The 132,617-nt window shown below is 42.9% G+C and overlaps 9 protein-coding genes and 1 long non-coding RNA gene across 21 annotated transcripts; 5 read left to right on the forward strand and 5 right to left on the reverse strand.

Annotated features, from left to right (window-relative positions):
• Positions 1–3,260: 3,260 nt before the first annotated feature.
• LOC101159663 (alpha-enolase-like) lies at positions 3,261–11,847 on the forward strand. 2 transcript variants are annotated; one of them, XM_020703055.1, is made up of 12 exons: positions 3,261–3,339; positions 5,053–5,147; positions 7,118–7,213; positions 7,638–7,696; positions 7,782–7,851; positions 9,088–9,221; positions 9,310–9,532; positions 9,633–9,830; positions 10,667–10,868; positions 11,033–11,141; positions 11,264–11,322; positions 11,547–11,847. In XM_020703055.1, the coding sequence occupies exons 2-12, from the start codon at positions 5,063–5,065 to the stop codon at positions 11,614–11,616; spliced, it is 1,305 nt and encodes a 434-aa protein (XP_020558714.1). In that variant the 5' UTR covers positions 3,261–3,339; positions 5,053–5,062; the 3' UTR covers positions 11,617–11,847. The 2 variants fall into 2 exon arrangements, with proteins under 2 accessions (XP_020558714.1, XP_004068557.1); XM_004068509.4 differs by lacking the exon at positions 3,261–3,339 and adding an exon at positions 4,860–4,967.
• Positions 11,848–15,009: 3,162 nt separating this feature from the next.
• LOC101175558 (arginine-glutamic acid dipeptide repeats protein) lies at positions 15,010–29,062 on the forward strand. Of its 4 annotated transcripts, XM_023954750.1 has the most exons (17): positions 15,010–15,394; positions 16,184–16,232; positions 16,988–17,115; positions 17,813–17,912; positions 18,012–18,110; positions 20,081–20,161; positions 20,273–20,426; positions 20,522–20,608; positions 20,693–20,886; positions 21,693–21,854; positions 23,853–23,963; positions 24,050–25,134; positions 26,474–26,666; positions 26,733–27,435; positions 27,510–27,650; positions 27,731–27,902; positions 28,121–29,062. In XM_023954750.1, exons 1-17 carry the CDS (start codon positions 15,369–15,371, stop codon positions 28,152–28,154), a joined length of 3,519 nt encoding a protein of 1,172 aa, XP_023810518.1. In that variant the 5' UTR covers positions 15,010–15,368; the 3' UTR covers positions 28,155–29,062. The 4 variants fall into 4 exon arrangements, with proteins under 4 accessions (XP_023810518.1, XP_023810516.1, XP_023810517.1 ...); XM_023954748.1 differs by having other exon boundaries at positions 26,474–27,435; XM_023954749.1 differs by having other exon boundaries at positions 21,696–21,854; positions 26,474–27,435.
• Positions 29,063–29,737: 675 nt separating this feature from the next.
• Positions 29,738–34,520, reverse strand: LOC101154859. The gene is made up of 4 exons (XM_023954752.1): positions 34,425–34,520; positions 31,187–33,655; positions 30,647–30,763; positions 29,738–30,364 (listed from the first exon to the last, which is right to left on the reverse strand). The coding sequence occupies exons 2-4, from the start codon at positions 33,639–33,641 to the stop codon at positions 30,276–30,278; spliced, it is 2,661 nt and encodes an 886-aa protein (XP_023810520.1). The 5' UTR covers positions 33,642–33,655; positions 34,425–34,520; the 3' UTR covers positions 29,738–30,275.
• A 5,050-nt stretch (positions 34,521–39,570) lies between these two features.
• Positions 39,571–47,292, reverse strand: c5h1orf159 (chromosome 5 C1orf159 homolog). Of its 2 annotated transcripts, none has more exons than XM_004068573.3 (9): positions 47,068–47,292; positions 45,487–45,567; positions 45,331–45,415; positions 43,642–43,737; positions 43,502–43,558; positions 42,362–42,496; positions 41,254–41,279; positions 41,131–41,155; positions 39,571–40,815 (listed from the first exon to the last, which is right to left on the reverse strand). In XM_004068573.3, the coding sequence occupies exons 2-9, from the start codon at positions 45,556–45,558 to the stop codon at positions 40,718–40,720; spliced, it is 594 nt and encodes a 197-aa protein (XP_004068621.1). In that variant the 5' UTR covers positions 45,559–45,567; positions 47,068–47,292; the 3' UTR covers positions 39,571–40,717. The 2 variants fall into 2 exon arrangements, with proteins under 2 accessions (XP_004068621.1, XP_011472995.1); XM_011474693.3 differs by having other exon boundaries at positions 47,077–47,291.
• Positions 47,293–47,684: 392 nt separating this feature from the next.
• Positions 47,685–52,262, forward strand: ccdc36 (coiled-coil domain containing 36). Of its 4 annotated transcripts, none has more exons than XM_011474699.3 (8): positions 47,685–47,787; positions 48,020–48,086; positions 48,248–48,398; positions 50,501–50,637; positions 50,718–50,766; positions 50,849–50,927; positions 51,153–51,268; positions 51,361–52,262. In XM_011474699.3, the coding sequence occupies exons 1-8, from the start codon at positions 47,778–47,780 to the stop codon at positions 51,988–51,990; spliced, it is 1,239 nt and encodes a 412-aa protein (XP_011473001.1). In that variant the 5' UTR covers positions 47,685–47,777; the 3' UTR covers positions 51,991–52,262. The 4 variants fall into 4 exon arrangements, with proteins under 4 accessions (XP_011473001.1, XP_011473000.1, XP_023810522.1 ...); XM_011474698.3 differs by having other exon boundaries at positions 47,702–47,791; positions 48,020–48,084; XM_023954754.1 differs by having other exon boundaries at positions 47,764–47,825; positions 48,020–48,084.
• Positions 52,258–56,396, reverse strand: kbtbd12 (kelch repeat and BTB domain containing 12). Of its 3 annotated transcripts, none has more exons than XM_020703060.2 (8): positions 56,238–56,396; positions 55,943–55,983; positions 55,663–55,850; positions 54,388–55,532; positions 54,036–54,306; positions 53,747–53,897; positions 53,440–53,637; positions 52,258–53,359 (listed from the first exon to the last, which is right to left on the reverse strand). In XM_020703060.2, exons 4-8 carry the CDS (start codon positions 55,458–55,460, stop codon positions 53,190–53,192), a joined length of 1,863 nt encoding a protein of 620 aa, XP_020558719.1. In that variant the 5' UTR covers positions 55,461–55,532; positions 55,663–55,850; positions 55,943–55,983; positions 56,238–56,396; the 3' UTR covers positions 52,258–53,189. The 3 variants fall into 3 exon arrangements, with proteins under 3 accessions (XP_020558719.1, XP_020558718.1, XP_004068622.1); XM_020703059.2 differs by having other exon boundaries at positions 55,624–55,850; XM_004068574.4 differs by lacking the exons at positions 55,663–55,850; positions 55,943–55,983.
• A 729-nt stretch (positions 56,397–57,125) lies between these two features.
• On the forward strand, positions 57,126–64,902 carry LOC101155595 (solute carrier family 26 member 6). Its single transcript, XM_023954753.1, has 19 exons — positions 57,126–57,447; positions 57,522–57,661; positions 57,741–57,851; positions 57,944–58,119; positions 58,201–58,365; positions 58,634–58,786; positions 59,074–59,156; positions 59,232–59,379; positions 59,478–59,591; positions 60,681–60,758; positions 60,846–60,941; positions 61,016–61,122; positions 61,297–61,366; positions 61,453–61,545; positions 61,651–61,761; positions 61,854–62,282; positions 63,136–63,190; positions 63,269–63,414; positions 63,491–64,902. The coding sequence occupies exons 1-19, from the start codon at positions 57,308–57,310 to the stop codon at positions 63,515–63,517; spliced, it is 2,442 nt and encodes an 813-aa protein (XP_023810521.1). The 5' UTR covers positions 57,126–57,307; the 3' UTR covers positions 63,518–64,902.
• Positions 64,903–65,563: 661 nt separating this feature from the next.
• On the reverse strand, positions 65,564–84,392 carry p4htm (prolyl 4-hydroxylase, transmembrane). Its single transcript, XM_004068576.4, has 9 exons — positions 83,612–84,392; positions 83,442–83,523; positions 76,779–76,969; positions 76,579–76,675; positions 75,771–75,933; positions 75,510–75,695; positions 67,596–67,686; positions 67,397–67,520; positions 65,564–65,828 (listed from the first exon to the last, which is right to left on the reverse strand). Exons 1-9 carry the CDS (start codon positions 83,939–83,941, stop codon positions 65,611–65,613), a joined length of 1,482 nt encoding a protein of 493 aa, XP_004068624.1. The 5' UTR covers positions 83,942–84,392; the 3' UTR covers positions 65,564–65,610.
• A 9,962-nt stretch (positions 84,393–94,354) lies between these two features.
• On the reverse strand, positions 94,355–110,489 carry LOC101160310 (myosin heavy chain, fast skeletal muscle). 2 transcript variants are annotated; one of them, XM_004068512.4, is made up of 40 exons: positions 110,433–110,489; positions 110,022–110,237; positions 107,980–108,123; positions 107,731–107,887; positions 107,614–107,641; positions 107,400–107,511; positions 107,227–107,319; positions 107,061–107,124; positions 106,875–106,973; positions 106,651–106,754; positions 105,932–106,070; positions 105,724–105,842; positions 104,365–104,514; positions 104,053–104,223; positions 103,673–103,979; positions 103,517–103,590; positions 103,352–103,439; positions 103,144–103,261; positions 102,942–103,065; positions 102,689–102,825; positions 102,351–102,606; positions 102,015–102,257; positions 101,747–101,923; positions 101,520–101,665; positions 101,356–101,446; positions 97,909–98,298; positions 97,705–97,831; positions 97,507–97,625; positions 97,220–97,416; positions 96,962–97,145; positions 96,729–96,894; positions 96,394–96,518; positions 95,998–96,306; positions 95,709–95,912; positions 95,512–95,637; positions 95,248–95,418; positions 95,051–95,155; positions 94,875–94,970; positions 94,626–94,757; positions 94,439–94,459 (listed from the first exon to the last, which is right to left on the reverse strand). In XM_004068512.4, exons 2-40 carry the CDS (start codon positions 110,223–110,225, stop codon positions 94,439–94,441), a joined length of 5,817 nt encoding a protein of 1,938 aa, XP_004068560.2. In that variant the 5' UTR covers positions 110,226–110,237; positions 110,433–110,489. The 2 variants fall into 2 exon arrangements, with proteins under 2 accessions (XP_020558723.2, XP_004068560.2); XM_020703064.2 differs by lacking the exon at positions 110,433–110,489 and having other exon boundaries at positions 94,355–94,459; positions 110,022–110,232.
• A 2,316-nt stretch (positions 110,490–112,805) lies between these two features.
• LOC110015066 lies at positions 112,806–114,101 on the forward strand. Its single transcript, XR_002290128.2, has 2 exons — positions 112,806–113,054; positions 113,351–114,101. It is a non-coding gene; the product is annotated as an uncharacterized LOC110015066 (long non-coding RNA).
• Positions 114,102–132,617: the final 18,516 nt, after the last annotated feature.

A 132,617-nucleotide genomic window follows, 5' to 3' on the forward strand; every position in this document is an offset into this window, starting at 1 on the left:
CTGACTCAGGACATTGCAATCGTCTCATTGGATCACCATCATGAATTACTCCACCTCTTCGCCATCAAGTCCCCTCGTTGTCCAGTAATCCTTGGTCTGCCTTGGCCACGAACCAACTATAAACTGGTCAGACCAGTTACTCATATTCACCAATGCTCATTGCCGGCAACACTACCTTCAGGCAGTGATGAGACCTATCTGAGCCACCACCCTCGCAGAGATCAGCACCACAAGAGGGGTGGAGCAGCTCAATATGAGGACCTTCGAGAGGCATTCAATAAGCAGCTTGCCACACAGCTCCCTCCACACGGGTCCTGCAACTGTGCCATCGACCTTCTGCCCGGAGCTATGCCCAACCAATGTCAAGAGTTCCCCCTTTCTTAACCTGAGTCTGAGACCATGCAGGCCCACATCCGAGAAGAGTTAGCAAAGGGCTTCATCCGACCGTCAACATCCCCAGCCTCAGTCAGCTTCTTCTTTCTCAAAAAGAAAGATGGTGGTCTGTTGACTACCGCAGCCTTAATGATGTGACTGTTAAATTCCGTTATCCCCTGCCTCTAGTTCCTGCAGCTCCACGCACCTCACTTCTTCATTAAACTGGATTTGAGGAGTGCCTACATCCTTATCCGCATTTGAGAAGGGAATGAATGGAAGACCGCCTTTTCAACCGCCACTGGATACAATGACTACCTGGTCATGCCCTTTGATCGCTGCAACGCCCCCTCTGTGTTCCAGGCTTTCGTCAATGACATCTTCTTAGTTATGTTGCAGCGCTTCGTTGTCGTTTACATCGATGACGTTCCATTTGTTTGGCAGGTGTTACAGCAGCTGATCATACATAACCTGTAGGCAATGGGAGAGAAGTGTAAGTTCCATGAGACCTCTGTTTCTTTTCTGGGTTATGTGATCAGTGCAGGGGCGTGGCAATGGACCAGGGTAAGGTGGAGGCAGTGCTGTAGTGGTACCAACCCACAACAGTGAAGGATCTGCAGCGGTTCCTCAGGCTTGCCAACATCTACAGGTGTTTCATCCATGGCTTCAGCACTGTGGCAGTGTCCCAGCATCATGGTCAGCCAGCCAAGACATTCCTGTGTGCCTACTATTCCAGTAAACTTAACGACGGAGAGTGTAGCTATGACGTAGGTGACAGGTAAATGCTGGCCATAAAGGATGCATACTCCGAGTGGAGGCACTGGCTCGAAGGGTCTGCTCACCCCTTCCTGGCTGGTTCTAACCGACCACAAGAACTTGGAATACATCAAGCCTGCAAAGCAGTTGAACCCAGGGCAAGCATGATGGCCTCTCTTCTTCTTACGCTTCCGGTCAAAGATCACATATTGCCCGGGTTTTCAAGAACAGAAAGTCGGATACACTGTCTCATCTCCTCTGCAGCAGGACCAGTCGCACCAGAACTAGTTATACCTTCATCACTGATCCTGGCAGTGGGACATACAGACCGAGTTGTCGGAACACAACGATACTAAGGCTCCACCGCCGTCCTGGGGGGGTGTACGTCCCTCCGGCCTATCAGCAACGGGTTCTCCATCTTGTGCACAACTTTTCTGCAGCTGGACACCCAGGTATGGCCGGCACACAAGCATTAACAGCGAACTCTTTCTGGTGACCCCGCTGCAGGCAGATGTGGCCCAGTACGTAACTCGATGAGCATCCTGCCAATTGGCTAAGTCTCCTCGACAGCTTCCGGCCAGCCTCCTGCATCAACTGCCCATACCACTACATCCCTGGCTGCAAATTGCAGTGGACATTATTACCGAACTACCCCGGTCAAGAGGCAATACCACCATCCTCTCCGTTATTAATCATTTTTCTAAATCTTGCCAGTTTATCCCTCTGCCTAAGCTGCCCACAGCGCTGGAAATGGCCGGGCAACTCATCATCGACCATGTGTTCCGGCACTATGGTCTCTATGGTCATGTCAGACCGTGGCCCCCAGTTCACCTAACGTGTGTGGCACGAGATGTGCAAGGGTCTGGGCATTAATGTTAGTCTCACCTCCGGCTACCATCCTCAGTCCAACGGGCAAGTGTAGTGCCTGAACCAGGAAATCACGCAGTTCCTCCACATGTACTGTGGTTGACATCTAGAGGACTGGAGTCAGTTCCTAGTTTGGGCTAATTTACGCCCAAAACTCCCTCAAAAAGACAGCCACAGGCTCTCACACTTTCAGTACGTGCTGGGGGTTCAACCTCCCTTCTTTCCTTGATCAGAAGTACCTACGGAGCTGCCAGCAGTGGACGAGTAATTCCACCACTCTGAAGAAACGTGGGAGGTGACTCATGTTCACCTAAGGCAAGCCGTCCGCCGAACCCAAGAGTAGGCCAACCGGCGCAGACGAGAGGGTCCCAATCTGGTTTCTGGTCAGTGAGTCTGGCTCTCCACCCAAGACATTTGGCTGTGGTTCCCTTGCAAGAAGCTTGGCCCTTGGGGTATGGGTCCGTTCCAGACTACCAAACAACTTACTCCTGTGTTTTAGCACTTTCATGTACCTCCTGAATATTGCTTTACACCCACCTTCTGCGTTTTCCTGCTGTCTTCTTGGACCTCCGGATGGGGGTTGCAGCCTGAACCCACTGACGTCGACATACCCCCACTGATGTGGAAGGTGAGGCGGCCTATCTTGTCAGGGAGATCCTAGATTCCCAGCGCCAAGGCGGTCAGCTTCAATATCAGCTGGATTGAGAGAGGTACGGCCCAGTGGAATGCTCCTGGGTCGCCGCTGACGACATCCTTGACCTCTACCTGATCAACGATTTCCACCAATGCTGCCTGGACAAACCAGCACCCCGACCTCATGGTCGACCTCGGCGTCGGAAGACCCCTCGCTTTCGGAGCTGCTCGCAGGAGGGGGCTCTGTCAAAAGTCTGAGCTTTGTCTCCCCTTCTGGTCACCAGCAGGAACCATCTCCAGAGTTCTAACCAGCAACCCCAGCGCATACTTCCTGGATATCACACACCTGACTTTCATTCATTCAATCAACCCCAGTCTACTTAAGCACTGCACTGAGTGAAGCTCAGTGTGAAGTATTGTTTGTGCCACTCTGCCTTCATAACCCAGCATTGTATCTGGACGTGATCTTCTGTCTTCTGACCCTGACTCTGTTTTCATGCCGCCTGCCCCAATTCTCGCCTGGATTTTGACCATCCCGTCTCTCCTCTGATGATCTCATGCCTGTTGTTGACCCCTGCCTGCCTGACCCTGATTTAGCTTTGTGGACTTTTAGCTGAGCTAATAAACCTGCTGCACTTGGATCCAGCCGTCTGCCTGTTCTTGTGACACATATTTTACAGAGCAGCTGCAGTTTCAAACGGACTCCTCCAGGTAAAAGAAGTTCAACTTACTACTGATTTATTTAATATTTAAACATATCGTTTGTGAATTTTAAAATCTAAGTTGTCTAAAATGTGCTGTCGGACAGAAATGCAGATGTTTTTAGTAAGTTGACAGGGTTTCTGGGTGTTCATCTTGTTGGTGCTCAGAGGTTTCTCTGCAGCTGCACTGCACTGGAACTCCTTAACTTTGCCATTGCTGCTCCTAAATTCTAGATGGGTTTTCCCTCTATGAAAAAATACTTTGTTAAATTATTTTGTCTTAGACTTCTTTGTAACTTTAAAGGACAGTACCTATTACTGATTGTTGGGGGTGTAATGATTGATTTTAACAACAATTTGATTCAGAATTGGTGATTGCTGACACGATTCATAATCGATGATGGTTCATTTTGAACGATCTGATTCTCTGACCTAAAATCGATCCAGGACGTCTATAGCCTAAAAATTCAGACACGGAGATGGATAAGTGGGTACTGAACAGTGCAGATTCCCTGCATTTTTGTAAGATAATCAAGTGCAAATTAAATATGTGTACCAGCAAAAAAGTTGACAAAAAGTATACTCATATCCATTCACATTTTAGTTTCCTAAAATTCAGCCCACTGTTGTTTTTCAAACATCAAAATAATACAAATGGAACATTCTTAACAGCCAAACCATAACAGCTAATCTCCTGATTTAGCAGGACACACAGTCACACAATACCAAGGATGGTCTTCTAAAGCACAAACAAGCCGTCCACACATTCTAAAAGCCGAACCGGCAGCCGGGCTCCAGGAAAAACAACTTAGACCCAAACGATCCTCTCAGGGTTTGTTCATTGCCAGTAGAAATTTGCTCTCAGTTTAAGGTGCTGAAAGTCATTTTGTTGATATTTCACCTGTATTTTGGTGGGTTGTGACCTTTTTATACTTATTATTTTATTTATTTTACAGAAATTATAGAGTTTTAAAAGTATCATAAAAATCTGAAATCATTAAAATGGTGAAATCCTTAAAAAACAAGATTTGCAAAATTTCTCCCAAAGCAGGAAAACAATCTAAATATGGCACTTTGCATGTATCTGAATTTAGCTGTTTATTGTACAATAGAAAGTATTGTTGATTAAATATTTTGAACTGAAAAAAAGGTGTACAAATTCTCTGAATGAAACAATTTCTTGTGTTTATGGGATGTTGCAGGTGAAGATCTTTTCTAACTTTTACACTCACAGAAGCAGAGGCAGACCAACCCCCCACTCAGGTCTTCAGATATAAAACAAATTTAAATTGATTAAGTCATGTGCAAATGGGTTGGATGTAAATGTTTGTCCCATAGCTACTTTTAGGGTTTTTAGTTATCAGTAAACCATATTCACAAACATATTTTCTCACTTTTTCTGAGGAGTTCTAAATGTATTTTTGCTGGCAGTTCCTGCAGGCTTAGCATGACCCTGACAGATGCAGCATTTGAATGTCCTCCCTGCTATGCGATTAATCAGCTGAGGGACTACAATCCAATTAAGGAGGTAGCTCGCCTTTTAGTACCCCTAAGCTTTCAGGTAGGTCAGGGGATTTGTGAGCTGCAGCATAAGGAGCGGGTAGCAGAGGTGCTGTAGCTGTGTCGACGTTGATATTGGTCTGTTTTCTTCTGTTTTTGGATGTTTACTAGAGAAAAATCTGTCAGTAGGAAAGTATCCCGTTGAATTGTTTCTTATCTCCAGGTCTTGCACCATGTCCATCATCAAGATCCATGCCAGGGAGATCTTTGATTCCCGTGGAAACCCCACAGTGGAAGTCGACCTCTATACTGACAAAGGTGAGCCAGCAAATGTGATAATTTGATAAATAAAATTAAAGGAGCCACAGAGTTTATAAAATGATGTTTTTTCAAAATACAATCTTGGTAGTAATAGTAATAAACAACACTTGGCCATCTCACTCCTGGAGTAAATAAAACCAGAAGACTGGTGAACATCTGTTCTTCTGATCCCAGACCTCGACAAACACATCATTCAGACCTGAGGAGTCAAAATCCTTTGTTTTGAAAGTTTTCTGATTTATAACCTAACCAGATTTGGTTTTTGTATTTTTCTAAGATCCTTAAACATCCTTTGCAATAGCTTTAAAAACATGTCACTAGATCAATTCAAAAATAAATAATGAAATGTTTTTGCAGTACTATAAGGGTATCACTTTTACCAAAAATTACACCAGGTCCCAGCGTACGTTTCCCAAGGTCTCTATGCCGCTAGATAGATTTAACACCCGCCTTCTGGAAGAACACATGTAGATGTTTATGCTCAACAAATCTATATATCACACACCAATCAAGTGCAATTCACATCAAAGCAGTCAAGACGGATTTTACAATCTGCAAAAAAAAGAACAATGCAAGACACAGCTTCACATTTCTGTTACATTTTAGCAATACGTCTTTTAAAAATACACCAATTACAAAAGGGGTTTATTCAGACATACCTCTGGTTTGTCAGAAGATTCATAACCCCTGTTTTTAACGCAAAACATGTCCAACACAAAAGGCCTTCAGCTCTCCTCTGTCTGCCCAGCTGTTGGACAGGCCAAGTTAAAAAAATATATACATATACCTGATGCAAAATAATGCAATGCTACATTTAATGCTGTTGGAGCCATTTTAATGTTTTTCAAATTTTGTATTTTATTTTCACATTTCCATCATAAAAAGACCTGAGTGTGGACTTCAGTCTCTAGAATAAATGCACATGAAAATCCGACTGAACAGAGCCAAAAAAACAGATTTCAAAAAAAGGATTCTTGAATTTTTTGGCACCGATGGGTAAATTCAAAATCTTCCGTCAGTGTTTGGTGTCTGAAATTTTTTTTGTGTCTGACACCTTTTTTGGAGGATAGTATTTTTCATTGAACTGCTTGTGACCCTTGTGCTATCCTAGGCACTTTAACATTGGGAGTTGGGTCATCTAGACCCACTAGACAGTGCTCTGAACCTTTTTTCTTCAATGATCTTTGATCTTCACTGTTGTCCATGATAACATGAAATTTTTCCACCTTTGTCATGGTAGGAATAACACGTCAATGTAAGGGTGGGGTCATCTAAGATAGCGCAAGGGTTAATGACCCACTCTGATGCAAATGGCGTTTTTAACATGTTCTTGACATTTTTCTGATAATAGCAAATATATAGAAAAAAATTGTGCTCAATTGCATTTCTGGTTATTTCTTTATTCAAATCATTGTGAATCAGGAGCAGACGAAAAAAGCTTACTTGTAACGTAGAAAATATGCTGAGCTCCCTGCTCTGCTCCATTCTGATGCATCCATTTGCAGACAAATGGATCCATGAATCAGATCTGTACTAAACTGACAGCTCCAATATTGCTGGCCATTTTCGTTGGACAGTAATGCTAGGATGGGGGTGTGCAGAGCTGCAAGCTTGTGGTAGAGCGTGTAAACAGAGAGCTCAATTATGTGTAACCGGAAAGGGGGGCGGACTTACTGTGCACCAACGCTCCCGCCCACAATTCCAAGGTAAATTTCTAATGAAGTCCTGCCACTCAACAGAAACTATGTCCTAGAAAAAAACAACATAATTATGATTAACAGACCACTGGAAACCCTTTTAAAATACGGTATCAAAAGATGATTGGAATGGGACTCTTCTTGCCACACACTTATTTTGTGAAATGAACAGTCGGGCTTTTTGTATTCTTTTGTTCTCTTTTAACTATCATAATTGAAACCTAAAAAAAGAGGTTTCAATGCCCGGATGAGTCTTTTCCATTTTTTTAGGTTTGTTCCGAGCTGCAGTTCCAAGCGGAGCATCCACTGGAATCTATGAAGCCTTGGAGCTCAGGGACAATGACAAGTCTCGTTATCTTGGCAAAGGTCAGTGCATCATTTTCAGTCAAATCCACAAACTATTATAATTGGATATATTTAGAATTTTTTTTATGTCTTGTAATTTCACAACTTCCTGTTTTCTTTCCATCTTTGGAAGATGTGAAAAATTGCGTAAGCTACCTCAGCTCATCTCTTAATTAAAAAAAAAAATGTTTTTGACAACCAAAAACAACTAAGAAACCTTTAAAGCAGCATTAACTGCTTTTCTTGTTGCTGTTATTGGTGCAAATGAAGTGTGTGAACTAAAAAGCATGCTGCATGACTCCTACATGTGAAGTTAGTGTTTGACTTTTTCAGAACAAAGAAAGTATTAACATTTGGGCATGGAAATGGATATTTACCAATTAGTACATTTGTAAAGTTATTTAAGGTTTCTCAACATCCTAAAGTAGTTATGTTTTCATGACAGGAGTCTCTCAGGCTGTAGAACATATCAATTCAAGCATTGCACCTGCGCTTGTGGGTCAGGTAAGGTAGTAACTCCTATTTATTTATTTATTTTACCACAAAAATGTCATAAATTCAAAGCAAACATCTCTCTTTTTCCCCTCAGGATGTGTCTGTGGTTGAACAGGAGAAAATTGACCAGATAATGATTGATTTGGACGGCACAGAGAACAAATGTAGGATTTTAGTTTTTCCACTAGTCCCTCACATTTGATTTGACCATATTTGTACTTGTTATCCTGCTTTTCAAAACAAAGTTAGAAGCCTAGATTTAACAAAGTAAACATTGTTAGGCGTCCCGTTGGATGATTACTGCAAGATGATAGTTTCAGCCACGTTTTCTGTAACCTAAAGGCCGTGTCACACAGCCACTATGTACATTTTACTCATTTTCCACGGTTAAGATTTCGGCCTTTCATGTTCCATCCGTGATGTACGTCAGTTGAAAGTTTTTGGTCGGTTGACAATTTTGCAGTTTATGCATATTTTATGCAGTTTATACGCAAATATTATGTAAATCTTACACAGTGGTGAGTAATTTTTCCTCAATACATGCGCAAATTAGTGGCTTTCCGTGACCCTTACACATATGTCTATCAGACTTTTCATGCATGTACCACCGATGTATTACTTTTATATCATATATACTGCGAACAAATCACTTATAAATTGCATATAAACAACGCAATGATCACGCTTGGTTCATGTATGATTCGCATATATTGTGTGACGAGCGTATGTACCGGCCTATCTTTCACCCGTCCAGAAGTCTGTACTGAGCCGTCTTTGAGTACACATCTCTGTGCATGAGTTCCAAAAGAGATCACCATGAACCATGGAACTGCTTCTTATTCTTCAGCAGCATAGTAACCAACTGGTCCAACTCCAGCAGCTCCTGAGTAGTCTGAGTTTGGCCATGGATCGGACGTAGAGTGAAGCAAGGGGCCGTATGAGGACCACAGATCATTCCAGAACTTTTTGAGGATGCCTCCTGTCATGTTTGACATGCTGACATCACCTTACTGCAGCCGTGGCTTTTATACGCGTGGTGCGGACGCAGTTCAGACGCCTTTGTCTCCCATGCGTGATCCATTAAAAATTCATATGTGGTTCATTTGTTTTTCATATGGATCTTGTGCAACTCAGTCGTTGTTTTCAGTTTCAATAATGTGCACCAGTGATAGGGTCGTTGGAAATCATTAGTTTTGGAGGTCAGGAGTTTGACACCTGTCAATTAACCCTATAATAATATGTATGTGGATGTGCTTTTTGGAGCAGATTTTCTTTTTAAGTAATCAATGCAAAATCTATTAAAATGAAGCCGCAGTGAGTGCATTATGTAATCAAAGTCAAAGACGGTTCAGTCAAACAGTACTGTGACATTTTCAATTCCCTTTCTTTTCTACAAACAGCTAAATTTGGTGCGAATGCTATTCTGGGTGTGTCCCTGGCAGTCTGCAAAGCTGGTGCAGCAGAGAAAGGAGTCCCCCTGTACCGCCACATCGCTGACCTGGCAGGAAACCCTGAAGTCATCCTGCCAGTACCAGTAAGATTTGCACATTTGCTAATATCTTTCTAATGTTTACGTTCATCAGACACTTCCATCTTTTATCTCTGTCTTTTATAAACTGCAGGCGTTCAACGTGATCAACGGCGGCTCTCACGCAGGGAATAAGCTTGCCATGCAGGAGTTCATGATACTGCCAATTGGTGCCAGCACTTTTAAAGAAGCCATGCGCATTGGAGCTGAAGTCTATCACAACCTCAAAAATGTCATCAAGAAGAAATACGGACAGGATGCCACTAATGTGGGGGATGAAGGGGGTTTTGCACCAAACATTCTGGAAAATAAGGAGGGTAAGCAATGAAGGAAATACTGGGGTTTTATGGAATCAAACTGAAGGCTTTCATGTATTAAAGCAGAAATGTTATCTGCATTTCTTCTTGAACACTGCAGCTCTTGAGCTTCTGAACGAGGCCATTGCCAAAGCGGGGTACACGGAGGAGGTTGTGATCGGCATGGATGTGGCAGCATCAGAGTTCTACAGGGATGGAAAATACGACCTGGACTTCAAGTCGCCTGATGACTCAAGCCGCTACATCACCCCCGACGAGCTGGCCGATCTCTATAAGAGTTTTATAAAGGATTATCCAGGTATTTTTCTGCTTATTTTTGTTTATAATATGCATTTTTTACCTCTAGGAAGGGAGACAACTCGTTAAAATCGAAATTAATGACAACCACATTAACTTATCCGAAATCTTAAACCCCTGCACGCTGATAGCCATTGTTTTGTCATCAGTTCTAGCAGTAACACAGTTCTCACCAGGTCTGAATACCTTTAATAAGTAATGGATTGGATCCTCTTAGATGGAAACTCTTGGGAATGTTCATCAAAACAAGACTGAATATCAAGTGCTACTTTAGAGACAGATCATTTTAATACAGAAAATCTATTTCAATAAATGTTCTGAATTTATTGCAGCAAAATATAATTTATCTCAAAATGTACTTGATATGGACTGTCACCTAAAAATTGAATTAATGTCTAATTATCCGAAGTTGATACGTCTTTGCATGAATGTATAACTGATGATTTTTTTTGTTTCGTGCATTATTCTTGCTTTGATTGCTTGAAATAAACCATTGCAAATCAAAATCAAATCAAAATCTAACCTATTTGTTTGTCTTCGCTAAAAGCAGCGTATATAATGTCATTAACACAATAGTCTGATGAACAACAGTGCCATTTCTTGTAGATCTGGGTTTCAGTTTCTACGGTATCTTGGAGCTTGCTAAACTGCAAATGGTTTGCATTTGGGAAATTTTGTTTGACAAACCTGTTCATCTAAATGTTTAGAAAACATAATCATTACTTATTGCTTCCGTTTTTTTATATTCCAATTCTTCTTGTAATATTAAACCCCAGCAGGATAACAAATGCTAAATTGGAATTTGTCCAACGTTCAATCTTTTTTTATACATTCAAGTGGTGTCCATTGAAGATCCCTTTGACCAGGACGACTGGGCAGCATGGACCAACTTCACTGATACTACAGATATCCAGGTTGTTGGCGATGATCTAACAGTGACAAATCCTAATCGTATCTCCAAGGCTGTGGAGGAAAAAGCCTGCAACTGTCTCCTGCTTAAGGTCAACCAGATTGGCACCGTTACAGAGTCAATGAAAGCGTGAGTTTGATCTTTTAACTTTGTTTTCTCAGACTAGGCTAACTGGATTGGATTAAATTGATTTTGAATAGCAATCTCCTGCCTCGCAACAGGAAACTGGTGCCAATGGGCACTGTCAGAAAGTGAATCCCATTGTTTTGGTGAAATATCTTTGTACTGCTTAGGTGTAAGATGGCTCAGGAGAGTGGCTGGGGTGTGATGGTTAGCCATCGCTCTGGTGAGACTGAGGACACCTTCATTGCTGATCTGGTTGTTGGGCTGTGCACTGGACAGGTAAAATTTCAGCTTTGCACTTTCACCTTAAACACCTTATATCAGTAGTCTGCAAGAAACTAAATTGCAGACGACAGGTAAAGTTCCACATCTAACACAAACAGTGGTTACCGTGTTTGCAGATCAAGACCGGGGCTCCCTGTCGATCTGAACGACTGGCTAAATACAACCAAATTCTGAGGTAGGTCTAAAATAAAAATGTGTTTGTTTAAATTAATTTATCATTCAACAGTTCAGCAGTTTGTTTTTACACTTTTGAAACATCTCTCACACAACAAAAAACCTAAAAACACTATACTGTACATACTTTTTAAATTCCTTTTTATTAGGATATAAATTAAACAAAGGTTGTTTGTCCAAATGACCACAGTTTAAACTAACAAAAGCTTTTTTAATTTTTTGTAGAATTGAAGAGGAGTTGGGAGAAAAGGCTCGATTTGCTGGAAAAAACTTCAGGAAACCACTGATGGAGTAAATCTTTTGCATAGTCTTCCAAACATAAAAAAAAACATATCAGCTCCCTGACTGTAGCAATAACATTCTAGGGACAGATCTATGAAGAAAATATACTGAAGCTGGAATTGTTGATCCTCATATTCAGGTTCTTCTTTGGAGGTAGCATGAATTATTAGATCTGATAACAGCATTAAAAAATTACTTTCAAAAGTGTTGCACTTGCAATTTTAATAAAAACATTTTTGGTGAAGACTTGAGTTTTGTTGTTTTTTTTGGGTGGTGAGATTTTATTTTCTCTAACTTCCTAAAACTTGTCTAAGATTATTTGTAGAATTCAATAACTCAGATTGAAGAGTCGAAAATCCCTATAAATAGGACATGCTGAGGCTAAATTTTTGAGTGCGTTATTTTGATTATTACTGTTAGCCTTTATTACATTTGGAAATACAAGCATAGATCACAACTGCTCTTGGTTTTGCATCTTCCACTTAGTCAGCGTCCAATGCCATCCATCCATTCATCCATCCATCTTGCATACCTGTTTAATCCCGTTTGAGGTCACAGTGTTGCTCACAGCTACTGTTGGGAAAAAGCTGGGCACATCCTAATCAAGTGGCTTATCCACTGCAGGGCCTTACAACCACACAAACTTTCAAGTGCACACTTTAGGTACAATTTAGAGTAATCAGTTAACTTATGAAGCATGTTTTTGGATTGTGGGAGGAAGCCGGAGCACAGGAAAAACATGCAAACTCCACATGGAAAGGATCCAACTCGAGCCTCAAACACCTCAAGTTTATTATAAAACAGCTTATAACCCTGAAAACAGAACAATGGACAATTAAAAGCTTGGTTTATTTAATCCATACAGTAGATAACTGCTCATTGTTCTAAATCTATTTTGTGGATTATAGACAGAGATTTTCTGGAAATGAATAGGAAAAAAAGAGCATAGAAAAAATTGGACCATGGAGACTGATAAACCTGTCATAACTTTTGGAGACCTCTTGGAACATTTAGGGCAGCAAACAGAAAAACATCCATTTATTATTGCTTTAAAAAATAAAGCCACACTTTAAAAGGAAACATCCTTCCTCGTGCACAACATATTCCGATGATAATCAGTGAGTACCGTATTACATATGTGTTGCATGAAGTGTGATTCATCTATGTTTATGGTGTAAGAACGTTTTCGGAGGATAATAAAGCGGCTGGATAGCTCAGTTGGGTAAGGTGCAGGACAGGCACGCAGGAAAAGACTCTTAACCCTACTGCCTACTTCATGGCCCATGAGAGACACGTCGTGCAAACTCAGATATCACCCGGCCAAACAAGGTCTGGGTCAGAACCAGACTACCCCGATGGCAAGTGGGCTACTGGAACAAGACGGAAATAGACTAAATGTGAGAACAAGGTTGTACCAACTCAACAGTTATGCACGGGAAGTTATCAGATACCCTGAAGGAATAATAAGATGGCCAAAGGAAGAGATACAGACCACGGATGTTAAGACACGAAAGCTCCTCACCATGCATGGAGGGTTCCATCCCAAATCCAGCACCCTGAGACTGTATGCTAGCCGCAAGGAAGGAGGCCGAGGACTAGTAAGCCTGGAAGCCAGTATCCACAATGAATACATCAAGCTCAAGGCCCCAACTGACAGTGTGCTCAGTGAATGTCTCAGGCAATGGAGAGCAGAGGATGCAGTGCTGGAGGACAGATCCTCATGGGAGGACAAACCCCTGCATGGGATGTACAACCGGACCATATCTGAAGTGGCTGATATGCTGATATCAAGAAGTCCTACCAATGGCTAGAAAGGGCTGGCCTACAGGACAGCACTGAAGCGCTCATCCTGGCAGCTCAGGAACAAGCCCTGAGCACCAGAGCGATAGAGGCTCAGATCTACCACACCAGAAAAGACCCAAGGTGTAGATCTACCACACCAGACAAGACCCAAGGTGTAGGCTGTGCAAAGAGGCCCCTGAAACAATCCAGCACACAACTGCAGGGTGTAAGATTCTGGCAGGGAAAGCATACATGGAGCGCCACAATCAAGTGGCTGGAATAATATACAGGAACATGTGTGCAGAATATGAACTGGAAACCCCAAGGTCAAAATGGGGAACACCTCCAAAGGTAGTAGAGAATTAAATCAAAGATCCTGTGGGACTTCCAGATCCAGACTGACAGGATGGTGATGGAGAACCAACCAGACATTGTAGTGGTGGATAAAGAACAGAGGAAAGCCGATGTGGTGGATGTGGCAGTGCCAAGTGATGGGAACATTAGGAAGAAGGAACATGAGAAACTGGTGAAATACCAGGGACTCAGAGAAGAACTGGAGAAAGCCTGGAAAGTGAAGGTGACAGTGGTGCCTGTGGTAATTGGAGCACTCGGGGCAGTAACCCCCAAGCTGGAGGAGTGGCTACAACAGATCCCTGGAAAGACCTCAGACCTCCCTGTCCAGAAGAGAACAGGAACAGCTAAGATACTGCAGGACCCTCAAGCTCCCAGGCCTCTGGTAGAGGAACCGAGCTTGGAGGAGAAACCACCCGTGGAAGGGTGAGAGGGGCGTTTTATTTTTTTTAACTACTTGATTTTAATTGATAATACATTCAATGAAATGAATGTGACATGTGCATTAGTGTATGCATTACTGCATAAAAATCTATATAATCAGTAATTACACTGTAAAGAAGATGGCACCATTTTCTAAGATTTGTTATTTTTCTTCATATCCTAATAAATGTAATGATATTAGAAATGGGTTAATATATATGAATTTATAACTTTATTTTATTACAGTATCCAAATACATTTTAATGCTTGTGTGGCAGGATGAGCTCATTGGGGCACAGATGTGGTCACTCCCATCATGGTGCTGCTAGTGATCACCTGGTCACCTATAAAATAAACCAATCAGATGAAATCATTTAAGACAAATAAAGTAAACTTTCTTCTTTCTTCTTCTTCTTAAATGAAGAGGGTAGTGTCAGGAAGACCATTCAACATAAAACGGATGCACTGATATGATGATAGTATGGTTTTCTATGCATTTCAGCGATTTTGGAGGGATTTGTCACCGCAAACTCTACTTGCACTCCATTTGAAAGACTTCATAGGGCTGTGTCAACATGCCTCCTACAAGAAAACATCAACCATATTTAGGATATAAACAAGCAAGAAACTTATTCCAAAAAATGGTAATTTAATAAGTACATGTTTCAATTTTTTTATATTTAGTAAATGTTAAACTGATAAGGGTCTGCTTTCTTCAAGGTAAACTATCTTTTAATTATTAGATGTTGAAACAATTTAAAATATTTTTTTCCTCTGGTACGTAAATGGGTTTCAAACTCTTTGACGGATCTACTTTAGTTCATTTGCACGGTGGTCAGTTTCTTGCATAATAATGCTAATGAGCGCAGGAGTACATGCGGTGTGGTGCGTTCCTCGGCTGATGGCCGCCCGTGCAGCCGCCGCCGCCGCCGCCGCAGCAGCAGCCAGTGTGTGCCGCTCCTGCCGCCGATGGTCCGAGGCACATGCTCAGTTCTGTGCTCCCAGACAGCGCTGAAGGTTTAGCGGCGGCGGCTGAGGTCATTGCTCTGGAGGGGGGTTAAAAATGGAGCACGTCCCTCCGCTACACTGCCTCCATTTTGAATAGCCCTGTAATAGGGGATTCGCACGGTTCGTGTGTGGGTGTGTGTGTTTGTGCGTAGCCCGCTGCGCTGCGTAGTGTCAACAAGCCACATCCAAACATCCTTCGACATGGACGACCTGTTCAGTCCGCGCAGGTAACTTTGTGCCCCCGCCGTTCGTGTGGACGCCGCTCGCGCGTCTTAACGCCGTTTCGCCGCGATACTTTCGGAGAGGTTCGTGTGAAATGAGCGGAGTGTCAGCGGTCACGAAGTTCGTGTGTTGCTAACAAGCTAGCCAAACAACAGCGTTCCGTTGATGGGTTAGCAGCGGCTCGTGGCGGACAGAACGCCTCCGGTCGCTTCCGTTAAACTGTTATTCACACACTGAATGTTGTTCGTGGGTACTGTGGTTGCGGTGGGTCGTGCGTGTGTTCATTTCCCGTCGGGTTGGACGTGTGTTGATGATCGCAGCTCGCTGCTAACGTCAACATCACCTTCTGCGTGTAATGCTTTCTTGACTGCGTTCAGACTTTAGGCTGTTTCAACTCGGAGGCGCGGCGTCGCTGTGTCACGCGCCGTGGATCTCGAAAGTAGCACACGCTGTTCTCCTAATTGTGGCCGTGAAAAATCGCAGCGCGTGTGTATGATTGACAGTGTTTTGCGGCCGCTGGAGCGTCGGGTTTCATTCATGCGAGGCGCGGATGTGACAGCTGAGATTGGCTCCTGTGGGGAGTGGGAGGGCTGCTGTCTCCCCCAGGCAGTCAGTGCAGTCCGTGCAGGGAAGCTGCTCGGACAAGTTGCACATACCGATCACTGAGCTCTTTTTTTCCCTTTTCTTTTGCACCATGGTAATAAAATACCCCAGTATTATCTGTGCTTGAACCTGTAACTGCTGAGTTGCATTTGATTTGCTTCACTGTTGTGATGTTTACTTGTTTATTTCAGAAGCCTCAACAGCACCCAGGGGGAGATAAGAGTGGGGCCAAGTCATCAGGTAATTTCTTTATCATGGAGGATAATTTAGAGACGCCCTAAAGTCCACTTGGACAACATAAGGCTTTGCATTCACTACATTTTTTTTTAATAAATAGGAAACATATTTCTGTTTTGGCTCGAATAAATACATAGATATAACAAAATACTAACATTTTTTTTACTTTTGACAGAATCTCATGTGACTTCTTTTCAAAATAAAAGATTCTAAATGTGCTCCTATAAAAGGTTTTAAATAAAGGAGGGCAAAAAAGGCATTATCTCCTGTTCCGCTCTGCAGACTCTGTCCTAGAAAATAAGAGGAGTTTTGATTTTGACAAAAAACTTCATAATCATAAATAAAGGGTCACTGAGAACACTTGCAGGAGATCAGAAGAGGATCAAAGTGGAACTTCACCAAAGACAAACCAAGTAATCAGAAACAGAGTTTTTTCCAAATATATATTTGTGATTCTAAGATGAAAGGTACGATTTGATGAAAATACATGGGCAGGTTGCTGCAGCCTGTTACGATTTTATTTTGTTTGGTGAAATGTCAAGATTTTCTTCCGACATCCTTATCCTAAGCTGATGTCCAGACATGTTCCTGATTTTTCTTTTTAGTGGAGTTAAACAAAGTTAGATCAGCACCAATCCTTTGCACAGATTTCAAAGTAGTCATCATTTTCTGCATTTTATTTTTAATAAATAGACTTTTTCACCCACTATTTCTCTCCAAGCATATTTGTTTTTTAATGGTGTCTGTTGTGGCTGCAGGCCAAGCTACCAGAACTGCAGCCAAGACACGCAGCAGCAGGTCCACAGGCTCAAACGGAGAGCGAGGAGCTCATGTGGACTCCTGGAGTCAATGACTGTGACCTCCTCATGTACCTCAGAGCAGCCAGGTCAGTGCTTGTGCTTTTGGGTTATGTCTGAATCTAAAAGTTAACCCCAACGCCTGAATTAAGATGCAGTTACCTACAGGACATGTTATGGTATGTAAGAGTTAAGTGTTTCAAAGCAACAGGTTGCTTTAAAACACGCTTAAGAGGCCTTTCAAGTTTTTATCCAAATTTGACTACTGATGTTAAAATAAGGAATTCTAATAGAATAAATCTGAAAAGGTTTTTGTAATTGACAGATAATTGACCCATTTCTTCATCGTCAAGTTTTTTCTGAAGTTATCTTTAAAGACAGAGCCCCACTATCTGTCACACAGCTAGGTGAGCAAAATTTGTTCTCCCGTATTTGACCCAACCCCTGGGGGAGCGGTGAGCTGCAGACACAGCCGCGCTTGGGAACCATTTGGTGATTTAACCCCCCAATCCAACCCCTTAATGCTGAGTGTCAAGCAGGGAGGCATTGGGTCCCATTTTTAAAGTCTTTGGGATGACTCGGCCTGGATTTGAACTCACGAGCTTCCAGTCACAGGATGAACACTCTACCACAAGGCCACTGAGCTGGTAATCTTTTTCGTAAACTGACCACTGAATCAAAAGACTTAGGCGCCAGAATTTCTGACCACAGACGCAGTTATTAGTGTCAATCGCTGTCTTCTTGTATTTGTTCCATCCAGTGACACTTGTTTGTTTTCCCGTGAAGGAGCATGGCGGCGTTTGCAGGGATGTGCGACGGCGGATCCACTGAGGATGGATGCTTAGCAGCTTCCCGGGATGACACCACCCTCAACGCTCTCAACATGGTGGGGGAGCACATCTTTAGCATTTCTTGGTGTTTTCTGTGTTAAGACTATTTTAATTTAACTATAAAATGCAAAACACATTTTATTTTTGTTTTTTAGCTTCATGCAAGCCATTACGATGCAGCAAAAGCTCTCCAGCGTCTGGTCAAGAAGCCACTTCCCAAACTAATTGAGAAATGCTGGTCGGCAGATGATGTGGTGAGACTTTTATTTTTAAACAAAACCCGGCTTTGTTCAAAGAAGGTGTCCAACAGTGGTGCAAAGTGGTAGATGTCAAAGAAATCATGTTGATATTTCAGATCGATGGCAGACGAAGTATGCATTATAACTTTTTAACACACGCCGTGGAAGCCTGAACCGCCCTTCGCGGTTGCTTCCCCGAAGTGCGTTAAAAAGTGATAATGCATACTTCGTCGGCCATTGAACCGCTTATACCATGGTCACTTAGAAAAGAAATAAAATGTAAACCGTTTTCAGTTCTTAATTCTTGTTTTTATTCCACTTTGGAACTAGTTGTTACGTGGAGCGCCGCGTCGTAACAAATAGTCCGCGTCGCGCCGCACAACCGCTGCAGTCAAGATTTGGCGATATAAAGCGATATATATATATATATGCTGATCTTTCCGATGGGTTGAATAAAGCATCAGTTCAGAGAGAAAGTTCACCTCTTACCGTTTGTTTTTGTCCAAATGATGAAGCAAAAAGTGGTGTCAAAGAAGCCGGCGCAGTGATACAAAACATTTAAGCTAGGTGACCGGAACTTCTTTTTTCACCTTGCGGTTATCCCGTGGTATATCACTTTTTAATCTACATCCAGCAGCCAATCAGAATTGAGTATTCACCCGGACCATGGTACAATTTCTGATAATGAATACATCCAAGGCCATTAACCCGCTTATACCATGGTCACTTACAAAAGAAAGAGATATTCAACCAGTTTTCTGTCCTTTTATTCTTGTTATTTTTTCGGTTTGGATCGCTTTTTTCACTAAAAGCGGACTATTTGTTATGTGGTGCTGCGCGTTGTCACGGTAACATGATACCGCGCTCCTTTGCCGGCTTAGCCGGACCTCGACTGCAGCGGCAAAGGAAAGCGATATCTATGCTCATGGTCACAATGGGTCAGATAAAGCATCAGTTGAAAGAAATCTCACATCTTCCCACTTGTTTTTGTCCAGATAATGAAGCTAAAGGTTGTTTTAAAGAAGCCAGGAACTACCTTTTTAGGCGTGCGGTTATCACTTTTTAATGCACACCCAGCAGCCAATCGGAATCTAGAATTCACCCGGGCCATTGCATAATCCACAATATTATCCTTAAATGACCTAAGGGGCTCAAAGCTGTAAATCTGAAAGCATTAATGCTTCATATGGTAAAGAGAAGCTGTGATGAATCAAAGCCGCAAAACTATCCAGCAATTCTGTTTATAATATTGTCCTTTTGTTTAAACAAAACATTCAGATTTGTTTTGTTTACCGGTAACAGGATTCTGCAATATATACAAACATGGTAAGAAATTGAACGTATGTGTGTGAACACATGGTTATGAAAGACAGGCAGGTCCTTTTAAATGCTGCAGTCTAGCAGGAAATACAGGAACTGATATTTATTCATGCCCCACCCGAAAAGCTACTTGGTTTATGCCTTTTCTGTTAGATGTTGTCTTTTTTAAACAATCGCTTGAATCTCTGTCGCCTGCTGAAGTTTTACAGGAAAATATTTTCCTTTTTATGAAAAAAATGTGATGTTATGACTTGTAGTTTTTGCATAAAACATTTCCAAAAAACCCAAATATATTTATATTGTGTATTTTTTTCAGTTTATTTGAGTCAAAAGAAAATATAACTTGTAAAACCCATTCACACTGCGCTCTTTTCCCTCACGTATTTAACATATGGCTTTTTTGCAGCAGTTATTTATTCATTGGGGATTATGGCGGGTTAGTGCCTTGCCAAAAAAGATATTAATATGTAGAAGGTTAAGGCCGGGAATCAAACCGCCAACTGTCCTGTAAGCAGACAAGCACTTTACCCTTTTAGTTTCATATTTTACCAATCAGTTTTAGAAATCGGATCATTTTTAATGTACCTTTAATCAAACCATTGATAACGATGTATAATTTTGGAGGAGATTAAAATCTGCTTTCACACTTTTTTCCCCCCCAACAGAAACGCTTCATGAAGGGTTTGAGGCAGTTTGGAAAGAATTTCTTCCGCATCCGAAAGGAGTTTTTGCCGAGCAAAAAGACTGTGAGTCCAAGTTTGATTTGCAGACGGACAGCTGTGGACGCATTTCCGTGTTTTCTTGTTTTGACGAGCATTACTATTGTAAGGCCCATAAGAGTTGTGAATTCTCTTTAGGGGGAGCTGATAACGTTCTACTATCACTGGAAGAAAACCCCCGAGGCTGCAGGAACCAGAGCTTATCGCCAGCAACGCCGGCAGCCGTCGTCCCGCAAAGCAAAGACCCGATCTGCAGCCGTTCTGGACAACGCTCCATCCCGAAAATACTCAGGTGAGCTTCTTGCAGGATTTCTTTTAGTAATACGACGCTTTTCCTGTAGTAATGGAACTGGGAAGATGGATCTAAACTGACCTTTCCTCTTTAAGTGGATGCCAGTTCTGCTAGTGAGGATGATCTTGACAGTGAAGACAGTGAACAAGAAGCTAAGAGCTGCAGTCACTGTGGTGCAACAAGTAAGTTTTGCTTCACCATTTTTGTAGAGACACATTGATTAAAAATGTGTAGAGCTACAAGTACAGCTGTCATTATGGTAACAGGTTCTAAGGATTGGCATCAGGGCGGACGGGACAACTCTTTGCTGTGCACCACATGTCGCACTTCTGTAAACAAACATGGCTTTCTGCCGCCTGCGTCAAAGTCTGCCAACTCCTCCTTCATGTTCAAGCTTGTTAAAGCAGAGGAAGAGGTAAACAGCAAGCATGGCATGAGGACTCGGCGGAGCAGAGCACCAGTAAGTCCGGACTGGGATGTCGACACCCCGCTTAGGGCGTTCCCACCAACAAAAGTTTGCTTTAAGCATTAAAAAAATGCACAGCAAAAACCGAATCTTAGAAAGTAAACTTTGATTCAAGAAAAATGCTCTTATTTTCTGTCTTGTAAGAAAAATGATCTTATTAAGAAAGTTTTCAATAGCAAAATAGTCTTAGGGTGTATTCAGACTGTAAAAACCATCTGGTCTGGACTGAGTCTGCCTAATTAGGTCCAGGTCGAGTCCGGAACCGTGTGTTTGGTCTGTATTCAGATTGCCATCAAGCAGCTTTTCCTGTTTTGAACCAAAGATTCCAGACGAACCGAGACCACTTTAAAAGAGGGGTCAGAGAGCGGTTCCTGCTCCGGACCAGGGTTCGCTTGGGTGTATTCAGCTGGAACATTCGGTCTGGATCATCGGGGGAAACAAACTCTGGTTCACTTTAAGCGAACCAAATGTGTCCGGTCTGAAAACAGCTTTAGTTTGAGCTAACATGTCTTGGTGAGAATTCTTTTCTTAAAATCAGAATTCTTGCTAAGACCGTTTTGGAAAATGTTGCTTTTTTAAAGAAAATCTGCCAATGGGGTAAGAATGTTTTAGTTCTTTCTAAGGAGCCTGTTTTTGCTGTGCCGATGCTCCGTAAAACTATTAAGAAAAATGTTCAATATGTTTCATACTGACCATGAACTTAGAGAACTTGTCTTGTGTTTTATTTGAACAAGCAAAGCAGAGAGTCAAAGTCCCTTTTTTTCAGCTGGGTTTTAACAGTGTTTACTGTGGTTTTAAAGCAGTTGTCGTCGTTGAGGAGTGGCCACAAGAGGCTGACGGGTTCCCCCACCAGTGAGGACCAGCCAACCAGTAGCCAGCTGTCCCCAAGTGGATCCATATCCAACTCTTTGAGATCATCGTTGACAGAAACTAAGAGTGACTCCACAAAGAGGACCAATAAGGTATTTTTATAACGATAAAAACGGAATCGGCACAGAAGTGAAGTCACCTCCGCACAGAACTTTTACCTAGTGGTTGTACTACATCATGTAGTGTATTTTCCACACTACCAGTCACTCTGGAATACCAGTTGCAGCAGCCAAAAAAAGCAAAATGAAGAAGAAAAAAATCACATATTTGCACTGAGCCTACTTTTGGAAGATATTTATTTAACAAAATATAGGAAGGAACGTTTCCTCTTGAAAGGCAGAGCATAATAAGGGAATAAATCACATTATTAGACTGAATAGCTGCATTTATAAATTAGATAGTAGTTAATAATAATTGAATTAAGTTCATATTTTTACTATTCTAATAAATATAATCCTATATTTTCCCAAAACACATACTTGCAGCTTAAGGAATATTTGAAAGACATTTTTATTTAACATTAGAAGTTGCATAGATAAAACATCTACATAACATTGCACATACACTTGGGCCATAGAATGTCTTGTTAGCAAATTTCAAAACATGTATATTTGCTTTAAGTCTAGTAGATGCTAGAAGGAAGTACAGAGATCAGTATCAACCGCAAAACTAAAGTAGTGTAGAATTTAAAAAGAATTCAAACGCGTTTGTCCCACTTCTGCAGTCCTCCAGAACTTCTGGCTCCTCAGTGATGACTGACCCATACAGAGTCTTGGTCGTCCTGTGTTTCATTGGGATGGACCACGACACTCTTGAAGCAATTACTTCTGTCCTCTTTCACTGCATCTCGGCTGACATCCTGAGAAAAATAAATAAGCTGTAATTAGAAATAATTAATAATACATTCCAAGAAAAACAAACGGCTAAGAGAGGGAAAAAATGTTAAAATAAAAAGAAAGGGGTATACTCAATTTAGTGTAATTTAAAAAAAAATTCATGACACTTTTTTATGTCAAGTTACACAACATGGTTCACATGGGCTGACCCTGAGACAAAGACATGTTTGGGGGCCATGTAGGCCAAGAGGGGGTCAACACCCAGAATCCTGGGCACACAGTGGTGCAGAGCCCTCTAGTCACCCAGGCAGGAACTGTCAATGGGACAACTGTGTTGGTAGACCAGAACTATTCCCAGTGTGAAAGGTCCCGATGGGAGAAAAACACTGGAGCTAAAAAAAAACTGAGGGATCAAATCAGTAAAAAAAAAAAAAAAAAGTAGGTATAACTGAAATACTATTATGCTCCTAAAATAACAGTAATAATTAATCAACGACTAAAGTTGATTTAAAAAAGGGTAAGAGAATAAAATGCTTATAAGAAATCAGTTGAAAGTCAAATGCACACTTCGAAGGCCATTAACCCTAACGTGACCATCAGCATAGATACCACTTTCTTTTGCCGCTGCAGTCGAGGTCGGCGCCGGCTGAGCAGCACGATGTCGCCGCACCACGTAACAAATAGTCCGCTTTTTGTAAAAAAGGTGATCCAAACCGAAAAGATAAGAACAAAGTACTAACAACTGGTTGAATATTTATTTTTTTGTAAATGGCCATAGTATAAGGGAGTTGTGCATCAGGGGTGCGTTAATTTCTGATAATGCCCACTTCCAAGCCCATTAACCCTCACTTAATAGAGATACGAATCCCATTTGATCAAAAATGTTCTATAGTTCAAAGATACTAAAACTATAGTTGCCTTATTTTGACTTGATTGGTGAAGCTACTTTACTCTGCTCAAGTGTTACATGATTAAAGAAGGTGAATAAATAGAAATAAGGACCAACCAGGATCTGTTTATTCCTTTGTTGTACAAAAGTTTCCGATGGGGATTCTGCATCTGCAGATACTTAAAAAATCAAATGACTCTGAATCGGATCACGGCCAGAGAACCTTTTGGGGGCTCTCCCTCCAGTGGACTGGAAGGCTTTGTTTCATTCGAGATGCTCTTGATGGGTGTTTTAGTGTGTCAAATGTCACTTTTATAGAGGATGCCAGTTAATCGTTGTGCTTTTTTGTTTGTTTATTTATGCAGAAAATAAAAGAGGCGGTAACACGGCCAAAGACGACTAAACGTGCACGAGAAAGCCCGGTTCTGGAGCCCGATAAACCTGAAAGAAATGTACAGAAAAAACAGAAAATCCAGGTCAGGAGCATCTACACACAGAGAAAAGTTTGTTTAGTTTTGAAGTGAACTAGAAAACTTTTCCTCCTGTTCGTTCATTCCTGCAGGATCTTCAGGGCTCCCGATCTGAGGGGGAGGCAGAGGAGGAAAGCTCCTCGGAAAGTCGCAGTGCTCAGGATGATGGCAGTGATACCAAAGACATCGATCAAGACAACCGCAGCTCCTCTCCCAGTATTCCCAGCCCCCAGCAGGGCCTGGAGAGCGACTCCGACTCCTCTGCCCAGCCCAACGGCATCCCGTCAGAGTCCAACGCTCCCGTCGGCGTTCTGCCCCACCCCCCAGAGACTCTAGCCGCTCAGGGTCCGGCCGTCACTGCTCAGCAACCAGCACAAACGCCCTCCGCTGATCCCACTCCGAGCCCATGTCCCCCCTCCCCAGAGCCCGTCCCAGGGGCCGCAGCGGGCGGCCGAGTGCAGCCCCCCCCTTCCTCTGTCTCTTGGCCCCCAGCGTCAACGCTGGGTCCGGACGCTTCTCCCTCGCAAGCTTTTCACGTCCCACCGGCTCTCAACTCGTCTCAGCCTCTGCAACCACACAGCGCATCCCCACAACCCCCCCTGCGCCCCCCACCTTTCTTTAGGGAGACACAAAACCCACAGCCTCCCCACTGTGGCCCCCAAATCAAGCCCCCTCCCACTACCCCTATTCCGCCTTCACTCAAACAGCCCCCTCACCCGTCTGCTGCACCTTTCCCCCAGATGCCCTCCAACCTGCCCCCTCTTCCTGCCCTGAAACCCCTCAATTCTCTGCCCAACCAGCATCCTCCTGGAGCCCCCCCTCCTCCCCTCCAGCTCATGTCCCACCCACCACCTGTGAATCCACTTCCCGCCCAGCTGCCTGTCATCTCTCAGGCGCAGAGCCACTCTGGGAAAGACGCCGCGTCTTCACACCCTCCTCTTCCTCCTGACACATCCTCCGTCGGCCCGGTCCCGAGCCTCCAGCCGGCCCTCCCGCCCGCTCCCTTCAGGCTGTCGCCAAGCTCCGCCCCCGCTGCTGCCGCCGGATCACAAGTCCGGATTAAAGAAGAGCCACTTGATGAGGCAGAGGAAGCAGAGAGTCCTCCTCCTCCCCCCCGGAGCCCTTCACCCGAGCCCTCTGTTGTCAACATGGCGAGTCACGCCAGCCAGTCTGCGCGGTACGTCCACACGCCTCTGCTGTCTACGGGCAAAAGGGGAAAACGGCATCAGAACACGTTTCCTTCGGTATTGAGGGGCAAAGCAGTGCACTTTGAAAACAGATCCAGTTTTGTTTACTGCTTGATGATCAAATGAAAAAGAAACTGAGAAGGAAGTATTTGAATGAAGGGGGTTTATTTTCTAAAGCATACATGAGGCACAGCGGACCATACGGTGCATTAAGAGAGACAGAAAATTCAGAGATAAGGGTTAGGTATCTGCCTTCATAGTAACTGGGTCACATTTCCTATTATGCTTTTGTGTTCTGGTGTTGATTATAGACGACTTTGGGTTGGTGGGTCTTTTATGCTGTTTGACACTAAATGAAAACAGTCATCAGCAGTCTGCATACATGCTCCAAAGCGTTAAATATTCAATACCGTCAGACTGACTGATCAGCATACATGAGTTTACAAAGGAACTAGAAGGAGCTGGATTTCCAGGAGAAAATGAAGGGTTGATGCCTTATAGCTGAATGAAAATTCAACTAAAAGGGGAATAATTGGCAAAAATAAATAAAGAAGTGATCAAAGTTGACCGTAAATAAAGTGAAAACAGCAAAAATAAAACGGCTAAACAGCTAAAAATATATTTTTGTGAAAAATGCCAGCGAGCTTCTATATTTCAATGGAGTCAAAAATCCTGGTAAATCTTGAAAAGTTCAAGGATTTGAAGGACAAAAAGTCATAGCTGGAAAAAGCTGAAAGACCTGAACATTTGAATAGTTAAATGGCTAAAATAGTTGAACAATTGTAGAAAGAGTTAAGCGGCAAAAAATGGAGGAAGATGCTAGAATAAAAGAAAAACAGGAAAACAATGGGTTGGATGATTTATATTATTCAACATAATATGGTGGAAGACAAAACATTTGTTACCTTCCAGTAACTTTGTTTGTGTTTGTAACATGCTATACGTTAGCATGTTCACACCACCGGTAACTCTAAACCTAAAATCAAACTGTCCGGCATCGCTACGTTAGCTGTTAAGCACATTAAGCACAGCTGTTAATCCACACATCAAGCTCTCCACACTGTCGTTTCTTTGAAAAATGTGTGACTTCTAATGCAGAAAAGATGGTATTTTTAAAGAAAATGTTTTTATAATGAAGCAGCACTGAAAATCTTCAAACATCTTCATTAAACACCAATCTGTCAGTCAAAGCTTCACCCAGCAGAGCAGTAACCTCTGTTCAGCCGCTGTTGGATTTGGAAAGTTAACCCTTTTTGCATCGACATGCCCGCCAAAGAGAAGCTGCATCTTTTTGGGACTCCTGCCCTTCAATATTTGCGTTTCTTTCAGGTTTATCAAACACTTGGATCGGGGGTACAACTCCTGTGCGAGGACGGACCTGTTCTTCACCCCTCTGTCCTCCTCCAAGCTGGCCAAGAAGAGAGAGGAGGCTGTGGAACGGTCCAGGAGGGAGGCGGAGCTCGGCGCTCGACAGGAGCGGGACAGAGAGAGGGAGCGGGACCGCGAGACCGACAGAAACATGGTGAGTCAACTCTTTTCTTTTTTCACACAAATGCCAAGTCTTTTCACGCTCCGCCTGTGCTTCCAGCGAGCGACGAGTTCCTCTCACGACTGTCGCATGAATGAAGTTCAAATGGCGGCTCATGGCCACGGGCGCCCGCCGTACGAGCAGTCGCCCACCACCGTGGCGGCAGTTCAGCCCTACATTGGCCCAGACACGCCGGCCCTGCGCACCCTCAGCAACTATGCCCGTCCTCACGTCATGTCCCCCACCAATCGCAACCACCCCTTCTACGTGTCGCTGAGTCCCGGCGATCCCCTGCTGGCGTACCACATGCCGGGCCTGTACGGTGCCGATCCCAGCCTCAGGGAGCACGAGCTGAGGAACCTCAGGGAGAGGGAGCTCCGCGAGAGGATGAAGCCCGGCTTCGAGGTCAAACCGCCCGACATGGAAACCTTACCGCCTTCACCCAACCCCATGGAGCTGCTGGCCAGGCATGGGGCTCTGGGTCTCCCCCACATGCCTGGACCTCCTCATCCCTTTGCAGCTTTTCATCCCGGGCTGAACCACCTGGAGCGGGAGAGGATGGCGTTGGCGGGACCCCCCCTTCGCCCAGAGCTGAATTATGCTGAGCGACTGACCGCAGAGCGCCTTCACGCCGAGAGGATGGCCTCCGTAGCAGCTGACCCTGCCACCCGGCTGCAGATGCTCAGCGTGACGCCTCATCATCATCAGCACTCCCACATTCACTCCCACCTCCATCTGCACCAACAGGACCCCCTCGGTCAAGGTGAGTCCAGGAGACCAGCAGGGATTCACACCAACATCCCAAATCATCCATTGGAATTGCTGTTCTCCACGCAGGTCCTGGCCCTCATCCCTTAGTGGACCCGCTAGTGACGGGACCACGCTTGGCTCGATTCCCGTTCCCCGGCGGCCCAATGCCCAATCCTCTCCTCAGTGATCTTCCTCATGACCATGAGATGCTGCGCCACCCACTTTTTGGTTTGTAACCTGAATTCAGCAGACGCTGAGTCCTGCAAACATTCAGCTTGTTGAAGGTGTTTATTTTTGTGAAACCACAGGAGTGTATCCGCGGGAGCTGCAGGGTCCAATGCCGCAGATGTCTGCGTCCCATCAGCTTCAGGCCATGCACGCTCAGTCTGCAGAGCTGCAGAGGATGGCGATGGAGCAGCAGTGGCTTCACGGGCATCACCTTCACGGAAGCCCTCTGCCAAGCCAGGAGGATTATTACAGGTGATCGCTCTTCATTCTTCCTCTGCATGCCCCGTTTGGTCATCCATTGCTGTAAAGTTACACTTTTGGTTTGTGCTAGATACAAATCGGAACCTGCATGCTCCAGTCCTGTGTTCCATTTTGTTGTTTCATCTCCATGGAAGCATCAGTCTTGTAAAAAAACAAAAAAAAAAAGGACTAATCAGAAACGTTACTCATCCTCGTTTCTATTTTTTAAGCCGCCTGAAGAAAGAAGGTGACAAGCCATCTTGAGGTGGTGCATGCTTTTGAATCCTTATCTAAATATCAATACTGTGTCTGTTTAAAGCTGTCATAAGATTCCCCTTTTTCCCTTTTTAATATATTTTAGAGATATATTTGTGAATCTTAATGTGCATTCCTTGTTGAGCACTTCCTAAGACTGCCAAAGTCGGTCGGACTTTTCCTGTGACTTTAGGGATTCTGCATCCGAAATGTTGGACAATCTCCCTGGATTCTCTGAGATTCAAAACTCTTTGCTCAAGTCCCTGCTAACCTGTTTGATACGCACTCATGCATTAGCTGATGGATGTAAAAACACAGCGACTTTGTTCTTTTTTCTCTCCATCTATTCCTTGTACATGAATGCATTGAAATCTGTGTTTCGGTGGAAATAATTATCACCCGGCATGACTCACCCGTAGTTTAGCAGTCTTTGCGTTGTGGTGTGAGGCTCTAATGTAGAGGTCAGCTTTATTCCTAGATCTGCTAACGTTTTAATACAAAGATTTTATATATCAAGATATCTTTTCACTGCATATTTGAAGCTTTTATTCCTTTTTTTTTTGTAAAACTGCAAATAGTACATGAGTGTAATATTCTATATGAATGAGTACAATTAGTAAATGTAATCGTTAAGCACCCTTAATCCTTAACTTAGCACGACAAACTGTAACCCATTCGATAAAATGGTGTTCGCTATTATGAATTGTGACAACTAATGGGACAAAGACGTGTCTGTTCTGACTGAGAGCTGTAATAAAGTGTGTTTGCATTGTTCTGAAGACGGTGGGTGACCCGATTGGACAGAAACCAAATGTGGAGCATTTTAGTGGAATTTTACAAAGAACTCAGTATAGGTGTGATAAAAATACCAAGCTGTATTCATGCTATATTTATTTCAATAAATATTTCTTCAATGATTTCCCTTTTGTCATCCTTGGGAAGTGGAATCCAGATGTTTTTTTGTGTTAAAGCTTCAAGCTTTATTTGATGTACAATTAGTGGCTTAAAAAAACTTTAAACTATGTTTGTTACAATAAATACATAATCAGATGTTTAGCCAATTTATAGACACTAACACCCTCTTTTAAATAAAGGATTACCGGTATTTAAAGTCCCACTCTGATCCTCTGTGGATCTACTGTATATTCAAGGTTCCCAGTGGTCTTTTAGTTATGATTATGCAGTTTTTAGCCAAAATAAAACAAAATCAGTGTTGTTTTTTCAGACGGATTCTACAGAGCGGCAGTAGTTCATCAGAAAATTGCTTTAGAGTTGTTTGCGGAACAACCTTCCATGTTTACACTCTCTCCCCATAGCTTACAGCCCCATCCTAACATTAGCGGTGCAACGAAAAAGGCGAGCAATATCGGATCTGTCCAGTTTGGATCCAGATTCCAAAGACCTTCAGTTGGTTTGGGACTGGCACATGAGAAAAAACATCAGACTGGGTTTTTAACAGTCTAACACATATTAGGTTTACAATCCTGACGACAAAAAAGGTAAATTGAGTTTAAAAAAACAAACAGTAAAATAGCAGTGTATGATGACAAAACCACTTTAGCTGGAGGAAAAACCTCAATATTCCAACCAGATGAAGAAAAATATATTTTTTATTTTTTATTCCATGATGGAGAATGACATCTACAGAGCAAACTGGAACAGTGCACCCCAACATCGTTTCTGTCTGACCAGCCTAATGTCATCTGAAATGGCTCTTTTGTACATTTGAATGAGAACAACTTTAGGGTCTGTAATTTGGTATTTCATCCGGTGATTAAAGCAGTTTCCACAAACTATCCCCAACCTTTTGTAGCAAGAGAGGTCAATGTTCTTGCTATATTTGTAAGTCTAAAACCTAAAATTCTGTTTTGGCCAAAAAAAAAAAATCCAGAAACACAAGACAGTGCTCTGAACCTTTTTTCTTCAATGATTTGTGATCTTCACTGGTGTCCATGGATTACATGAAATCCTCTCCACCATGACACCAATGAAGTCATGGTCCAGACAGAGGAATGAGACGGCAGGAAAACCCCACCAGGATGCAGCAGTTTGGGCTCAGAGCAGAGAAGCATGTGCTGTGGATGGACCCAAGGGAGACTGTTTGGAGATTCCTCAGTGTGTGTGCCGGCCTCAGAGGTGACCCGAGAGAGGAGCCTTCTTCTTCACGTACTGTCGCAGGTACTGGATCGCCGACAAAGCACTCACGTTCGCTAAAAGAGCTGCAAAGTGCATCGCATATGAATGATTCTGTCCCTAATGTCAGCATCTCAACTTCAAGTTTCTCCAAAGGTTTAGGCTCTTGGAGTGACAACATCAACAATATGTCAGATGAAATGTAAACCTTCGTTTCTGCCAGCTGAGCACTTTTAGAAAGTGTCAAATAAATGTCAGGACAAAAAAAGAAAAGTAAAGAGAGACATTTTCCAACACCTGTTTTCATGGCTTTTTATGCCGTTCACTGACAGAATGATGTAAAAAAAAAAAAAAAAAAGGTTTAATACCTGCTTTCCAGGCATCAGCAGCATCTGGATCCGAGGATTTTAGTACCCAGGAGGCGAAAGCAATGCAGACTAAACACATGTCTGACTGCTTTACTGAAGAGAAAATCCCATGTTGCTCTACAAGACAAAAAAAAGTCAAAGAAAGATGAAAACAATAGAATTCTACAACTTTTGGTTTGATACGTTTCCTTTGCAGGTGAAATGTCCTAAATGTTGGGCGGAAAACCCTTTATGGTGGAACTTTCTTAGGCCAAACTTTGGAGGGGACGTTAGTAAAAACATCACCTCCGGCTGAAGCTAGAATTTCACCCTCCTACTTCTAGATATCAATGCCAACCACCCAAAAAAGTATCAGTATTTAAAATTTAAATACTTTACGCGTTCTGTACGTAAAGCTCAAACAAGGTCATAAAAAAATGCACCAGTTTTGAATGCAGAAGCCGGATCTCTGCATTTCCACACGTTTACATTAACTTTCCTTTGGAAGTGGCCGCTTGAACGCGCTTTGCAGAGGGCGATGTGAACGCCGCTCACACTCACTTGTTGTCCAAAAGGTTTGCGTGACCTTCTGCGACTCCTCATCTCCTCTGAACGCCTCAGGAGAAGCTGGGAAGGCTCCTCCGCCTCCGGGTGCCACGGCTGGAAAGCTCCATACTCCGGATCTTCCGCTCCAGATGCTGCCTTTGTCCAGGAAGCCAATCATCCGCAGTGACTGGAAACTCCTCCACCAGCAGGATCCACCCACGGCTGCTGCTGAGGCTCCATGAGGACCAGCTTGGAGGACAGAATACGATGCTGTGCTGATCGGAGAGCCTTTCTCCAGCTCCTCATCGTCTGAATTCATGGGAGCAAAGGACTGTTTTGGGAATGTGAGGTGTCTGACTGTGGAGAAAATAGGGATGGGCTTTTCCCTACAACCCTGGACAGGAATTTGGGGTAAATGCTCCATAAAGGCACTGCAAGTGCAGCAGAAGGCAGGAATCACGGATATGTCCTCTGGGTCATAAAGCTGGACCTTCGCTTCAGTGTCTGTGAAAAAGTACTGAAACGTCTCTGAGAAAGACATCTGGTGATGGATTGGCGGTACATCCATGCAGAACAGAGGAGAACAAACGGGTGTTTCCAGGCTATTCACTATAAAGTCCTTGTTTTCCTCAAAATTCTGAAATGTGCAGAGAGATAGACTGCCACCATTATTATCCAGTAAGGACAGCAAAGGTGAGGCCTCTTCTACAAGGCTGCTTATGTTGAAGAAAGATTTGCTTTTTTTCATCTGTTGTGGCCCCATGAAGAAAGTTTGAGGTTCCTGAGAGTCCAAATGTTGTCCTGGTACCTCCTCCAGAGGAACGGGTGTAGCTCCTCCTTCAGAGTTTGTATCGTCGCCAGAAACAAAACAGCTTTGCTGCGTTTCACTGTCAGAATCAGAGCTCACGTTCCTTCCCGCACCAATATGCTGCCAATATTCCTCCTCAAAATCCGAGGTGGAGAACTCACAACCTGCCTGCTCCGGTTTGGATTCATCCGACTGTGTGAAGTAGTCAGAGTCTGCTGTGTCACCTGCATCCGTGACATCGTCTCCATGTGGCACCTCCGGATCCTGTCTGGGGGCCCTGCTTGCTCCCATCCTAAGGTGTAAAATATCGTTGATCGTGAGTTTTTCCATGTGGTCCCAGAAAGTGGAGATGGCGTACACGGGCCGAGTGTTGCCCTCAGCTCTGGCGTGCCTTTCAGGGCTGTCAGGAGCTGGGGCCGAGACCTGAGCGGGGTCAAGTCTGTCCCCCTGTGGAGCAGCCTGAAGGCTTTCTGTTGGAGTTTGTGTTCCCGAATGTCTGTTATTGGTGCGTGCGGCATCTTCACCTCTACCATCTGAGGTTTCCTGAGCTGCAGATGAGCATGCGAGGGGGGTGTCAGCGCCGGCCGTTGAGGTGCTGGACAGAGTTCTATCAGAACTGTGCATTTGTCCTCCATTAGTTTGGTCAGAGTTGTTAGTGGAGCTGGGCTCAAGCCCATCACCTGGGAGCAGTAATGAGCTTTGAAAGAGCTGGTTTTCCATGAAAAGGTCGTGAAGAGAAGAATCCTCCGCTGATTGAGCAGCTTCAGAGCTGTGACTGGAGAAGTCCTCAGACTCGTGACAGAGTTTGTCCTCCATCGGTGTCCATGCTGTGGGGCCGGGCCTGCATGTATTGGTGGTTTCCTCCTGAAATACAGCCCGTTTTTCTACTAAACTTACAGTTTGTTTGTTTCCTAAACTTTGGCTTGGTTTTAACTCTGTGTCCTTTATTACATTTGACTCCGTTTTCGTTTTCTCCTTGTCTACGTCGCTTCCCGACGATGTCAGAGGACTTCCCTCATTAGTGCTTTTTTGTTGGCGTTTTTTTTTCAAAGTACTCGAATGCCCTCGCTGCCTCCAGGGTTTCTCGTTCACTGTCACAAACCACCGATCCTTCTCTACTTTCACCTCCATCATCCCTGTAGTGCCTGGCTCATTGACATTCTGCAAGTCTTGATTACAAGGAGTTGGATCAAGTTCCCTTGGGGAGTTCTGGTCACTCTTTGTTTGCAAATATTTATCCTTTCCAGCTCCTGAACTCTGATTATTGATGAAGTCAGCCTGCAGGGCTCCCGTTCCTGTCTTTATAGTTCCCTGTGAGTCCGTCTCCTCTGCGCTGAAGGCATCTCCTCCAGGACGCCAGCCACAGGTTTCCACCAGTTTCACGCGTGTTGCAACATCCAGCACACATCCACTTTTGTCAGGCTGCTCTGAAACTGTCCCCTCTGTGGTGTTGCTTTCCCTTCCATCACAGTTTGCATCAGGGCCTCTTTGTGTTAGCTGCTGCACAACTGAAGTGGAGTTTCCTGAATGCTCTGCATCGCTGAGGCTGCAGTCGTCAGGGTAGGCCAGCGACGGCTGCAGCAGATCGCACTCCTCGCTCTCGTCACAGAAGGTGCTCCAGTCATTCTCAGCAATGTGAATGCTGTGATCTAAGTCATCCATTATCACATGTTCTCCTGTGTGAAATAAACACAGAATCGTCATTTTCTGCATGAACAATAGATCCTATATGTTTACCTCTGAAAGGTCAAAGTCAGAGCAACGTAAAAACTACAAAGCAACTCAAGAGCGCCTCAGTCACAAGCAGGAGCCCAGAATATCCAGCAACCTTGCTCCTGAACTGAAGGTCATGTAATTGGACTTTCCAGAACACATCAGTTCATGGTAATGAAAACACTCACAAAGCTGTGGTTTTTCTAATTCACAAAACCAAGATCCCTTTTTATTCAGTCTAAGCAGATCCCATTAAGATGTTTTCTGACAATATTTTAAAAATACCTGCTCTATAGTCCCATAACGTCACACATGAGGCACATTAGGCTTTAAGGATCCAAGAAATATGAGGAAAAAGAATTGTTTCAGATGTGGTTTTGGTTTGTCCCCCTGAAAACTGACCACTGCTATAAAAACATGAGTCACATAAATGTTAACGGTACATCTTTTTATTTGAATGGTAAAAACCCAGATACTATTTGCATTTCCAGAGAAAATTTTATCAAATACAATTTCTTTTCTCGCTTTCTTTTTATTCTAACACCAAAACGAGTACAGGCAAACATCAAGGCTACGTGAACAAGAAAAGCAAAATTATTTCATGAACATCCAAAATATGTGTCTTTTAATGTGGAATAATTATCAGACTGTCCAAAATAGCTTTGCTTTGATGAAATTCTCATCAGGAAAACTTTTTTTGGTTTCTTAATGTAATGGTGAAGTGGCGCTTACCAGCTGCAGACACACAGTTCCCCCGGCCTCAAAGCGTCTGTTTTCCTGCAGGGGCATGTCAGCGTCGATGTCCTTCTGCCCTTGCATGTGGCAGACGAGGCTGTTATAAATAGTTTACCCTGTCACACGTGACGTCCTTCACTTTCAGAGGGCTGACATTTCACTTTCCCAAAATAAAGAATCAACAAACACAGATATGATCTTTATATAATTGAAAAGTGTACATCATATCAAAAATGTTGTGCAGTATTCTGTCCCGCAGCAGTGCTGGGCTGCAAACACCAGAATGTTGTTACAAGTTTTCTTTCTTCCTGCACCTCTGAGTGAAAATCTGACCCCCCCCCACCCCCCACCCACAAACTTAACAATATTTTCACACATCTAGTACCCGGTGAAAATGAAGTTTTGGCACAGTCAAGCAGGACTTTGTGTGCCTGAATGTGTTATTGGTGCGTGCAGCATCTTCACCTGCGATTTCTGAGGTTTTCTGAGCAGTGTGTGTGGTGGGGGGGGCATCAGGTACTAATACTACAATTAGTTTGACTATAACGTAAAAGTGCCCTAGTGCCATCCATCACAGCGGACACACATGTAATGTGACGGGATTTAATAAAATTAAACACTCAGTTTGCAAATTCAGTATATATTTTTGACCTAAATATTTATTTTCTAAACTAAAAATTTGAGTTTTGTAAATATGTCTATTTGCTAAAGTAATATTTGTGTTCGAATTGAATATCTAACTTATAAAACAAAATATTTAGTTTGCAAACACATGTGACCTTATGGTGTGGTAGTAGCTTCGATATGGAAAAACAACAGTGGGGGGAACTTTATGGAACTAAAATGGGAATAGATTTACCAGAAAATTCTTGTTTACTTGTTTATTTAAACCAATTTTTAATTTACACGTGTTTATCTTGTAAGAAACACATGGAATCTCAAAAACTTGTGGTCACACTGGTTGATTTTTTGGCTAAAAATGTCCTGGATTGATTTTAGGTCAGTAAATCGGATCTTTCAACATGAAAATTAGCTGCGTTTTCATGGACAAAAGTAATTGGAATAAACGCCCAATCAGAATAAAATTGCGTAACGTAAACACGCCGTTCGTAATCCTCTGCCGAATACTCAGACTCACTCAAATTTCCTTCCGACAGGTCAGAGATAGGTGGGTTATTTCGATTGTTGATCCGACCATGGTGCATTTGAACAGTTTATTCAGGGCTGCAGTTTAGCTCAGGCTGTAAAGCAGGTCGTCCAACAATCAAAGGTTGGCAGATCAATTCCCTTTCTCCCCAGCCACCTGTCGCCCCCTGAGCGCAGCCAGTCTACAACATGCACACACACACACACATACATACATATATATATTAAAACGCCCCTCTCACACCTTAGACATTTAGGGCCCCTTGGTGGGGAGGGTGAGGGGACATCACTGTGAGTAATCAGGAGATGTCCCCTTAGTGCCCTACCCGCCAATTTTAACTGCACCCCCCTTAGTACACACACCCCTCCCCCTTCAATATATACATTCCAACATAAACACACACACATGCACACACACACCCTCTCAAACACACATACACACACACACATTTTGCAAGGAAGGTGGGACCTAGGACCAAACGGCGGCCGTGTCCCCTGGGTGCCGGCTTCCTGGGCCCGGCGGTGCTCTCTCCACCCGGTGGGGGGGTTCACATTGCACCTGGGCCGGGGGTGTTCGGGTCCCTGGGGGGTGGGTCCTGGTCCTTGCCCCTGAGCGCTGGGCCCAGCCAAATTTCCAACTGTGGCCGAGCCTGGTCGGGCCATATTTACAACACCCCTTGTGGGCCCCCTTTTTTCCCCGGGGTTCCCCCCTCCTGAACAAACAAAAAAAACAATATCGTCACTCAAAGTCAGCAAAAGGAAAGGACTTTATGTATGTAATCATGCTTATTTTCACATACTGGCATTTTCAACACCTGTATGACAACAAAACAGACGCCGGGTTTTGTATGTGATAAAAATGGCTTTTTACCCCAATCTTGAGAAATGACAAAATTGCGTAGATGACGTGCTACCTTTAAAACCTGTGTAAAAACAGCGTTTGTGATGGCCAAATTGCTGATCTTTATGGCATTTTTCCTGATAAACGATTCCTTTTGCTTGCCGTACCATGGTGTTGCAATGGGGAGATTCAGTTACATGAAATATTGGGGGAACGCTTTTAAGCCTTTGAACTATTGATGGTTTTTCCCTAATGACAGTTTCAGTTTGATGAAATTATAGATTTATAATGGATTATAATAGATTTTGGGACTTTTTTAAAAATTCTAACGGTGCTTTGTAATAAATGTTCGTTTTCTTTCAGTAGAAATCTAATCTCTGAGGGATTGTGGGAACTGAATGGCTTGGAGCTGGAAGTCTGACAGCATAACAAACCATGTTTTTCTTTTTCTTTTGCAGCCCTTCTGCAATTAAATTTACTTTGTAATGGCTTTCTTTACCCAAGAATTCCCTAACAAAGCTGCTTTATGACCAGGATCTGTAGATGTAAATGTTTTAGAAGCCTTTGACACTTTGAGGGATTCTCAGAACTCCCTCCTGCGATTGAAGCCTTTGAATGCTTTTCCTCCTCTTGTACAGACCAGAGCTTACAAGTGATGCCTATAATCTCATGAAAATCTCTGGACCACAGTGGTTGACGCAGCAGGCTGGGCTTGTTTGTTTCTCAGGTCTCTGAGGCTCCAGAGCAGCTTCACTAATTTTTATTGATTTATTTTTAGCTGAGAAAAAGGACAGATGGAGATAAATCTGCGAGGAAGCCCAGCTTTGATGCCTGATCTCCAGAGGAAACTACAAAATTGAAGCATCACCAAGGACAGCTTCACCAGCATGTGGCCAACTTACATGGCAGGCGGTGTTTCTGTGTTCAGATTTGTAGTAATGTGGGAAAAAAGAGTGAAGTTACAAAATGATATCAGTTTAAAATAATTTAATGTGAAAAACTCAAAAAATCCCTGATCCTTTGAAATCCTCTGTCGTCACCTGCACCAGCGTGTTTCTGACAGCAGGGGGTGCTGCTGTATCCGGACCAGATTGTTTGAACCCGCCCCCCTCCTGTTTTATTTTCCACATTCATTATATTTTCCCTTTCTCCCACATTAGCACAGATCCTGATGATCCAGAGGGATCGTGGGATCCACAGGAACCTGGTTCAGGTCAGAACCAGAGCGGAGCCTCTGTGCTGCACACAGATTTGTCCCTCCAGGATTTCATGCAGAACGTTATGATTTGTGACGAAAAGTTGCAATAAAAGTTTGGATATTTTTCAGTGATAATTTTCAACTGATGGCAGTAGGAGGATGCACAGATTTAGCATTTGTTTTTCAGATTATTGAAAGTACTTTGATGTAACCCAACAGGAAATGCACAGCACCGATGAAACGCCTTAGTTAACAGTGCGTTTTGCTTAATTTCTTTTTTTATTTATTCATCTTTAGTTTTAACTTGTTCTTTCCAACAACTGAGCAAACAGACGAGAGCTGAAGCCCGTTTGTGTTGGCGTTGTGCATTTTGGTTTATTTCTATATAAAATAAACTTTTTTTTTTGCCATGTAGACATGTTTGTGCCAGAAAAACCCTAAAACCTTTAAACTTAAATAATTGAAATTTGAATTCAATTACCTTAATTGAATTTAAAAGCAGCGTTTTTCGTAGATTGTACCATTACATGAATATAACCAACTAATGTTGAAAAGTTAAACTTTCCCTATAAAAAAATAAGTGTTAAGATTTAATCAATGATTCAATTTATATCATAATTTGTGGCTGACTATCCGATTCATAGTCAATATTCAATATCCAGTTAAATCTGATTCACTATCTTAAGGCTGATCCAGATCATCTTTATCCAAACTTCCAGCAGTGAGAAATTCCTGCTACTGAACAGTGAAGTTTTCCAGATTTCTTCCAGATCATCAAGTGTAAATGAAATTTGTGTCAAAACAAACAAGTAAACTGGAATGAATGGTAAATCCATTCACATTTTAGTTTCCTAAAGTTCAGCCCACTGTTGTTTTTCCACATCCAAAGAATCCAAAGAGAATGGTAAATGGTGTATACTTATATAGCGCTTTCTACCCTCTTTCCAAAGGCCCAAAGCGCTTTACAGTCACAGTCCCATTCACCCAGCCACACACTCATTCACACACCGATGGCGGCTCCACTGCCGCCAACCTCCCACCAGAGGCAAGGTGGGGTTCAGTGTCTTGCCCAAGGACACTTCGACACAAGAGAACATTCTTAGAACATTCTAGCACACTGGATGGTCACATGACTTGCTAAATTCAAAGTCTGTCCACACATTGGACTGGAATGATGGACTGATCTGTGTTTGATGATGTCATGTGTGTCCGCTGTGATGCACTTGATCGTTATGTTAAAATAAACCTATTGTGTCTCAATCCAAAAGATATTTTTTCAAAATTGCTGTAAATCTTGTGCTATCTTAGATGACCCCCCCCTTACATTGATGTGTTCCCCCTACCATGACAAAGGTGGATAAAGGTGGAAAGATTTCTTGTAATCCATGGACACCAGTGAAGATCACAAATCATTGAAGAAAAAAGGTTTAGCGCACTTTCTAGTGGGTCTAGATGACCCAACTCCCAATGTTAATACCACAAGGGTTTCCATTGGGAGTTGGGTCATCTAGACCCACTAGACAGTGCTCTGAACCTTTTTTCTTCAATGATTTGTGATCTTCACTGGTGTCCATGGATTACATGAAATCCTCTCCACCTTTTTCATGATAGGGAGAACACGTCAAAGTAAGGGTGGGGTTAGAGGATAGCACAAGGGTTAAGAATGAGGATTTATAAACCTAAAAAATCCAACTAATTTAAGATATTCAACTGAAATGTCATATTTGATATTCAAAGTGCCAAAAAAAATCGGAGCTCTGGACGTGACACTGAAAAATAAATAAATGACTTGTTCCCTCAAATAAGTAGAACAATTCAGCTTTTCAGGCTCACAAAATGCTGAATTGTTTACACAAAATGAGGGACAAGTCATTTATTTTTTAGTGTCGCGTCAGGGGCGCCGTAAAAAATGATGCATCCTTCATAAGATTGCAGATTTAAAAAAAACAACCTTTAGCTGACTTTGCAAAGGAGCTTTATTTCTGTAATTAAAACATGACTTAAGAACTTTCTTGCCTCGCATCAGAATATGTGCTTCAATACAAAAACTAGTCATTCATGTAAGAAGAAAAAAAAGTGTAAAACATTAAAACATCAGATAATGAGGGAATGACACTTTCTGCTTTCTACTTCACTTCTAATTACTGTAAAAACAGGATTTTCTTTACAGAAGACTAAAACAAACTGACACATAAGCACAATATTTATAAATACACCCAAAAAGAAAGGACTAGTCCCAAACCTATGAGGCTTAGACGCTTTAAAGCTCCTAATGGCACATCGCCACGACTTCTGTCTTTAGTTTGGCAACGCTCTTATTTTGAAAAGGGTCATTCATGGCTACAAGATATTCCCAGAATGTCTTCAATAGTGTTCTTGCTGGAGTGGTCAGCTAAAGTGCACGAGAAATTGCAGATTTTCTTAGAACATCTGACAACAGTTTGGCGGGATGACGGATATTCCTGGAGAAAAATATACATTTCTATACATATGGCTAAAAAGACACTTTCCACTGTGGAGTTTATGACACTTGTGTGGTTTGTTCAACAGACCAAATACATTCATCTTAGTTTCCAGAACAATAAATAAAAACATCTGTTCATCGACACAGTGCATTAATAACTCCGCGTGGTTAACTCTGACGGCGGATTTAGCAGAACCTCAGCGCACAGATAAAGGAGCACAACAGAAAGAAAGTCCAGATAAGCGACAAAAACCTCCTTCAGATACGACAGCAGCGACATAAAATGCTGCTGTTGAGTTTACCTGGATTTGTCGTCTTTTTTCTGTTAAAAATGCGATTGTTGCCGAGCAGCTCCTAAACCTTCCTTTTGGGACTCGGTCAGTTAGAGAGAAAAGAAAAGAAGCCTCCACTTCAGTCAAACCAAAGTCAAAAAGCATTTTAACCAAGAATGGAGGAGCTGCAGTGGTTGGTTTTCATGGGTTTTCTCCTCACTGCTGAGAGGAAAAGCTGCCAGTTGTCTTGCTGCTGAGCTTAAAAACCAAAAGCACAGACGTGGATGCAGCAGCTCAGCTTGAGCCATGGGGTGAGCCTCCCGTCCTTCATTCTCATTCAAACCTAAGCGTCCTTTCCCGCGTCTCCTTCTACACGTTGTGAACTCTGGTGGCGGCGGCTGTGGCAGAGCGGTCCAGCGTTGAAGCCGCAGAGGACCGCTCCCTCCGAACATATCTCGGCTTACGCACTGCAAAGGATAGAGAGCAAAAGTTAGACGACGGCAGACAAGAAGTGCAAAGATCGGAGCTTTCCGTTTACGGGGGTTTTTTTATGTCTCGTCATTTGCAGGCCTGTTGCTACCGCCACAAACCTGAACGCCACAAACCCTCCAATCTCAGAGACTTGAATCCACGGGTGTCAACCTCTGAGTCTCCAGGCCGTTTGGCAGTTTGGTTGGAATGCATGTTGGACAGCGGCCATCGAGGCCTGGATTCTGACACCCCCGCTAAACTAGAACCTGTTCAGCAGGATCACAAAGTAAAAGTCTACAGAGAATTCTTACCTGATGAAGAGGGAATCATGACAGCCTTTAGGAAAAACACACAGAAAGATAAGATGAAAAACATTGAGCCTTTGATGGTTTAAATGTTTTTTTTTAAATTTGTTTAGCTTCAAACCAACTTACAGTTTCACTTGGTTGAAAAATGAACGCTGAAAGAAAAAAAAACCGAAATGAAAATTATTTAGTATTGCTCCCTAGCAAGGCAGCCATATTTTTCAAAGTTTTTCTTAAGATACTTCACAAAAAACATTCAGAAAGAATATGCACATTTTGCTTAAAACCCAGATTGACACAATGATCTAAAGGTGCTGACGGGGTCATCTGAAGCTACGTTAACTCCGCCCACTATGTCAACGTGCATTAATGCGCTTTCAGGCTGCCACTTTCAAAACGCTCACATTCATGCGTCGCAACGCAAGTTTTTACAACGCTTTTCCGCCTCAACACACAAACCGCGTGGCCAATGAACACGGGATGCAGGTCCAACTTTGACCAATCAGGGACTCTCATTTAGTAGTGACGTATGGATGACGCCTCCTTTTAATTCACAGAAGAGCCAACCGTTTGAAAATGGATCACGGAGAATAAAAATAATTGTGTTTTGGACTCGGCCGGAATTCTATGACACCAAGTCTATCGTGTATCGGAATAGAGCTGTGAAAGAAAAAGCCTAGAGTGACATACACAAGATTTGCACCACTCTGACATGTTGCACCAAGCCTCTTCTAACTAAAGGTGGCAGACATGCGCTAGTAAAGAGTAGAAGAAGAAACAAAAAAAGCAGAAGCTTCTCCGTTTTGGTACAGAGTGAACACCATGGGCTAAACGCACACGTTTTAAGAACCTGCATTTGGACAGGTAACGTGAGACGTTCAAGAACACTCTAAATACAGAACCTGCATTTAAAGTGTTCTACGCAGCTTCAGTGCGGAACAGAAACCAAGCAAACGGTCCTGAAATAATAAAACACTTTGCAAAAAAAAAAAAAGGTTGGCAGCAGAAATATCCAAAATCAAGTTTTTGAATTAAATGACAAGGAAAGAAAAAAAAAATACGGGCCAGAACCAAACGATGTGTCAATGCCACGAAGATTAGCTGAAAAAAATGAAGACGATAACATCTGGGTCGGGTTTGAACCCGGTGTTTGTGCAGCCGGCTGCCTCACACAGCACAACAAGTCGATTTTTCCCATGTCCCAGCGCTGGATGTGAGGAGCGGGAAGCAGCCTTACCCTTGTTCCGCCGGTAGAAGATGTTTGGGAGTCGACTGGAGCGCTTGAGGTAGAAGAATAAGGCCACAGAGAGAATGAGGAACAAACTGATCAACAGGGTTCCTAGAAGAAGAGATGCGGCCACACCGGGTCCTCCTGTGCAGAAACGGCTAAATCAACAGTTGAAACTTCCACAGTTACAGCAAAAGACAAACTTTTCTACGAGCTAAAGATCTAAGATGATTAGGCCTGCTAAATATATACCGCAAATTTATCGTTATCGCAATATCCAGCTCTGCAATAGGCATATCGCAAAAGACGGCGAATATCGCAATAAATCGTAAACCCAAAATGTGTTAAAACAATCTTATGGAAGCTTGATGCTTTTAACGAATCAAATAAATCCCTTTATGCTTTCACCAATCAGATGGACGCCTTCCCACTGTTGACCAATCAGATGGACGCCTTCCCATTGTTTACCAATCAGATGGAGGTCTATTATGTGAGATGTTTGTCACCTTTGTCGATGAGGGTCATTTGGAGTGTAATTTTAAACTGTTGCAATGAAATGGGAATGATGTTTTTGGCATTTTTCTATTTTTTTATAGACCACAAATCACATCGTTATCGCAATATTAATCTCTAATATCGCATATCGTAAGTTTTCCTCATATCGTGCAGCCCTTAAGATGATCATAATATACTGTTTCCTTGTTTATCGCGGGGGTTATGTTCTAAAAATAACACGCCGCAGCCTAAATCCACAAAGTAGGATTATAGTCGTTTCTTTCTACTCTTTCCTCAGACAGACATGAACATTTTCACTCTTTCCTCTCGTCTTTAAACTCTCAAAGTTCAAACCCTCAAAGAAAAATATGTCTTAGTTTTATGGAATGAAAACAGAGATCTGATCGCCAGTGAAGATTTCTGCAGATTTGGCAAACTGAACGCATGCTGAACCAGAGGCACGGCACGGAGGAGACTGATTGACAGGCTCTGCAGCCAATCAGGATGCAGAACACAGTCCACTGTAGGAAAAAAAACACAACAAAAACAATAGCATGCAAAACTGCACTGATGGCGATATGGCGAGGGAATGCCGTCCTTTAGGTCTACACTACAACCCGGAGGTGATGGAGCTTTGATGGACCCTTTACTCACCAATTTTAGGAATGACAGTAGTTACTGTTGTGTGATTTCTGCGTTCCACCGTGTAGTCTGAAGAGGACAAAACAACGGCACGTTAGAACCCGGTTTCAGCGTCTCTGCTCAGAGTAGAAAACCACAGGAAGGGTTTTTACTGTAGGTGCAGACTGTGACGTTCTCCAGGAACGCAGCAGCCGAGTCGCAGGAAATGCAGACGGTGTTGCTGTTCTCCAGAACACGAAAGAAACACCCTGAAGGAGAATTCAAGAGCAGATTCACACATTTCATCCTCTCTCTGCATCCACGTCCAAATCCAAACGACGGAAAACCCTGCTGAGATCAAACTTTCTAACATCGGACCATTTCTGGAAGCTCCAAATCAAGGCCAGAGAGCCAACCACTACACCATCATGCACCCCCACTGTAAAAACATTAAGAGTCATAAATATACCATTACTGTGTCTGAATTCCCACCCTAACCCCTAAATACTAAAAAATGATAAAGTGTGGCACTATGTAGTGCCCTGGATTTTAAAAGCGTTGATGGTTTATTAAAAAAATACATTTGAATAAATTTTCTTTAAAAAAATTGTTCCCACGAAATGCATTATGGTCTATATTCGCTAATCTAGTGAGCAATGATGCACACTGGTTTTTCACAGAGACTTCTGGGAAATTTCTAGGGCACTGAATTTGGACAGCACTACAAAATGGTGAACGCACTATATAGGGCACTATGTAGTGCACTACCTGAGGTTGTGTCCAAATTCCTTCCCTACTCACAGTAGCCACTTCATAGTACAGAGGTTGCGTTTAAAAATGCTTTAGTTTTTCACATTTTTATGCAATCTTTTATTTCAACCCATGGAATAAAAGCTGAAAGTCTGCACTTCAATGGCATCTGAGTTGTTTTAATTCAAATTCACTGTGGTAATGAACAGAAACTAAATTAGAAAGAACGTGTCTCTGTCCAAATATTTATAGTCCTGACTTTATATTAGACTGCACTACTCCAATACCGTTTGATTCTTTCTGGCTTATCTTTGTCTTTACCTTTTCCATTTTTGTTTTATCTTCCTGATTTATATGAATTTATTTGTAGTAATTGTTGCTCAGGCCACTTGGCCATGGCATCCTTTACAAAAAGAGGGATTTAAATCTTGGCGAGACTTCCTGGTTAAACGAAGGAAAAAAACAATCGAATTCAGAGGTTTTCTGCAGCTTGGTCCTCCTCAGTGCAGCTTCAATGCTGAGGTAGATGGTTTGTCAAAGCCGTAGTATGAAATGATGATTCTAAGCTTCAATTCCAACCGGATATTTTAATAAATGAAATGCAGAGAGCTTTAACTGATGTGGCTTAATCTTTGTTGAAAAAAAAACAAACAATCATTGTAGTTTTTTTTAAAAAGACATAAGTTGTGTCAAAATGCCTTCTCTACTGTGTCTCTGTGCAACTATTTATGGTCCTGGCTGTAATTATTTTCTTTCTTTACTTGAGAATGATAATATACAGTAACTATGATCAACTACTTTAGGTTTACTCTGATCTTTAAAATGATATGTTTAAAAGTTTAGTTTAATCACAGTAAAAATACATTTGTGTGTAAAAAAAAAGACACATTACTGCAGGACCATTGTGAGATTTGTGGATATTTGCTGGAGGATGTGAACATTAAAGCTTTAATACTTTTTCCTGCAACCATAAATGATTTGTAGCAAAGAATGTTTTCTAACTACCGGTAGAATAAACATAATTGCAGATAAACTAAACTCAGGAGAAATGATCCAATGCAGAGGTCAGCAGAATACTTGGCTCTTTCCTGGTCCGCTCAGGAAAGCCGTACCTGGTTCACAGTGGGTGTCATTGGAGCAGGAGCTGTTGAGTCGCTGCTTCTCCCCGCAGCACTCCAGCGAGTTGTGATGCAGGGCCTGCAAGCAGACATTTGGGTTGGTACCGCAGAAGGAATGTGGGCTCTTACGCTGGCTAACGTCCACTCTACCTTTGTTACGGGCGTCTCGGGTCTTATGAGGATTACAGTGGCGGCTAAAACCAAGAGGAAGGAGAGAGCCATTCCCAGACCCTTCAAAATAAAGCATAGTTTAAGTTAGACATGAATAGCTCAGCCACAGAACGAGGCATCCAAAAGTCTCCCTTGGTGTCCTGGAGGCTCCTTTCCTTTTATTGCAGCTCTTTGACTTTAAAGAAAAATGCTTTGAGTCACTCATTTGACACAGGATGCATTTATTTTGACGGGAATTTGTATATGCAGCTGTCTAAAGCTAAATAAACTACAAATGTTATGCATATAGAAAAATACCACACTGTCAAGATTCAATTCATTGGTGTAGATATTTAAAAGCTACAGTGTATAAATGTATGTCTTAATGGCCACAAAAACAAAAAAAAAATTTCTGTTAAATTTAACTGCTAAAATGAATTACAGTTTACTACAGTTTATCCACGACTGTACGCTCAGACCACTGACACCCCCCACCTCTTTAAGCCTAACCTTGACCTGAACCCTAAGGTTAACCCTTACCAGAAGCTGGGGAACGCATGGTGCACTGGGGTTCTGTCCTCTATTCCTGATCATTATTTATCATTTAGGTCTCCATCCCTCTGTTTGGTGCAGTGCGAGTCATGTCTTGTCCGTCTGATTCCAGATTCCGTGCCCCTGTACCTGACCGTGTACCTCGTCTCTACTGTGGCTCCTAAATTTGGCTGTGGACCCTGCCTCTGACTCGCCTCGGGCCCCCAGCCGTCCTCCAACTCCATCTGGATAAAGATCATCTACTGGACTATTTAAACATGTGGTTGTAGAGTTAGATTAGCTAATTCCCTCTAAGAGTTCTGGTGCATCGCCTGTCCGTCCTGGGGGAGAATCCTCCTTCATGTGGACAACCCTGAGGTTTCTTTTTTATCCAGAATTCATTTTTCTTTTTAGGAGTCTTTCCTTACCGAGAAGGAGGCTCTAAGGGCAGGGATGCCCCGTTTAGTTTAGTTTAGTTTAGTTTAACCATCAGCTATTGAATTCTATGACTTTATGTTCCTTATGATTCATGTTTATTACACAATTACTGGCATTACTGCCATTGAGACGACTATTGTTGTAAATATGGGGCTATAGAAATAAAGAAGAAAGAGGAAAAAGTCTCCTCCTAATTAACTAAATAATAAACAGCAGCTTTTTTTAATAGGCAGAAAAGCTGCCGTCAGACTGTGATCAGCACAACACAAGCCTGTTGTTAAATTGTTAACTCCACAAGTCTGTTCTGAATGTTTTCTTAAGTTTAAAATTTGTTAAGACACACCTTCTGAAATGTAAACAGGCAAAGTTCAACACAACTTTTATCACCTTTGCTCTGGGAAAGTCAAATTGTGTTCAATGAAGAAGAATCTTCTATTTCATGTAGAGAAATTAGCTCATCATTTAGTGAATCAAAGGCAACCGCCTAGCTAACATCAGTCACGACTAAAAGAAACACGCATGAGCGGAAAATACGACATAAACGCAAATAATAAATCAAATTCAATTCCAATGAATGAATTAGAGAACCACTGTAAAAAACAAAAAAGTTACCTCACTCACAGAGAAAAAAAAAAGTGGCTCCGCTCCTGCCGGGTTCCTGGGTGCGGTCTCGTCACGCAGCAGGTCTTGTCTGCCGTACAGGATTACCTCACAACACTGACATGTTTGTCCGGGTTTGTTATGAACTCACCTCCGTAGTACAGGAACATGCACCGTTTAGCTAGTGCTAGCTTCTTCTCTCGTTGGTTTCCTGCAGCTGATGTTACCTCCGCCGCATTGCCGCCCCCTAGCGGACATATCCGCTCACTACACCGTCCTCACAACCACCCAACATCCTGTCTTTTAAAAGCTTTGAAAGCTTTTAGTTTTTCTTTAGTCCCGATGTTTAAAATGCGTTCAAATGTCATATCATTTATCTATAAATGTTTAACGTCCTTCCTGATATTTTCATGCAAATACCCATCACTTACTCTCAATGAAATTCTCAAATCCTGATGAAAAAATCTTGACAAGGTGATGCTGTAAATCTATCTTACTTCAGCTGAATTGATCCCTATTTTTACTCCATTTTGAAGGGAATGTTGATTCATAGAATCTGTGATTCAATTTCTTTAGAAAAATTGTTTCAAAATGTAAACAGCAATTTAATTGCAAGGAAGGCAGTGAGACGAACAGGTCATTAAATAGTTTCCGACGGTCCATGAACGCAGCACGAGAGGGCGGGAATTCGAAGCGACCTCTGCCGGCTTTTCTTCACTTTCATGGGGATTCGTTAGTAATTTTAACGCCTTTAATTCTTTTTTTTAAACGTTTGTAAATTCTATTTCACACCCACTAGACTATGTTCAACCATATCATATATTTTTAGAGTAAACGTTTTGTTTAAATAATACGAAATGCTAATTTAGCTAGCTGTACTATTTATGCTATCCTCTCAATTCTCTGTTCAGGTGATGTTTGCTGAGATCATATGTGTTCTGTCACATTATTCTCTTTAAAACAGGTAAAAAACGCCATGAGTGCCATACGAAAAATAAAGCAAACGTTGGGAATTCCAAAGGAAACCAGGTGTTGCTAAATTTTGTTAATTGGCATAGACTGTTAGCCATTTCTTTTTGTTTTTCTTACTAATTTCTGTTGTTAAATCAAAAAGTTGTAGTTTAAATATTTTTTTATAAAGAGCATGCACAATACGTTAAAGGGTGTACATTTGTTCATATGAAACCTACAGTGGAGGAAAATCGATGGACAGAAATGGCTCTAATACTGGTTTGACAGATTCTCAGCTTCTCTTTGGCTCTCAGTTTTGGTTTGAGAATTCCCAGAACACATCCCAGGATCTGAGTCTGTCATCCAGAAACTCCCAGCAAAGTTTACAAGAGGTGAGTCTGAGAGTTGAAACATTTCCTTCTTTTAGCCGGCTGCTCCAGGCCTAAATTTTGATATGTATCAGGAACCAATTACATGTCTAAAATTACTTTTAATGACAACTGTGGGGAGATTTTGAAAGATATATGAAGGTAAATGCAAAGAAACATAAAATAAGAAGTTGTTGATACAGTGTTTTTTTTTTTTTTTTTTTTTTCCTTTTTTTTTTTTTTTTTTTTTTTTTTAAATAACTTTATTGAACAAATGCAAGTATACAACATGAAGAACAATCAATGCAGTATACAACATACAATCAACATACAACACAAACAATGTTAAACAGCCAGGGGAGTCGATTCAGTAAATATTTGCAGAGAGTTACAAATTTCAATAGTTCTGAGAGCTTTTTTGTTGGAGGAAAAGGATATTGATTTTATGTAAAAAGTTACATCTTTAATGAATTGTGGGAAGTATGGTGTTTTATTAGTGAATTTACATTTATGTATGTAGAATTTTGCCAGAAGAATTAATAAATTTATTATAAAAAATACCTTTTGTTTTTTGGGGGTCCTGAAAAAACAAAGTAATACATTTTCCCATTTCAGGGAGAAATCTTTGAAGACATGAATAAGTTGATACAGTGTTTACTTAACTGAAAAAAACCAGCATAAAATAACACCTGAAACTAGAGCTGGACGACATGTCCAAAAAATAAAATCTTCGATTTTTTTTTCTTTCATTGCAAATTCGATTTTTGATTTAATCGATTTTTTTTTCTCCCTGCTTTTTTATTTATTTTACAAAAAATACAAATGAAGGAATATTATATTTTACAAAAACTTTTATTTTAACATCTCCTTCGGAAATTGGCTTTAACACCAGGTTCAACTAAACACCAGTGGTCAAATGTTTGCAGAACAAAGCAGCAGATGTTTTGGGAGCTACGGCTAGCTTGAGCATCTCAGAAAGAGAAATACTAGAACGCACTCGGCAGAGCATTTCTGGTCTCAACAGCCATGAAACGGATCACTCACACCATCCACCCACCGTCATTCCTCCTTCTCTTCAACTATGAACCAACCTCCTCATTGGACTTCCTCTAGGCTCCAACCTACCAAAACCCTCACTGTTCTTCCTCTCAACTTGTCCAAATCATCTCAACCTGTTTCCCTGCATTTATCTCTGAAATATCTACAATGAGCTGTTCGTCTTAAGCCACACATCACACCTGAAACCTTCCTCCACATGTCCCAGCTTGCTTGCACATGACTCTCCACCTCTTTTCCATGCTTGCTCTGGATTGTCGAGCCCAAGACCTCCATCTTCTTCCCCTCTGCTCCCCTCTCATTGCTACACAGATACTCTGTTTTACTGCAGCTGACGTTCCTTTCCAGAGCTAGGCTCCACTTCCTTAGCTGTTCCTGCTCTTCCTCCCTGCTCTCGCTGCGGACCGTAATGTTTTTTTCACATTTTTGTTTTATTCGTTTATTTGACAGGAACATTGCACATTAAAAAGCATCTTTGCAAATGCACCGCAGTTAGCCAAAAGGCTATTTTTCATCTGTTGTCCCAGTACAGGTGGTAAATTTGTCTGAAAACAATGAGAAATTAACCACAAAACAAAATGTCAACATAAATAAGAGTCAACCTTTTAAATCAAGAAAAGGGTAACAATACAATCTGAATATAAATAAGCAAAAGAAATATATAACATAAATGTCATCTGTAAACATCATGGTCCATCATGGTCTTCCAGCTCTCATCCATGTCCTGAACTACCCCAATATCCTTCTCTACTCCAAACCTCAGCTCCTCTGTCTGGATCCTGTCATAGACTTTCTCCAGGTCTACAAAGACACAATGCAGCTTCTGACCTTCTCTGTTCTTCTCCAGAAGAATCCTCAGAGCAAATATTGCATCTGACGTTCTCTTTCTCTGCATCAAACCACACTGTTAGGCACAAATGGGCTCATCTGACCCCAGCTTAGCCTCATGTAAAGAAAATTAAGAAACACATACATTTGTACTCAGTTTTTCACAATAATCATGTGTGAGGGGCATAACTGTCCATCATGGATGACGCAAACACATTTCATCCTGTTTTGTGTCTGTTCAGGGAAGTGACCCAAAGTTTTACCGCAGTTACCTCCTTAAACCTTTGCTGTTTGGAGACTATAAGGACAAAACCAACACAATCAGATCACTGGATCAGTTTGAAGAAGACAAGAGGAAGACAAAAGAAAATAATGACATGTGAGTATTTTGCCATTCTCATAGTAATAAACAAGCTTCAATTGAACCTTTTTTTATTAGTGTTTTTTCTATGCTAACAGTGATTTCTTAGCCAGAGAGTCACAACATGTCAGAGAAACTCTCTGCAGTGTAAGTTTGGACACACATCCCTTTTTTCATCGTTTTTCTCAGTTAAACAGCTTTCTTAACAAAACACAACCTCGTTCTACAGATTCACCAATTGGTTGCCAGCACCAAACAAACCGTCTGTCAGGCGGTCTTTGACAAAATCGACAATTTTGCATCAACATGTAAGCCTCTTAATGCACATTGAATATCTAAAGTATAGTATGTATTTGACAAATGCTGGAATGCATGTGGCGCTGATCTAAGGCCCCTTGACCAGCATGTGTGAACCACCAGCAGGTGGCGCTCTTTGTTCAAATATTTGAGAGGACTTGTGCTCTCTAGTTTTGAAGATGCTGCATGCATTTTTGTGGGTTTAGTGCTCCTCTTTGGTTTGTCATTCATGCCAGTGCAAAGCAGTCTGAAGAATCTTGTCGGTGACATTTCCCAAAAGTTTGAGACTCTGGTGGCCAAAGCAAACTCTCAAAGGGACGTCATATCCCAGCTGGAGGAAAAGATGATGGAGGTAAAGATGGAGGAAAGTTTTCTAAATCTTTTCAGTTAGAAGAAATGCAGTTTATTTCAAAAAAAGAATTGACTGAAGATTTGATTTTGTAGAAAGGAGACATCACAGCAGAGCTTCATGGCCATCTGCAAAGCTTAAAGAATAGTTTGGACGGTATAAGAGAGGAACAGGAGAGAAAAATCCACATGCTTGAAGAGGCTGTCCAGCTGCTCCAGACTTTAGCCTCTGAGCTTTTGGCCAAACCCACCGCTGAGGCGACGATGCACAGCGCTACCCAGACCTCGCCAAACCTCGAACAGCCGCTGTCGAACCAAAAACAACCTGAGAGAGCTGGTCTTCAGGTCCCGGCGCCCCCTCAAGACCACAAGCAGGTCTTCAGAAGAACGAAACCCGGCGCCAGAGGTCTGAGGAGGCGCAAAAAGAGGGCACTGGTTCTTCCCCAGAGGAGCAAACGCACCAGCTCGGATGAAAACCGCCAGCCCCTAAATGGCTGCAACAAACCGCAGAGACTTTCAGAACCCGTCCACAGGCATCAGAGAGACAGCCCCAGCCCAGGCAGCAGACGTGGAGGAGTGGCGGGCTGTTTCATCACGCCGCTGAGCAGCTGGTCTGTGGACAGCAGCGGCTCCGAGTGCTTCACAGCCATCGAACCCATCCTAGAGAAGCTGTCCGCTGAGCCCAAGACCTCAGGAGGCTTCTGGCAGCTGTTTGATTCTGAATGATTCTGGTTCAGAAGTAGTGTCAGAACATTTGATTCTACATTTATTGATCTGCTTTTAACCCCACAAAATTATTTCAAGCATCATTTATTTAGGGCAAAATGTGAATGATGCAGCCACACTTTGTTTTATTTAAAATATGAATGTATAAATATGTACAAGTTAAGCTTTTATTTGTGTTGGAAACATTAGTGGTGAATCTAAAATCTTCACTTATTTATTTAAGTCCTGTTAACGTTTCTTGATAAGGTTTCATTAAACAACCTTGAAAACTGTTTAAATCTTTTATTTATGCTTCAGTGTTTTTACAACTTAGAAATAAACATGACATGAGACTGAACTGGTGTTAAATTGATTTAAAATGGCTCCACAGTCGACATATTTTACATTATTTTGAAAATAATTAACTGAATATAAGGACTTCTTCCTTTCCCTGTTAAAGATCCACGAACAAGTAATGAGCTTTATTTGTACATAAGAAAACACTTTATGTAACACAAGGCAATACCACAACTTTTTCCATATAAAGGACAAAAAACATTTAAATATACTGTACTTTTAAAGAGACTAAATTCCTTTTGTTTAGATTCATTTCATATTTTTTAATTCATAATCCAGTTCAATGATTTTCTAAAGAAAGCACATGTAAAACACTTATACTTTCCTTTATAGAATTGACAACAAAAAAAATGTCTAACTTAGAGCCAGTTAGACTTGATGCTCTCTGCGTTGATGGCAGTATATTTATGAGGCGTCATTTTAATGCACTTTGTTTATTTCCATGGGGGGTTTCAACTACATTTAGTTGTTTTGTGGATGTTGGACAGCTGCTGGACAGTGCTATCTTAGATGACCCCACCCTTACATTGACGTGTTCTCCCTACCATGACAAAGGTGGATAAAGGTGGAAAGATTTCATGTAATCCATGGACACCAGTGAAGATCACAAATCATTGAAGAAAAAAGGTTCAGCACACTGCCTAGTGGGTCTAGATGACCCAACTCCCAATGTCAAAATGCGTACGATAGCACAAGGGTTTCGTTAATGACTGCAGGTCAACATATAAAGTGTTGGTTAACCCCTCAGAACTGTCTGTTCTCTATGCTAAGCACTAAGTTGACTGGCTTTGGCCCAGCATTAAGTGCATTAATCATTCATTTGCATCACTAGTTTTCCTCACACAGACTTTGATCTTACTGTGTCACACTTTGACCAAGTCCGCAGGTGGGGGGGTGAGACCCCTCGGGTTCAGGTTTGCTACCAAGCAGACATCATAGTTGTCGTGCATCACAGCGTTTCGGGCCACCACAGTCCAGCGGTCCTCCTGGGGATCCAGCTCCAAAATGTCTTTCGTTATAACGTCATGTCGACCTGAGGAGGGTTCATAATCAGAACGTGTCACAGTTAGAACCCTGATCAAGTATTTTCACGCTGCACATGGCCTTCACTACCTGCTCCCTTGTAATATCCACAGATGTAAATCCTTCCACCCACCACGCCTGCGTTCGAGGCTTTGGTATGCAGGGAGAGCTGGGGACACGGGAGACGAGGTCCATCCCTCCAGCAATCTCCATCCGGGTTGTAGATCTCTACGACATCCAGACAATGACGTGACTGACCACGATCTACGCCCTCACACCCAATTCCTCCTTCAAGACAGGCCGTGGAAATGAAAAGAAATAGTTCCCATGATTGGCATCCATGGACAAAAGTCAGATTAGAAATGGACTAGTATTGAAACTGGAGCCAAGTTCCTACCGATCACGTAGATTTCACCGTTGAGTGCTACAGCACTGCAGCGGTACTTTGAGTACTTCATGGGACCCAGCTCTGTCCATTTGTTTGTGTTTGGATCATACTGGAGCAGGCGGTTGCTGAGACGATCGGGCTCGTCGTCCATGCGATACGACTGAAAGGTGGAGGAGGTGGTGAATGGAGAGGAGAAGCGCACACAGTTAGTCTGGTTTCATACAGAACGTCTAAGAAATGTAAACAGTGCCTAACTACATTAAGACCTTTAAACACCTGCCAGGTGAGACATTTGTACCTGTGGGGTGAGACCACCCATCACATAAAGGACGTCTCTCATTCGGACCAGACTGTGGTAGGCTAAAGGCATAGGGAGGGGGGCTGCACTTCGCCAGGGTCCGCCATGTAGGGACCATCGCTCCACACTGTTGGTGATTAGAAACTGGTTCTTCAGCTTCATCTGTCCTCCCAGGAGATACAGGGTGTCCCCAAGTGATCCCAGAGCATAGGAGTCGCGGTACTCTGCAGATGTCAGGGGCTCCCAGCTTCCTTGAGCCTCCACTTTATACCTGGAGCCAATCAGAGACACAGTGCCTACCATCTGTGACGTATGAGTTCACCAAGGCAATGATGTAGAAAAGGCTTCTCACCTGTAGATCTCAACCTTCATGTCTTTCTGTCGGGACATTCTTCTTGCACTTGCCTCTCCTGCTACAACAATGTTGTTTCTTTCTGTCACGACTCCAGCACACACGTACCCCAGAGCTTCTCCATAGCGAGGCGAAGTGATGTAGTAAGTCCGGCTAGTCGATGGAGCATAGCAAAAGCTGCACTCGGCATATTTACCATACCTTGACCTGATCCCTGAAGTGTCATTTCCAATGCAGAGCAGCAGGTCAGTGGTCTCCATGCCATACCGGAGCTTGATTTTGCGTGGTGCAGCTGCGGGATGCATGGCTGTGGCCTGCAGAGCCTCATTCATCATCTCAAGACACTCAGCATCAGCTAGCAGGGCAGTATTTCTCTTCATAGCTTCTCTCAGGTAGTCAGAGTTTATCAGCGGCAGGCGGACCTTTCTCAAAAGCTCCGGAAGATGCAGAGCTCGTCCCTCTTGATCACCTAGAGGGTTGTGTTTGACCCAGCAAAGAACCACGTCCAAGATGGTTTCTTCTTGCGACACATTCAAATCATCCGAACTCAGAAGCTTTCCCAGCTGGTGGGCCTCCAGCTCCAGAATCTCATCACTCTGACACACTTGGGCAAAGTTTTGTCTCAAGAAGCGCTTAGCATGGTCTGCCAGTTCCTCTGCACCGAGGTCCCGGGCAAAATAATACACACCTAGGCAGTTGGATGGATCCATGTTTTCAGTCATGTGCTGCTGACAGCGCATGAAGACGTCATCCATCTGAAGAAGAAAAGCGGCAACGGAGATGCCCTGCACGCTGGCATTGGTGAGATGAAGATCCGAGCAGTACATGTAGTTCAGTAGCAGCGCCAGGCTCTCTGCCGGGGTGTCGTGCAGGAAAATCTCTCTGTTGTTGCACTCCCGCAGACCACATGTGAACATCACGCGGAAATACGGACTGAAGGCAGACAGAACCACTCTGTGGCAAGGGAAGCTGATGCCCTCAGCAACTAACACCACATCTGTCAGATGTTCAACTTCCCTCATCTTCCTCAGCTGGTCAAGCAGCACCAGCCCATGTTTGGTACTATGATCCATTTTCCTGTAAACTATAACAGTTCAAGAGGATACAGGATGCTTTCACAACCAGGGCAAACAGCAGTTTTGTCTCTGAAAAACAAAGACAAACCAAAAAACTGGATTATTATATAATCATACTCTGCTTTTTTAAAGTGCATACTAGTCTTTTAGTTCCTTTTACTTGGAAGTGCTCTAAAGCTTTGGAGAAAAAGTCAGAGACCAGACTGAGAAGATTTGCAAATGTTCAGAGACAGAAGGATGATGAGTCTAGAGCTTCCAGAGGTCTAAAGGAAGACCAGAGAGGAGGTTTCTGGATACAGTGAAGGAAGACATGAAGGTAGCTGCTGTTAGAGGAGAGGATGCAGAAGACCGGGTTAGACGGAGGAAGCTGATTGGCTGTGGCGAACCCTGAAGGGAAAAGCCGAAAGGAAAAGAAGAAGACTTTAAAGTGCTTTGAAAAAAACTGTAAACATGTATTTTTATAGTTGTCCAAATGTTACCCAGTGTGAAAGGGCTGTCCTGCAGATTTCTCCATATGAAACTTTTTAACAAAACAGACAGAAAATGAATTATTAACCGATTAAGCAAAGAAATACTTTAGTTCAAGAAACCCTTACGACTTTGAGTTTATTACTGTTGAAATTCCGTATATTTTATTCATAAAAATAATCAGAAACAAAGTTATTTTTCAAGATTTTTACACATTTCCACAGACTCATGGAAAAATTAAAAGTCAGCAACAGCAAACAAAAATGTGCAACAAGAAGATAGTTAAAAAAAAAAAAAAACTCTCACCAAAGTTGTGGGCTTCTCTTGACTTAAGTAGTTCCTGTCTGTCTATGCAAGCCGACAAAGAGACATGCTTTTCTCCAGGCTCAATGTTGTTTGTGCTGCAGGACTGCAAGTCAGAAGGTTTGCGAGGTCTGAGCAAACGCGAGGCAAAGGCATCCTCTCTGACGCTGCTGCCCTATGAGCTGTTGGCCCAAAATAGACAGTGTTGTTGCTGGCAGAAAGTGGGTCACTGGGCTTTGAGAAGTCATAAAGGATTTTTTTCCTTTCAGAGCGTCACATTTGAAGACATGAGGATGTACTTCACACTTTGTCTTGTAATTCTTGTGTATGTGTGTTGTTTGTTTCTTTTGTTTTGTTGTGTAATCCTCCATGAAAGTCTGGCTGAGTTTATCACGTGCACGCTGAAGGGAATAACCCGCTGCACTCAGCATGGATTCAAATTTCATATTAAAGTGTTCAAGCAAACACCCTGTTCCTTGGGATCGATTTGTTCCCACTAAGCTTCAACATTTCAACTCGTGAAACAGCTTCAAAACTTCATTTGTTGTATATTTTGTGAGGTTTTCCAGATAGATAAGTGCTTGCACCACTGCACCTGAAGATCACTTGTACATTAGGCTTTTAGTGATTGCAAAATCCGTCTTTACATTTTCGTTTGTGTTACTTTTTTAACCTTGTGCTATCCTATGGGGTCAAGATGACCATTGACGTGTTCTCCCTACCATGACAAAGGTGGATAAAGGTGGAAAGATTTCATGTAATCCATGGACACCAGTGAAGATCACAAATCATTGAAGAAAAAATGTTCAGAGCACTGTCTAGTGGGTCTAGATGACCCAACCCCCAATGTTAAAGTGCCTAGGACAGCACAAGGGTTACTGGTAAAAACCAAGAGAATGGAAAATAGTAGTCATGAAAATTCTGGCTGTAATCACATCCTTTGGTCGATCAGCTGCAACGGTTCTCTCCAACACATCCTGATGGTGGTTAACCATTAGGCAGTGGGGTTTATAAAAGCAGGTGAGAAAGCGCTTTTGACAGTGTTGTGCGAGCCTCTAGTCAAATTCAGTTAAATGGACTCCAGACGCAGATTTGGAAAGTACAAGGTGGAGCGGGAAGTGCTGGATGAGGAGCGACTAGAGGAGTTATCTCAGAGAAAAACCTACTCTGACATCCACCCACCTCTAACTAAACAGCTCAAAGAATCATTCAGGTAATGTAGGGCTGTATCAGAAAACAATGCTTTATCTTTTTTATTTTATTTTCTGATCTTCCTGGTGTTTGCAGATGTACTGTCCCAAAGTTGAAGCGGAGTTTAGTGAGCAGCTTTCCAGTGCTGTACTGGCTGCCCAAGTATTCGGTCTGGGATTACGGCATGCCAGACCTCATCTCTGGGATAAGCGTGGGCATAATGCATCTGCCCCAAGGTATGACCAACAGAAAAACATTGAAAGCAAACCTGCAAACCTTTGTAAATCAACCAAACACTACTGGTGTTTTGGACAGGCATGGCGTATGCACTGCTTGCTTCCGTGCCACCTGTGTTTGGACTCTACTCTTCTCTCTATCCAACATTAATCTACTTTATTTTTGGAACGTCCCGTCATATTTCGATCGGTATGTATCAGATTTCAGAGAAACACTTTTGTTTCACGGTCATTTGGTGGAATTGCAGTGTTCGACTTCAGCACGTCTGCTCCCATGTTCAGGTACATTTACCATTCTCAGCATCATGGTGGGCAGTGTTACAGAGAGACTCGCTCCAGATGTGAATTTTACCATAACAAATGGGACAAACGTCACAGAAGAGGTCGATATAGCTGCCCGTGACCTGTACAGGGTACAGGTGGCGGCTGCCACTACTGTTCTAGGAGGACTTATTCAGGTTTGTAAAGAAAAAAATCAAATTTCTAGGTTACTGTGAATCCTCACAGGTGGTGTGACGTAAATGCGACTTTGTTCATAGGTGTTTTTGGGAGTTGTAAAGTTTGGATTTGTGGGAACCTATTTGTCCGAGCCTCTGGTTCGGGCCTACACAACAGCTGCAGCAGCACATGCCGTGGTGGGACAGCTGAGAAACAACTTTGGAGTTTCAGCCAAACGCTTTAGTGGCCCGCTGTCACTGATCTATGTGAGTATTTGGCAAAGATTTTTTCTGTAGCCGCAGTTACTGACTTTGCTGCCATTTTGCTCTTCTGAATGCAATTGCTTGAACATGCCATTGATTTGCTCACCTCTAAGCTACAAAATCAAAAAACACCACAAATGGTTATGTTTGCAAAATATCACACACATTCAGGAGATCTTCTACATGTGTTGAGTAAATGTTCTCTACAGCCAAAAATGTCTGTAAGATGTCAGGACTTGGAATGCAGTAGTGACCGTCTTTTGTTTTTAAGACGCTGGTGGACGTTTGCTCCAAGCTGCCGCAGACACATCTCCCTACACTGGCGGTCAGTGCCGTGACCATGACGCTTTTAATCGCAGCCAAAGAGCTCAATGGGTTCTTCAGTTCAAAACTGCCAGTGCCTGTCCCGGTAGAGCTCATCACGGTCAGTTCACACGTGGAAGCACTCTGGGCTTGTACTGTCGAATCACTTCTGGGTCCTGTGCTGATGATGCAACACTTAAGAAAGCTCAGAGTCAGTGGAAAGAAGCGGCTGAATCAGCAGCGGAGCACTCTGGATTTATGTGCTATACAGCAAAAAACTGTAGTTTGTAGATAATATTTAGTCTAATATCTAGTCTATGATTGACCACATTGTAATGATTGATGCTTTGGGCCAGAAAAGAAGTGCTGTTTAATATCTGATCTGTATGTTTATCTTGGTCACTTTAGATCATAGCAGGGACTTTAATATCTTCATATGCTCACCTGCGAAGCAACTACTCCGTTTCGGTTGTTGGAGAAATTCCAAGTGGGTGAGTGTAATGCTTATTTTATCTTTTTTTTAGCTTTTACAGAGGTGACATGTTTTTTTTCCTCTTGTGAGTCAGTTTACGAACTCCAAACATGCCAAATGTTTCTCTTTTTGGAGAAGTCATTGGGGATGCTTTTGCACTGGCTGTTGTGGGATATGCTATGTCCATTTCACTTGGTAAAACATTTGCACTAAAACATGGATACAAGGTGGACAGTAACCAGGTGAGCTTCCATCAAAGTAGCTTCTGCTTTAACCAATTTATCCTTTTTTTAATACCAAGTTGAACTTTTTCTTGTTTTTAAATAAAAACTTACTGCAGGAGCTTGTTGCGCTTGGTCTCAGTAATGTGGCAGGAGGCTTTTTTCAGTGCTTCTCCGTCTGCGCTTCCATGTCTCGGAGTCTCATCCAGGTGACTACTGGAGGTAAAACACAAGTAAGTGGAAAATGGAACCACATCTTCTATGTTTAAGCTAACCTTTTTGGTATGGGGGATAATTTTCTATTAAAAGACTTTTACAAAGCTGCATTTCCAAAATCAGTGAAACAGAAGTATTCTTTCAAACAAAAAAACACAGCTGCCCTACAGTTTAAAGACCAGCACTGACTGTATTAAGGAACTGGACTCAGTTACCCCTCCCTACTTAAATTCCAAACAGGAAATACCCCCTGGTTCCAAGAAGCCAAAATCCCGTAAACTTCTATTGAGAAATACACAGCTGTCACTCAGTCATTCTATTGGTCAGAATAAACATTCGTACTCTCACTCACCCTGATTGGACAGAGTGGTTGCCTTAGAAATGTTGACTCAGATTGGCTCCAACCAATCACTGCTTACTGACATAGTCTCTCTACAACATGTCGACATCCATATCGTGAAAAAAATGGCGACTGAATTGACTTCATTTGGTTAGAGCCGGAAATGAGCCATTTTCTGCGGGTGATCTCAGTCCAGCTCTCATTACAGTCAATGACCAGCATCTAACTTAGCTCAGGGGGTTATTTCTTATACAACATCAATCTGTTTCCCTCTGAACATTTGGAGGATGAAATGATGAAATTATGACAAATTGGAAATCATTTAACGTTTATTTAGGAAAAAACACAAATGTCCCTAGTAAAATTTAAATTATTTCACTATTTTTCTATTCATTTCCGTTTGAAAGCTTTTGTAATTATCGGTTTTGATGTTAACAATACATGCTGGCATTTGATCAAACTGCTGTGGTGAGAACGTTTCTTCAGTAAGGAGCGCTTTTGTTGCCTCTGCAGTCCTCTTAGCTGAAACGATCTAATATTTGCACTGAGCTTTCACTAAACGGTGTGATCCATCTGCTTTCTGACAAAAAAAGATGACCTCTCAAGATCTGGGCTTGCAAAGAGAAAAAAAACAACGTTGAGGAAAAAACTGTGCATCATTGGTGCACAAATAGTCAGTGTTACTTCACAGTAACTTGCATAAAGACTGAAACTGAGCTTGCTCAAAGGTTTGTGGAAAATGACAGACTGTGTGTTGTGCTTTCAGATGGCTGGACTGGCCTCAGCTTTAATTGTGCTTGTGACTATACTGAAACTAGGGGCGCTGTTTCAGGAGCTACCAAAGGTTAGTTCACCTCCTCACTCATTTCTGTACATTGTATGCATGGCTTGTAAAAGCAGCCATACATTTTGATTGACCCTGTCTTTTCAGGCTGTCCTCGCGTCAGTCGTCCTTGTAAATTTGAAGGGCATGTTCAAGCAATATTCGGACATCGTTACTCTGTGGAGGAGCAATAAGACTGATCTGGTAAACACATCACTACTACTTTAGCATTAAGTATGTGCTAAATCAACTCTTCATCCTTTCTCTGTAATATCCAGGTGGTGTGGTTGGTCACATGGGTGTCAACAATGCTGCTAAATCTGGATCTGGGTCTTGCAGCATCCATCACCTTTGCTCTGTTTACAGTTATCTTCAGAACTCAGCTGTAGGTTTCTCATCCACCTTATCACAATGCCTTTTTCTGCATTTTACTAGTCATTCAATGTTCTTGGGGGGGAAATCCTTTGGCATCATTAACGGATGTCAGATAAAAATGGAACCATTGTGTGTGAGGAGAATGCAGGCAAAGATCTGAGTGTTTTTGTCTTCTGCTCTTCAGACCAACATATTCAGTTCTGGGAAACGTTCCCAGCACAGAACTGTACGTCGACATGGAAACACACAGGGAGGTGGGACAGATGGCTGCAGATTCATTAGCAAAACCATTTCTGCTGCGGTTGCAAAGAGAACAAATTGTTTTTCTTCTATTGGACAGGCCAGGCAGATTCCAGGAGTCACCATATTCCGTTCATCAGCTACAGTGTATTTTGCCAATGCTGAACTCTACCTGGAGGCCCTGAAAGAAAAGGTTTGCTCTTCCTAGTGGTCATCTCAGCTGCAGATGGGTTCTATTTATTGCTAAAATAAAGAATGTCATTTTGTGAAGCTATGTGGTGTTTGTCTTTGGTTTTAGAGTGGGCTTGACATCACCAAAATGATCGTTTATAAAAGGCAACAAGAAGCCAAACAGAAAAGGAGAGAAAAAAGAGCCGAGAGGAGGGCGAAGAGGCAAGCCAAGAGAGAGGTACTATTCAGGAGAAGTTCAGCGCAGCTACACTAAAAGGCTGTTACACATAAATGAAGAGTTGTCATTTTTTTTGAATGCTTTGGCTTCAGAAACTAGCTCAAACGGCAGCAAGAAATGTGTCTGTGCTGCCGGATCTGTTTGTGGAGGATGAGGCTGGCTGCTGCACAGAAATGTCCATGGATGGAGTCATCGCAGAAAAAGAGCAGCAGCGCTGGAGCGAGAAGGAGAACGGTACCGTGTTTGTCATCCCACCTTCTCCTCGGACACTGGACGGCCACTGCAGGTGGGAGTACCTGAAAGGTGGAGATCCGGATTGCTCCAGTTTGGGCTGGATGTCAGAGCTGCAGGACGGGGACACCACAACTCTGGGCTCAAGCAGTGAAGACACCCTGAGTCGAGACCTGGAGCGGGTCTCCCTGGGGTCCCTCGGGAAGTGGACCTGGGACATTCACTCCATCATTCTCGACCTTTCCACAGCAAACTTCACCGACACAGTGGCCATAAAAATGTTGAAAAATGTAAGTAAATCAGCAAATCAAACACAAAAAAGGACAAAAAATGTTCTAACTTCATTGGTCATCTTAAAACTCTGGGGAAAAACCTCAAACTGTCCGTCTGATGCTCTGTACACACCGGGCATGAGACCGCCCCATGGTGTTTACACTGGACAAGCATGAGGGGGCTTCTTCTACTGTTTTTTAGCACATGTGATTGACTGGCCAGAAAACACATTGTTCTTTCTGCTATCAAAACTCATTTTATTATTATATCATTATAAAATTCTCGATTCTGATTGGCTGACGGGTGTGCATTAAAAAGTGATAACCGCACGGCTAAAAAAAGTTCCAGTCACATAGCCTAAATGTTCTGTATCACTGCGTTGCCTTCTTCAAAACAGACTTTTGCTTCATCGTCTGGACAAAAAAAAGTGGTAAGAGGGGAACTTTCTCTCGGATCTGATGCTTTATTTAACAAATCGTGGTCATCAGCATAGATACAGCTTTTCTTTGCTGCTGCACTCGAGAACGAATAGTCCTCTTTTTCTGAAAAAAACAATCCAAACCGAAAAATAACAAGAATAAAGTACTAGAAACTAATTGAACATTTTTTTTCTTTTTTAAGTGACCACAGTATAAGCGGGTTAATGGCCTTCAAAGTGTGCATTATCAGAAAAGAACGCACTTTGCGGAAGCAACCGTCCTCCGCTTCGTGTTGGCCGGTTGCTTCCGCAAAGTGCGTTCATTTCTGATAATGCACACTTCATCAGCCATTAACCCTTACATAAAACAGAGAGGAACGGACATGGATAAATAAAGTTATTTAAAATAATTGTAAAAGGTTTTATTTGTGGGATACATATTTTCTTGATAGATTTTCCAAGACTTCAGTGAGATCGATGTGGATATCTACCTCGCCGGTTGTCAGGGTGAGTTAATACTTTCTCTTAAATCCATTGATCTGCAGTTCGATTGTCACGATAATCCATTGAATCTGCTCTGCTCAGAGTCGGTGGTGGAACAGTTAGAACGGGGAAACTTCTTCTCTGAGACCATCACAAAGGGAAATCTTTTTGCTTCCGTTCACGACGCCGTGCTGCACTGTCTCAACAATCGAGGAGCGACATCCCCTCCCAGATTTGACCCCTCAGCAGTGAGTGTTGTAGAAAACTCTGATTCACAAAACTGTCGTCTTTTTCAATGGGAGCTGAAAGGCTGTTTTGTTTCAGAACCTGACCAGCAGCACAAAACTCTGACATCTTCAGCTAGTCAGGAAATTCAGAACCGAAGACTGGGGAGAGGATGAGGAGCTAAAAACTTTTTTTATAAAACAAAAACAACAAAAAGCAATCTGTGAATCTTATGTAAAAAAATAAGGGAATAGGATTTTTTTCCTGCTTTAATTTTCCTCGTTCATTTCACTTTTGTCTTAAAGGAATATTTATACAGTTTGTGTTAAAAAAAAAGACTAATACCAAATGTATGTGAGCTGAATTGACCTTTTATTCACTGAAGGGTGAAGAGACAGTGCATTCAAGAAACCTAACAAGGCCATGAAGAACATCTTGTGCATTTTAAAATTCTTGTGCGTTTTCAGGAAAGCAATTGTGGCGAGTCATAGGGTCAAAGACAAGGCATCATGCATCACACAGAGGATGTGTGGGAGATTCTCATCGCTGTTTTCAAATGCAGTTATTTCTGAGGACGCACACCTAAACGTTGAAAGGTTACACATGCAAGGTTATGGTCCAAGCTCTCCAAGGTTAGGAAAGGTTTTGTGCAACATTAAGGAGAACCAGAGAGGCAACAACGCTTTGGAGAGCATAAAAAGGACTTGAATAAATGTGTAAACAGACTGTTTCTATCCTAAAAGGACCTAAAGAAGGTGTCAGTTTAGGTTTAATACAATACACAGAATTCTCTAGACTTTGACACATGAAAAAGAGGCAGTAAAGTGGTCTGATGCAGCTACATGCAGGTGTAAATCCTCTTAACTTTGACATTTTTTTTAAAAACTACTATTTTTTTCAGAGGCTGTAGTGCAACACTTCTATGGAAAAGTATAGGAAGTAGAAAATAAGGAAGAGCAGTTTACAAAATCCTCTCTTTACTGTTGCATAAACACACTGTGACCTGATTCCCTGAATAAATCCAGGGCCACATGTATGAGCAACATGTGCACGTCGAAATATACCGTCTTTCTGCACATACATTCATATTTACAAAGAACAAACTAAAGTGCATGGATTATTTTAAGGAATCTTACAAAAATAAATAAAACAGCACAGTTCGACAAGAGTTTGGTTCAAATCTGAAACTTTCTTCTTCATTTTTTAAACATTTTATCGTTGTTTAACTGTGATTGTAATACAGATCTGCTGCTGCTTGGAAGACTGGTAACCCCCTTATAGACCAATGAAAATCCCGTCTTTGGTGATTTGAACAGGTTCTTGTGGGATTCTTCTGATGATGGAGACACATATATAAAATAAAATTCAGCTCTGGGTATTTCTTCTTTATTCAAATCGTTGTGAATCAGGAGCAGAAGAAATGTTGTTTGAAAAAGAGCTTATTGCTTATTTTTGATGTTGAAAATACACAAGTTGGGCGGGCGGACGAGGGGGGTTTCTCCACACCAATTGCCCTGCCCACAACTCAGAGGTGACTTTCTAATAAACTCCTGCCGCTCTGCAGAAACTGTGTCCTAGAAAACTACACCGGTTTTCTGATTTTTTAAATTCCCACTAATAATGATTTTTATCATGATTATTTATATTTTTAATCTTTGCCCTGTTATGTATTGTGATTTTAACCCTTGTGCTATCCTAAGCACTATAACATTGGGTGTTGGGTCATCTAGACCCACTAGACAGTGCTCTGAACCTTTTTTCTTCAATGATTTGTGATCTTCACTGGTGTCCATGGATTACATGAAATCTTTCCACCTTTATTCACCTTTGTCATGGTAGGGAGAACACGTCAATGTAAGGGTGGGGTCATCTAAGATAGCACAAGGGTTAATGCATTTTACTGTTTTGTGAAGCACTTTGAATTACTTTCTGGACCAATTGTGCTGTACAAATAAACTTGCCTTGTCTAATTGGTTTGTAAATTAGTCTGCAATCATTCTTGACTATGAAAACCTTAAACTCAAGCCCAACAATCTGGGGAAAGTAGAGATTGTTCTAAAAAGAAAAAAACAAACAAACGGGATGTAAGAAATATCCTGCATAGAGACTTTGTTTCATACATGCAGCCCCTCCCCTCCACAAACTAGCCACAAAGGAAGATGGCAAGAAAGGTTGTGCACGAGACTGAGGAAGATTTCTTGACATTTTTGGCGTGTGAGCTACAACTCTTGGTGGACGCTGGAATGCTGCGTGTCTGCGTTCGGAGCTGGAGCTTCATCGCTCTCATCCTGTGGCAGCTGGGACACCAACTGCTGGTAGCGAGCCTGCCGCTGGTAATCTGGATCAACATTTATCCATTTATTGGCAACCCACTTAGTGCCATGGGTCACCACACAGCCTCCATGCAGGGAGTATTCATCCTGCTCTCCCACCCAGCCTAACGAGAAAGATAAAAGGGGCTGTCATTTCAAACAACTCACTGGCTCAATGAGCAGGCCTGGAATGTAATCAGCTGTTCAGATGTCACTATTTTTATGAAAAACAACAACCCCCCCCCAAGAAATTATTTTTGAACTTTTTCTTTGAAGTGAGTGAGAAAAATGACAAAACTAAAAGAATGTCAGACTAAAGACACCAACGGTGGAAAAACAATTCCAGACCAGCAGCACTTGTCGATAACTCAACTTTGTGGTTAACTTCTAAAGATCTGTCTCATTAGAACTGCTGCAAATTGTTATGGTGCCTCAAAAGGAGGATTTCTGAACCCAAATTGCAAAAGCACCAAAAATGTTGTAGCTTCAGTCTCATGAAGCTAAAATCCGGAACAGTCAGAATCATTTTTTTAATGCAAAGTAAGGCAGCTGAAAGTCTTCTTTTTGCACTCTTCTCTTTTTATTTTTAAATTGTTTTTATAATTATGAATGAGATTTTACAGTTTAAACTGCAACTGTGATCTGTGCGGTTTTTGTTTCTTATATAAAGGACTTAAACGCTGCAAATCCCACAACATAAAAGGAAGGACAGAAAATTTCACTTTTCAGAACTGAGATGAACCCTTGATGACATCCACAAGAAAATGTGTAACATTTTTTTAGGCAATATGGATGATGTTAGCAATGATCCGTTGGGTGATTTAATAAGTTATTACTCACGTTGGTTTGAGATGTAAAAACGTTAACATAAGCGCATTTTTTACTCACTTTCTCAACTTTGATTTACAAACTTTTAACATGATGTAACCGTCAACAAATTTTACATTCCTTCAATACAGCAGGGCATTCAAAAAAATGAACAACAGTGGAGTTATTCTCAACATTGAATTTTAGAAATTAGCAAAAGTTGGCAAAAAGTGTTTTGGGGATTTTTACGGAAGCAGCCATTTTGAAATGAGCAGGAAAAGCCCTTCTACTGCCCCTAGTGGAACAATGATGAACTGCAGGACAGAAAAACATGGGGCGAGTTCTATGGTTTCTTTAAGGCAAGTTTAAGTCATGCTAATTAGAAATGTCTGTATCAATTATGATACACATGGTTATTTAGGGATATACTATGCCCCATTTGAATTGGACTACAAAAGAACCTTCCTTCTTGGCCTTTCTAAATGATTCTTAATGTCATATGGATAAATAAGCTTGTTAATAAAAAATAAATACATTTGCAGGTGAAACGTTTGGGTGGGTTCATGTAGACATTTTATGCACAGCAGCCTCCACTTTGGCCTTATGCTTGTTTGGTACGAGGAAAATGCTTAAACACTTCCATGTAATCTGTTCCTCGCTTGTAAAAGTTATTAGCAAACAAATGAGGCAACTTTTCCTCATTTGAGTTTTCCGGATCGAACTAGTAACATTTATCTATATTTGGCATTTTGTGAATCACTTTGACATGAACTCAGACGGACTTGGCACTTTATAGACAAACTGAATTGAATTGGGTTACACTCAACCTGAAAGAATCCTGCTTTTTGCAAAAGTTTCAACTGAACCTGGGTTCTGGTTTACTGACCTTTTCCATCAGAGAGGTAATTGTACCAGAAAACAGCAGTCCCTTTGGTGGGTCTCACTCTCAGGTTACTCTTGTCACAGTTTCTTCTGGTGTCGAGGAGATCCACATCATTCTGGATGAGAGACTGCAGCACACATTCCAAGTCAGTGACAGCGTTATGCAACGTTGGAAGCTAACAGCGACGCAGAAGAGTCCACACCATCTCGTCATAGGTTCTGTTGTCCGCCACAGGAAAAGCCGTCTCTCCGCCGCCCTGAACCGTGTTCAGGTAGAAGAGAACTGTGATGTACCTGAGACAGAAACACACACACAACTGATGAGATGCAGAGTACAAACACACACACACACAACTGATGAACAGCAGAGTACAAACACACACACAAAACTGATGAGCAGCAGAGTACAAACACACACACACACAACTGATGAGCAGCAGAGTACAAAAACACACACAACTGATGAGCAGCAGAGTACAATGACACACAACTGATGAGCAGCAGAGTACAATGACACACAACTGATGAGCAGCAGAAACAAACAGACACAACTGATGAACAGCAGAGTACAAACACACACACACAACTGATGAGCAGCAAAGTACAAACACACACACAACTGATGAGCAGCAGAGAACAAACACACACACAACTGATGAGCAGCAGAGTACAAACACACACACAACTGATGAGCAGCAGAAACAAACACACTCACACAACTGATGAGCAGCAGAGTACAAACACACACACACAACTGATGAGCAGCAAAGTACAAACACACACACAACTGATGAGCAGCAGAGAACAAACACACACACAACTGATGAGCAGCAGAGTACAAACACACATACACAACTGATGAGCAGCAGAGTACAAACACACACACACACAACTGATGAGCAGCAGAGTACAAAAACACACACAACTGATGAGCAGCAGAGTACAATGACACACAACTGATGAGCAGCAGAAACAAACAGACACAACTGATGAACAGCAGAGTACAAACACACACACAAAACTGATGAGCAGCAGAGTACAAACACACACACAACTGATGAGCAGCAGAAACAAACACACTCACACAACTGATGAGCAGCAGAGTACAAACACACACACACAACTGATGAGCAGCAAAGTACAAACACACACACAACTGATGAGCAGCAGAGAACAAACACACACACAACTGATGAGCAGCAGAGTACAAACACACATACACAACTGATGAGCAGCAGAGTACAAACACACACACAACTGATGAGCAGCAGAGTACAAACACACACAAACTCACGAGCAGCAGAGTACAATGACACACAACTGATGAGCAGCAGAAACAAACAGACACAACTGATGAACAGCAGAGTACAAACACACACACAAAACTGATGAGCAGCAGAGTACAAACACACACACAACTGATGAGTAGCAGAAACAAACACACTCACACAACTGATGAGCAGCAGAGTACAAACACACACACACAACTGATGAGCAGCAGAAACAAACACAAACACACAACAGGGTGGTATTCCAGGAAGCATGTTTAAACTAGCCTGACTTTGAGCCTGAACTCTGGCTGAAATCCGCCTGAACTTGCTTACTCTGGGTATGTCGGTTCCAAAAGACCGGATATGAGTTGGCGTAATTACGCTCGACTTGGTAACCCTGGGTTAATGCACGGTACATATAGACATTCTCAATAGATCGCCGATTTCTGGAGTCACCATGGAAACGCGTGGAGAAAAAAAAAAAAAGAAAGCGCGACACTTGAGACGGAAGTGAGACGGCGGTTAAAAATTATAAGTCCATCAAAAAAGTAACACGGCTGAAAGATAATTTAGTTAAATTTATTCAAACTCAATAATTGTTTATACAACTCAAATTTACGTATTTATCTAACTAAATGTCACATTACTACATTAATCTTTTTTCCATCTTAATTACTTATATTTCTTGAACTTTCATATGTCTAAGTCTGAGCCGGCAGATATGCTCATTTTTATAACAATAAGAAGAACGGAAAAAAATGCACGGAGTGCAAAAAGTCATCACAGAATATTCCATCACTGTCATAACAGGTTTGGGTGGTAGAGGTGCTATATAAACTCATCATCCTCTACTTTACTCTCACTCATGGTGCAGAGACGTAAGCATTGTAGGACAAAATAGCTCGGCAAAACACGGTGAAACACGGTAAAACAGCTATACAACTAAACACATTTTGTAAAAAACCCACACTTAAACCGAAATCCGTCCAGACAGGCAAAGGGAATGATATCCCAGAATCCCTTGCGGTGCCGATCTAACAGCAGCATCAAAGTTACACCTACTTAATTGAATTAATTTGAACGAAAGGAAAATAATTGTCTGAAAACTATGTGTTATTTTTAAGGTGACCTAACAAAAAAAATGATTTATCTTAACTGAAGCAAATAATTAAGTTAGATCAAAGTAAAAAAGTTTATCTTTCCAACATCCATATGTGGTCTTATCACCCTCTCATGGTGGAAAAAGTATTATCTGAGCTTCTTCATCCACTAAATCATCTTCAAATGGACACGCCATGCTGTTTCACCTCTCTGTAAACAAACTAATCTTCAACTAAACCTGCTCCGGACCAGGTTATGTTCAGAGCATGAGTTGCCATGGTAACTTGACCTACCCTGAAACATACCTCAATTTCTGGAACCGAAAGCTGAGGTTATCAACTTCCTTAGCCTCAAACTTATCGTGGGAGCTAGCATAACCTGCTTTCTGGAATACCCCCCTGATGAGCAGCAGAAACAAACACACTCACACAACTGATGATCAGCAGAAACAAACACACTCACACAACTGATGATCAGCAGAAACAAACACACACACAACTGATGAGCAGCAGAGTACAAACACACACACAACTCATGAGCAGCAGAAACAAACAGACACAACTGATGTACAGCAAAGTACAAACACACACACACACATGTGACTGATGAGCAGCAGAGAACAAACACACGACATGCAGACAGTTGACAGTCCCACTAAACCAGGGTCTCAAACTCAATTTGCCTGGGGGCCACTAAAGGCAGGGTCTAGCTGAGGCTGGGCCACAACTTCAGAGCACACACACACACGCAGCTTGTGAGTGTCTGAGAGCCAGTAAATTTGTATGGAACACATACTACACTATCAACTATACTCTATTATTAACTGTTTTCTTTACAAAATTTACATTTTATATTTCTATAAAACTCTCATTCAAATAAAATAAAATATGTAAATAAAAAATTCAATAAGTAAATAAATCAGTAATACATTTCTGTACAGTTTATTTAGTCTTCTATTTCTACTGTATTTTGATTTAAACGTCCTTATTAACACAGTTCAGTTAACACTATTGAAGTATAACTATTAAACACAAAAGAAGACTCCAATTCTACAGTTCTGTAACCTCCATCAATGGTTCTTCTGAACACGGCTTCTCTTGCCTTCTTCTTACTGCTGGACACTTGATTTGATTTGATTTGATTTATTGATTTATTTCAAGCATTGTAGTCAAAGAAATAAAATTTTTTTTTACACATTTATCAAACTCATTACAGAAATGATGAAATGCATAGATTAAAAAGACAGAAAACAAAACAAAAATGTCACTTAAATCACATTTGCTTAATTAAATACAGTGATCATTAACTGAAGTATAAGTAGAGCTTGATATATTGCTTGAAAAGGAGTGGGAAGAAGCAAGCTTATATAATCCCACCCCTACTGAGTTCATTCATGTGATAGTTTTACAGAGTTTTAAATCCGGTTCTGATCAGATAGATTCTCTTCAAGAAACAAAATCCAGTGCCTAGAAATGATTGATGATCATCAGAAAACATTCATTCATGATTTCAGTAAACAGTAACGATACCGATATGTAATAATAATTGATTATCATTAGAACACATGATAAGATTAAACCAGAAATTATTGCTACACATTGCAGATCAAGTAAATAAAATCAATAGCTTATTGATTGTAATTTAAACATTTCAGTAATCATTATTGCACATTACAATGTAACACTCATTGGTTGTAATTAAAAGAGCTGTGATTATTTCACCACAATCAAGTTCACACATGTATTTGGAATTATTCAAGCACCTGTTGATCCTTAAATCCTCTTATCTTCATATCCTGAAATAAGAGTTTCTTTATACATTTTCTTGAATATTTGAATATTTGAACATTGTTTGAGCTCATTACTTAAACTGTTCCAAAGTTTAGTGCCACACACCGACACACAGAAACTTTTCTTTGTGGTTCTTATCAATTTGATCTTGAAGTTCCTACATCCCCTCAGTCTGTAGCCTCCTTCATTTTCTAAGAACTGTTTTTGGATGTTGGATGGTAACAATTTCCAGCTGGCTCTGTATAAAAGTTGCGCAGTGTAAAAATCAACAAGGTCATACAGTTTTAAAAGTCTTGATTGATAAAATAGATTGTTCGTATGATCAAGATATCCGGCTTTATGTACAACTCTGACGGCTCGTTTTTGAAGTAGAAAGAGAGGATGTAGTGAGCTCTTGTAATTATTCCCCCAAAGTTCTATACAGTAGGTGAAATATGGTAATATTAAAGAACAGTACAATAAATATCTACTGTTGTATCCTAATATATGTTTAGATTTATTTACGATTGAAATACTTTTTGAGACTTTAGTTTGTATGTGTCTGATGTGTGGCTTCCAACTTAGTTTGTCATCGATAAAAACCCCTAAGAATTTGATTTCTGTAACACGTTCAATTAAGACATTATTTATTACAATTGAGGGCTCTTTATTTGTGTTGTAGTTTCCAAAAAACATCACTTTGGTTTTATTTAGGTTCAAAGACAATTTGTTGTAATCCATCCATAGTTTTATATTATTTAACTCTGTGTTCACCACCTTTATAAGTTCCCTTTGATTGTCTGTAGAATAGAATATATTATACACTTGGCAGCACTTCCTCCCAAACAGCTGAGTCCCTCAGTCTGGCTGAAGATGATTGTCAGTAAATCTGGACTCTACTTGGACTTATTGAAATTTAAGGTGGAGAAGTCAGAGAGTATTTGCTCCCAATATTGAGTCTGTGTGGAATGTTTGTTTTTTTAATTTTATTCTTTAAACCACAAATCAGTAAAGGAGAAGCAAAATTAAGAAACTATTTTTGGATTTTCTTTCTTATGACTTTTTGCACATTTAAACCCAGGTCACAAGTTATTGTGGAGCAGCCGGTCATCCACTCCTTTATTTTCATAGTTGAATTCAAACTGTGGTTCCTAAAAGAACGGCCGCTGTTCACTGGAGATCAGAACAATCGTTACAGATTCCTGAGAACAGAGAAAGGCTCCAAAACGGATGGAAATTCATGTTGGCGACACCAAAAAAGTGCAGCCAATATGCACGATAAGCGTGTTTGAGATCACCCAGGTGGACGCAACGCTGCGTAGATCACCTGGTGTGTGACATATGTTTTAGTTTTTGCTCCAACATCACCTGTCAATCATCACAAAAATTTCACGAGGTAGGGGCGGGAGCAAGGCGCCAACCCACATAGCTGGAAATTTAGTGCTGTGATGACTGAAAGCTGCACTAATGACTACAAAGCAATGCATTATGGCAAAAGGGGCTGACGTTTTTTGTACTTGAGTGATCAATTAAAGTAATTTAAAACACCTATTGATCTAACCAACGATCCAGGCGAGGTGCTGGTTCATATTAAACACGTCTCACGTTATATTTTCCACACTTATTTTTAGTTTGTCTAAGACTGAATCTTGTTGTTGCTCACACGTATGTACTGTTTAAACCCCCGTTAGCTGTCACGCATGTAGGTGTGTGACATTTATTCTCTGCAGTGACCATCTCCTGGGGGAGTGGTGTGCTGCAGTGACAGCTGCGCATGAGAACCGTTTGGTTGGGGTTAAGACGCCACTGCGCGTAACTGTAAGCATAACCGTAACCCTCCTCTGGGTCCGTGCGACCCAGAAAATTTCAGCACTGGCTGCATGTATTTAGAAAATTACGAGCGAATAAATACATTCCAAAGAGGAAAGTAAGAAAGTCCTAAATTTGGGGATGTGGGAGGGGGGCTGTCAGGCTACCCTAAATGTTCTCCTGCTTTCAAGCCCGGTTAATGTCTAATTATCTAACTAAGTTTGATTAGTTATTGTATGAATGTTGTTACGGCTGTGGCCGTATTTGATTTTGTTTTGTTTGTTTGTTTGTTCTGTGTCTTGTGTATTATTTCTGTATCAGAGTGGGACTTGTGTTTTTTGTGGATCTTTGTCTGTTTTTGTCTGATTATTTTCAGGTGTGGTGGAAAGGGTGTGGCCTCCCATTGGACCAGCTGGTGGAGGCAGCCTTTAAAGCCACCATTTGGACATCCAGTCGGTGAGAAAGGAGCCTTGCTGCAACAGCCTCCACTGCAGCTTGGCCCTCTTCTCCATATTGTTTTGTATTTCACCGTACATAATTCAAAGCAAGTTTGGTTAACAGTTTTCTTGTCCCACAAAATGTTGAAAATGCGCTTAAAGCACAGACTTCAAATGTTTTCGGCCAGGCCAAAGAGGCCACAATGCACTCAAGAGTGCCAGTACAAATTCAGAGTGACTTAAGAGCGATGTTTTACTCACATAAACTGGAGGACCAGTAGAGGTTATCTGTGGCAACCCCAGTCAGGAACAATACAGTTGGGTCTGGCCCCCTCCTTAACCAGCTACGGCAGCAGGAACCTCCGCACCTGCCTCCGCCCGAGCGGGGTTAGTGGCATTGGCAACACATGCTGTAGCTTTCAACTCCCACACCGTCGCCTACACCACCTCCAACATGTCTCCAGCCAAGGTCTGCCTGGTGATTGTAGCATTTCATGCTTAGACAACTGCTCTTTGAAATGCTCTCGTCTCCAAAGCCAAACATGGCCCACAAAGAAAAAAACTGGCCAACCAAGTCTGAGTGAACCAAAAACTGTTAACCAAAGTCCAAAGTCTCCAAATACGATTGAATCTGAACAAAACTCATATCAAATACGAACAAATTATGAACGGTTAGCATATCCCGGACGAGCCCCCAATTATGTTACGCCCCCTTCTGTGTCTAGGGGCACCGAGGCGGCATAACATAAAAAAAGTAAAGGTTTTGGCTAACAAATTTAAATTAACACACCAAACGAATGTCTCCAAACAACCAACAATAACTAAAAGTGAAGCAAAAAGGCTTCAGGGTGAACCCAGGCCAAAATAACAAACAAAACCCCAACTAACTGAAACATGTAATTTTACCTGTACAAAGGAAAAGGAAAATAAAAACAAAAACTAACCTCCTTAACCTAACAAAAACAGGAGAAAACATGTACTAAAGAAAATGGCAGTTCACCCCTACAGCTTCACTTAAACAAAATTATAAACCAAAGACTAATCAGAGTGGGCACAGACAAAACCAAAAACTACTAAGAACTACAAAGTACAAAACAAAATGCAACACAAACTGAACAAGTGGTGAAATACAAAACAATATGGAGAAGAGGGCCAAGCTGCAGTGGAGGTTGTTGCAGCAAGGCTCCCTTCTCACCGACTGGATGTCCAAATGGTGGCTTTAAAGGCTGCCTCCACCAGCTGGTCCAATGGGAGGCCACACCCTTTCCACCACACCTGAAAATAATCAGACAAAAACGGACACACAAAGATCCACAAAAAACACAAGTCCCACTCTGATACAGAAATAATACGCAAAACACAGAAAAAACAAACAAAACAAAATCAAATACGGCCACAGCCGTAACAATGTATAACTGATGATTGTATTCTTTTTGTGTATTATTTCTATTTGATTGCTTGAAATAAACCATTTCAAATCAAAAAATCAAAATCAAAAATGTCACGTCCCCAAGAATCATATACCCCACTGTGATTGGTTGGTTGGTCAGCTCCGCGCACACATTCCTACACACTGGTGGGATGCATTAACAATAAATTTTCATAATAAGCCGGGGGCTGCAAAATAGCCCGCGGGCCGCACGTTTGAGACCCCTGCACTGAAAGGTCTCTGATGATGGGCGGTGCTATCGTCACAGCACAGGTGAGCTCTGATGGAGAAGCCACCTCACCTGCACGACGTCTCAAAGGGTGTGGAGGTGTTGGCTGCGAGTAGCGTGTGTGTGCACGCTGTTTCGGGGTAGACCGGCCCGCTGTCACGGTGAGCGTGGTAGTGCCCCCCCTCCTCGTAGTGAACGACCTGCAGTGGCTCGCTCAGATCCACTAGTGTGGGTGGGAGACGGGTAAGGCGTGTCACCCTTAAGGAGAGAAAAGCGTCTTTTTCTTTATTTGTAATGGAAATGAGTCATTCTTCAAAGTGGTGTGTTCCTCACCGCTCCTTAATGTCCTGGAGCACCTGGTGTGCTCCTTGGCCCTGATAAAGCCAGGTGTGCCTGCTGTTCCGCACCAGCTGACTCCTCTTCACTCCTCGCTGCAGAAGAAAGTGCTGGAAGGCATCCGAGCTCAGGAGCCTAAACTCCTTTAAACTCAGTAAACCTAATCCAGATATGAAAATACAGAAATGAAAAGTCTTTTTTTTAAAACCTGAAGCAACTTTTCCACAAAAATCCAACATTGGTCAAGTAGAACTTAAAAATTTGCCAACGTTTTAAGGACAAGAACCTTTACACTTGACATGAAAACATTTAAGATGTAAAATATATAACTCCAGTGATATAACATTCTAAAGGTGATCTAAAGGATGGTAATCATTTAAGGTGAATTATGAATAATAAATATGAAATTAGCACAAAAGCATCAGTCAAAGGATTCAACTTCTATTCCTTTATCTGGGACAAAATATACATTTAAAAAATGCTTTACAATTACATCATATTTAATTTTATACTTTTGACTATGTGTGTCTACTGTTAGCATATGTGTAAATGTGTCTAGTTAGTAGGAGCAATGATATTATTGAGAAGATCTTTTATTTTCTGAATTGTCTACTCAATTTCTGAATTAATAATTCAAATAGATTTGATGTATCTATATAATTTTATTTTTGTTTTCTTTTTCCTTTGTTTTTATTGCTGAAAATTACTTGACATTTACAGAATAAATCAAAATTGTCATGTTGGAAAACAATAGAAAAAAAAAAAGTGCCAAATCCTGAACTCTTCATCAAAGTTACTCTTTTACCATCATTGTTCTTGTCAGCTTTGAGCCCAGCATAGATTTCCCGCAGATTCTCTGGAGTCAGCCAAATGCCATCCCTCACTCTAGAATGAGTCAATATCTGTCAGAGGGGAAACAACAGACAGTTTGCATCATCGACCTGAACCAGAAAGCAGACTTCAGTCATGGCTGTGGGCCGGTGACCCACACAGAGCGACATATACCTCACGGAGCTGCAACTGTCCGTCTTGGTTGATGTCAAGGAGGTTAAAGATCTCCTCTGCGCTGAGATTCAGCTCCTTTGCCAGCTCCTCTTGACCGTCCTGGACCATGAGCTGACTCTCCATCAGGCCCTTCAGCTGTGCCAGCTGCATCACCACTCGGCACTCGTCGTCTGAGAGAAACCCGGGGATCTCTGCACAAACACACAGCACGCATATGGAGACATAACAGCTTGAACCAAACCAGAGTCCAGATACATAAAACTGAACAATCATTACTGTAACATATTAACACATATATATATATATATATATATTTAGACAGATCTGTGTATATATATACATATATATGTATATGTATATATATATATATATATACATGTATATTACACTGACCAAAAATATAAATGCAACACTCTTGTTATTGCTCCCATTTTTTATGGTATGAACTCAAAGATGTGAAACATTTTCCACATACACAAAATAACAAGTTCTCTGAAATATTGTTCACAAATCTGTCTAAATCTGTGATAGTGAGCACTTCTCCTTTGCCAAGACAATCCATCCCACCTCACAGGTGTGCCATATCAAGATGCTGATTAGACAGCATGATTAATGGACAGGTGTGCCTTAGACTGGCCACAAGAAAAGGCCACTCTGAAATCTTCAGTTGTATCACACAGCACAATGCCACAGATGTCGCAAGTTTTTAGGGAGCATGCAATTGGTATGCTGATAGCAGGAATGTCCACCAGAGCTGTTGCCAGGGAATTGAATGTCCATTTCTCCACCATAAGCCGTCTCCAAAGGCGTTTCCGAGAATTTGGCAGCACATCCAACCGGCCTCACAACCGCAGACCACGTCTAACCACACCAGCCCAAGACCTCCACCTCCAGCATGTCCACCTCCAAGATCGTCTGAGACCAGCCACTCTGACAGCTGATGAAACAATCGGTTTGCATAACCACAGAATTTCTGCACAAACTGTCAGAAAGCGTCTCAGGGAAGCTCATCTGCATACTCGTCGTCCTCATCGAGGTCTCGACCTCACTCCAGTTCGTCGTCGTAACCCACTTGAGTGGGCAAATGCTCACATGCAATGGCGTCTGGCACGTTGGAGAGGTGTTCTCTTCACGGATGAATCCCGGTTTACACTGTTCAGGGCAGATGGCAGACAGCGTGTGTGGCGTCATGTGGGTGAGCGGTTTTCTGATGTCAATGTTGTGGATCGAGTAGCCCATGGTGGTGGTGGGGTTATGGTATGGGCAGGCATATGTTACGGGCGAAGAACACAGTTGCATTTCATTGATGGCAGTTTGAATGCACAGAGATACCGTGACGAGATCCTGGGGCCCATTGTTGTGCCGTACATCCAACAACATCACCTCATGTTGCAGCATGATAATGCACGGCCCCATGTTGCAAGGATCTGTACACAATTCTTGGAAGCTGAAAACATCCCAGTTCTTGCATGGCCAGCATATTCACCGGACATGTCAACCATTGAGCATGTTTCGGATGCTCTGGATCGGCGTAAACGACAGCGTGTTCCAATTCCTGACGATATCCAGCAACTTCGCACAGCCATTGAAGAAGAGTGGACCAACATTCCACAGACCACAATAGACAACCTGATCAACTCTATGTGAAGGAGATGTGTCGCACTTCATGAGGCAAATGGTGGTCACACCAGATACTGACTGGTTGTCTGAGTCCCCTGACCCCCTCAATAAAACAAAACTGAAGATTTCCGAGTGGCCTTTTCTTGTGGCCAGTCTAAGGCACACCTGTCCATTAATCATGCTGTCTAATCAGCATCTTGATATGGCACACCTGCGAGGTGGGATGGATTGTCATGGCAAAGGAGAAGTTCTCACTATCACAGATTTAGACAGATTTGTGAACAATATTTCAGAGAACTGGTTATTTTGTGTATATGGAAAATGTTTCACATCTTTGAGTTCATACCATAAAATGGGAGCAATAACAAAAGTGTTGCATTTATATTTTTGGTCATTGTATATATAGTCAGGACCATAAATATTTGGACAGATTCTTTCTAATTTTTTTTCTGTACATTACCACAGTGAATTTGAAATACAACAACTCAGATGCCATTGAAGTGCAGACTTTCAGCTTTTATTCCATGGGTTGGACAAAAAGATTGCATAAAAATGTGAAAAACTAAAGCGTTTTTTAAACACAATCCCTTCATTTCATGGGCTCGTAAGAATTGGACAAATAAAATAACTGAAAACAAAATGGTCATTACTAATGGAAAGCCTTTGTTGGCAATGACAGCCTGAAGTCTTGAACTCATGGACATCACCAGATGCTGGGTTTTCTCCTTCTGAATGCTCTGCCAGGCCTTTACTGCAGCGGCTTTCAGTTGCTGTTTGTTTCTGTCTTAAGTTTAGCCTTTAGCAAGTGAAATGCATGCTCAATTGGGTTAAGATCAGGTGACTGACTTGGACATTCAAGAATATTACACTTGTTTGGTTTAATAAACTCCTGCGTTGCTTTGGCTGTATGTTTGAGTCGTTGTCCATCTGTATTATGAAACGCCGACCAATCAGTTTGGCTGCATTCAGCTGGATCTGTGCAGACAGCATGTCTCTCAACACCTCAGAATTCATTGGGCTGCTTCTGTCCTGTGTCACGTCATCAATTAACACTAGTGTCCCAGTGCCACTAGCAGTCATGCACGCCCAGACCATCACACTGCCTCTACAGTGTTTTACTGATGATGTAGTGTGCTTTGGATCATGAGCTTCTCCACGCCTTCTCCATACTTTTCTCTTGCCATCATTCTGGTAGAGGTTGATTTTGGTTTCATCTGTCCAAAGAATGTTTTTCCAGAACTGTGCTGGCTTTTTTAGAAGCTTTTTAGCAAAGTCCAATCTAGCCTTCCTATTCTTGAGGCTTATGAGTGGCTTGCATCTTGCAGCGTAGCCTCTGGATCTACTTTCATGCAGCCTTTTTTTTATGGTAGACTTGGATATTGATCCGCCTACCTTCTGGAGAGTGTTGTTCACTTGGTTGGCTGTTGTAAACGGGTTCCTCTTCACCATGGAAATGATTCTGCGAACATCCACCACTGTTGTCTTCCGTGGATGTCCAGGGGCCTCATTTATAAAACTTTGCGTAGGATTTGCGTCAGAAGTGGCGTACGGATGAAACATAGGATGTGCGTACGCACATAAATATTCGGATTTATAAAACCGTGCGCACGCACATCCTACACATCTTTCTCTTAATAAATCACAACCGATTCTAAATGCTGCGCAGCTTTTGCGGCCTCATGACACGCCTATAGTTGCCCATAAATAGTCCGTGAAACACCCACAAATGAATATTCATTGATTGCGAAACCATGCCAAACACGGAGAGAAAATCAAAAAAACGTAACTTCACTCAATGTGAAGTAGAAGTTATCGTTGGCGAGGTGGAAAAGAGGAGAAAAATGTTGTTTGGAGGGCACAGTGTGGGCATTACTAATGCCAGAAAGGCACTTGAGTGGCAAACGGCGGCAGACGCTGTAAATGCTGTAGCCTCACAACCTCGGACCGTGGCCGAAATAAAAAAGAAAAGGTCGGACATCAAAGTCAAGGCAAAAAAACGTCTAGCGCTGACCCCCCCCCCCACACACACACCCGTGTCTGCCACGGGTGTGTGTGTGTGTGGGGGGGGGGGGGGGGACACCGGAGCTGACCCCTCCTGATGAGAGACTGGCGGCAATAATTGGGGAATCCCTTTTAAGTGGAGTGGTGACTGAGGCGCAGGGGGACGCCGACGCGCCAGATTCACCGGGTGACACACCCCCAAAAGCCCGCAGAGGAAGTCGGAACCGGCTCATAAGCCACTCGTCCTCGTTTGCCAACAAGTCTCCTTGCTGTCTAAAGGTGCGTTCACTCCGAATTCTTCCATTTGCCACATCTTCTAAGAGCGCAAGATCAGCCATTGTGCGTCATTACGCATTGTGATGGGCATTTTATTTCCCTCCATTTAGTTACATCTGACAAGCTACAGATGTCGGTAATAATAGACATGTAAATGGGAAATTGTTCAGCGCAAATGTAATTTCTTGTTGGTTTCTGAATGGTTGAGACATACGCCATACATTGTTTTATCAAAAATAAAACAAACTAAAGGCATATGCATCAATACCATAATTCTGTAGCTTATGAAGAAATGTTTTACTATGAAAACAACTTTCCCCAGTGGACAATTAATGCATCTCTCTTTATCTATCCATCTGTCTGTCTAATTGCACCTATATCTGCTCCGCCAGACGGACACATTGACGGGAATGTCAGTTTTGTACATTATTTCGTTCTGTTAAATATATTATTTATGAGGATGAATTGCACAACATGCCAATATTGCAGAACATATTTCACTTTTCTTTTTGCAAATATGTGTTCATTTGAATTTCTGTTGTAATTTTCGTTTGATTTATTTTTATTTGTTTCACTGCTGATCGGTCCAACGGGTGTTCGTGTAGGCTGTTAATTGTAAGTCTTGCTTTGTGAAGTCTTCATGTTATTTCTGAGAGGCAGTATTGTCATTTACAGTTTCACGTGTTTCTTCCATCTGCCGACGGCGTCGCCGTTTCTCATTTCACCCGTTTTTGTGCGTACGCCTGGGTCAGAGCTTGCGTGAAGGACCGCACATTTTCCCGTCAAGTTTGCTTTTTATAAATCTCAACTATTGCGTAGAGAGTGGCGTACGCCTTCCTTTGTGCGTACGCAACGTTTATAAATGAGGCCCCAGGTCTTTTTGCGTTGCTGAGTTCACCAATGCTTTCTTTCTTTCTTTCTCAGGATGTACCACACTGTTGATTTTGCCACTCCTCATACTGTAACAATTTCTCGCATGTTTTTTTTTCTGGTTTCTCAGCTTAATGACGGCTCCTTTCACCTGCATGGAGAGCTCCTTTGACCGCATGTTGTCTGTTCACAGCAAAATCTTCAAAATGCAAGCACGAGTCCTCTAATCAACTCCAGGCCTTTTATCTGCTTCACTCATAATGATATAACAAGGGAATAGCCCTAATCTGCCCATGCAATAGCATGGCAGTCATTTGTCCAATTACTTATGAGCCCATGAAATGAAGGGATTGTGTTTAAAAAATGCTTTAGTTTTTCATATTTTTATGCAATCTTTTTGATCAACCCATTGAATAAAAGCTGAAAGTCTGCACTTCAATGGCATCTGAGTTGTTGTATTTCAAATTCACTGTGGTAATCTACAGAAACAAAATTAGAAAGAATCTGTCCAAATATTTATAACGCTTCCGTCTGAGGAGGAGCACTTTCTGGCATTTTCAACGTTCTAATGCTTATAAAACAGACTATTTTCATTCATCTTTGTTGTTTTATGTTGAAACGGTACGTTTCATCTGGAGGAGGGGGCGTATGGAACACTGTTTACCTTCAGCTTTGGTTCATGACTTAATGAGAATCAAATGGTATGTGAATGAAAACGAAAATAAAGAAGCGGTGTTTTACACCCAAACGTGTCTCTGAGCTCCTTATTTTAAAGACGAAACTCTGCTTTACCATCATAGAATGTCACCGTATGGGTTCTTTGCCTTAGTTTATGGCTTCCATTTTGTTTTTGTCATGTTTAAGTTCTTTTACCTGTTTTATTTTGAAAGTTTTCTTGCATGTCATGGTTTTGAGTTTTACTCCCTGGTCCCAATCTCTCCTGACTGTTTTCACCTGTGTCTCGTCAGTTCTGTTTGTATTTAAGTCTCGTCTCTGGCTTCCACTTGGGCTGGTCCATACCGTCCTTTCCCTAACTGTCTTCTACCCTGTTTACCTGGTTAACCCACAGTTAGTTTTGTTTTGTTTCCCTGCTCGGCAGCACTTCCCTGGCCTTGGAACTGTGTGCCTCCCATCTCTGCATTTTGGGTCCTTCATGCTCATCAAGTCTCTAACCCGACACCAAACTCCGGAAAGATGGCTACACTGATAAAAATCTGATTTTGTGTTGCCAAGAGGTTCCCAATTTTTTTGCTTTTGAAACTTATTCGGAATCACAACTTCTCAAAATGCTCCACAAATTTAATCTTCAACTAAGCTAGGCTCTGATAAACGGACAACGTCTGTGTTTTTTCCTCTTTAATCTCTGACTTTTTTCTTGTAAAATTACGACTTTATAAATTTATAACTTAAAATCTAACAATTTAACAGTTATGACTTTTTTTCCCTCGTGAAATTACTACTTAAAAGTCCTAATTTACAAAGATCTATTTCTAAACTGGCCCTTAAACTGTCTTAGGAACTCTCAATTCCCATGTGAGAAAAAATATAAAGTTCAGCTACTTTACCACTACATTACAGCGGACAACATCCTTGGAAATTTTATTCAAGAATAACCGCGCTTTGGACGCGCTGTTTGTCCGCCATAGGACGCCGCTGTAAAACGTGCGTAAAAACGGCGTTTGTGATGACCCGTACTCCGTTCCAGACGCCGCGGTTCCTGGCCATGGATGACTTTTCACTTGCGGTCCAAATGCGCTCATGCTCTTCACCTGGATCAGTCCAGATGAGCAAAAATGAAAGCTGCTTCGGGTTACTGGCGTGTTTCTTATAGCCCTAATTGATGGTGCAGATGCGTCAGCACGCGCTCCATGCGTGGGCTGCGAAATTGTTTCTCACCAAACAGCAGCGGTTTCAGACTCAGGGTCCGCATCTCGTGGACTTTGCCTGGCACCAAAGACACTTTCTGGACATGACCCACCTGAAACATAGCCGACTGTTTGAGTGTGCATGCGTCAAAAGGGAGGGTGATAAGGCACGCGGGAGTCAGAAAGCGCCGCACTGTTTACCCTAATGCCGTCGACTCTTGTCAGGGAAACGTCACGCAGAAACTCGCCTCCTGATGGCGGACGTGGAGAGTCGGCGCGGCCGCCGCTGGGAGCGTCGCGGCTCCGGTTGGGGTCCTCCTGCCCGCTGCTGTAGTGCACGTAGAAGAGCAGCGCGATGACATTGAAAATGTACAAGTGAAAAAACACCATCACGACCCAGAAGTAGGACCGCGAGCACACGCCGCTCTTTTGGCAGCCGGAGAGGCGCTCGCAGGGCGGCCGGAGGCGCGGGGTCGAGCTCCCGGACGGAGTCGTGTCCTCCGCGCGAGCGGCGTCCGGGCTGCTAGTCATTGTGCGGATGCGCCCTCTCCCTCGGCGACGTCCACCCGAGGATGCAGAGGAAGCATTACGCGTGGATTTCCCTGAAGTTGCGTGTGAGCAGAGAGGCGTGGAGTTTCATTTAAGACTAGACTGTGTTTCTGGATGAAGTTCTGCGCTTGAATGAATCTAGTTTCCGAACGCCGTCTGCTCCCTGGCAGCGCAGGGATCGTTTCGCTTCCTGTGCTGCAGCCCGGACAGTCTTGTTTGCACTGCGGCAGCAGCGCACTGCGCATCGGTGCCGCGGAGGAACTGGCGGACAAAACTGATCTGCTCCACCAAAACCTCCGTCCGCCCTGCCATTCAGTCACAGCAGGCCTGCTTCCTCAGATGGAGTTAGTCTCTGTCCGACATTCAGCGGGTATCATGTTATTTACAGAACACACCATCCGCCTGTAAGCATCACTAGACCACTGCTGCCCTCTAGCGGCCAAAACACACACCTGTTGTGCTCAGAAGTCATTGTGTGCACAACGAAAGTTGTGTTGCTCTCCAGGTGTTTGAAAGAAAATATAAAAGTCAGGGTTTAAATAGGAGTAAAATATGCTTTTTTACTGTTGTGAATTTATCTCCTGTCTTATTCGTGTGATCTCTTTATGATTATTTTTACTTGTAATTGACCCTAGGTGCCTGTGGGGGACCGAATGTAAAAGTTCACCTCATGAAAATTATGTGACAACTTTACCACATTTAAACATTTCCTTCCATGTGTGCAACACTTATATCCCATTTTGTCTCTGTTTATCACAAATAAAAGCATTTTCTGTGACTCAAAGAGATGTAGATGCCAAATTTAAATCTAAGTATTATTGACAAATATAAAAGTAAAATCTAATTGTAAATGCAAAATCTCAACACAAATATAAATCCTGAAAAAAAAATTCAATGTAAAAGTTATAACTGCAAACCAAAATGTTTAATATAAATATAAAAATGTTAAAAATAAATATTTTATCCATCCATCCATACATACATCTTCCTCCGCTTATCCAGGACCGGGTCGCGGGGGCAGCAGTGTAAGAAGAGTTGCCCATACAGCATCTCAGGACAGAGGCTGGGTCAACCTGCCTCTGTCCCTTAAGGGCAAGGTAGCCACGGTTAAAATGAAAATCTTACCCAAAGTTAATTATCTCTTCTCAATGATCCCCACACAACCGCCACTAAAATGGTTCAAAACATTAGACCTATCTACATCAAGCTTTTTATGGAACAATAAACCTGCAAGAATTAGTCTAAAAAATTTTTAAAATATGCAAAAAGCTGTGGAGGCTTAGAATTACCTAACTTCTACAAGTACTTTCTAGCAAATAGATTACAATACATCTTAAAATGGTTAAAAAATAATCCAGGACCCAACTCATGGTTAGACTTGGAACAGGCGTTATGTGGAACGATCAACCTGTCAGATCTACCATTTATTAGCCAACCAGTTAAAAAACAGGATTGTTTCCAAAGTATTAATATAAATGCCACTTTAACAGCCTGGTGGGAATTTCTAAAAATATCAAAATCGTCAATTCAACCGTGCAAAATGACACCCATTTGGAACAACCCAGACATCCTCATTGACAAAAAACTACACACTTCCCAGCTTGGCAAGCAGGGGGTGTAACACTACTAGAGCACGTAATTATTGATAAAAGATTCATAACACCCCAGGTACTTCAAAACAAACATGGAATAAATAACTTCTTGAAATATCAGCAACTTAAGTTTATTATTACTAAAAAGTTTAAATACAAAGACATTGATTTAAAGCTACCAGAAGCAGTTGCCTCTTTGATTCATTTTTCAATGAATAAAACTCTCTCCAAAATATACAAACTTTTATGTAATTTAGATAATAATATTTCACTTCCGATAACAAGCAGAGATGCAGATTTGAGCATCAGCACAGATGAAAGCTTCTGGTCAGAACTTTGTCTAAACACCTTTAAATTGACAAAAAGTCCAAACTTGCAGCTAATCCATTTCAAAACTCTTCACAGAATTTACTACACTGGACAGAGGATGTTCAAGATGGGTCTCAGTAACTCAGACATTTGCGAGCACTTTGATAGTAATCTACCCGACAGTTACATGCATGCATTCTGGTTCTGCACACCTGTCCAGGCTCTCTGGCGACAGGTATGTCATAACTCTTTGTATTGCTAAAAAAAATTATTTTAATAAACTGGAAAAACAAGTAAAATATTAATGTAAGTCAATAACGAAAAATCTGCTGTTTGATCATATCAGCTTGCAAAAAATGTCAGTTCAAGTAACTTTGAAAGAATTCAGTCTCTCTGGTCTCCTATAACTAACTCCATGACTTAGGGGGTGGGGGACCTGGTCGTCGCTGCTCCTGGTCTGTTTGCTGTCGTTAGGGGTGGGGGTCGGGGCCGTCCGGTGCTTAGTGGGGGGCGGTTTGGACTCCGTTAGCTGGGGGATGGCTGTTTGACCACCGGGGGACAGGCTACCAGCTGTCCCCGACCTACCCTCTTCCTCTTATAATCTGTTTTTAGGGTGATGGGAGGGGGGGGGGTCAGCCTGCGATGCACCTTGGGGGAGGAGCTACTTGGCAGTGGTCCCCCTCACATGGTTGCTGTATGGAATATGCCCCCCCCCCCCTTTGCACCTTATTTGCACCTTAGACATGTAGGGCCCTTGGTAGGGGGGGTGCTTGGACATCACTGCCAGCAAGCAGCAGATGTCTTTTTAGCGCCCTACCCGCCAATTTTAACTGCACCTTAGACATTTAGGGCCCATTGGTGGGGAGGGTGATTGGACATCACTGTGAGTAATCAGGAGATGTCCTCTCAGTACCCTACCCGCCAATTTTAACTGCACCCCCTTACTACACACAACCTTTAACCCTCAAAATACGCACTCCAATACAAACACACATACATGCACAGACACACCCTCACACACATGCATTTTGCATCTGTCCCCACCTAATCCCTGGTAGGGGGTACTGGGCCCTTGGCAACGCAGCCGTGTTCCCTGGGTGCTGACTTTTTGGGCCTGGCGGCCCTCTCTGCACGCAGGGAGAGGAATCCCTGAGCTCTCTGCCAAGGCCAAGAGCCGGAGATCACATCACATCATAGCCGGGGGATGTCCGAGATGGCCTCGCCTAATTTCCAACTGTGGGATAGACTTGTCGGGCCATGCTTACAATAACTCGTGTGGACCCCCTCTTCCCCTGGATGTCCTCCACCTGGGCGGGGATGGCTGGGCCCTGCCTTGCTCCTTCCTGTACCAACCGTGGGCCGGGTGGGCGGCTGCCTGGAGCGCAGGGCGGGTCTCCCTTGGGGGGTCCTGGCTCGTACCCGGGGTTTGTGCGGGGGGATGCCCAGAACTCCTGGGTGGTGATGGGGTGCTCATCTAGGGCTGTGGGCGTTCTTCTGGGGCAGGGCCCCGCGTTGGGGCCTCCTGGCGCGGCGGGGGGGCTGCTCTCCTGGTTGAGCCGGAGCTGCACTCACCCCCATGCCTCCCTGCTCTCTGGCTCTGGGGGCCCCCGTGGCGGTCCTGCTGGCCCTGGCCTTGGTGGCGTATGTGATCGCCAGGGGGGCGGTTGATTTCCATCTGCTACCGTGCGGGTGCTGGGGGGTTCTGGCTGCCGCTGCGGAGGGATCTTGGTGTGGGGATGGCTGGGCACTCTCCCTCCATCTTTTTGCATTCCATCATCCATTTTAGAAGAACATAAACACTCACTTATTTACAGATGTTAGCTTACCTAGTTTGTGTAACTGAATGAAATATTTCACACTAGTTGGTTTGAAGGCATAAGTAAACAATATTTGTGAACAATGTTTGTATTGTGTACATGTTGACATGTGAACATTTTTGGATCCAACAGGTGTGCTTATTTCAATTGAGTGTGTGTGTGGACAGGCCCCGCCCTTATAGACCCGTATTACATCTGAACCTCACCTTAATAAGTATAATCATCCAGAAACTTGTTGCTTTATGCTGCTTCATGGTTTTACCCCCCCCCCCCTTCCTATAATCACCGTCCTACCCCCCCCCCCTCTCTAATATCCCTCTCTCTTCTTTCCTCCTTTCCTTTTCCGTCCGGTCCAACACCAAAGAGTTTCAAATACAATTAAAATGAATAAAGTTTGGCCTCGATTACAAAATGGGTTTATTCAGACATACCTCCGTTTTGTCAGAAGATACATAACGTGTCCAACACAAGAGGACTTCAGCTCTCATCTGTTTGTCCAGCTGTTGGACAGGACAAGTTAAAATAAATAAATAATCAGTCTGGCTTAAAGTTTCAATCACGGCTTCACCGTCACTTTTTGTGCTTGGTGACATGAGTGCCATCGATGTAGAAGGAGGATTAGGCTCTATCGTTTTCATAACTCTTTGTATTGCTAAAAAACCTTTTTTTTAATAAATTGGAAAAACAAGAAAAATATAAATATAAGTCAACACAGAAATCTGCTGCTTGATCATATCAGCTTGGAAAAAATGTCAGCCCAAAGTTCAAGTAACTTTGAAAGAATTCAGTCTCTCTGGTCTCCCATAGCTAACTCCATGACTTAGGGGGTGGGGGGGCCTGGTCATCGCTGCTCCTTGCCCTTTTGCCGTGGTTCGGGGTGGGGGTCGGGGCCTCCGTTGCCTGGCGGGGGGTGGTGGGGGCTCCGTTGGTCGGGGGGTCGGGTCCGGTGCCTGGGTGGGGCGGGCTGGGGCGTTGCGTGGTCCTCTGGGCTTGGGTGTGGGGGTGGGGTGGTGGTCTGGCTTGGCTTGGGGGTTGGTCCCTTTGCCTGTGCTGGGGGGGGTTGGCGGGGGGCCCTGCTCGGGGGGGGGGCCCAGCGGCGCTGGATGGGCTGCCCATCTGCACCTGGGGCTGGGATCGGCCCTTCCCTGGCTCTGGGACGGGACGGGACAACCCTCTCGGGGCCCCCGGTCGCTCTGGGTGTCATCCGCTTCGGCTGCGGGGTCTGGGGTGGGGTGGGGGGCTTGTCGGCTCTGTCCTGTGGGGGGGCATTCTGGGGGGAGGGGGGGCCAGCTATTGGTACGGGGCGGGGGGCGGTTGACGAGTCGGGGTCTCCGCTGAGGCAATCGGCGGTTGCCCCGGCCGGTTGGCTGCCTCGGTCCCGTCGAGGCCTGACCAGAGCTCTTCTAGGGCCGGTGTTTGGGGGTGGGGGCCTGGGCTTGCTCCGGGGGGGGGCGACGCTTTCTGGCTCCTCTCTCTCCGTGTGGGGTGGGTGGTGCCGGGCCTGGGGTGTCAGCGCCTCCGGGGGTGGGGCCCCTGGGCTGGGTGGGCCTGGCCCCTTTGCTGGGGGGGGGGGGCTGGGGGACAGCTGTTTGACCACCGGGGGACAGTCTACCAGCTGTCCCCAACTTATGCCCTTCCTCATATAACCTCATATTAGGGTGAGGGGGTGGGGGGTTTAGCCTGCGATGCGCCTTGGGGGGGGACTACTTGGCAGTGGCCCCCCTCCTATGGTTGCCGTATGGAGTGGGCCCGCCATCGGACCATAGGGTCCTTGGTAGGGGGGGTGCTTGGACATCACTGCCAGCAAGCAGCAGATGTCCTCCTAGCACCCTACCCGCCAATTTTAACCGCACCTTAGACATTTAGGGCCCCTTGGTGGGGAGGGTGAGGGGACATCACTGCGAGTAATAAGGAGATGTCCCCTTAGTGCCCTACCCGCCAATTTTAACTGCACCCCCCTTAGTATACACACCCCTCCCTCTCAAAATATACATTCCAACATAAACACACACACATGCACACACACACACCCTCTCAAACACACATACACACACACACATTTTGCAAGGAAGGTGGGACCTAGGACCATCTGTCCTCTACCCCTTCCCTGGTGTGGGGTGCGGGCCCCTTGGCAACGGCGGCAGTGTCCCATGGGTGCTGGCTTCCTGGGCCAGGCGGTGCTCTCTCCGCGCGGTGGGGGGGTTCACATTACGCCTGATAAGGGTGTTCGTGTCCCTGGGGGGTGGGTCCTGGTCCTTGCCCCCTGAGCGCTGGGCCCCGCCAAATTTCCAACTGTGGCCGAGCCTGGTCGGGCCATATTTACAACACCCCTTGTGGGCCCCCTTTTTTCCCCAGTGTCCCCCCCCTCCTGGGTGGGGGCGGCGGGCCCCTGCCTTGCTCCTCCCTGGACCAACCGTGGGCCGGGTGGGTGGCTGCCTGGAGTGCGGAGCGGGTCTCCATTGGGGGGTCCTGGCTCGTACCTGGGGTTGGGGCGGGGGGATGCCCGGAACTCTTGGGTGGTGATGGGGTGCTCGTCTGGGGCTGTGGGCGTCCTTCTCCGGTGGGGCCCTGCGTTGGGCTCTCCCAGCGCGGCGGGGGGGCTGCTCTCCTGGTTGGGCTGGGGCGGCACTCTCTTTCCCTCCGTGCTTCCCTGCTCTCTGGCTCTGGGGGCCTGGCGGTGGTCCTGCTGGCTCCTTGCCTGGATGGCGGTCTTGGTCACCCGGGGGGCGGTTGTTCCCTGCCTGTTCCCGTGTGGCGTTGGGGGGATTCCGGCTGCCGCTGCTGCTGCGGCGGGGGTCTTGGGGTGGGGAAGGCTGGGCACTCTCCCTCCTTCTTTTCACGTTCCACCATCCATTTTAGAAGAACATAAACACTCACCTGAGCACAGGTGTTAGCTCACCTTTGCACTAACAGTTTGTATGATTGAATGACTGAAATATTTCACACTAGTTGGTTTTAAGGCATAAGTATGCATGTGAACACTATCTGTTTTGTGTACATGTCGACATGTGGACATTTTTGCAGCTAGCAGGTGTGTTGATAACATTTGAGTGTGTGTGTGGACAGGCCCCGCCCTTTTTGTACTACATTTGAACCTTACCGTAATGATAAACAACCAGTAAACTTGTTGCTTTATGCTGCTTCATGGTCTTATCCCCCCTCCCCTCCTATTATCACCCTCCTACCACCCCCCTTTCTCTAACATCCCTCCCTTTTCTTCCCTTCTTTCCTTTTCCGTCGGGTCCAACACCCAAGATTTTCAAACATGGTTGAAATTAATAAAGTTTGGCCTCAATTACAAAAGGGGTTTATTCAGACATACCTCTGGTTTGTATGAAGATTAATAACCCCTATTGTTAAAGTAAAATATGTCCAACACAAAGAGGCCCTCAGCTCTCATCTGCCTGCCCAGCTGTTGGACAGGACAAGTTAAAAAAAAAATACAATAAAAAAAGAAAAATAAGAAGAGATGCCCAGACTTACTTGCCCCGGCCACTTCCTCCAGCTCCTCTGGGGGGACCCCGAGGTGTTATATCTATCTATACCTATCTATAACCCTTGTGCTAGCTTAGATGACCCCACCCTTGCATTGACGTGTTCTGGATAAAGGTGGAAAGATTTCATGTAATCCATGGACTGAATGGGTGTGCATTAGTCCTGCATGTCTTTGGATTGACATAGAGAGTTCTTTGTCTAATTGTCCCTTAACAACTTTACTTTTTGTTAAAAAAGATGAATCACTAAAGTCTTTCTGTAGGAATCCTATTACAATTGCTACTATTACAGCATGGCGAACAATAAGAAAGTTGGAAGGCAGGTCCCAGGTAACTTCCGTTCTCACACCATTACTCGATAAACCAGATTTTTTGCCTGGGATGATGGACAGTAGATTTTGTGTCTAGGCAAACAAAGGGTTGTCCAGATTACAAGATCTGTTAGAGGGGCATACAATGATGTCATTTAATCAGTTAGTCAGAAAATACAATATCCCAAACACTAACTTTTATCAATATTTACAGGTGAGGGACTTTGTCAGTAAGAATATAAGAAATCCACTTTCTTATGATATATATCAGATTGTTCCTGGATCTGAGGTTTGACTATCGGACGGACTCTCCTCTCCAGCACCCTGGCATAGACTTTTTTTTGTTTTTTAACTTGTCCTGTCCAACAGCTGGGCAAACAGATGAGAGCTGAAAGCCTCTTGTGTAGGACATATTTTACTTTAACAACAGGGGTTATGAATTTTCTGACAAATCAGAGGTATGTCTGAATAAACCCCTTTTGTAATCGAGGCCAAACTTTATTCATTTTAATCGTATTTGAAAATCTTTTGTGTTGGTCCGGACGGAAAAGGAAAGGAGGGAAGAAAAGAGAGGGATGTTAGAGGGGGGGAGGGGTAGAAGGGCGATTATGGGGGGGGGGGGGGGGGAGCAGCATAAAGCAACAAGTTGCTGGATTTTTATCATTATGGTCAAGTTCAGATGTAATGCAAATCTAGAAAGGGCGGGGCCTGTCCACACACACACTCAAATGTTATAAAAACACCTGCTAGCTGCCAAAATGTCCACATGTCACAATACAAATAGTCATGTCACAATACAAATAGTGTTCACACATGCATACTTATGCATTCAAACCAACTAGTGTGAAATATTTCATTCAATCATGCAAAGTGTTTGTGCAAAGGTGAGCTAACACCTGTGCTCAGGTGAGTGTTTACGTTCTTCTAAAATGGATGGTGGAATGTGAAAAGAAGGAGGGAGAGTTTCCAGCCATCCCCACACCAAGACCCCCGCCGCACAGCTGCTGCAGCCAAAACGCCACTCAGCAGCAGGCAGAGAACAACCGCCCCCTGGGCGATCGCTGGCCAGCGCCAGCAGGACCACTCAGAGGCCCCCAGAGCCAGAGAGCAGGGAGGCATGGAGGGACAGAGAGTGCCGCCCCGGCCCAACCAGGAGAGCAGCCCCCCACCGCGCCGGGAGGGCCCAACGCCGGGCCCCACCCAAGAAGAGTGCCCGCAGCCCCAGACGAGCACCTCATCACCACCCAGGAGTTCTGGGCATCCCCCCGCCCCATCCCTGGTACGGGCCAGGACCCCCTAAGGGAGACCTGCTCCGCGCACCCACCCGGCCTACGGTGGGTCCAGGAATGAGTAAGGCAGGGGCCAGCTGCCCCCGCACAGGAGGAGAGCACCCAGGAGAAAAGGGAGCCCACAAGGGATGTTGTAAACTTGGCCCAACCAGACTCGGCCACCGTTGGAAATTTGGCGAGGCCCAGCACACAGGGCCAAAGACCAGAACCCACACCACAGGGACACCCCCGGCACAGGTGATGTGATCCCCGGCTCTTGGCCTTGCCAGAGAGCTCAGGGATCCCTCTCCCTGCGTGGAGAGAGCACTGCTGGGCCCAGAAAACCAGCACCCAGGGGGCGCGGCCACCGTTGCCAAAGGCCCAGTACCCCTTACAGGGATGGGATAGGGGATAGATGGTCCAAGGTCCCACCTTCCTTGCTAAATTTTTGTGTGTTTGTGAGGGTGTGTCTGTGCATGTATGTGTGTTTATGTTGTAAAGTATATTTGGAGGAGTGAAGGGTGTGTGTAGTAAGAGGGTGCAGTTAAAATTGGCAGGTAGGGTACTGAGGGGACATCTCTTGATTACTCACAGTGATGTCCCATCACCCTCCCCACCAAGGGGCCCTAAATGTCTAAGGTGCAGTTAAAATTGGCGGGTAGGGCGCTAGGAGGACATCTGCTGCTTGCTGGCAGTGATGTCCAAGCACCCCCCCCCTACCAAGGGCCCTACATGTCTACGGTGCAAATAAAACTGATAGCGGGGGCATATTCCATATGGCAACCATGGGAGGCGGACCACTGCCAAGTAGCTCCTCCCCCCAAGGTGCACGCAGGCTAAACCCCCCACCCCCATCACCCTAATATGAGATTATATGAGGAAGGGAGGAAGTCGGGGACAGCTGATAGACAGCATAGGGCCCAGGTCCCCCCAGCCTAGGGGTCCCATCCCCAGAGGCGGCAACACCCCAGGCCCCACACCACCCACCCCACACAGAGAGAGAAGAGCCAGAAAGTGCCTCGATGGCCTGACCAGATGGCCGATTCCCTCAACGGAGACCCTGACCAGTCAAGCCTCCAAGGTCCCGTACTGATGGTGGGCCCTCCCCCTCCCCCAGGAAGCCCCCCCCACTGGACAGGGCCAGCAAGGCCCCCCCCCCCCCCCCCCCCCCCACACACACACACCCTGCAGCCCGGGTGGGTGTCACCCAGAGGGACCTCGGGCCCCAAGAGGGTTGCCCCGCCCCGTCCCAGAGCCAGGGAAGGAGTGATCCCAGGCACAGGGACCCTGGCATAGACTTTCCCTGGGAGGCTGAGGAGTGATTCCCCGGTAGTTAGAACACACCCTCCAGTCCCTTTTCTTAAAGAGGGGAACCATCACCCCTGTCTGCCAGTCCAGTGGCACAGTTCCAATGCTGCAGAGACGTGTCAACCAAGACACTCCCACAGCATCCAGAGACTTGAATAAATATTTAATATTTATATTTATAATAGGCTCCGACAGCCCCGTGAGCCCGAAAGGGGGGTTCTGGCTATATGATAGATTTTTACGGAACATTTTTTAAGGACAAGACTTCAAATGAAAATAAATGATTGACTACTGACAGCAAGTTGAAATCCTTTATTAGGAGTTAATAATGAAAAGTCATATTTTATGATTCTCATTTGATCTCCAATAAACATTTATTCTCATTCTTCTGCCTCCTTTGCCTGAAACAGAAAAGAAATACATGAAGGAGCTTCGGTTCTGACCATAAGCAGTGAAGTCCAGTCATTCTTCAGAGTTTTGATTGATTTCAGTACATTTGAAGTTGGAAGCCAAACATTAGTGGTACATGAGATAAACTTGGTGGTTAAACACATCAAAGTTACTTACTTTTCCAATTTCCCGGCTCCTGGTCCTCAGTTTGTTGACCTGTGATTCAGCGATGTCAGCGCGCTCCTGGGCTTCTTCCAGCTCGTGCTGCACCTTCCTGTACCTGGTCAGGTGAGTGTTGGCCTGCTCCTCCTGAGAGGAAATACAGCAAAAGTGGGATACAGAACTCTAGCTCCATCAAGCAGATTTCAACAGAAAGGAAATATGTGTGTTAATACTGCAGCAGGAACATGAGCTGAAACAACGTACAGTCTCCTCAGCCTGTCGCTTGTAGGCCTTCACTTTCAACTGCAGTTTGTCCACCAGATCCTGAAGTCTGGCAACGTTCTTCTTGTCCTCCTCCGTCTGAATTTTGAATTTCATTAAGCCTTTTTATTTTGTACATCTTTAAAAATGGCTTAAAAGAGGAGACGTCTGCTTCTTACCTGGTAGGTGAGCTCCTTTACTCTTCTCTCATATTTCCGGACGCCTTTAATTGCATCTGCTCCTCTGCGCTGCTCAGATTCAACTTCACTCTCGAGCTCACGCACCTAGAAGAACACAGGACAGCCATGACCGCCCACTCCTGAGTAGAGGCTGTGACTAGCAAAACTGACAGCACTAAACAAAGATGTGTTTTTACCCGAGCCTCCAGTTTCTGGAGCTGTTTCTTGCCCCCTTTCATGGCCAGATTTTCAGCTTCATCAAGGCGGTGCTGCAGGTCCTTCACAGTCACCTCCAGGTTCTTCTTCATCCTCTCCAAATGAGCACTGGTGTCCTGCTCCTTCTTCAGCTCTTCTGCCATCATGGCAGCCTGAAACATCAGTGATTGCTCTCATTGATCAGGCCTGCTGCTGTTTTGGTGAAACAAGTCTTTGTCACACAGATGAGGGAACAGGTGACTCACGTCAGTGATTGCCTTCTTTGCTTTTTCTTCAGCATTTCTTGCTTCCTGGACAGCATCTTCCACCTCGCCTTGAATCTGAACCAGGTCAGCCTCCAGCTTCTTCTTGGTGTTGATGAGGCTGGTGTTCTGTCAGAAGATGGGTGTTATTTCAGCTTTTCGGTCTGAACCTTCATCGTCTGTGCTTTTGTGATGGTCACCTGAGAGTGCAGCAGTCCCACACGCTCACTGGCATCAACAAGCTCCTGTTCAGCCACTTTGCGGCTCCTCTCAGTCTGCTCCAGAGCAGCTCTCAGCTCCTCGATCTCAGCCATCATCAGGTTGTTCCTGCGCTCCACCATTGCAGCCTGCTCTCTCATGTCTTCTTGGCCTCTGATGGCATCATCAAGATGGAGCTGGGTGTCCTACGGTGAAGATACAACCAGATGTTTCATGTTAGGCTCCTTTGCATATCAGAAGGCTGCATGAGAAATCCTCTCAGTGCAGTACCTTGAGGTGTCCCTGCACATTTCTCAGCTGTTTCTGGGCTTCGGCGGCCTGCCGGTTGGCGTGGCTGAGTTGAATTTCCATCTCGTTGAGGTCTCCTTCCATCTTCTTCTTGATTCTCAAGGCATCATTCCTGCTCCTGAGTTCAGCATCCAGAGAGCTCTGCATGGACTCAATCACCCTCTGGCTATTCCTCTTGATCTGCTCGATCTCCTCGTCCTTTTCTGCAAGTTTCCTGTCGATTTCACCCTTAACTTGGGTGAGCTCAAGCTGAACACGGAGAATCTTGGACTCCTCGTGCTCCAGCGTAGCCTCAACGAAAAGTAGATACGGTAAATTTATTGGTGCATCTTCACTTACATCAGGGTGGTATAAATTGTTATTATCATTAATCCATACCTCTGCCTCCTCCAGAGATGTTTGGATTTCTGATTTCTCAGTCTCCACCGTCTTTTTAGCCTTTTCCAGCTCATGTATGTTCTTTCCACTCTCACTTATTTGTTCTGTTAAGTCTGAGATCTCCTCTGTAATAAAATAGGAAAGTTTTAATGTGAGCACAGTTGTCTCATTAAATGATATATTACCATGTTTAAAACTACATAGTCATACATTGATTGGACCAAAAGGGGCCACTGTTTCATTGGAAAAATGGTAAACTAAACAAAACAATGCATTTTGACAAGTTTAGATCAATCTAACAATCTGTTTGTTTGTGTTTGTCGACATTTGTTTACGTTGCAGGTTTTTGTTTTCTCTCTTCAGTGTCTCCAGCTGGTCCAAGCATTCTTCATATGAATTTTTCAGCTTAAACATCTCAGTGCTGAGGGAGCGAGCTTCTTTTTGAGCTCCTTCCAGCTCTGCTTGGCTCTCCTCATACTTTTGCTTCCACTCTGCAAGAACCTTTACACACAGAGTAGATGTGTTTATTTTTAATAATTTCTTGACATTTTTCAAAAAGAGACTGTACCTTATCAAAGTTTCTCTGCTTCTTGTCCAGGCTGGCAGCCAGAGCATTAGCTCTCTCTACATCGGTCATCAGGTCCTCCACTTCAGCCTGAAGCCTCTGTTTAGTCTTTTCTAGAGAGGCGCATTTTGCATTGACAGCCTCGATGCATTCCTCAGCATCCTGAAGACGCTGGGCCAGCTTTTTCCTGTGAAAAATAGAGATAATTTATTATGTTTTTAGTAGCAATCAGAAGCAGACAAAAGTCAAACTTAGACTGACTTTGAGTCCTCCAGCTCCTCAGTGCGCTGAATGGCGTCAGTCTCATATTTGGTTCTCCATTGAGCCACCTCACTGTTCGCCTTGGACATGCCGCGCTGCAGCTCAGATTTAGCCTCCTGCTCCTCCTCATACTGCTCTCTGAGCAGATCACAGTCATGACGAGCTGACTGGACAGCATGAGCCAGAGCGTTCTTAGCCTACAAGCCAAACGAGAATCCCAGTTTAACACTGATGGTCCTCTGAGCCTTTGCTTTCCTTTTTGTGTTTCTGTTTCTCAGGACTTTTACCTTCACTTCCTCCTCGATGTGCCTCTTCAACTCTTCAATCTGCTGCGTAAAAGCCTGCTTTCCTCTGGTCAGTTGAGACACGAGCGCTTCCTTCTCCTCCAGCTGACGACTAAATTCTCCTGTTTGATGCAATGGTGACTTTAGATTTGAGAAAAAAAAAACATTTAAAAGATCCTTATAGGAAAGTGAAGTCTGTACCATTTTCAGTCTGAAATCGAGCCTTTTGTCCACTGATGTCATTTAATTGACGAACGTTCTCATCGTTCTTGGATTTCAGCTCACTCAGCTGATCCTCCAAGGTCCTGCACATTTTTTCCAGGTTACCCTGAAATACAAAAGGAAGTTTAGAATACCACAGAACTACAGTTCAATTTACCTGAAGAAAAACTTTAATGTTGTCACCTTTGCCTTGGCAATAGCCTCCATGTTGCTGCTGAGGTCATCAATCTCCATCTTGTATTCACTTTTTTCTTTCTCCAGCTTTTGTTTGACTCTCTGGAGGTTGTCGATCTGCTCTCCCAGCTCGGCCACACTGTCAGCCTGCTTCTTGCGTAGAGCTGCTGCTGTGGCTTCGTGCTGCAGGGTGGCCTCTTCAAGATCCCGCCGCAGCTTCTGAAACTCAGCCTCGCGCTTCTTGTTCATCTCGATCTGAACTGCAGTTGCTCCTCCAGCTTCTTCTAGGCGCTCGCTGATCTCCTCCAGTTCTCTGGAGAGATCCGACCTCTGCTTCTCCACTTTGGCCCGAGCAGCTCGCTCTGCTTCAATCTCTTCCTCCAGCTCCTCAATACGAGCCTAAAAACAAATGTTGTAGAAAGGACTAGGTGATACAGTACCTGACATTTTACTACTTTAACTTTCAGAAACTCTTGAGGTTCTTGGACTTCCATTAAATTTCGCCTGTGAGACACGTAATCCGTTGTGTATCTTACCATCTTACCTCTCGGCCAGTCATCACAAAACACTCTCCTCTGAGGTAGGCCCACCACAGGTTGATCAAGACTGGGAGTGTGTCTCGCTGTTAGTAGGTCATTTTTGTCCATGTGATTTCACTTCTCCTCAGCCACAGCCAATGGCTCCTCCTCTCAGAGGTGTTGGTCAGGTCTTTGATAGCCAGTCTGTGTGCCTGTCCTCTGACTCCAACCTGTCTGAGGAGCTTAATAGTCATAATTGGCGACAAATCCCACCTCCACTGGGCGCACCCTGATTTTCCAGCCTCTTTCCTCTGCCTCAGCTGCTAAGTTGGAATAGGGTAGATTCTTTCACTCAATAAGCTTTGTCAAAGGAGTTCTCCCTGGGAACTGTCAGGTCTTTGATGTAGTTAAGTCGGTACGAATAGACCAGAGGACAGGGTCTGGGCGCAGAGTGGTTGCTGCAATCTCCGAGGGGAAGATAAGCCTCTGGTTTAGGTCGACTCGCATTTGCCAGTCCCTGGCTGCATTCAGAGGGGTCAGCTCAGGGTGGGAGGGATTACTCCTTGGCGTCTTCCCTTCCCGGACAAATGGTGGTTGGTGTCGGCACACATCCCGGCTGCTGATGGATTGGGCATTGATAAATACCCTTTTGCACTCAAGTGTATTGGCAAGACATCTCGAGACCTGGTTGAGTCTCCATGTGAGGAAATGGAGGCTGGCACACCAAGATGTGCTCTAGTCTTGCAGTTGCTGAGCAAAGGGTGCAGGATGGATCTTTCTCAAGGTGTGTGGGAGAGGGCAGCACACGTAGGTGGCTCGGACAATAAAACTCAGCCTATTGGATTCCATGCTCTAAAGTTTCCTCCTTTCAACTCCCTCCCACTTTACTCATCTGCCTTGTTTTGCTTGCGCGATGGCTTTGGAGCGTCTGCCTGCTTCTTTCAGTTGACGCACCTCCTCTACCATTATGTTTTGACGTTACGCTGCAGATGCCTTTTGCCAGAGAGGTTTGACCACCCCAAAACTAAAGCCTCCTCTGCCTGGTTGGACATGGTCCACCATGTCGCGATGGCGCAAGGCAGACTAGGCCTGCAGCACCGCTACAGCAGGGTCAACTTATTTCTTTTTGCTAGAAGCTGAACTTCTCATAACCGGGTCTCAGGAGTCAGAGAGTGACATGTCAAGCCTCACCTTGGCGCACTAAAATTCCTCAACAAGGCTAGAGACTGGTGAGGCAGTTGGGAACTCTAAGCCACTTCCTTAGGTAAGAGTTCACCAGCCTTTCCAGACGGTGGACATGGCTAATTGAGACTTCGCACATATTTAAGGCCCACATGAGTCTGGGTAGTAGCCCAAACTCATAGCATCAGAGCTTCAGTTTTCCTGGGAATGACGTTTTGTTAATTTTCTTCAGGCAGCTGGCCATGTTTTGCCAGAATTGCTTGACTTGCTGGTTGTCCCTTAGATCTGCATTATACCATTGCCTCAGGCTCTTAATGAGTTTCTCCAGGATTGTTGGAATTGGTTGATCACTGATATTTTCAATTCATTTCAATTCAATTTTATTTGTAATGCCCAAAATCACAACAACAGTCGTCTCAATGTGCTTTGTGTCGGTAATTGTAAAGAAAACATAAAATCGAAAGGATCATAAATACGTAGGGAAATTCTAAACTGAACAAATTAAACAGACTAAACTAAACTGGGCATCCCTGCCCTTATGATGTAGAACTGCTCCCCTACTAACTGGCCTTTAAAGATAGAGATGGTACGCGACTTGGCTGGCTTAAATTCCATTTGCTGCAATTAAATGTTCTCCTGCAGTTTCTGAAGCAATGGTTTAGTTCATGGTTTTGTTGTAGTGATAATAGTCATGTCATCCATATGAGCTCTTATTGGTGGAAGACGCAGGCCACTGTTAAACGTCTCACCTCCCACTACCCATCGAGATGCCCGTAATACCAGCTCCATTGCCGTAATGAATGCCCGAGGGGAGATTGTACAACCTGCCATGATACCAATTTCAGGGTGCTTCTAAGCCGTAGTGGTGTTCTCATGTTTTACACAAAACTGGAGATTGTGAAAGTAGCCCCTGACTTACTCCGTGATTTGGAGTGCCACGCTGAAATTGTTAAAAGCTGTCCACAGGATGTTGTGCGGGACTGAGCCAAACGCATTAGCTAGGTCTAAGAACACCACATGTAGGTCTCTCCTTTTCTTTTTGGCAGTTTGTATCTGGTGCCAGATGATGTTGGCGTGCTCCAGGGATCCTGAATATCCCTTGAACTCCAGCCTTCTGTACAGATGTGTCAACAAAGTTGTTTCCCTGCAGAAACGTTGAGAGCATTTGGGCAAGGACACTGAAGAAAATCTTCCCCTCTACATTCAAGAGGCGGATCTGGCAGAACTGGCTAATGGCTGACATGTCTTTTTCTTTGTGAATCAGGATCCCCCCTGCTCTTCTCCATGCTTTTGGAATTACTACCTTTTTCCACACCTCCTTCATCAGCCTCCAGAGATAATAAAGGACTCTGGGGGTGTTCTTATAGAGACTGTAAGGAATACCATTAGGCCCAGGTGCTGATGCTGCTCCACCACCATTGCTCGTTGCAATGGTGGGTGGACCTAGAAACGCTCGCTAGCGCTGGACCCTGCCAGAGTGTGTTGCTAACCCACACTGGCCCCATTGGGGTCTATTCCCTCCAGCCAGCTGTCTGTCCAAGCTGTCATCTGGTCTTTCCCTGATTGTCAGCTGCTCTATCACAACAGGCACTGGATTACTACAGATTTCAATGTTGTAGAAAGGACTGGGTTTTACAATCCCTACCACTTAATTTTCAGAAACTCTTGAGGTTCTAGGACCTCCATTGAGTCACCTCAGTGAAAATCATGACTCTAAGTTAAACCTGCTCTCAGAAAGCCAAAGCATCTAATGTACCTGAAGCTCCTTTATCTTCTTCTGTAGTTGAATTCCCAGAGACTGCTCGTCCTCGATCTTGCTCAGGAGCTGGCTTGTCTCAAAGTCCTTTCTAGAGGAGAAGAGGGGTTCCAGTCTTATTTAAGAGCTTCTGTTTCTGCTATCAACTATCAATCAAACCTTACTTCTTAATTTTCTCCTCAGACTGCTGCTTGTCATTTTCCAGGTCCATTATGGATTCCTGGGCCAGTTTCAGATCTCCTTCAAGCTTCCTTTTAGCTCGCTCAAGGTCCATGCGGAGCTTCTTTTCTTGCTCCAATGAACCTTCAAGCTGTTGGGAGAAATCCAAATCCACAAATGGGTTTACAGGTTTACTAACATAAAGATGACACTCAGAAGTCCTAAGACTCACATCATCCACTTGTTGCTCCAGCTTGGTCTTGGCCTTTGTCAGAGTGTTGACTTTGTCTTCCTCTGCCTGCAGATCATCCAGAGTCTGCTGATGGGCCTCTTGGAGGGCCTTCTTCTCTTTTGTCAGTTTGGCAATGGTCTCATCCTGAGAAGCCATTTCCTCTGTGAGGTTCTTGACCTGTAGAAGTTAACACAAACAGATGTATATGGTGGTTTTCTTTAGACAGAAATACCATAAGAAAAAGTTTCATCAGAGATGAGATTCAAACCTTGTTCTCAGTGGCATGTTTCTCCTTTTCCACTTTGGCCAGAGTGAGCTCCAAGTCATCAATGTCCTTCTTTAACTCGGAGCACTCATCCTCCAGCTTTCTCTTCTTTGCAGTCAGCTCAGCATTGATCTCCTCCTCATCCTCCAGTCTCTCTGTAGTCTCTTTGAGCTTTGCCTCCAGCTGTATTTTGGCTTTAATGAGCCCCTCACACCTTTCCTCTGCATCAGTAAGATTTTCACCCTCCTACAGTTAAATGCAAGGATGATTCTTTATTAATTCAGTCAGAGTATGGATAATAAAAACCCCAATATTGGAGCATTGTTCAGACAAACTCACAGACTGCACTTGTAACAGCAGGTCATTCTTCTCCTGGAGCAGAGAAACCATCTTCTCCTCCAGCTCTTTCTTCTTAGCCAGAGCCTTTGCTAGATCTTCTTTATTCTTCTCAAATGTTTCTTTCATCTGAGCCATTTCTTTCTCAGTCTCTGCGCTCTTCAGCAGAGGCTTGATCTTGAAATACAGTTTCATCCACGGCCAGGTTTTGACATTCATGAAAGCGCGGATGTTGTACTGGATGGAGTAAATCGCTTCCCTGGTTAAAAAAAAGAAGAATTATCTGAGTTTTTAAGTCAAACCTTTAATTAAAAAAACAAAAACTTAAGTAATATCTGTACCTGCGTTTGATCATCTTAACATATTCTGTCCTACTGAGAAAACCTCTGCAGACAGCCTGAGTCATTGTGACCAGTTTAGCAAGTTTTTCGTCTCGCAATTCCTCCAAGAGACCAAGCAAACCAGCTTTGAAGAACACCTTAAAATATTTAAGGTCAGATTTAGTATAACGTAATAGTAAGGTTAACAATCAGTTTAAAAAAACTAGTAAGACTCCATGAATTGATCAAACAAAACCAGAACAGTTGCTATTACCTTTGTGTGTCCAAACTTGTACTGCGTGTGGTCAACATCAATAGAGCCCAAGAGTTTCTCTGAGGCCTTTTTGTTGTCAATAAATTGTCCCTCAGGAATGACGCTGGCATTCAATACTTTGTATCTGAAGGAGAAGATTTTATTCATTCAACTGATCTCATTCGGCAGTTTAAGTCAGTCCCTAAATGAAAAGTTTTGCTACCTCTGCTTGAAGTCACCATAAAGGATTCTGCTTGGGAAGCCTTTCCTACAGATCCTGATGCCCTCCAGCACGCCGTTGCACCTCAGCTGGTGGATGACCAGGAAGTTCTCCATGAGACCTTAAAGACAAACTCACATCAGCCTTAGTGAATTTTTGCAGCAGTTTCCTTTGCCTAAAATCAGAAAGAAATTATTATTATGATTCAAACCTGGAGTCTTTGATTCATTTGGAATCAAACAGCGCACAAAATGTGGATGAGTGCTCCTCAAGTTAGTCATCAACTTGCCCAGATTCTCCTGTAGAAGTGAATTAAATGAGCTAATGAAGCTTTTAGTTCTTCCCAAACATGTTGAAAACCATCCTTAGAGCTTACCCTGAACAATGCAGACACTGTCTGGAATGAGCCACCCTTCTTCTTTGCACCTTTCTTTCCACCTCCACTCTCAGCTGTGGGCGACAAAAGCAAAAAACACATTTAACTCACAAACTGATCAAACAGAAAACAAGAAAGAAACTTCAAAGCACAAACCATCAACAGAGGCATGTGTTGCATAAAGGTGAGCCAGGAGTTTGGACGAAGCCTTCTGGTAGAGCTGGACCACAGAGTCGTTCAGAGGGTCCTTGTTCTTGTCCAGCCAGCCAATGACATTATAGTCGACAGTGCCAGCATAGTGGACCAGAGAGAAATGGGCCTCAGCTTTGCCTTTGGTTGGTTTGGGTTTCTGGAATGAAGCAGTTTTCCCTAGATGCTGGTCATACAGTTTGCTCTTGAAGGTAATGTCTGTTGCCTTTGGGAACATACACTCCTCTTCCAGGATGGAGAAGATGCCCATTGGCTGCAAAGATCAAATGACTTTTAACAGCAGAAGTTTGACTTTCTGTACGTTTTATTGTCTGTTGGATCTTTACCTTCTCAATAAGCTCAATGCAAGCAGCCAAGTCCATGCCAAAGTCAATGAACTCCCATTCAATTCCCTCTTTTTTATACTCTTCTTGCTCCAGGACGAACATGTGATGGTTGAAGAACTGTTGCAGTTTTTCGTTGGTGAAGTTGATGCACAGCTGCTCCAAACTGTTGAGCTGGAAGGAAAATACATTTGACTGTTTATGGCTTTGAAAAGACTTGAATTCAACTAAACAGAAAGAAAACATTCTAGACATGTTGTTTTTGACCTTTGTACATTTTACATACACATGAAAGTAATGGATGGTCACACTCACATCAAAGATTTCAAAGCCAGCAATGTCCAAGACACCAATGAAGAAGCTTCTGGGCTGCTTGGTATCCAGCATCTCATTGATTCTGACGACCATCCACAAGAACATTTTCTCATAGATAGACTTGCAGAGAGCCGACACAGAATTGTTGACCTTCAACGAAATGGTCAAAAGGGATTATTGGGTTATCAGGGTTTTCGAGTGGGGCAAAAAAGTATTTACTCAGCCACCAATTGTGCAGTTCTCCTACATAATAAGATGAGAGATAGGTATATCTCAACTATGAGAGACAAAATTAGAAAAAAAAATGCAGAAAGTCATATTGTACGATTGTTTTTATTAATTTAGTTGTAATTTATGGTGGAAAATAAGTATTTGGTCAATAACAAAAGGTCAGCTCTATACTTTGTTTTATACCCTTTGTTGGCTATGACATCAGTAAAACATTTACCATATGTCTTCCTCCATGCAGATCTCCTCTACAGCAGTGATGTTTTGGGACTGTCTCTTGGCAGCACAGATTTTCAACTCCCTCCAAAGATTTTCTTTGGGGACTGGCTAGGCCACTCCCGGACCCTGAAATGGTTCTTATGAAGCCACTCCTTCATTACCTGGTTAGTGTGTTTGGGATTGCTCTCATGCTGAAAGACCCAGCCATGTTTCATCTTCAATGCTGATTGAAGGAGGTTTTCACTCAAAATCTGAACCATACATGTTCCCATTCATTCTTTCGTTTACACAGATCAGTGAGCCTGGTCCCTTTGCTAAAAAACAGCCCCAAAGCATGAGGCTTCCACCCCCATGCTTTACAATAGGTGTGGTGTTCTTTGGATGCAACTCAGCATTCTTTCTCCTCCAAACACAACATGTTTTTACCAAAAGTTCTATTCTGGTTTCATCTGACCATACGACATTCTTTGGTCTTGGCCATAGTGGAGTTTGGAGTGTGACTTTTTGAGGTTGCAGACAGGTGTCCTTTCTATAGATAACCAGTTCAAACAGGTTTCCGTTAATACAGGTAACGAGTGCAGGACAGAGGATCCTCTTCAGAAGTTACAGGTCTGTGACAGCCAGAAATCTTCCTTGTTTGTAGGTGACCAAATACTTATTTTATACCATAATTTACTAATAAATTATTTAACAATCAGACAATGGGATTTTCTGGATTTCTTTTCTCATTTTGTCACTCATAGCTGAGGTATCCCTATGATAAAAATTACAGACCTCTCTCCTCTTTTTAAGTGGGAGAACTTGCACAGTTGATGGCTGACTAAAGTTTTTTTTTACCCCACTGTACTCTGAGAGGTGAGGCTATCAAATGTCTCATGATTCAGAACATTAGGTTGCAGGAGAACATTTCACCTGTGGAACAGTCTGACCCTTCGTCACAAACTCATTCCCCACTTTGACTCTTGGGTAGCAAAGAGCCTTCAGCAAATCAGCTGAGTTCAAGCCCATCAGGTACGCAATTTTGTCTGCAACTGAAAAAAGAAAAAAACTGGTTCAGTTTGAAGCTCTTGCTTAAGACAGAATCCTTCAAGTTGATCCTTGTCAAAAAAGTATAAAATACCTTCAGTGCCATCAGGCTCAGCCTGCTCCTCCCGCTGTTTCTGCTTGAACTTCATGCTCCCATGATGCATCACAGCTCCAGTCAGCTTGTAAATGCTAAACTTCTCCTCTGCAGTGAATCCCAGGATGTCGATGGCAGTCTTTGTGTCACCAGAAAGAACAAATCTACAGTTTTCATTAAGTTTCACAGACTGTGCATGCTCTCTGGCCTTTCAACAAGTCCTTACATCCATTCAATAAAGTTCATAGTGTCTGTTGTTGTTAGCTGAATTCTTGGTTCTTTTGTTGTCAGACACGGGTTTAGGTTTGACACATACTAGACATGTTCCAATGGACGTCTTCGTCAGAGTCGTCATCCAATGGTCGTGTGACGTATAAAAAAACTGTTGATTGTGACTGAGGTGGAGTCCGCCCCGTGATGTCAGTTTGCTTCTGGAGAATGCTGGTGCAGGTCTGAGAGAGCAGTAAGGCCCCCTCATCCGGGTTTATGGAAGTGTGGGCTCGCTTTTTGGATCTCCACCGCCTCCATGATCCATCTGCGCCTGTCAAAGTTTGACAGGTGACTCCGCCTCAGTCAAAATCAACTGTTTTATTTACGTCACACGCAACCACCTGATGATGACTCTGACGAAGATGCAAAATGTCCGTCGAAACATGTCAGGTATGTGTCAAACATAAACCCATGTCTGATAACAAAAGAACCAAGAAGTCTGTCCTTACATCAGTTGCAATGAATTCTTCAATATCATTGATACTTTTGACTGTGATTTCCCCATGGCTGATCATGGGATAGTCATACGGGTTGGTGGTGATGAGGAGTGCCTCTGAAGTAAGAAAATCAAATCATTTTCCAATATTAATACATCTTTTTTACACAAAGAATGTGTTCATGCATTTTTGTAAACTGTAGTTGGAAGCTGACAAATGAAGTCACAAACTCCCACCTATTAGTTCAGGTTTGTGTCCTGTTGTGAGCTGGTAGAAGATGTGGTAGCTCCTCTCAGCAGACAGCTGGAATGTCACGCGAGACTTCTCCAGCAGATCTATTTGGATTCAATTTGAGGCATTTCAAGTGAAAAAACACAATTTATTTTATGCACAACTTTAGAAATCTCTGAAAAATCTCTTACATGTTTCAACATCTGCAGAAGCAAGCTTTCCAGTTGACGCAAACTGAATTCTGATAAATTTACCCTGACAAGGAGAAACAGGAGAAACACGGAAATAAACCTTTGATATGTCTGTGGTTTTGAAAAAAGGAACCATTTCAAATTAAAAGGTAAAAAAAGGACTCACAAATCTTGAGGAATTGTCATTTCTCACAGTCTTGGCGTTGCCATAAGCTTCCAGCAGTGGGTTTGCTGCAATGATCTGATCTTCCAGTGTCCCCTGCAGGCGAAACTACTTCATCAGCAATAGTTTTAGGAGGTTTTTTATTTGATGTCGCTTTTTGAATTAACTTGACTTACCTGCATTTTGCCAGGAACAGGCTCAGATTTCTTTCCTCCACCTGCTGCGATTGTCGCAAAGTACTGGATGACACGTTTGGTGTTGACAGTTTTTCCTGCTCCAGATTCTCCGCTGGGTTAGAGAGTGTTAAGATTAAAAAGTAATAATAATTGTAACATAACGTTTAATGCTTTTCAGACACAATCTATTTAATAAACTTGGTTTGTCTCTTACGTAATCAGGATGGACTGGTTTTCTCTGTCTGTGAGAAAAAGAAATGTTGATCAATAGTTATATTTTGATCCTAAAGTTTGGCTGCTGTTCTTCCAATGACCTAGAAATAGTTGGTACCTTGGAGCATGAACTGATAGGCATTATCAGAGATGGAGAAGATGTGGGGTGGAGCTTCAATCCTCTTCTTTCCTCTGTACGCTGCGACGACAGTTGAATCATACACTGGCAGCCACTTGTAGGGGTTTACAGTGGCGCAGAATAATCCTGAGTAGGTCTGTAGAGTCACAGATGATCAGTTGTAGTGCACATTTTTTAACAGTTCTCTGGATTTAAAGGCTCTGATGTGAAGATCAGAAACAAACCCACATAGATCATCCATGCTGCATAACGCTCTTTGAGGTTATACAGCACAGCAGGCTCATTGAGGTGGGTCATCATGGCCATGTCCTCAATCTTGTCAAACTTTGGGGGGTTCATGGGGAAGATTTCATCTTCCTTCACTGTGAGGGTCTGAGGTCGAGATTAAAGAGGCAAACACAAGATATCCTTATCCTTTTCTAAATTGTACAAATCATTTTGTAATACTGCAGCCTATAGTTTTGAGCTGCAGGATAAAAACCATCTTTGTTCGATAGGTTTTTTGAACAACTATAGAAAAAGAACAATATACACAAATAGAACTGTTGAGAACCTAGAAAACACAAAAAATATTTAACAAAAAAAACATGCCTTCTTGTCTTTAACCCCTTGAGATGTAGCTTTTGTTGTTTTAGAGAAGGCCAACTAACAAAAACAGTTACAGTTGAGTCAAAAATGATTTGATGGATCATTTCTTTGGGACCATTTGAAAATAACCAGTGAAGATGCACGCATTTGACAGTGATGGTTCTGTACAAACATCTCAAAACAAAGACATTGGTAAACTACATTTAGGGGATAAAGCTGCAAATCCGAGCTAATCTGATAGAATACATAACAATATTTAAGAATTGGCATAGGTAATTAACTAATAACCAGTAATTAACTATTTTGCACAATGAAAGGTAAATTGTTTATTGCCTCACAGCAGGAAGGTCCGCGGTTAAAGTCCTGGCTGAGGGACCTGAAGCAGGATTATCAATGGGGGACCTTTTTGTGTGCGTTCTGTTTTTTCCTTGGTTTCCTCCCACCGCCCATTGCTTCTGTTACTCTTACTTGCCCATGTGTGTATGGGTGTGTGGTTGGGGCGAGGGTGTATGGTTGTGGTGAGTCTGTGTGGGTGTGTGTGGTTGTGACAAGGGTGACTGTGTCACACAAATAGCCAGATGGTTGCATCCAAGCTAAAAGTCTACAAAGCTAAATAGGAATCAGGCAGGCAGGGTTCAACAATAAGTATTGGAGCATCAAAGGAGAAAAAAGGAGAAGTCAGGATCCAGGCGAGAGTCGGGGCAGGCGGCAGGCAAAGGAGTCAGAAACAGAAAAGGGGCAGGAAACCAAAATCAGGCCTGGATGTAACGCTCGGTAAAGATGTTAGTGTGACACAAACTGTGCACTGAGTGAAGCTCAGTGCAGAGCTTTAGAATGCTGTGATTGATTCAGTGAATGAGAGTCAGGTGTGCGTTATCCAGAAAGTGTGAGCTCGGCTTGATAGGAGATGTTATAAGGTTAGAACTCTGGAGACAGAGTTCTGACTTCTGACAGCCTGCCTCATTTGTGCATCAGTCACTGTTTCATGTAGTTTTAGTTTTTAATGCTTTTTCAGGCACAGTAAGTATCAAGGAAAGAAATCAAAACGGACATCGAGTACATGGTGACAACATGTGTTTAACTTAAAATGAAACATTATTTTAAGTCCATGTATTCAGTAGTTTTGTTGTTGTGTTTAATGCTCTAAAAGGGCTCTTAAAGACCCATTACAATAAAAATTGTGTTTTTGTCTTTAACATGGTTTCTGGAATTTTTTTGAGGAAGGACATATTAAAGGAAAATTAAGATGAAAGTTACATTTCTAAGTATTTATTTTTTTAATTGTGGTGAGTCACAGTCAAATTTCTTAGGAAAAACTACCGCTATGCAGAAACTATGTCCTAGAAAACAACAGGTTTTTTTTAATTGGCTAAAAACGGCATTATCATAATCCAAGACCACTGGAACGCTTTGAAAATGCCTCAAACTATGATCGGAGTGGCATTTTAAAGCTGAGTGTTGTTCTAAATCTTTTTTCAGACAAAGTTATATTTGTCTGCTGCTACGTTTTCACAGTTGAAAAGCTGAAGTAACAAGTAAATAGCACATTTTAATATATTGTAATTGCTTTGTTACATATGTTTTTGGGTAAAATAATCACTGTTAAATCAATCTCTAAAGATTTTACCGTTTTAATGCCAGATAGTTTAAGAGGCCTCATAGCACATTCACTTCTGTCTCACCTTTCCGTCCAGAGTCTCCACAGTGGCCTTGCCTCCCTCTCTTTTCACCAGTTTTCCTTTAAGAAACATCTCGCTGGGCTCAGTCACAAAATAGGCAGTTTTAGCATCAAATGGGGTGTTTTGCGCTTCAAGTCTTTCTCTTTCTGGCTTGCGGAGGTAAGGGGCCGCCGGGCCAAAACACTCCATCTCTGCGTCTCCACTCATGATGACCCTTTACTGCAAGGGAAGAAACAAGGAAAATGTTTACAACTTTGGCAGCTAAAATGTCTCAGTAATTCATCTCACTTCAGTTAAACAGATGGCCTTCCATTAACAATAAGTGGGAAGCATGGACTTTGACATAAAGGCATTTTTCTGTAACAGTCAGATCCATAAATGCTGGTCATGAGGCAGTATTATGAGCGAGATTACCGTGGAGCAAACCAGGTGAAGAGGAAAAGGTCGTCCTGTAGACTTCAGTGTTGACTTCTGAAAAAAAAAGCACATTTAGATGAACACATAATGCATCATTTACTAGACCCGCCTATTTGTAATGCAAATCTATTGAGTTCTTGCTTCATTCAGTTATCTTTGACATGAGAGGAATGACAACATTCCTGTTGCCATAGCGCCTGAATACTTACCTTTGCTGGATGCTTGTCCTCAGCTGGGGTTCTTGTTCCTTTTATACAGTGTGGTGGGAACCCATCACCCGCATGTTTCTGTATTTGGTCATGTTGTCTGGTCCTATGGCAGCGCATCAGCTGTCATTGTTTTTTAATAGGGTGCCATTGTTGCATAAGGAACAACATGCAATACAGGTTTAAAGTGTATTCCAAAGCATTCAAACGTTATTTGATTTGAAATGGTTCATTTTAAGCAATCAAAGCAAGAATAATGCACAAAACAATACCATCAGGAATTATACATTCATTCAAAGACGTATCAAACTTAGGATAATTAGATATTAAATCAAGGATTGCTTGAAAGGGAGTGGAAGGAAGCCAACTTATATTATCCCACTGCTGTTCTACCGTAACCATTTTCATTACCTGATTGATCATTATCCAGTTCATAACTTCATAAGACAGAATTAAGAATACTTAAGTATCAATAAATCACATGGGACATTTATATTTATTTTCTATGTTCTGAAATATCACTGGCAATCATTGTTCTTCAATAATGTAGGATTGATAGAGGCATCCTCAGAATTGCTGTTCACTTTTGCATTCTTTGTAAAATCCCATGTGGATAAAACATAAATATGGAGCTGTTTTTTTCATTCTGAAGTTCCAGAGTAGGTCGGGAGATACACACAGTCCAAAGATGTGACTGATGCATCTTTTTTAAAGCTCTCTGGCACAACAGTAGACATTTGCTGTGCTTTGGTGAGACTTTAAAGGTCAGTGATATACAGTTTCACAGTCCATACGGGTCAGAAATGATTAAAAAGTAGAAGGACGGCGTGTGTTCCTGCCAGAGGATTACCTATGAAGACAATGTTAACAGCTGCTATTGAACTCAACGGAGACAATTCCTAAATGTGGAGCAGCGGAAAAATAGGCAGCAGCTCTTCTTCCACAATGGTTGAAAAGAGACTGAGCAAAATATTCTCATTTCTTCTTTTTTTATAGAGTTTTAGAATGACCTATCAGATAAATCTATTCTCAGCCTTTTTTTTGTGCACTTTTTTCCTAAAGATTTATTTGGAATGCTATCTTTTATACTTGTTTCTTTGATTTCTTTACAATTTTTTCTTCTTTTTTTTTTTTTACCAAACTTAAAGTTACTGTAACAGAGGTTTAAAAGAAAAGCTGAAGATGCTGAATAAGATGGAGTCACTGATGGAAGTTCTTGGTTTAAGCTGTTTGGCCAAGAACATTAACCCCACAACAATTTACAAATGTAAGCTTGCACCCATTAAGGCACTGTTTTCTTTGGAGAAAGGATCACCTTACATTGGTTAATGTGCACAAGAAATTCATAAGTGGTTATGCAAGGTTATAATGGCTCTCTGTCTTAAGGGAAGCTGCATTACATGACGGATGCTTTGAAATCTTCTGTCTTATTTGGGCAAACCTCAAAAATAGCACCAGGCGTACAATGAAGCTGAAGCCAAAGGCTGCATGCTCAAGAGGTTTATTGTTTTTTTAATCAAGTTGGACACGCATCCCCAGTTTCTGTATTTGTCAACAAGCAGCAGCTGAGCTGAAGATTATAAACCAGTGTGAGTGGAGCCTTCAAACGATCTCTAAGTGGACCCTGAATATTTCTGTCTAAAATCAACCGCGAAAGTTTCTCCTTTTGCTTTAGCTCTGACAATCTCAGTGTCGCATGTAATATACCTTTTTGCTTCCATCTAAACACAGAGCCTTTATTTTAGACTCTCTGCTTCCCAGAACGGTCTTCTTTTATCAGTCAGGTGACCAGGACAGCAGATTTATTTCTGATTTATTTGATCTTTGTGCCTTTTTTCTCTGGAAGGCAGTTAAAGGATGAAACAAACCTACAAAGTAACATACACATCAATTGGATGGAAACAAACAGCATGAAAATCCATTCCTAATAACTATTCTATAGTTTTTAAACTGTAATTGTTTTTAAGTACATTTTACAGATTGTGTTTTTTTTTTTTGTAATGTAATTAAAACTTTGGAGTTGAAGTCTACAAGGCTGTGACATAAATGAACGTCAGGAAGTTTATTTTCTTTCTAACTGTTACTCTCTCAGACCTCTTAGAGTTGTAAATGAGTTTTGAAAGAATTATTTTGGGTTTGTACAATAAATTGTGTTTTTTTTAACAATCTCTATTGGGGATTGGCCTATGGGGTTCCTCTATGTCAATCCGTTAGTAGAAAGACGGCGTCGTGGTTTCAAATGTCACACAGCTTTGTGTTTAAGATTGGACAGACACCAAACTAGGACAGCTGTGGTAACCAACTTTATTGCAAATAAAGGATTTTTTTTTTTGCTTGTTAAAGAACTCAAAGTTTTTGGTCGGTTTTCTTTTTTTTTTTTGTTGCGAGAGGTGATTTTCTCTTCAAGAATTGGGTAAGGAATTATGAGATAATAGAAGATGGAAGTGACCTGTAGTTTGTTGACAGATGAGCTTTGAAATTCTGAAAAAGGTAACATCTCTTGCTGCTAGTGTTTAAAATGCAACCCTCTTACAGTTTCTTTTTCAAACTGTTTTAACTGGATTTTATTTAATTTGATCTATTTATCATTTATTCTTCCTGTATGCTGCCAAAACTTTTGCATTTCTGTTTGACAATTTTCAAAGTTTACTTTTTTGTATGCATTTTGTTTCTGTTGTATAACTTTCTTATATGTTGTTCACCTTTCAGCACATTCCTTCCGGGGTCACCACAGAGAACCACCTTTCACTGATTCGCAAAAGTGGTTTGGCAGAGAGTTTTACACCGGTAGTCTTCCTGACACAACCCTGAATTGTATCCGGGCTGGGGGCCGGCACAGGGAGACCCAGATCGGGCCATCTTATGGCTGCATAACTTTCCTTTATAATGGTTCCAACTCTCTCTCTTATTGAGTTTTTATGTTGGACTTTTGCAGGGCTGGCCTTTATCACCGGTTCTGTTCATAGTTTTCATGTAGAGAATGTCTAGGCGCAGCCAGAGGCCGGAGGGGGTCTGGTTTGGGGACCACAGGATTTCGTCTCTGCTCTTTGCAGATGATGTTGTCCTGTTGGCTTCATCGAGCCAGGACCTCCAGCGTGCATTGGAGCGGTTTGCCCATCTCGGTGTTCCCCCAGAAGAGCTGGAGGAAGTGGCCGGGGCGAATGAAGTCTGGGCATCTTTGACTAGACTGCTGCCCCCGCGACCCGGTCCCGGATAAGCGCAGGAAGATGGATGGATGGATGGCAGAAGAAATTAATAAATGTTTTTGTGTATAAACATTTATTAAAATGAACGTTTTTGTGCTTTTCTGTGTGGATATGTTGGCTGATACTATTCTGAATATAACTTCAATCCAAAAAGAACACTTGCTGACATTAAGTGGCATAATGGAGACGAGGTGGAGCAGAATTCTGGACACCATTCTCCCTAAGTTTCTTACAGAAATAAACCTTTATAAGTATTCATGGTGTGTAGAGTCATGGGATGTATGTGCTAACGGAGGGGAAGAGTGGTGATAAACAAATTTTAATTAGTAAATTTTCCTGCAATGCAGCCCAACAGAAACGTGATTCCATCATATCCTGGATGTCTCAAAGTGAATTAGAAATATCGCTGTAATATTTGTTGCATCAATCATGATGTTTCAAATTTTGCACACTTGTTTCTTTCATGGAGCCCTAACAATGACTGCTTTTGCAGGCAGCTATGATGGTTGAGGAACTGAAGGAGGAACAGGAGGTCAGGGCTCATTTGGAGAGGAGGCAGAAGATCATGAAGGTGATAGTAAAAGACCTGCAGCACTGTTTGAATGAGACACCAAACCAAACGGCTACATTTTTAGAAGTTTGTCTGATTTACATTGTCTACTGTAACCCTTGTGCTATCCTAGGCACTGTAACGTTGGGAGTTGGGTCATCTAGACCCACTAGACACAGTTCGCTGAACCTTTTTTCTTCAATGATCTGTGATTTTTACTGGTGTCCATGGATTACATGAAATCGTTCCACCTTTATCCACCTTTGGTATGGTAGGGAGAACACATCAATGTAAGGGTGGGGTCAGCTAAGTTAGCACAAGGGATAACCCTTGTGCTAACTTGCTAAATAGCTAACTTGGAGAAAGAAAAAGATTGCTTGTTGGACACCATAAAAAATAGCTGTATGCAGTATTTGACTGAAAGCTTTAAAAACTGCTGGCTTTAATGCATTTTTATCGCATATTTTCTACATGTAACTCAATGCAAAACATGTTTTAAGCCCTAGAGGGCATGAATCATCACCATATGTCTGAAGATTCAGCAATGTATAAACTTCTATTAATACATGCAGTAAAAGGAGTTCTGCTAAAATTGTACATGTGACATTTATCAAGGTTCAAAATTGGATCCTATTTTGAGAAACTTGAATGAATAGGAAATCATGGATCAACACGCATAGGTGTTGTGAATGACGGGTGACAGCGTTTGCACCTCTCCACTGAGAATCAGTCAAAATATGCAGATTTGTAAGCTGGTGAGTGTTTTTCTCCTTTTTTAGGTACTCAGCAAACTTGAATGTTTCTACTCTTCTCATCACCTACTCTGGTAAATGTGAATAATGAAGGCATGAGAGGCGAGGGAGCGGAGATGATGTAAAAAGAACCCCCACGCAGGGGGGCTAAGAGAAAGTCTACCGTCTTAAGGATGTGATGGACAGGCTGCAGCTGAAAGCTAAGCCTGCAAGAGGCGTCTGAGGACGCCAAGAGTGTCAAATAGTCAACACGTCTGACACTAATGGCCATCAAACCAGTCACACCTTGACTGGAGTTGTGTTAGGGATTGACAGTTTCATGAATATTGTCATAGCACCGTAGAGGCAACACCATTTGTTCCTTTGTTCCAGAAATGTCTTAAAAAGAGGCGATTATGTTAGGTTGGTTTGGAAAACGTTTCAAGAGGGTTAAAATGTTTGGTGATAAAACACATTTTAATAAGTAAACATTTTTTTCCCACAATAATTTAATATAGCTAACAAAATTCCAGATGTTAAAAAGAAACATTAGCTTGGTTTGGTAAATCTGATAAATTTAGCAGTTAAATATTCTGAGATTTGTGGCCAAACCTGAGAAGGAGTTCAATCTTGAGTTGGTACAATGTAATTCGGCTAAATTTAGAAAAGGTCATAGAACTGTGAGCATCTGTTGCTCCACAAGAGTCCTCTAAGTTAAGAAAACTGTAAATCTGTGCCTTGTGGTGATAATAAACCCTACAGCTTTCAGTTGTAAACACACTTTAAACCAGGCCTTGTAAACGTTATTGAACCATTGCTAATCCTAAAGATTTTATCTTTGCTTTTTTGTTATCTATATATATTATTGCTTGATCCTTCTAAGATTATGGTGGTTTGAAATCAGGTGTTCTGCTTATTAGCAAAAAACGTATTTAAAAATAAATATACAAGGTGACATTTTTTTATTTTTTCTAAGATTTTGTAGACCAGATGTTTTATCAGTAGACAAGAGTTTTTTAGGTAAATATTTTCCTGCTAGCTTCTTTTTTTAACATGGGGGGGGGGGGGGGGTTGAGACCATTGTCCTCTACTTCTTTAATGTTAATCCGTTTATGTCAAAGGTTGTTCTACAATAAGACTTGAGGTAATAACAAATGACTGAGCTCCTGAGGCGACGGCTATATTTGTGCTCCTTCCAAATAAGCATAGGATCAAGTATCACATTTTTATTGAATTTATAGGCCTATTTTGTCAAGTGTGAAGTCCTCAGTATTCACTCCGAATGTCCTCTGCCCTTCTTTGTCAATCCAGTGTCATCTTTCAACAAGGAAAGAATGCCCACTGTTGCACATCATGGAACCCGATCCCTTCCTTGTCTCGTATGAGGAACAAACACTCGACTCTAGGGAAGGTCAAGCTGCTGGCCCGGCCTTGTTTTCGGCTCATCTGTCATGATGCACAGACCACCAGGACCATTTAAAGAAAGAGTTTAAAAATATACTCATCCCCCACGAGACAAAACAAGTGTCTTGAGACACAAATCTAGTCACCTGTTCGCTCCAGATTCCAGACTTGACAAAAGAGTTGAGCCGCACTAACAAACCAGCCCCAGCCTTTTATGCTGCATGACCTATGGGGGTCTTAAAACTCAGCAGCTGCTTGAGACACTAGGAGAGGTGATGGATTGAGGTTGAAACCTTTCCTGGTGCCAGACTTCAACAGTTGACAGCAGTGGTTTGATCTGAAGATGAAGTTCTTTTGTGTGTGAATGCTTCGCGTTTAGCGGCATGAGCTAAAGGTGACACAGTTAGTGCTTGACTTCTTTCAATGAGAGGGAGGGTCTCAAATATAGAAATGATTTCAAGAACATTATGGATGAAAAAGATTGTCTGAAGGTCGACTGTTTTTTGTTTTTCTGGACAACACAGCAAAGTTAACAGAGTAACTTCACATTAGTCAAACTAAAACATTTTCTTTTACGTAATTGTAACATCATGTCATTTTGATGTAAAAATTTTAGGGTAAAGAATGTTTACGAATGTGAAAGGAATATTTCTTTAAATGTAGCTGTAGACTAATAATTTGAATTGACACATTCCTATAGATGGGACATACCATTCATAAATATCAATCAGCCCCTGTCCAGATTCTGACCTGCAGCATTGCAGAGGCACAAAGTTTGATAACGGAGTAATGTAATCCACATTTTCATGTTCTGGGTTCAGTCAGAGAAGAAATGTCGGTGAAAGGTTTGGACTGAAAAAATTAGGTGACCATCCAGCTGATTGAAACTCAGAAACATCCGTCAATGCTCACTTCGTGATTTCTTATCATAGTGAATCAATATTCATTACAAACATACACAAAAAAAACTCTCTTTAGTCATCCAGCTTTAATTATATTTTGTTTTCTGGTTGATTGCTATTCTTTGACAATTTGAATAAACAACTGCAAAACAGTTCCTGACATCATTTGATCCTACAACATAAAAAAAAAAAAACGTGCCAACAGTTTTAAACAAATTTGATTAGTTAGAGCAGTGTTACCCCTGCTGTAACGGATTTCTGTAAACTGGGCAGTATTTTAATGCAATGTCAGCAGTAAAATATCGTACAATGGCTTTACAGTATTTTACTGTAAACACCAATGAGTTATGGGAATTATCATTGTCACTGCTGTAATTTCCAGGTTACTGTGAATCAGAATACTGTCAGAAAAACACCAACAAAAATATGGCAAATATGGACTAAGTTTAACCTGCTATATCTCTAAGTACCAAGACTGTTTATTGTACGTGAGTTCTAAACATTGTTTACTGTCCCCTCTTGTTAAAATAAAATATGTCCAACACAAGAGGCCCTCAGCTCTCATCTGTTTGCCTAGCTGTTGGACAGGACAAGTTAAAAAAAAGAAAAAAAAAAAAAAAAAAAAAAAACATTGTTTACTGTCATAAGAACAGGCAGATGGATGATACCAATTGCAGCAGGTTTTTTAGCTCAGCTAAAAGTCCACAAAGCTAAATAAGAGCCAGGCAGGCAGGGGTCAATAACAGGCGTGAGAGCATCAGAAAAGAGACAGGGGTAGTCAAGATCCAGGCTAGAGTCGGGGCATGCGGCGGACAATCAGGCAAGGTGGAGGCGCTGATGCAGCAGTTTCTCTGGTTCGCAACTTCCTACTGGCATTTTATTCACGGCTCCAGCACACTAGTGGGTCCTCTCACCTCTCTACTAAAGGCCACTCTCAAACGCCTGGTCTGGACTCTGGCAGCCACAGAGGCATTCCAGATGCTTAAACAGTGCTTTACCCATGCGCTCATCCTCCATCACCCAGACCTATCCATGCAATTTATCGTGGAGGTGCATTCCTTCTAACACAGGGATGGGAGCTGTACTCTCTCAAAGCCATGGTAAGCCTGCCAAGATGTTCCCGTGCACCTACTTCTCCAGAAAACTCAACAACACGGAGCAGAACTATGACGTGGGCGACCGCGAACTGCTGGCCATGAAGGACGCATTGGCTGAGTGGAGGCATTGGCACGAATGGTCGGCTCAACCCTTCCTGGTCCTAACAGACAACAAGAACCTTGAGCACATTAAATCCGCCAAGTGGCTGAACTCACTACAGGTATGTTGGTCTTTGTTCTTCTCATGTTTTCAGTTTCAGATAACATATCGCCCAGGCTCCAAGAACAGAAAGGGTGATGCACTGTTACATATTTATGACACCACAGTGAAAGGATGAGTTCCACCAGAATCCGTTGTCCCCTCTTCACTGATCCTAGCCCCTATTCAGTGGGATATAATGACAGAATTACCTGACATGAAGGCTAAGGAGGCTCCACTGCCATCCTGTCCAGCTGATAAGGTGTACGTCCCACCGCCCCATCGGAAGTGGGGTCTCCACCTAGTACACGACTTGCCAGCAGCTGGACATCCAGGTATGGCCAGCACACAATCTTTGACTGCAAATTATTTCTGGTGGCCCACACTGCAGGCAGACGTGGCCCAGTAGGTGAGCTGCTGTGCATCCTGCCAAATGGCCAAGTCTCCTCGAGAGCTTCCGATTGGTCTCCTGCATCCACTGCCCATACCTCGACAATTATTTGTTACAAATAATCTTCACGCACAGTTACAACATAAATTGACATGCTTGTTGTGCAAATGTGTTCTTCTTTGAAACTAACTTACCCGGAACTAAACTTTCTCTGGAGAAGTCTTTGTTGAGTGGTTACAAACATACTTTAGTGTAGGTTACCTGTTTTGGGGTACAAAACTTGATGTTATCTACTAGTTTTTTGTAAACCACCTTGCAAAGATGGTTTTAAGCTTGTGTGTAACGGCTGAAGATGTAGTACTACTCAGCTTGTCTAGTTCAAAATATCTTGTGTCTGACATTCCACCTACATAGTAAATGATTTTGTCATGACAATGTAATTTTTGTTGTTCCATAAGAAGAGATCAGAGGCAACTCTTTGCCAATGTTTGTCAGGGTTCTGATGGTTTATCATTGGCTCTTTTGGAGTAGAAGACCTACCTTTAAGATAAATAGTATACCTTCTGACCATTTCTTTTATTTGCTTGTTCATTCCAGGCCAAAACAAGATGTCACAGGCTCTCTGGTTACACTTTTGCTAACCCATATGAACTGTGTGTAATTTGGTCAACATCTCTACTCTCAATGTAGAAATTTAGAGATTTGAATCATCTTTGAAGGTGATTCCGTTCATCTGAGAAAGCTCATCTTGATGATTCCAAAATGTTCATGCCGTAAAATTCCAAAATGCTCTGGGGGACACGCTCTCCTTTCCTCAGGCAATCCTTTTCTGATAGTTCCCATCAGCAGCTTCAGTTGCAAGTCTTTCCTGGTCCTTTTCTGTGATCTCTTTTAGTTTTGTCTCATTGGCAGGTAGGTTGCTGTATACAAGGACCTGTATGTCCATGCCGTCTGCAAGGTTGCTCTCGGAATCTGACAATGATTTCCTGGAGAGTGTTTCAGCAACAGGAGTTTCTGTACCAGGGTGGTGGACAATGATACTGCTGCGAGTAGTTTTTTGCATGATGAACTCAAGCGGTTTCTCATTGCACATTGTCATCTCATCGCTTTCCACAATGAGATGATGGCCATAAATGAACTACTGGAAGGGTTTACACCCAAAAAAAAAAAAAAAAAGCCAACAGCTCCTTTTCGATCTCCTTTTCATAGCTGGTTTCACTATTGTCAGAGACTTGATTGACTTGGATTGATTTGGATTGAGAGACTTGGATTGACGCATCAATTTAGTAGTCTGAGCTGTTTGCTGGGGTCAGAGTAGGTTAACAATGGGCCTGGCTCCCACGTGAGCACTTCCTTCATTTTGCGTAATGCTTCATCATGCTGTGCATCCCATACAAATTCACTGGTTTCCTTCAGTAAGTGTCTGAGAGCAGTAGAGCAAATATTGACACGTAGTTCACCATGCCAAGGAGTGTTTTCAGCTCACCTTTGATTTTGGATGGCTCCACGTCTCGAATCAAATCAAATTAAATCAAATCAAACGTTATTTATATAGCACTTTTCCTATAAAATCATAACACGTAGTGCTTTAAATTTAGACAAAACAAAATACATAATTAAAATTGAGCCCCTCCCCAGACCTACAAACAACCTCCCACCGCTATCCCACCCCCTAACTGATGGGGAGACAATGGGAAACAGGCTGAGGACGAAAGCAAAATGTTGGTTGTTGGCTAGTAATTGGGACCCCCTTCTCCGTGAACAGCCGCATAGCCAGCCAAATGCAGGATCACAGGCGGGGACCAGCCTCACTACAGTAAGTGGCGATGCAGGTCCCCATCTAGAGCTGCAGTCGCTGAACAGCAGCCGACCCAGAGAGAGAGGACCCAACTTGTCAGCAATGGGATGGCTGCAGTCTTGGCTTGATCAGGTTTCACTCCATCCTTTGTGATTAGATGACCAAAATAGCTGACTAATGTGACACAGATGGTGCTTTAGTCTGGGTTGAGCTTTACTCCTCACTCTCTGGAAAGTTGCAGCATAACTCGGATGTTTCTGTCATGTTCCTCCTTGCTCTTGCCATGGATTAAAACATGATCAATGACTGCCATGACACCTTTTAAACCCTTGTAAGTTTCATCAACTTTGATGAGTTTGTGTTAAAACTCATTCTGAGCAAATTTCACCCCAAAGGGTATGCACAGAAACCAGTGAACCAGTTGAATGTGGTTACCTTGGATGACTCCTCTGTGAGCTTTATAACCTGGCATCCATAACATACATAACGTTACATGAGTGGGCAAGGGGTAGTGTGGTCTTTTGATTGCTTTGATCAGATCTTTAGGGTCAAGGCATACTCTTAAATCGCCCGTGCGTGGTTTCTCTGCTGCAGCCAATGAATTGACCCATTCTTTTGGCTCAGTCACTTTTGCAATGATACACAGGGACCAGTATTATTAAGACAGGAAGGTCTTGGCTGCATATTATGCCTATCCAGCACACACTGGATACTACTACCCTGCCCATGTCTGCTCCAGAGTTCCAGGCCATGCCAAAAGCACAGTGTCTCTCATGTCAGAGCTACATGTCAAGGAACGTAACATCAACAGCAATAATGAGGTATGGCTGTCAGAGTTATACAATAATATACAGGCTAATATACAATACAATATACAATCTGTTGAAATCTAGCCTTTCTTTTGGAGATTTTTTTTGTTTGTATCACTGGGAGCATGTCTTATGTTCTAGTCATTGACCTACTTCAAGTCAATGGAGCAGCATTCTTAGCAGTGATTTCCATGTGTCTTTTTCCCCTTATCCTCTTCTGGTTACTTCTGTGCAACACCAAAATGTTTTCAGACCAGCTAACTGATATATTCTTTGCAATGGGTCAGCCAATAGCCTCTACTTCCGCTTGTTGGACCTGGCCAAAATACCTTACCCTTGAGATGAGGCCCAGTGACCATTAAGTCAACAAGGAAGGCACCCCCCTTCATATAAAACCATATTTTTTAAAACTTTTGAATATTATATGACCCAAGCTGCTTTGGCAGAACCTTGTCCAATACATCATAAAGGATCATTAGGCGTCCAAATATCTCCACTGCAGTTATGTATAAATTCACTCCACTATCTTATGTTAATTTGTACAGACAGTACCTGCAGAAGACAAAGATTTTGATGAAGATGATGACAGTGGTGAGTTATTAATTTTATCATATTAAATTGTTTATTACGTAAAGTCTAGAATTGTTGATTTCTTTTGATTATTGCAAAATTTATGTTGCAGTTGATATTGCAAATGCTTTCCTATAATTTCTTTAACACCTCAAATAATGCTTCTCTCACACTTCTTGGTTTTTCTCTGCCAGATAGATAAAATAACACCCCCCCCCCCCAAAGCCACATTTGTCTATTACAAAAGTTTGAATGGCACAAGCTCAATTACAAGAAAGTTTGATTAGTATTGTTGAAATATGTGTTATACAACCAACCATTACAAATCCCAATAGAAATGCCAACACAAGTTTTGGAGAGTAATGTGAGCACACCACAGTACACATTATAAAGTACCAATATTATGTTTATTTGACAGCCTACAAGTGCAACAGTTAGGTACTAAGTGACTATAATTTAGACTCCTTATTTTCATAGGTTGCTTGTCCATTTTGTTGTCACCTTTTTTTTTTTACCAAGGATGATATCTGTTTACATGCAAGTGTTTGTGAGGAGAGGTAACAATAGCCATTGTCCTTATTAGGTGGGAGAAAAAGGGTTATTTGTTTGAATTTTTCTTTTTATTAAAAAGTGTTGTGACCCTTTTCTTTTGTCTCAATTTTTCTTACAGTAACATCGCCAAAGAATTTGAAGTTTGCGAAGACATGCATGGACACTACAGCAGGCATGCAGTGGTTTGAACTTTGTTACATGAATAGAAAATGATGCACATCTCCATCTGTGATGTTTAATTGGACCCCTGTTATAAATAATGGTTTTATGTGGCTGTTTTAGTGTATCAGACATCCTCGTCGCACTTGAGAAGAGGGCGGATGCTTCGATAACATTTAACTTATCAGTAACGAGGGAAGACCTGTTTCAAAGGGGGATAAAGAAGTGGATTAGACCAAAAAAAGCCTTGCTAAAGAATCTTCTCCATATTTCCTTCATTGGTTAACATGGAATAGATGAAGGCGCTCTACGAAACAAGTTCCTTGCTGGTGTTTGTTTCAGTACTCACATTGCATGTCATGAAGTAGCAGTACAGAAAATTTCTCATTCAAGTGTTAGATTGCATATAACTGTGTTTTTCCTTTGCACAGAAATGTTGCGTGGAATTGAAGCACAGTACTTTGAAGGATCTCTAAATATACTATATTGGACTACCAAGACCAGAATTTCAAGTATGTTCCAAGATAGCCTATATTAAAGTTAATCAATTTATAGGTTGTTTAAATTCAGTTTGTAATTTTGTCACATAAAAGGACCTGTGGGGAGATTTTGGCTACAACTTTGGCCCAAGGAGGTCCTCTACCAAACTTCCTTGAAACATGGTGGTACAATTTCTTGTGCCATGGAGATGGATATTCCACCAGATGAGGTTACAGCTCAGGACATAATAAACCTAAAGACTGAGGTACCGACTGTGGTCTTCAGAATAGTTCTGCTCATATTTTTTTTACAGCTGATTGCTATTGTTTAACAAAGATTAATATCTCACAATCAAACAACTTTGTGTTACTTAGATATGTAGATGCCTCTCTGTCCTCCTCTCAACACTGTCACTAGTTTTTTTCATTCTATCCAGATGGTACAACAGTTTGTTCCCCTCACTGCTTAATGCAGCATTGGAAATGATTAGTTCTGTATTATATTTCCATATTAGTTACGAATATGCCATGAAGTCATTAATAATGTATCACAATTTGTGATAACATGTTCTACAGTCTATATTTTGCTATGTTTTTACTTTATGTTGTTTGCCAGTATTTATGATACATTTATCATTTGAGGTACAACATTCAGATGATGAAAAGCTGCTGGAATAAACAGATGCCATTGTCGCTTGTTGATACCAAGGACCAATAGCAGTTAAGAAGAGAAATTCCATCACAGCGTATGTTCACTATAAAAACACTTTACACTTCAGTGATAACAATTTTAGTATGATTAAATACTCTATTTTGTCTTCTGATGGGAGCCATCAGTTTGCATTCAGTGGTGAGGTTGATCCCAATCCTGACACAGCTGTGGGAAAACTTCAAAGTTGTATGGACTGACTGAGTTTTTGGCAAAACACAATCAACTGTGTCAAGAGCTTTTTGTCCCTTGCCAGGTTAAAAATGTAAGAAATGTTTAGAACTAATATTGCCCTTCTTTATTGGAACCTGCTTGTGTTTATGTAAGTGTTTTGTCACGAAAGTCAAAAATGTCAAGGTCAAGGCAACAAAAATGTTGTAGCAATATTGTGACAAATTGGTAGCCTCATACAATTACAATTTTAAGTTGTGATGCACAATCAGTAATATTAGAGTATAAGCAGGAGCTCTTTCTCCAAACTCAAGTGAGGAGGGATCTGTCAGACGGCAGAAAGAACTACATATTCTCAACTTTCTGCAAGACTTTCTGCAGAATCTGGAAGACAGAGGTAAGATGTTAAATATCGCAATTGCTCCAACTGCTGCATTACACATTAAAGTCTCAGAATAAATGTTTTACACAAGTTTCGTGTTTGTACATTTGTTTATGATACACCAGCCACTTTTATTGTCACGTTTATCTGAGACATCAAAGCACAACCTTTTTAGAGAGCCTTTCAACTCTGGTAAGTTATTTTTGGTAGTTAGCTGAGGAAGTTGACTGAAACTGGTGGGTCTTATCTTGAACCCCGTTTCCCACTGGAGTGACAAGATTTGGGGTGCTAAACAAATGCAGTGTTTGTATGTTCATTTAAATTTGTTAGTGCTAGCAGTATAATGGGTAATAGTGAAAAAATGACACCTTTTTTTCTCAAACTAGATACAGACCATGAAGACAAGTTCCCTGATTATTCAGTGAGATACCGCTCTGGCCGCACCAATCAAAATGCCGATGCTCTTTCTCGACGACCTCAAACCAAGGCCTGTACCATCATGACGCCATCTCGTCCAGGGTCTGTGTTACCAAAAGGACTACAAGACGTGGAAACGGTTCCCATTTCAGCCACCCAGTGCAGTGTTTCTACAGTACCGCAACGGACTACAGGTTATCTGGTGGTTTTATGGGTCATCTTTTGGCTTCAAAGCCAAATGAAATTCTGGCCATTGACATTCCATGTTGGAGCCAGCGAGGGATGGGAGAGAGCAAGTGCTGGTTATGACCGATGTCTTTTCCAAGTTTTACACAGGTTATGCCAACCCGAGACCAGAGGGCTTCTACACAACACCCTACCATCCTCAAGGAAACAGCCAATGTGAACGGTTTAATTGTACACTTAATGATCTGCTGCGAGCCATCCCAGTTGAGCAAAAAAGCACCACTGGCCTGAGTATTTGCCTCAAGTGTTGTTCAGTTACAACACCACTCCGCACCAGTCAACAGGACACTCCCCATTCCTTCTCATGTTTGGTCGTGAACCTCAGTTACCTGTGGACTTTCTTCTGGGTCGCATTGAGGAGCCTGTTGCTGGCGAGGCCCGTCATTGGGTCAGTGAACACAAGAGAAGACTACAAGTGGATATTGTAGGTGCTAAAGAACGAATGTGCCTAGCTGCTGCGGGGAGGAAGGAAAGACAAACATGTACATGGTGTACCTTAGGGACCTTTCACACAGAGGGTGCGACAAGATCCAGGACAAGTGGGCCCCTGAAGTGTTTGTAGTCACAAGGCCTCCTGAGCCAGGAGGGGCCGTCTATACACTTTCCCCACGGGATCAGCCCGAAAAGGTACGTCATGTAAATCGTTGCATGATTAAGCCTATACCTGTGGAACCATCTGTTTTGTCGGATAGACCCAGTTCTGGAACGAGGAACCCTGATGTGGAGGGGAATGGCTTATGGGTTTTAAGACCCCCATCAGGACAAAAAGGAACTGGGGCCCCGGCTGTACCTACAGTGGAAGCTGCTCCTGCTGCCTGCCAGAACACCTTTGACCCTCCTGTATTATGAAGGACTACTCGAAAAACAGCTGGACAGCATACAAACCCCAATCATTTACCAGTAGGTGTTGGGACTAGGTTAGAGGGGGCTGCAGGGTCTCAGGTGCAGGTGTCCAGCAGTGTGCTTGAAGGGTTGTTTTGCCCGTGGCAGTGAGTTGTTGGGACGCCAACAAAAAAATAGGGGGAAGAATGTAAACGGCAGGTCTTCCTGTGACAGGTGCATGCATGCTTGATTAGTGATTTGGTTCAGCTGTGTCTGTGTCTGTATAAGGAACAGGGAGTGAGTGGATAGACAGTGGCTGCCTGCCTGCATGGTGGTATGTATGGTTGAAGCACCTCTGCTTGGAAAAATGTAGATCACGTTTTAATCATTTACATTCTTGTCTTTTAACTAGATGCTGAAAGGGGCTGGAGGTGCTGCAGATGTCATAAGCCACTGCGTGTTCTTTACCCACCCTTTTTATACATTTTTAATGTGTTTTTACCCTTTTTATGTTTTATTGTGTTAAATTGAAGTTGCATTTACTGAGTGGTTTACTCTGATTCTTCTTGTTGTATAGGTCCGGGTCGGGCGCCAGTGTGTGCGGTGTTGGTGAGGGGGGCCCCTGCTGGCAGCGTTTTCCACACTCCAGTTCCCTCTCTGTATTTGTTTATTTCCCTCCTTTTAGTCTGTAGCGGCACGTTGTTCTCACTGTGTGCGTGGGTTTGTTTTTGTTTTCAGCACGGAGTGAAGTGAGGTGCGCTGTCTTTTACTGGCTTAGTCCATGGCCCCTCTCTTCCCCTCCCTGTTTTTTTGCATTCCCTTTTATTGTTGTTTTATCTGTGTATAGATAGTCAGAGTATAATTGCAGATATAAAATTTTGAATTGTGATTTAAATTAACATTTTTATAAGCTTTTATTGTCTCAGCTATTTTTTTTGGTGGCTCCACTCTGCACTAGCGGTACCTTGGTCACATTTCTGGTGTTGTCGGCAGGATCTAATCTCCGTTGGTGCAGTTGTGGTAACCAAATTGGGCTGATTTCTTTTTCTTCTGGGTAGAACACGCAGTGTGCTGCTTTGGACCCCCCTCCACACACACACACACACACACACACACACACACTCCTGTGGTCCCTTTTACCTGGGTTCAACGTCCACTGGTTGGAAGGCCCCATCCTCCACCGATGGCTGATGAGGAAGCGCCACGTTCCCTGGATAATTTGTGTGCTCGGGTTGACCGATCAATGATGAAGAGGCTTCTGGTAGAGCCTTTGGTGGCTGTAACGAGCCCTTGGATCGGCTGGTATATATCCAGAGAGAGCGAAAATGCCCACATTTCCTGGGAAGGACTGGGGTTCCAGTCGAGGATTGGGTGGAGGAGATGAGGGCAACATTACGAACCAGACGACTGCATCCTGTCGATCAGGTCTATTTTATTTATGATCATCTAGAAGGTGAAGCCAGGAATGAAATTAGATATAGGCCACGAGCTGACAGGGAGGACCCAGAGAAAATATTGGAAATGCTACAGGATATGTATGGGTGTTCCAAGTCATACATTTCATTGCAACAAATATTTGGCGGTACCTTGGTCACACTAGGATAGCACAAAGGTTACAATGACTGTTAATTTTGAACACGACTGCTACTACCATTATGGGGAACATGGGATTTGTTACCCAGTGGTCAATGCTTGTGGTGTGACATTTCCTGTATGACACTTAGAAACCTACGGTGACTTTGAGAGACACTTAAACACTGCTCTTGAATTTGGCTATGAATTTAGCAGGTATTTGATATTAAATGTCATTGCTTGCAGCTGAAGGTGTGATTGCTGCAACCCTGAAGTTTAAAAACAAACAAACAAAAATCTGACAGAAAATATTTTAAATGTTAAAAATCATTATGTTCAGCTGTTGATGTTGTTTTTCTTAAATATAACTTGGCAAGTGGGTATAAAAATATGTAAACATTTATTGACAGCTTTTCAAACAGTAATTACAAAGTACCAAATTGTAAAATGTATACAGTTAAAGTAGCCAGATATTCACGAAAGATTAGGAACAGGCTTCTGTTGTCCGGGTCTCTGCTGTCACTAATGAAATTCTGACATTCCAACAGCTGTTATTCTGTTATTGGGCAGTCAAATTCAGGAACCACTACAGCTCCCTGCACATCTTCTCCAAAATCAGTTGCAACATCCAATCAAGGTCTGGCTCCTGAATATCCTGAAAGTAAGATCAGTGAGTTGTTTTGTTTTGTCCCCCCACCCCAACAGTTTTGGCTTATTTTAAACTTTCTCTGTTTCCTTTAATGTATTTTGAAATGAAAACCTGAAGATTCTCTGGCTCGTTGGTAGGGTGAAGCATCATTCCAGTTTCCCACAACTGCTCAGGGGTTTTGTTTCCTTCAGTTCTGAGTGGATGGCAATTCCAACCTTCCACAAAAGCATCCAGGTCCTTTAGGAGTTTGTCAAGGAATGCCAGGTGGATTGCAAACAAATCTTCTGTTAAAAAAAAAAGGTTTACAAATAAGTTAAACAAATAAAACAAGTTAATAAATTAATGCATTTGACTTTTTAATATTGCCTTTTCAAAATATCCTGTAAAATTTTGTAATTATTAAATGTAGTATTTTATGATGGTCCCCCTCCCATGGTTGCCGTATGGAATGGGCCCCCCCCCCCCCCCCTCTCGGTTTTATTTGCACCATAGACATGTAGGGCCCTTGGTAGGGGGGGTTCTTGGACAGCACTGCCAGCAAGCACCAGATGTCCCCTCAGTGCCCTACCCGCCAATTTTAACTGCACGTCCTTAGTACACACACCCTTCCCCCCCCCAAAATATACATTCAAACATAAACACACACACATGCACACCCTCACTAACACACACACTCATTTCGCAAGGAAGGTGGGACCTTGGACCATCTGTCCCCTACCCCATCCCTGGTAGGCCGTGCTGGGCCCTTGACAACGGCAACCTTGTCCCCCGGGTGCCGGTTTCCTGGGCCCGGCGGTGCTCTCTCCACGCAGGGAGAGGGATCCCTGAGCTTTCTGGCAAGGCCAGAAACTGGTGATCATATCACACCTGAGCCGGGGGTGTCTGTGTCCCTGTGGGGTGGGTTCTGGTCCTTGCGGCCAGGTGCTGGGCCTCGCCAAACTTCCAACTGTGGCCGAGCCTGGTCGGGCCATATCTACAACAACCCTTGTGGGCCCCCTTCTCCTTGGGGTGCCCCCTTCCTGGGTGTTGGCGGCTGTCTTGCACCTTTCTGGACCAACCGTGGGCCTGGTGGATGGCTGCCTGGAGCGCGGAGTGGGTCTCCCTTGGGCGGTCCTGGCTCGTACCTGGGGTTGGGGCGGGGGGATGCCCAGAACCCCGGGGTGGTGATGAGGTGCTTGTCTGGGGCTGTGGGCACCCTTCTCAGGTGGGGCCCTCCTAAAGCTGCGGGGGGGCTGCTCTCCTGGTTGGGCTGGGGTGGCACTCTCTTTCCCCCATGCCTCCCTGCTCTCTGGCTCTGGGGGCCTCGTGGCGGTTCTGCTGGCCCTGGCCGGGGTGGCGGACGTGATCACCGGGGGGCGGTTGTTCTCCGCCTGCTGCCGCGTGGCGTTGGGGGCTTCTGGCTGCCGCGGCTGCTGCGGCGGGGGTCTTGGTGTGGGGATTGCTGGTCACTCCCCCTCCTTCTTTTCACATTCCATCATCCATTTAAGAAGAACATAAACACTCAACTGAGCACAGGTGTTAGCTCACCGTTGCACTAATAGTTTGCGTGATTGAATGAAATATCTCACACTTGTTGGCTTGAAGGCATAAGTATGCATGTGTGAACACTATCTGTATTGTGTACATGTTGACATGTGGACATTTTTGCAGCTAACAGGTGTGTTTATAACATTTGAGTGTGTATGAGGACAGGCCCGCCCCTTTGAGATTTGTATTACATCTGAACCTTACCGTAATGATAAACATCCAGTAGCTTGTTGCTTTATGCTGCTTCATGGTTTTACCCCCCTCCCCCCTCCTATGATCACCCTCCTATCCCCCTCTCTCTAACATCCCTCTCTCTTCTTCCCTCCTTTGCTTTTCCGTCCGGTCCAACACATAAGATTTTCAAAAACGATTAAAATGAATAAAGTGTGGCCTCGATTACAAAACGGGTTTATTCAGACATACCTCTGGTTTGTCAGAAGATTTATAACCCCTGTTGTTAAAGTAAAATATGTCCAACACAAGAGGCATTCAGCTCTCATCTGTCTGCCCAGCTGTTGGCCAGGAAAAGTAAAAAATAAATAAATAAATAAACAAAATGTAGTATTTTATGCCAGATTAGCATTTCACCTTATTCTAAATGGTAACACTGAAAGTTTTTCTTTCCCCTCCACAAACATCACAATATTGCCTTCCCACAGGCAGATATATCAAGTAGGTGGTCCATCTCCAGTAGGTGAAGTTCATAGTAATATTTTGATGGAATGACATCACGCTACAAACGCTCAATTCTAAGAGCACATAAATTAAGCCATGAAATGGAAAAAGTTTAGGTCTGCATATCGGAAAGATTTGTAACCATGCCTTGAAAGTATGCCATGGACCTCTGTTGCTTTTTTGAATGCTGTAAAAGCTGTGGATGCAAAGTTATTGGTGGTGGCCTTCAAAAACGTCACCTACATAACCATAAGAAAATTATGATCAATTAAATTAAATGTAAAGCAGCAAACAGTGCACAGCTATGTTAAATCTTTCTGGAGTAGCCATTGACTGCACCAAAAAGGAGAATATTGTACCCGCCGGTATTAAGGAAAGCATTTTAATGGTAACATAAATAATTAAAATGACTAATCATTTCACTACCCCCCCCCCCCCCCCCCAAAAAAAAAAAAAAAAACCCACACAAGCATACAGACCTTATCAACTTATTTAGTGTCCACATGGCACAGTGAAAGGGGTCCTCCGACTGAAGAGGTTCTACGCACAACACGGCCAAGTCTAGTCTGGCAAGAATTCCAAGCGACTCCACACGATGCATTGATGCTGCGAGTCTTCTAGACTGCAGATTGATAAGTGTTGACCTCAGCCTTCTTTTCACCATCTGATAGCCTACTGTTGGAATTTCAGTTTTTATTTGCCGGATGGAATCATCCAACTCTTCATCTGTAAGATTACTATAAGCCTGGTTGACAGACCAAATTCTGTCATTAGTTGATAAACAGTTCTGTTTGAAATCCCCTGTAATTTTGCTATGCTTTTCACCAGAAAATTTAATGCAAGAAGTTCAACCAGTCTCTCCTTTTCCACCACATACATGGGGCGCCCCCTTGCTCCACTTACAGTTTCAACTCTGGTCATTGCCACATTGTCATGATCAATGTGGTCCATCACCAGTCTGAGGAACTCTAGTAAAGCTTGGACAATCTCTGGTTGGATATTTACATGTCTGGACAAGGCTTCCCAGAGGTACAGTTCTTGCCTGCAAGTGAACAGCAAAAAGTTCAAGTCCAGGGGTTGTGAAAGTCCAGATTCTAATTTACTGATCAGTCATGAAATAATATCTTGTCTGAGAATGTCCTATTGACAAAAAAACAAAATGAAAATCAACACTGTAAATTCATGATAATTAAAAGAAGTTCATGGCAAAGCTGGCATACTAATAGTAAATTAAACCAAAGTCTTCTTTCTCTTTTGGCTTTTCCCATCAGGGGTCGCCACAGCGAACAAGTTGCATGGTAAACTTGGCAATGTTTTATGCTGGATGCCCTTCCTGACGCAACCTTCTCAAAGCAACCGGGCTTGGTACTGGCACAGAAGTAGAGTAGGGAACAGGGAGCAGCCTGGATTTGAACCCTGGTTTCACGGACGGAAGGCACCGCAAACCAGTACGAGCTAAACCAGCCCCTTAGTAAATTAAACCAAAGTAACCAATAAAATTAAAAACTTCTCACTCAAGTGGATTTAAAGACTTACTTGCTCTGCCATATCACAAGATCAGTTGTTCAGTGATTATGGTATTTGAGCTGGATTAAAAGAAAAAGCAGTTAGGATTGAGGAGTTGAGGAAACTTCATCTCAGATCCTTTTTAGATGCTTCTTTCAAAAAACCCCACAAAACGAAAGTCCCGCCCCACTGCCTCGCCGGATTTGACATGCAAATGCAAAATCAGATCAACCAGAAAGATTACTCAGCACAGTTTTCAGACCTTTCAGCGGCCTGAAGGCAGTGTTGCCGCCAATGAGTGGAGGTGAACATGAGTCTGTGCTCTGATCAGTTTATAGTTAGATCATGCCTCTCCAGCCAAAGCAAACCGAGGATGACAGAATATCGAAGGGACTTGATGGCGAAAAGGTAGAGAGACTCTTGATGGTGATCAGATGAGACGACTGTAAAGGG

This window comes from Oryzias latipes, chromosome 5, assembly GCF_002234675.1.
Source record: "Oryzias latipes chromosome 5, ASM223467v1".
Classification (NCBI taxonomy): Eukaryota; Metazoa; Chordata; class Actinopteri; order Beloniformes; family Adrianichthyidae; genus Oryzias; species Oryzias latipes.

Bases quoted from the DNA above. Each gene is read 5' to 3' on its own strand.
- LOC101159663 (XM_020703055.1), top strand. From the start codon at position 5,063: ATGTCCATCATCAAGATCCATGCCAGGGAGATCTTTGATTCCCGTGGA. The intron at 7,852-9,087 runs GTAGGATTTTAG...TTCTACAAACAG, and splicing joins GGACGGCACAGAGAACAAAT to CTAAATTTGGTGCGAATGCT. The intron at 9,533-9,632 runs GTAAGCAATGAA...TGAACACTGCAG, and splicing joins CATTCTGGAAAATAAGGAGG to CTCTTGAGCTTCTGAACGAG.
- LOC101175558 (XM_023954748.1), top strand. From the start codon at position 15,369: ATGGACGACCTGTTCAGTCCGCGCAG. The intron at 17,116-17,812 runs GTCAGTGCTTGT...TTTCCCGTGAAG, and splicing joins ATGTACCTCAGAGCAGCCAG to GAGCATGGCGGCGTTTGCAG. The intron at 18,111-20,080 runs GTGAGACTTTTA...CCCCCCCAACAG, and splicing joins GCTGGTCGGCAGATGATGTG to AAACGCTTCATGAAGGGTTT.
- LOC101154859 (XM_023954752.1), bottom strand. From the start codon at position 33,641: ATGGATGACTTAGATCACAGCATTCACATTGCTGAGAATGACTGGAGC. The intron at 30,764-31,186 runs GTGAGTGTGAGC...TTTGTCTTGTAG, and splicing joins GCAAACCTTTTGGACAACAA to AGCAACATGGGATTTTCTCT. The intron at 30,365-30,646 runs GTATTAAACCTT...TGCACTTTGCAG, and splicing joins TGCTGATGCCTGGAAAGCAG to CTCTTTTAGCGAACGTGAGT.
- c5h1orf159 (XM_004068573.3), bottom strand. From the start codon at position 45,558: ATGGCTCTCTCCTTCCTCTTGGTTTTAGCCGCCACTGTAATCCTCATA. The intron at 43,738-45,330 runs GTACGGCTTTCC...ATTCTCCTTCAG, and splicing joins TGACACCCACTGTGAACCAG to GGTGTTTCTTTCGTGTTCTG. The intron at 40,816-41,130 runs GTAAGAATTCTC...TATCCTTTGCAG, and splicing joins CATGATTCCCTCTTCATCAG to TGCGTAAGCCGAGATATGTT.
- ccdc36 (XM_011474698.3), top strand. From the start codon at position 47,717: ATGAACGCAGCACGAGAGGGCGGGAATTCGAAGCGACCTCTGCCGGCT. The intron at 47,792-48,019 runs GTAATTTTAACG...TCTTTAAAACAG, and splicing joins ACTTTCATGGGGATTCGTTA to GTAAAAAACGCCATGAGTGC. The intron at 50,638-50,717 runs GTGAGTATTTTG...CTATGCTAACAG, and splicing joins ACAAAAGAAAATAATGACAT to TGATTTCTTAGCCAGAGAGT.
- kbtbd12 (XM_004068574.4), bottom strand. From the start codon at position 55,460: ATGGATCATAGTACCAAACATGGGCTGGTGCTGCTTGACCAGCTGAGG. The intron at 54,307-54,387 runs GTGAGAAGCCTT...GATTGGCTCCAG, and splicing joins ATGAAGGTTGAGATCTACAG to GTATAAAGTGGAGGCTCAAG. The intron at 53,638-53,746 runs GTAGGAACTTGG...CCTGTCTTGAAG, and splicing joins CGGTGAAATCTACGTGATCG to GAGGAATTGGGTGTGAGGGC.
- LOC101155595 (XM_023954753.1), top strand. From the start codon at position 57,308: ATGGACTCCAGACGCAGATTTGGAAAGTACAAGGTGGAGCGGGAAGTG. The intron at 60,942-61,015 runs GTAAACACATCA...TGTAATATCCAG, and splicing joins GGAGCAATAAGACTGATCTG to GTGGTGTGGTTGGTCACATG. The intron at 61,546-61,650 runs GTTTGCTCTTCC...CTTTGGTTTTAG, and splicing joins TGGAGGCCCTGAAAGAAAAG to AGTGGGCTTGACATCACCAA.
- p4htm (XM_004068576.4), bottom strand. From the start codon at position 83,941: ATGACTAGCAGCCCGGACGCCGCTCGCGCGGAGGACACGACTCCGTCC. The intron at 83,524-83,611 runs GTAAACAGTGCG...GCTATGTTTCAG, and splicing joins CAAGAGTCGACGGCATTAGG to GTGGGTCATGTCCAGAAAGT. The intron at 76,970-83,441 runs GTGAGAAACAAT...GTGTTTGTGCAG, and splicing joins TCTGAAACCGCTGCTGTTTG to AGATCCCCGGGTTTCTCTCA.
- LOC101160310 (XM_020703064.2), bottom strand. From the start codon at position 110,225: ATGAGTGGAGACGCAGAGATGGAGTGTTTTGGCCCGGCGGCCCCTTAC. The intron at 102,258-102,350 runs GTGAGTTTGTCT...ATTTAACTGTAG, and splicing joins TGCTGTTACAAGTGCAGTCT to GAGGGTGAAAATCTTACTGA. The intron at 97,626-97,704 runs GTACAGACTTCA...TGCATCAAACAG, and splicing joins TCGATTTCAGACTGAAAATG to GAGAATTTAGTCGTCAGCTG.